At 46.0% G+C, this 143,312-nt stretch overlaps 2 protein-coding genes and 6 long non-coding RNA genes across 13 annotated transcripts; 6 read left to right on the plus strand and 2 right to left on the minus strand.

The window, feature by feature from the left end:
• Positions 1-28,848: 28,848 nt before the first annotated feature.
• Positions 28,849-61,470, minus strand: GLRX3 (glutaredoxin 3). 2 transcript variants are annotated; one of them, XM_070561746.1, is made up of 11 exons: positions 61,054-61,470; positions 54,831-54,939; positions 46,245-46,319; positions 45,317-45,518; positions 39,755-39,927; positions 39,457-39,518; positions 37,204-37,261; positions 35,302-35,354; positions 32,567-32,606; positions 32,390-32,482; positions 28,849-29,113 (listed from the first exon to the last, which is right to left on the minus strand). In XM_070561746.1, exons 1-11 carry the CDS (start codon positions 61,140-61,142, stop codon positions 29,063-29,065), a joined length of 1,005 nt encoding a protein of 334 aa, XP_070417847.1. In that variant the 5' UTR covers positions 61,143-61,470; the 3' UTR covers positions 28,849-29,062. The 2 variants fall into 2 exon arrangements, with proteins under 2 accessions (XP_070417847.1, XP_070417910.1); XM_070561809.1 differs by lacking the exons at positions 32,390-32,482; positions 32,567-32,606 and having other exon boundaries at positions 61,054-61,363.
• On the plus strand, positions 61,288-62,761 carry LOC139074035 (uncharacterized). 2 transcript variants are annotated; one of them, XR_011523351.1, is made up of 2 exons: positions 61,288-61,425; positions 62,636-62,761. It is a non-coding gene; the product is annotated as an uncharacterized lncRNA (long non-coding RNA). The 2 variants fall into 2 exon arrangements; XR_011523349.1 differs by lacking the exon at positions 61,288-61,425 and adding an exon at positions 61,753-61,873.
• Positions 62,762-67,081: 4,320 nt separating this feature from the next.
• LOC103548495 (uncharacterized) lies at positions 67,082-68,445 on the minus strand. The gene is made up of 3 exons (XR_544269.2): positions 68,265-68,445; positions 67,963-68,174; positions 67,082-67,377 (listed from the first exon to the last, which is right to left on the minus strand). It is a non-coding gene; the product is annotated as an uncharacterized lncRNA (long non-coding RNA).
• Positions 68,446-77,919: 9,474 nt separating this feature from the next.
• On the plus strand, positions 77,920-115,252 carry C1H10orf143 (chromosome 1 C10orf143 homolog). 4 transcript variants are annotated; one of them, XM_070562001.1, is made up of 5 exons: positions 78,167-78,328; positions 93,576-93,737; positions 100,701-100,865; positions 100,974-101,036; positions 102,299-102,508. In XM_070562001.1, exons 1-5 carry the CDS (start codon positions 78,260-78,262, stop codon positions 102,356-102,358), a joined length of 519 nt encoding a protein of 172 aa, XP_070418102.1. In that variant the 5' UTR covers positions 78,167-78,259; the 3' UTR covers positions 102,359-102,508. The 4 variants fall into 4 exon arrangements, with proteins under 4 accessions (XP_070418317.1, XP_070418102.1, XP_070418236.1 ...); XM_070562064.1 differs by lacking the exon at positions 102,299-102,508 and adding an exon at positions 114,681-115,252 and having other exon boundaries at positions 78,172-78,328; XM_070562216.1 differs by lacking the exons at positions 93,576-93,737; positions 102,299-102,508 and adding an exon at positions 114,681-115,252 and having other exon boundaries at positions 77,920-78,328.
• On the plus strand, positions 78,524-83,132 carry LOC139074072 (uncharacterized). The gene is made up of 3 exons (XR_011523432.1): positions 78,524-78,705; positions 79,073-79,259; positions 81,622-83,132. It is a non-coding gene; the product is annotated as an uncharacterized lncRNA (long non-coding RNA).
• LOC139074077 (uncharacterized) lies at positions 95,706-99,658 on the plus strand. Its single transcript, XR_011523452.1, has 3 exons — positions 95,706-95,833; positions 95,931-96,047; positions 99,519-99,658. It is a non-coding gene; the product is annotated as an uncharacterized lncRNA (long non-coding RNA).
• A 7,617-nt stretch (positions 115,253-122,869) lies between the features above and the next one.
• LOC139074085 (uncharacterized) lies at positions 122,870-124,678 on the plus strand. Its single transcript, XR_011523469.1, has 2 exons — positions 122,870-123,006; positions 124,348-124,678. It is a non-coding gene; the product is annotated as an uncharacterized lncRNA (long non-coding RNA).
• An 8,212-nt stretch (positions 124,679-132,890) lies between these two features.
• On the plus strand, positions 132,891-138,258 carry LOC139074090 (uncharacterized). The gene is made up of 3 exons (XR_011523477.1): positions 132,891-133,731; positions 134,167-134,273; positions 137,991-138,258. It is a non-coding gene; the product is annotated as an uncharacterized lncRNA (long non-coding RNA).
• Positions 138,259-143,312: the final 5,054 nt, after the last annotated feature.

The raw sequence follows: 143,312 nt of genomic DNA on the forward strand, positions 1-143,312 counted from the left end.
TGCCCCCCAGCTTTGGGGTAAATTTTCAGACAGAAAAGCTATGACTGTGCCAGACTCCCAGCAGGACTCTATCCTACTAATCCATCAGTGAATATTTACTATAAGTTCTTAAGTATGTGTCCTTAATTTTGCCAATTAAGTTCCCAACTGCTATGGCAACGGGCAACGTAAAACCCGAGAGTAATAAAAATCATCAGCTTTACGAGAGCTGTGAACACCGGACAGGGCGGCTGAACCGCTCGGGTCAGGGGTCACTCTGACGTCTGTCTATTCACCAGCGCACAGTGTTTTTGCTGTGTCCCACCCAGCCTGGGGGTATGGGGGGTGGGCCATAAATGTCAGCTCTGTCCTGTCCCTGAAGGAGATTATGTGAGGAAACCAGGGGTGCTGGAGCAGGGCCACAGGAGGGGTGAGCCCCTTGCAGAAGGGGAGGCGGCCCACCTATCCGCGGGGACAGCAGACACAGGGCCAGGGCCCACGAAGACATTTCATTTCTTGCCATGAGCGAGATTCTTAACTGCTGCATTCGGTTTGTCTTTACACCAACACAGTCACAAGATATAATTTTTAATATATTTTTATGAACAAAGGGCCCATGAAGGCCAAAGTGCCCTGGGCCCGGGAAGTCATAAGGCGGCTCTGGAGAAGGCAGAGAACTGGCGAGGGCAGGGGAGGGGCAACCAGTGCAGAGGGGGAGGGGAGACGAGGCCCCCACCAGATGCCTCCCTAGGGTGGCGGTGACCTCTGGCATGAGAGGCATAGGTGACAAGGATTGAGCCCCTCAGGGGCTGAAGAGCCACTGGGAAGAGAGAGAACAGTCAGAGCAGCCCTCAAAAGGAGCTCCCTGGGAGGGTTTGGGGTAGGGGGGAGCCCCACCCTCCTACCACCTCACCTTAGGGTCTCCAGGGACCCTCATGATGCAAGACACTCACCCACTGTCACCTCGCCTGCGAGACTGATGTACTTAGACGAAACAGTTAACTGCTCTGGGTTGCCACCAGGGCTGCGTGTGACTGTGTGTGGGGCCATCACCACCTGCAGCCCCCACCCTATCCCCGTCCCACCAGGCCCCCACGTTGGTTCAGCAGCCACCTTGGAGGAACAGCAGCCTCCCATGAACAACAGCTCCACAGCTCAGGCACTCGAGGCCAGAGGCTGGAACAAGGGGGAAGGGAATTGTCCACACTAACACCTTTGGGGGAAGCCCCTACCCTGTCACACCCAAAGTCAAGCCAACCCCATTAAGTGGGGGCAGGTTTAGATCCAGCCATGGCTGACATCGGAGGCCCTCACCTGGGATCAACCCTCTCTCTCTCAAACATCTGCACCGGCTTCCTCGACCCACACAATCAAGTCCTCTCATTGTCCTGGCGTTCTACACACTCAGCCCAAATGATCTCCCCAGGCTAGAAAAGGCCATCTTGTTTCCTCCTTCAACCATGAAACTACCTATGGCCTAAACTCTGGGGTTTACTTAGAGCCTACAATTTCATACGCATCTTGGGTGATGTAGTGGGTTGCATGGTGGCCTCAAAAAATGTGTCTGCATCCTAACCCCCAGAACCTGTGAATGTGAACTTATTTGGAGATAGGGTCTTTGCAGATGTGATTAAGTCAAGGATCTTGCCATGAGACCATCCTGGATTATCTGGGTGTGTCCTAAATCCAACAACAAGTGTCCTCTTAAGAGACAGAAGAGAAGACACAGGGGAGCAGGTCATGTGAAGACGGAGGCAGAGATGGACTGATGGGGCCTGGAGCCACCGGAAGCTGGAAGAGGCACTAAGGATCCCCCCTGGAGCCTCTGGAGGGAGCACGGCCCTGCCAGCACCTTGGTTTCAGACTTCTGGCCTCCAGAATGGTGAGAGGATAAATTCCCGTTGTTTTAGGCCACCCCGTTTGAGGTCGTTTGTTACAACAGCCCCAGGAAACTCAGTTGACAGACACGGTGTGCCCAATGGGAAAGGAAAAATATGTTCCTGCCCTGACAAGCACATCTGGGAAAAGAAATACACAGAAGAAGGAAGAGTATGAAAACTTGCTTCTACTGAGCCACGTATTACGGGAAATATGAGCGATTCCTGCAGCAACACTCGAGCAAGTCAGGGGAAGGAAGGAGTCCTGGAGAAGCAAAGGGATCAGAAAACCCAGACCCTGGTGGGGTGAATGCCAGCCGCCTTCGGAGACCCAAACATGAAGATCAGAATCGCACGTTCCAAGGGCAAGTTTTCACGTCACTGAGACAGGGACTTTACTGCAGCTGCCGCAGTGCAGACCAGCATTTGAAGACAACCTAGAACCACAAACTGTGCACGGGACCCCGTTTGTGGAATCCAGAACCGGCAAGGGGAGGAGGGGCCGGGGTCTGGCGGCACATCCACTCTGCTCCCTGGGGCTGCCTCCCATTGGCCAGAGACCACGGGGCCAGAGACCCAGCTCAACTCGTGCAACAAGGGGGCAGGTGCTCTGAACAGAACAATCCTCCCTGTGAAACATGGACTCTTCAGGAATCCCACTGGTTTCAGGCTGTTTGCTTTTAAGGTCTTTTCACAGCAACACATTTCTTTCTTTTTTTTAATGTGAATGATTTCAAACAAAAACAATGATGAAATATGCATGAAGACTACCGTGCATGGCTTTTTAGCTAGAAAAACTTCCTCATAGTTAGAATACTGCTTCAAAGAGTTGTCTAGCTGGGGGGCGTTTGATTAGGTTATAACACAAGAGAAACAACATTTGCAAAAAGCACAAATCCCATAACCACATCCAGGCCAGGAAAAGTATTGTATTAATCAACAAATGAGATGCCTGGGCCCTAGACACCTACCTGAAGGCACAGAAGTGTCCACAAAATGAGGAGGCAGTGTCAGTGCACCCAAATCACTGCCGGAACCAGCCCCAAGCCTGGCTGAACCCTGGCTGCCCAGCGGTACCTACGTCACCTGCCTCCCTGGGGATAATTCTGAGGGCCAACCAGAGCCCCAGAGCTCCCTGTGGGCTTGTCCGTGGCCTCTGTTGTGGTGGCATCAGTGTTCAACTCCTCCCTCTGCCCGTCCTGTCCTCGAACCCTTATAGGCATCATTAAGAGAGCCTCCTAGATGAGCCCTGCATGGAAGTCTTCATCCCAGAGTCTGCATCCCAGAAACCGGACTTGTCCAGGCTTAACACCCTCCTGCTCCCATTTCAAAGATCCCATTCCCTCCTCAGTCTCCTTGAGAATTCTGGACGCTCCCCTCTGACAGTTGTTTTCAGACGGTGTTACTATTTCTATTTCCTTGGGTGTGCATTCTCCCACGCATGCTGTCTCCTGATTGTTCCTCAGGGCTGTGAGATCTTTCCTGTGGTTTACAATTTTTGTCTGCAACTCCTCCTACGGACATGTCCCCTCTGCCCTGATTTTGCAAATGCCTCAGCCCGGTCCTACAGGCTGTGTGGGTAAAGCAGATCTTATGATTAGCATTTGGGGCTTGAAAAGCTTTGCTCCCACTGCTCCTTCTGGTCCCCACCTCCCTTGAACCTGCTGCTCTCTTCACTCCCCTGCTCCACCCTAGGCTTTCTCTCCAGTCCTGGGCCTGGGTGTTTTCCTCTTGCTTTTGAATGTGGCTTCTTTTATTTATTTTTTTTTTTTTTTAAGATTTTTTTTTTTCCTTTTTCTCCCCAAAGCCCCCCAGTACACAGTTGTACATTCTTCATTGTGGGTCCTTCTAGTTGTGGCATGTGGGACGCTGCCTCAGCGTGGTTTGACGAGCAGTGCCATGTCCGCGCCCAGGATTCGAACCAACGAAACACTGGGCCGCCTGCAGCGGAGCGTGTGGACTTAACCACTCGGCCACGGGGCCAGCCCCAGTATTTATTTATTTTTTTAACTCTCTTTTCATGCACTTGTGTCAGGAGCAGAGAAGAGAGGATTACGCCTGGATCCCCTCCCCCATCTCGACTTGAAAGTCCAGCTCAGTGCTTCAGTAAACAAACCTGCACATCAAAAGGTCCTTCTGCATTTTGAGTCTAAATCATTCTCCTCTAAGTTATATTCATTAGTCTTATCTCCGCCCTCTGAAGCCACCGAGAAAAAATTCCGTTCTTCTTCCATGTGATACCATTCCAATAGGTGGTCACTGATGGTGGTCCCTGAGCCTTTTCAGACTATACATCCCTGCTCTGCCTAAAACACAGCTTTTAAACCTTTCACCAGCCTGGAAATCCTTCCCTGGATGCAGTCCCATTTGTCAATTAATATTTAATTCTCTTAATATAATTTTCTTAATCTAATTCTCACCATTTCCTTTTGCCATTGACAAGTCTATTTAGACTCCTAATCTCACTGCCAGAATTCTTCCATGTGCACAGCCTTATGCACCCACGGCCCAGAAGTGCCCTCTAGGACGTCCCTAACAGATGGCCAGCCTGCCCTTATTGGACCGTCCCGGGGACGGAGAGCGCCGACTCACCAGCCAGTTCTCAGCCCACTGGGCAGACACTGAACGTGTTGGGTTTTCTTTCACCGAATCCAAATCTTCCTCCAAATGAAAGATGACTGTGCAGGGACACTTATTGTGACCCTCCTTCTAACTGAAAAACGGGGGGTAGTGGTGGGGGGTGGCGGTGTAGACCAGACACCTAAACATCCATCCAGCAAGTGAATGAATAAATAAATTAAGGCAAACCGTGCCAGGGAAAAGACAAAATTTGTAAATGCTGACATTACATCTCTAATGACACAAACGTGTCCAGGATGTGCTGCTGGGGGTAGGGGCTCAGTGTAAGGAGCGTTGGGTGATTTCAATGATGTAAAAAGAGAACTAAATAAAAGAAAGTATATGTATGTGTCCACATCTGTAAATACACGTGAAACAAAGATCTGGGAAGTTGGCTGCCAACAGCTGACAGTGGTGCCCCCGCCCCGCCCGGAGAAGATGAGAAGGTGAGGGGCAAAGCACGAAACAGGTCTCAGTTTGCTTTATGGCAAATACTTCGACATTGTTTGAACTTCTACACTGAGCATGTGTTACGTTTGCAATTTATCAAGAAAAAGGAAAACTATTCTCCAAGGCCACATACAGATCAATAATAGTTATAATAGCCCACGTGAGTATTTGCCCTCTGCAGGCCTGTGCTAAGACCACCATGTGCTCACACTGAGCCTCAGAGTAAGGCTCTGTCACCACCTCCTTCAACAGATGGGAAGGCAGAAGCACAGAAGGGTCTAGTAATTTGCCCAGGCCACACAGCAAGAACAGTGCTGGGCCAGGACCGGCATCCTGGGGTCCGGTGCACAGCCCACACGCCAAACCCCTGCCCTGCCAAGCACTTCCTCAGCCTGATTTCGTGCAGAAGACTTTTGAGTACAAGAGGCTGTCTGTGTCCACAGCACCCGCTCCCTCCCTCATGGGGTCGTCCCCTCCTTTATGGGGCCACTCCCATCGCCCCAGCTGGCACACATTCTCCCACGGGGCCCTCGAGGGCCAAGGTGACTGGATATCACTCGCCTGTGCTCATGGAACGGCATAGTGCCTGACGGTAGAAAACACTCAATAAACTCACATTCCAGAATGTTCTAAAATGCATCCCAGGTGCTGGCACTGAGGCCGAGTGGTTAAGTTTGCACACTCCACTTCGGTAGCCCAGGGTTTCGCTGGTTTGGATCCTGGGCACAGACATGACACTGTTCATCAGGCCACGTTGAGGCAGCGTCCCACATGCTACAACTAGAAGGACCCACAACTAGAATATACAACTACGTACTAGGGGGCCTTGGGGAGAAAAAGCAGAAAAAATAAAATAAAATAAAATGCATTCCATTTACACATTGGTATATACTATGTGTTAAGTCCAGTATTTGGAATTCCTGTTGATCCTGAGTGTGCGATGTATTAGTTACACGGCTTGGATCAAGATTCTTAAATTCTCTGTCAGTTTTCTCATCTTGCAAACAAGAATAACACCAGGGTTGTTTTTGAATGTGGATTAAATGAGAATTAAACGTATGAGAAGACTCGTTAGCACAGTGCTGGCCACACATAAGTATGTAAATGTTCCGCCCAGGTATCTATGCTCATGTTACACAGTTATACCTTCTTGTCCACTTGGGGTGGAAGAACCACCACCATTTAGTGACAAAGCAGAACTGGAAGCCCCGCTCCCCCAAGGCAGCCCCAGGCCGCAGGTGGGCAGGGCTGAGCAAGCCTCCCCACTGCACTGACGGTCACACCAGTGATGTTCCATCCAGAAGCTTCCTCTTACTGGTAACCATCAGCCGTATCTGCTGTGCCCACCGGATGCAAGACAAAGACCAGCCTCGGACAGGAGCCTCTGCGGGTGGATGGAAACCCTGGCCTCCGCCCGCCAGGCCAGGACCCACAGGGCGGGAAGAGCATGTGGGGCCAACACTGGCACTGGCTCGCTGCTGGCTCCTTATGAGCGCCTCTCAGCAAAAATTCCACACCGCCCAGCTCCTTGCAAGGCGCCTTCTCAGGTGTGGTTTCCGCACAGAATATTCCTGTTGCCTATTATAAATGCCGCATCTGGCTGGCTGAGTTAATTAACAGATGAAAATAATGGTAAAAATAAGATGAGCTAATGCTGTTCACCATGGCAGCAACAAGAGGACGACATAGCCTTCAAAATTCTAAGGCTTGAGCGGGCCTGTTTATCAGTGTCTGATTAGAAAATAAATTCCCACAATTCTCTCCTCAACTAGACCAATAAACTGTTACTTAAGTGTCTCTCGCTTCAAAGTTTTCCTATCTGCTCACTCTCCGCTCTGAAACCAAATGCCTACATTCAGCAGCTTGACCAGGCGGAGACGGAGGATTTTACCTCTCTCTGTCCTCCGTCCCCTCCCAGTCCCCATTCCCCTCTGTCGTGGCACTCGAGTGGACCTGATGGAAGAAGGCCTGGCGTGAGGCCTCTGCTGACCAGCTGGGTGACCAGAGGCAGCCATGCCTGTGAGTGAGTCCACTGGGAAAGTAGGACAAGCACATCTTAGAAAAACTCAAAGACACTTTGCCTGATTGTCCCTGGGGCACAGGTGTTGCCGGCCCTGCCTCACCCCACGCACCCCGGCCCCGGAGGCTCAGACCAACACCCTGGGCTCCAGCCCTGCACACACCCTGCACCTGCCTCACCCCTCCGAACCTGTTTCCCGTCTGCAACACCGAGGCTCAGTTACCACTGGGTTTCACTGTGAGGCTACAGTGCATGAAAAGAGCCTAGCTTAGCGCCCAGAACGCCCCAGACCTGAAAGGGTCCCGTTACCAAGTCTGCATGCCCCAAGAAGAGGACGCTTGTCGCGCCCGGGTGTGCAGAAGAGGCAGGGTCCATGTGCAGATGGAGCCCCACCCTGGCTGCATCCTTACCCTCGGCTGTGGACAGAGAAAAACATATGAACCCATACATGATGAAGACACCTTCTGAATTGCCAGCTTTGATGCATCTTTCCAATATACCAAGACCCCTAATGACAATGTGTACAAGATTAACAGATGCAATTAGAAAGAGAGCCCTTTTGTTTCATTCGATACAGAATCAGCTTTTATTGCACAATTTATAACACCTTCACATTTTCAAAGTCAAGGAACACAGAAAGGGGAACTCGGCAGCACGCCAGAGTGTATTATGTGCAATTATCTCTGGAGGAAAATGAGAACAGAGGTATGAGATAAATCTCAGTGCCATTGAATAGCGAAGACCCACAAGAAACAGAAAAATGTCCATAAGTTTGTGTTCCTAACATGCAGCCTTTCAAATTGGCTTCATAAACCCTTTGTGGCCTTCAAGAATGTGGTTAAGACCCCTGGCCGACATTTTCGACATGAAATAAGTGTATTTAAGGAATCTGTAACAACAGATTCTCAATGGGTTTTCACAGTGTCGGCCACCAAGGTCAAAAAGATGGGCCCCTGCATTTAGACAGAGATCCTTCACTGGCCACCATCTCTGGGGGCAGTAGATGGCTGGGCAAGCCCAGGAGTGCCAGCCAGGGCAGCTGAAAGCAGCTGCCCGAACACAGGTCACCCCTGGGCCTCGCAGTGGGCTCAAGGCTGAACACAAGCCAATGCATGGACCACAGTGGGCACTCAGTGACCCTCTGCAGCTCAGAGCACCAGGCGTGAGACAGAGGACCACACGTGGAAGAAACACCACGTTATTAGTCTGATCCTGCAAGCCCCCAGCCACCAGACAGGGAGGGAGGAGGGGAGGGAGGGTGAGATGCAGGGAGGGAGGGAGGATAGGAGGAGGGGAGGAGGGTGAGAGGCAGGGAGGGAGGGAGGATGGGAGGAGGGGAGGGAGGGTGAGAGGCAGGGAGGGAGGGAGGATGGGAGGAGGGGAGGGAGGGTGAGATGCAGGGAGGGAGGGAGGATGGAAGGAGGGGAGGGAGCGTGAGATGCAGGGAGGGAGGGAGGATGGGAGGAGGGGAGGGAGGGTGAGATGCAGGGAGGGAGGGAGGATGGGAGGAGGGGAGGGAGGGTGAGATGCAGGGAGGGGGAGGATGGGAGGAGGGGAGGGAGGGTGAGAGGCAGGGAGGGAGGGAGGATGGGAGGAGGGGAGGGAGGGTGAGAGGCAGGGAGGGAGCTGGCGAGGCTGGCAGGGCTGTCTGAGGCTGATACACGACCTCCGAGCTTAAAGGAGAAAAACTACACTCACCTGCTATTTCTTGTGCAATTCGTATAACAAGAGCATTAAAAATAACCAGTGGGAATTATTTTGACTTTCAAGAAGCCCTCCTAAAAGGCTGAGGCCTTCCTCCACAGTAAGATCCCTCAGGATACTAAAACCCAACTAAGCCTCAGGAATGAACGGTCATTCCCCATTCCCAAGGGAAAGCGCTCATCACCCGGAGACTTGGAGAAACCGGAAGAAGGGTGGCTGTCTTTCCTCTGTGACCAATAACGACCGGCCAAAGAAACCAGCAAGGTGCAATCGTTTGTTGCAGAAAAAGAGGTTTTGGGGGGCCCCTGAAGGATTTAGGAGCACGCAGCCGCACAACAATGTGAACACACTTAACCCTACTGAACGGTCCCCCAAAATGGTCACGACAGAAACTTTTACATTGTGTGTGTTATCGTAATTTAAATAAATAAGTGTTTGAAAGACTTAGGAGCAGGCAGTGGTCAGGCGGAACCTCCTCACTACCTCACCTTCCACCCTCACCTCCTCACACTTGCCCTCACCTCCTCAGCCTGCCCAAACCTCCTCAGACCCGCCCTCACCTCCTCAGCCACTCCCTCACCTTCTCAGACCCACCTTCACCTCCTCACGTTTGCCCTCACCTCCACAGATCCACCCTCTCCTCCTCACACTTGCCCTCACCTCCTCACCCCTGCTCTCACCTCCTCACATTTGCCATCACCTCCTCAGATCTGCCCTCATCTCCTCACACTTGCCCTTACCTCCTCAGCCCCACCCTCACCTCCTCACACTTGCCCTTAGCTCCTCAGCCCCGCCCTCCCTCCTCAGCCCCTCCCTCACCTCTTTGCCCCTCCCTTCCTTCCTTCCTGGGAGGTGATAACTCATCCTGGCTGACCCAGGACTCTCCTGGGCCCCTACCCAGGCTCCCCCAGGTTGGGCAGTGGTGCCTCCATCGTTTCCTGCCCCTGCAGTGGTGTCCCCATCTGAGAAGAGAGAAACTTGGTCCCGCTCCCAGACTCCGCGCCTTGGCTGGACAAGAGCCTCTGCTGACGTCCCCACTGTGGTCCCTGAGACGCTCCCACACAGCCGGGCCTCTCCAGGGCGGCCCGCGCCACGCAACCCTTTCCCAGGGACACATGCCCTTCTCCGGCCGGGCCGCCGTGCGCGGAGACTGCGTGGGGTTGCTCCCCGTGCCCCTCCCGGCCACCAGCCTCCCTCCTCGGGGGTCCGGTGGGAACCGACTCAGGCCCGGCAGCTTGGCCGCGGCTGTGCCATGTCCTGGGCTCCCGGCCTCCTCACCAACGTGTTGTGGACAGTGGGCAGTCCCTGCCGCCTGCCGGCCGGCTCTCCCCTAGGGCCACCCCGTCCCCTTGCTGGCATCTCCCAGCGCTCCCCGCGGCAGGCCGCCCACCGCGCGCGCGCGCGCCCCCAGAGCCGTCCCCGGCCCTACCACGTGGGGTCCCCTCCTGGCTGTGGGGAGGAGGCCACCATTGAGCTCCTCGGGGGTGCCAGAGCCCCCCAGCTCTGCCCTTGTCCCTCCAGGCTCCCCCACAGAATGCCCCCTCCTCTGAGCCTGTGGCGCCCCCTCCGCTGCCGGCCACCCCTCCGGCCTCTCTCTTCACTCCGCCTGGGTGGCAGCTCCCTCCAAGCTTCCAGGGGCCACAGCTCCGAGCTGTGGGCCCTGCCAGGGTGTCAACCCCTGTATCCTGAGGAAGTCCTCCCCTGTCAACAAATTCTCCCTTTTCCACCCTGATGTGCCACCACCAAGGGTCAGCCCCACACTCTCCCAGCCTCCACGGGACAGCTGGCCGAGCCCTGCAGCCTGGGGCAAGGGCCCCCTTGGGGGGGCCCTCTGCAGACCCAACGCGACCCGGGATGCAGCCACTTGTGGCCGGAGCTTGGCCGGACCCTACGCACACTGGCCTCCGAGGCAGGAGTCTGGATCATTTTTGAGCAAAGTGGAGCACCGGGGGAGAGCAGGGCCACTCCTGCCACCCCCATCAGAGGGTTCTAGATCTTCGAGTGGTCCCATCCTGTATCTCAGGGCCTCTTGCCTCCCCACCCGGGCTGAGACCTGAGCCCTGTCTGGAGGTCCCCTTGGGTGGATCCCCTTCTGCCCCTGCTGCAGGGTGGGGGCTCTAGATGCTGCTGAGGGTCCTCTGCTTTGTATGCAGCCCCATCATCCCACTCTAGAGCATCAACCGTCCCCGCTCTGTCATCCCCCTCCTCGTCATTACTATTCCCCGAATTCCTCCAATACCCGCAAGCGCATCTCCTCCACAGTCTACCCTCATAGCTCACCACCCCGGAAAGTTCCAAGAAGAGACTTTGGGTCAGGCCAGGCTGCCCTCTTACCACCAGGGGTGGGTCCTCCTTGTCAGCTCCCAAATCCCATCTTTGTGTCCACCTTCCAAGACCACCCCCGGGGAAGCCAACACTGAGATGGAGACTATTGTCCAGGAGGTTTATTAGGGACACTCAGCACCAGCGCCCATCGGGGAGGGGAGGAGCAGGAGCGGGGGAAGGGAGAGGTGGGCTGCCTTTGGTGGCCAGAAAGGCCTCAGCCCACCCCACGGGGAACTCTGACCTTGGGATGCCCTTCAGGGGGGCGGGCCAGGCTGATACCCTGGGAAGGCACCTGACCTCTGGCCGGCAGAATGGGCAGAGGGCCCCATTAACAACTGTGCAGGCATGACCTTGGATGAGCCAGCCAAGCTGGGACACGCGGTCCCCCTAGTTACAGTGACGTCATCCCGGTATCTGGGGACCTAGCATAAAAACCACACTCTGCTTAGAGCCATTCCTGTGTCTGTCTGCATCCTCCAGCTTCTGTATCTGGTAAGATGCTGATGGTGCCGGCCCCTTTCACGGAAGGAGGAACAGGGGCTAAGGGCCCAGTGCCCCCAAATTCACAGCGAGCCAGCGGACCCGGACCACGTTTGCAGTGTAAGCTCTCCACATCCCTGCACGTGCTGCAGCGTGACCTCATAGCCGATGCTGACTGTCTGGGTTCACCGGGGGCTCAAGGTCAACGTTGAAGCAAAGTGGACCAACACATAGGGACTTTTTCATTTTTAATTTTTTAAATTGTGGTAAAATAGACAAAACATAAAATTTACCATTTTAGCCATTTTGAAGTGCATGGTTCAGTGGCATTAAGTGCATTCACATTGCTGTGCAACCATCACCACCATGCATCTCCAGAACTTTTTCATCTTCCCAAACTGGAACTCTGTCCCCATTCAACACTCACTCCCCAGCCCCCTCCCTCAGGCCCCGGCACCCACCATCCTACTTTCTGTCTATTTGAATCTGACTAGTTTAGATACTCCGTATAAGTGTCATCATCCAGGACTTGGCCTCTCGTGACTGGCTTATTTCAGTCAATATAATGTCCTCAAGGTTCATCCATGTCGTAGCCTGTATTAGGATTTCCTTTTTTTTTTTTTTTTAAAGATTGGCTCCTGAGCTAACAACTGTTGTCAATCTTTTTTTTTCCCTTCTTCTTCTCCCCAAAGCCCCCCAGTACATAGTTGTATATTCTAGTTGTGAGTGCCTCTGGTTGTGCTGTGTGGGACACCGCCTCAGCGTCACCTGATGAGCGGTGCTAGATCCGCGCCCAGGATCCAAACCAGTGAACTCCAGGCCGCCAAAGCAGAGCACGCGAACTTAACCACTCGGCCACAGGGAGGCCCCAGGATTTCCTTCCTTTTAATCTAAATGATATTCCACTGCATGTAGGCATATGGATTTTTAAAAACAGAAAGCAGCACCAAGCCTTCGAGGCTGCCTCAAGGCCAGCGGCAGTGGCTGGGACAGGCGGATCTATGGGCAGAGCCACAGGTCCTGGCAGCTGTGACCTTTGGGGCAGATTCTCCTCCTCCTGTCTTGAGCCACTCATCCTCCGACCACTCCACACACACTCTGAGAGCAGCTTTCAAACTAATAAAAGCCAATGGAGTTTTAGATTGCTCCTAATGAAATTATGGGACTTCTGATGTTCGCTGGAAGGAGAAGTTAATTCTGAAAGATGACGCTAATCTCCAGTTATCCTTTCAAGGGGAACAGCGTCGCTCTGGGGACACAGCCAGCTGGCACCACCCATGCACCATGCTGACAGGAGTGGGGGGTGGGGAGCTGACACTGGGCTCTCACGGGCTGGCCTTTCTGCCCATTGCCAGGGCCTGGGACCTCCCCCAGAGAGTGAGCTACCCGGCTGCAAGACACCCGCTTAAGCAGAAGGGCATTTCACACCTGAGCCAACACAGGCAGCCCTGTGATGAGCAATGAAGGGAGCAGCCAGGAGGCAGCAATGTGGCGAGGGGCGTTTATTCCTGGAGCCTGTCATATTCAAGCAGCCCCATAAACCATAACCCCATTATCCTTGTAGAGCACCAATGGGAAAGCCGAATGTGAGCTCAGCACTCACGCTGCCCACCAGGCCACCAGGGAGTGACACAGCCTCTGTCCCACCCATACCCGCAAGCACGCACCCAGCCCCAGCCCCATTGCCCAACAGCCATGGCCCCCAGCTCCCTCGTAGGGCCCGGCCCGAGGTTTCCGCTTTCCCAGGGACCCTCAGTCCCCGCACCCCTCGCCAGCCTGGTCCCTCCTTTCTCACAGCACCTGCACAGGTGGCTGGGCCGCTAGCCCTCCTCCAGGTGGGGACCCCTCCCGGGGGTTCTCTCTCTGTGTGAATGACAGCTCTTACTCCCACCCAACAAAATATCTGGCAGCTGCTCTCAGAGACCTGGGTACTACACCCCTGCCCCCTCCACCCTCCACCCCAGAGTCCCCCTTATGTCTACACTGCTGTTTTCTCTGCCTGGGACACTCCCAACGAGCCCCAAGCCCCCTCCCTCGCTCCTCCTCGGCCCAGTGCCTCCTGCCCTCCAGCAGACACATCTCCTCCCACATCCCTGGCTGGCTGCCGCCCTGTGTGTGACCCCAGGGGACTGGCCCCTGTGAGGCCATCCCAGTACCCCAGCCCTCACACAGGGGCCTCCACCACACCCGTTCCTGCCAGCCCCATTCACAGATGAGCAAACCAAGGCAGAGCACCATCAGCGACCACCAGGGTGGCACAGGTAAGGACTTCCCTGTCAGAGAGCTCTGTGCATATCCACATTCATAGACGGGGGCGGGGGGGGGCTGTCTCCGTCACCCCAGGGTCTCCCTGTGGCATGATGCCCAGATGTCAGGAGGAAGGAGCCCCACAGCCCCACCAGGGGTATCTCTGCTCTGCCCCAGGTGAGCCTTATGTCAGGGGTCCAGCTGCTCCCGCCTGCCTTCTGGGTGGTGTCCCATCACCATCTGGGGAGACCCCTGAGTTCTGTCTGCTCCCCGAGCCAGGCAGGATCCCTTTTGTGGGGAAGTCTTTTCCTCTCCTCTCCCCTGTCCGCCTTCTCACTCCCAACCAGGCTCCCGCCTCTGCCAACCCCATCAGCCCTGCCCTCCCGAGGGCTAGAGCCCAGGAGGCGGGACTGGGCCTCCCACCACCTCCCTCCCTGGCACAGACGTCCCCACCCCAGGGGATTAAAGAGAGGCACCTGCAGCAATGGGGGCGAGGGACACTCAGGGAAGGAGTAAACCCGGAATTAACATCTCATCTGGAGTGGCGGGCCACATCGATATGCAAATACTTTGAAACCTGACCTCCTTCTAGGCACAAAGCAACTAAAACATGATTAGAACCAAGGATCTGATTTCCACCTTCCACTGACTCCCTGTAACTCCCTCTGAGGCAGGCGTGCGACACCACGATTACAGAGCTCTGAAGTCTCATTTCTAAGTCAAGTCCCCCTGAAAAGCAGTGCGTTTTAGGAAGCAAGCTTCAAGAATGGAGCCACGATCGCTCCAGGTGCACCTGCAGGAGGAGGGCCTGCCCTCGGTGGTCAGAGCTAGGAAGGGGCGGCCAGGGTCACCCACACCACAAGAGCCAGCACCCAACTTGGAACCTGGTCCCAGGGCTTCGTCACCTCATTGTCATGTGGGCTTCTGGAAATTACCGAGTAAAATTAAAGTGTTTCAGGAATAAGTAGATTTTTATGTTTTTGAAAAAAGCATTGTGGAGTGTGTCCCTTTTGAGAAAGGGCATTTCCATTCAGGCTCCCGAGGCGTCCCATTTCTACCGAAGTGTGCAACACACAATATACTTTAAGTAATGATACCAAAGTGCTTTCTCGATGTTCTGCAACTCAGGCCTCACCGAGAACCCTGAGATTTTTATCGAACTTGACCTTCCTGAGCACTGATTTAGGAGGGGTGTTGTTCCAATCTAGCTGTGCCGGGAAACCTGGAGATGGATTTCCTCTCCCCATCTCAGCTGGAGGATTATACAGAACACATTTTTTGGAGATGCGTGCGGTCTACTGGAAAACAACACACATACTTCCATTGGCCAAAAATTTGGTGTCTTTTTAACAATTTCTATCTTGAGCTATATTTGAAATCAATTATCCATGTTCTGCACAGGCCCCCAAACATGTCCCCAGCCCAGCTGTTAAGGAGCAGCTGGCCTTGGTCACTGTGTTGACGTCAAGGAGCAGGCTGCACCCGCGGGGGCTTAGAGGACGTCCCAGTACTGCCACCTCCGAGGCGACGCTCCGGGGCGTCTGCTCAGTGCGACCACACAACAGAAGATCCTCCCTATTCTCCATGTGTGCGGAGAAGCTGGCAGCACCATTATCCCGCTCCCAGCAGAATAACATTTTATGTCTAGGATCCCAGCCCTAACAAAACTAAACAAAAGAACTAAAAGAAATCCGCTCCCAGTCTTTATGTCCTAACAAAAGGGAGATTCTCTCGCTCACTACTACTCCCTGCCTGGAGAGGAGAGCTCCATGGAACCTGATTCCAGCCGACACAGAGAATTGGGGGCAGGCAGGGAAAGTGACGGGCCAGGACCTCCTCCTCCACTTCAGGGCCCACGAGATTCCTCCACCTGGGGAGGGGCGGCTGGTCAGCATCAGCCGGATCCCAGCCCACACAGGCCGCTGCTCCTAGGAAGGCAGGGCCCAGATGTCCCGCAGGCCTTCCTGAGCCCGGAGCCTCCAGTGGGGGGATGGAGCCAGCCGGACACCGACCTCAGCCAGTCAGACAAATCGGTTAGTGCCCCACTGTGGCCTGCTGAGTCCACGGGTCCTCACAGGATCCTCTCGTGGAGAACAGTCACTAATACATGTTCCCATTAACGTTCTGCAGCACAAGGTCATGTGCGAGCATCCTTGGGGTCTCTTCTGGGCAGCAGAGCTAGACCACACTCTGTCGGGCGCTGCGGACTCCAGGTTGGAGCCCCTGCCCTGGACCCCATCTGGACTCAGACGCTGGCTCTCCATAGGACGTCCGGCAATTGTCAGCAGGAACGCAAGCAACACACATCAGAGATGGGCTTGCATCTGCCCACACACATGCATGCTTACACATATGTGCATGCACACACAGGCCTCTCCTCCCAGCCAGTGACTGCGACACCAGCGCTGGGCATGGTCCCAAAGCCTAGCTGCCCCAGGTCGGGAGAGTGGACCCCACTCCGGCTCCCTCCCTCTGCCTGGCCCCTCTCAATCACCTCTGCAGCCCCCTCCCAGAGGCCGAGTCTCTCCACCCTGGAATCCAGAATCAGCCCGGCTTCACAGCTGCAGAGGACAGACAGGGCCCCAGCTCCAGCCTTGGCTCCTGCGGTGCTGCACACGTCTGCTCAACTGCTTGCTGTCTTGGACCCTCGGCCACCGTGAGGACAAGCACAGGCTGGCTGCAGGGCGGATGAGATGCCCTGTGGAGCCTGGCAGAGCTGTGAAGCCGGAGCCACACCAGACCAGCCAGCCTCCAGCCAACCCCACATATCCCACATCTGTGAGAGCCCCGAGCCCTCAGCTGGGGCAGACACACGAGGGCCCAGGCAAGACCAGAGCCCCTGCGCAGGGGGGTGAAGAAGGGGTGGACTGCTGTTACTGGGGCAACAGATAGGTGGTACAAGGGTGACAATAGCAACTGTCCTATTTACATGAAAGCAAAACTGACACCAGGTACTCCGAGAAAGAAGCAAATCTTATTAACTTGCCAGCTTGCACGGGTGGTGTCGGCCCAGCTCCCCTGTTCTGGAAACCAGAATCCTGCTGTGATAATCAGGGAAGTGCCACCAGTCCCCACGTAGCTCTGAGACAATGGGCCTAATGAAGACAAGAGACAGGCCTGCTGAGAAGGCCGGGCCCACACCGGGCAAGGAGACCTGGCTCGTGTCCCCTCTGATCGGTCCAGCTTCGTTACAAACAGCATGATGTCAGCCTGCAGGGACCCTGACACTGAGGCTCCGTGCCCTTGGCCAGGAGGGCTGTGAAGATCCAGCCTGGGACCTGGGTCAGACCAGAGCATGGCCATAGCCTCTTCTGTTGCCCCTGGCCACACCCATGTCCAGCGGGTCACCAGGGCTGCTGCCCTTGGACCCTCTCTCCCCAGGCCCACTGCCACCCCCCATCCCGCCGCCGCACTGCACCTCTGCTGCAGCCGCTCCACAGTTCCTCCTGCCGTCCCGGCCCAGCCTTCTCCAGCAGAGTCTTCATTCCCACGGCCCCTCGCCCAGTTGCTCTGCAGGTCAAGGTCCAGCCTACACTCATTATGGATGGGCCTTCACCCACTGCGGCCCCCCGGGGGCCAGCCACGGCACCGATTCCCCAAGTGGCCGAGTGACCTGGCGCGGATGCCTCAGTGCCTTGGTGGAGCAAGCACTCAGGAGAAAGGGAGGCACAGGGAGGGCAGAGGAAGGCAGCGTGGGGGTGGGCACCCCTTGAGCAAAGGCACACAGGTCGGGGTGCTGACTCGGGGACCCCAGTCTCATTCCTGCTCCTACCCACGTCTTACCCACAAGCGGTCTCCCTGGGCTGGAGGGCCTAACGTTCCCAGCCAATCACTTCCACATCCACACCACCCTCAGGCAGCCCTCCAGAGAGCCCTTCCATAAGGGCCAAGCTTGCCTACCCTCTAGGGATGCAGCTCACTGTGCACATTGTGCCAGCCCCCTACTGGCAGCAAGGATTCTGAGGCCGAGGGACCTCCTCCTCCTTGGGTCCCCCCACGCCGGCCTCTCCCTCTCTCTGCCTCCTTCACTCTGTCTCTCTCAGGCACAAACTCCTCAACTGTAAAATGACAATAACAGCAATGCCAGGCCCGTGGTGACAGTCCAATGAGGGGCCAAGGCTCCATGGAGACTAAATCACTAGGTAAACCAATGGTCACCTGCTGTTCTGTCCCTGCTGGTGGCCCAGGCCACAGGAGCCCCAAACATCACCTTGACTGACAACTCACAGCCTTGACCCCCTAACACACCCAGCTGCTTTCAGGAGGTACCCCCAGGAGCCCCAGGGGCTCCCACCTCATCCCAGGGCCCTGACCACTTCCCGGGGCCCAACTTGCAGAGGTACAAAGTGGAGGAGGAAGAAGCTCCAGGGGCTGGCAGGGCACAGGTACGGGCAGGGGGACAGGAGGTGAGAGGAAACACAAGTCCCCAAGTCCCTGTGTCTCGTGTCCTTTGTCCACATGTCCCACGTCCAGTGTCCCCATGCAGAGCCAGGCAGGCTCAGGAGAGGCAGAGGGAAGAGCAGGGAGCTGACTCACACCAGGCGTCCACTTTGTGCTGGGGATGCAGGAGTGAGGGGGAGAGAGAGATGCAGGGGTAGAGGGAGACAGAGACAGAGGGGGACAGAGAGAGACTCCTGGGAAACACATCCCATCCTGCGGGCTGCGTGCCCAGAGGTGACACAAGGTGGGTGCGGGAGCAGTAGTGGCTCCTTTGTCAGGGGATCAAGGCGTGAGGGGAGAACCAGAGAAAGGGGTGGTGGCCTGCAGCCATCCAGAGAGGGGTCCACAGGCCAGGAGGAGGGTCAAAGGAGGGCCAGAGAGAGCCGGAGCCAGTGGTCAGCAGTGACTCAGGAGTCACATCCGTCCCCGTCACCAAGAGCCTTCCGGCTGAGCCCAGGAGGGTGGGGAGCCACACTGGAGGATTGGGGAGGAGGCACAGTCTGGATCCCACTGGCCAGGTGGGTGGGGGGAGGGAGGGGGCTGTGGCCACGAGAGGGCAGCAGGAGGGAGCCACGTGGTGACCGGGCAGTTCCGTGTCTTGACGGCCAAGATGAGTACATGAGCTGACACATGTGATAAAGCTGCCTGGAACTAAATGCTCGCACACGCTTGTGTGCACACGCAAGGGCACACAGACCTGGTGAGACCACACTCCCTCCCAAGCTTTCAGTACAAAATAAGAACCCATGACACAAGTAAGTGATCGCATAAACAACTGGGGAGAAGAGACAAATCTCCCCAACCCTCCACGTGGAAGACTTCCAGGTAGTTTATTAGGACTCTCCCTGAAGAGGCCCCTTAAGTGTGGGCTGTGCACAGTGACTTCCTTCCACAAGGCACAGTGTGGACAGGGCGAGAACGCGGTACCTTGACAGTGGAGACGACACTTCTTCAGGCAGGCGACCAAGGTCAACTTCAGCAGGGATGGGTCCTGTTGGTGGCAGGGACCCTTGATACTCTGAGACGGGAATGGCACTTTATCTCTGCGGTCTTCTTCCCAAACCAGTGCCCCAGTCTAACCACGACAAAAACCTCAGACAAATCCAGAGAGAGAGACATCTTACAGAACAGCCGCCGGCACCTCTCCCAAGCGCCAAGGTCACAGAAACCAAGGACAGTCTGAGAGACTGTCACAGCCAAGCGGAGCCTCAGGAGACACGAGACTAGAGGTTATGTGGGATCCTGATGGCATCCTGGGACAGAAAAAGGACATTAGGTACAAACTAAGCAAACCTGAAAAAGCATGGACTTCAGCTAATAATGAGTATCAACATTGTTTCATGCTCATAACAAATGAACCATACTAACCTAAGATGCTCACAACAGCGGGAACCCTCTGGACCACCTGCTCAATTGTTCTGTAAATCTAAAACTAGTCTAAAAAACAAATACTAGTTAAAAAAAATTAACCTCAACTGTCCTCACTGTTGGCTCCCTTCTTTGAGGGGACACTGAGGGTTTACTCATGGGGGGAAAGAGGCCAGAGGCCGGTGAATGCTGAGGTGCCGCGGGCAGCCCTGTCCGTTGTGTCCGAGGCTCCAGGCACTGTCACCTACGCACACACTCCGTCCCTCGAGGCCGGAGCGCTCGGGGACGCTGAGAGAGGGGTTCGGGACTGTGCACGTGCTCGACCCCCCATGGCGGGGGCTGTGAGAGGTCCCGGGTGTGCCCAGGCCGGCAGCGGGGCCGGCGGTCCAGGTGTCTCCGCCGCAGAAGCGCACCCCAGGGTGGCGGGGCTGGGACCCCTCCAGAACGCGGAGCCCTCGGGTCCCGCCCGCTGGGGTCCCCTGCGCCACGCGACATGCTGCCCAGCGGCGGCCTCCCAGGGCCCCCGAGGGACCCGCCCGCGCGTGCCTCGCAGCCCCTGCCTGACGCCGGGTTCGGGGGGAGCGAAGGGAAGCCCTCCGGGCCAGGCCGGGCCCCGCTCCCGGAGCACCGCGGCCGCCGGGTCTCGGGCCGGGAAACGAGGCCGACGGTGAGGACGAGACATACACAGGTAACGCGCGGCCGGGCTACGCCAGCGACAGGTGACATCCGCACAGGCGCGCCGGGCACATCTCCCGGGCTCGGCACCTCAGCGGAAGCTTCCGCTTCTAGTTCTGCCCAGGAGATGCCGGGCTGTCCTCCCGCTCCCGGCACTGTGAGCACACGGCACCCAGCGCGCACACACGGCCGGCTCCTGCGCGCTCTTCGGTGCTCGCGCGACCCCTGGCGCCCGGCTGCCGCCCCTGCAGGCCCGGGCCGAGCGCGGTGCGCAGCGCCCTCGCGTGGACACGCGCCGTCTCCGCCCGCCCCAGGTCCGCGGCCGGCGTGGAGGCCCTTCGCCGGCCGGCCGCGCTGACTTCTAGGACCCAGCAGGGGCCTGCGAGGGAGAGCCCGGGCCTGGGCCGTTTTGCATTCCAGGGAACCGATGCTTGAGGGGTTCTGGAGGATTCCTCCCGTATATTGCAATCCGCGCCCCGGCCCGGTCCCTCCGCAGTCACCCCGGGCCTCTGCCCCCGGCCGCGAGTTGGAAAGTTCAGCATCGCGCGGGACCCTGGGCGTCGCACGCCGTCACCGGGCCCTGGGGCTGAAGACAGAGGGGCGCTCCTATAGACCCCCTCAGTCTCTCCTATAGACCCCCACCACCGCACCACGCAGGAGTCAGGGGCAGGGGCCCGACCCAGCCAGGCAGGGCTCGCGACGGCTTCAGAAAGCCGGACATCTGCTTCCAGGGCTGGTTTCTGCACGCGACCCCGAAGCAGCGTGGCCCTCGGGTCGGGGACGAGCAGCTGTGAGTGCCCCTGGGGCGAGGAGCCGAGCCCGCAGGCCCAGCGCAGACGCGCCAGGCTGACCCCTCGCGCACTAGGACTTATCCCTCCAGAACATGGGCGCACTGGGGCCCACCCCTCCAGAAAAGGGGCGCACCGGAACCGACCCTTCTGCAAGGGGGGTGCCCTAGGACTTACCTCACCAGAAGGGGGGCCCACTGGGGCCGGCCTCTCCAGAAGCAGGGCGCCTTGCGGCCAGTCCCTCCAGAACGTTGGAGCGCCTGGACCGAACCCTCCAGGAGGGGCGCGCCCGGAGTCTGCGCAGTTCTTCCCGACGCGTGCTCCGGTGCGGATCCCCGAGGGCGCACCTAGGAGAGCGGCGGCCCTGGCGGGACCTGCGCACAAAGCTCAGATGTACGCGCTGGGCGCTCCCCCTCGTGCACGTGGGCACTTGAGGACAGTAAGGCAAACTGAGGCTGCGAAGAGAGGGGGCGGGCCTGGGCAGGGCAATCTACTGTGACCCAGAATAGCACTCCAGTGACTGATCTTTCTAAATTCAATTGCAGTCCTCCAGATCATTAGCAGGGTGTATTTCTCAAGATAAGAGGACAGCACACAGTGTAACGTTTTGTTCGCTTGTTTTAGAACTTCAGTGTTTATACGTAGGCTTAGGGGCTTGCTCTGTGAGCGCCGACCTGCTCCCCAGGCCGCTCCAGGGCACGAGGTCGCCGCTCTGGGGCCCCGGGTAACGGAGCACCCACCCAGGACCCACGAGCTCCGCGCCCAAGGCAGAAGCGGGCTTCCCCTGAGCAGAGGGGCCTTGGACCGCACCCGCTTGCCGTACCGGGACGCACCCTCAGCGAGGCTAGAGTTTACCTACCCCAGCACTGAGCACAGCACGACGTGCTAAGGCGAATGACCACTCGCTGCATCCAGGAGGGGTACGGATCGAGCCTGGCTTGAACCCTGGCCGAACTACTCACTTGTTAGGTGAGTGACTGGCAAATTTCAAAACCTGTTTCCCCACTGGCAAAAACAGCACCTGTGACACTCATTGTGCCGGGTCCTTAGCAGTTGGAAATAATTGGCACTGTGCTTCCAGCAGCACCTGGCCTTCAATAGAGGGCATGGTGGTCGGTTTTCTTTCCTAATGGAAGCAGAGAAACCTGGTCCCTGCCCCCACCTCCTGCACCCATTTGGACCAGTTGGGGCTCATCTGCAGGCCGGCTCTCTTCCCTGCGCCCAGTGCCCTCTGGCCTCCCTCCCAACTCTCAAGGAAAGAAGTGCATTCAGTGACTCCACATAGGGGTAACCTGAATGAACTCTGAAGCCAGGTGACCCAAGGCCAAATGCAGCTCCAGCTGGTACTCTGTGACCTGGAGCGGTTTGCTTCACCTCTCAGTTTCCCCAACTGTACAATGGGGTTGATATTGCACACCTCATAGGGTTGTGGTGAGAATAACTAATTCACTGCCAGATATTTAGGACAGCGCCTGACATGTAATAAGCACCAAGTAAGGAAGTGTTCACTGTTCGCATCCTACATCATCAACACAGGAATGCACACAGAGCAAGGACTCAGAGGACATATGTCTGAATAGTTTTGATCGAGTCCAAAGAGAAGACTCATTAGCAGAACAGTGGTCACGCTCAGTGGTCCTTTAACAGAAACTCTAGGACAGAACACTGGGCTCAGGGCTTGATCCCTGCCCCCGACCATCACTCTCACACCACACCCTCTGAAGCAGAGCGGGCCTCATGGGCCTCTGTAGTCCCCCAGGGCCCTGCATTCAGCAGGGCCCCACGCTTAGTTTAATGCTGTCATCATCTTGAAATTCTTAGTAATGTTATCTTTGCACTTGTTTTGTAAGTGAAGCACAATGGGACAACAGAGCGTGGGTGTGAACAGAGGAGATACGTGCAATACATACATCCACTGGTGTTCCTTGCCACCTCAATCACACATAGCACTGGTGATGCCCCGCAAGCACAGAATTCCAGTGGCCCCCAATATGGGAGGTCAGTGAGACTCAAGCAAGGACAGGGGAGCATGTAACACCTATGACTGGGGAGCAGGGAGCCCACAACCCCGAGCAGCCACGCTTTCCATTCAAACCAGAATTCGCTCCATCCACAGAAAGAAGGCAGCACTGTTCCAAGAAACACAAATGACCATCTGTCCCTTCTGGCTTGTTACTTCCCCGTACTAGCTGACCACTGACACAAGGAAGGGGAAGGTGGGGCGCCCCACTGTCCCCCCTCCTCCCAGCCCTTCCTCACTCCTCATAAGCTGAAGGCAGAGTGTAGAGAGAATGTGAATTTATCAAGAAGTGAAATAAAAAGTTTAGTTTTGTGCAGCATTTCCAAAATACACACGCATGCAGAAGCCATGAAAAACTGTCATTTCAGGGATTCCACAGACAAGTTAACTATGCTCTTACATTTACAACTGTCATTGCATGATGTAAAGAAAAGCGGACTCATGCTAATAATTTAAGTTTTTAATTTGTCTTTACTTATAACATTAAATAGCAAATTTAAGAAACCATGACATGTAGAGAACGTGAAGCAAAAAGCTTTATATTTAGCACTTTTAAAGCACTTTTTCCCTGCTTTTTGAACAGGAGCCTGAGTTTTCATTTTGCACTGGGCCCTGCGCTCAGGAGCCACTCAAGTATGGCAGGACGCTCCTTCCGGGTGGGACAGCCCCTCAGTCTGCCACCCAGGTCTCGGCTGCAGGCACAGGGAGGGGCAGGCGTACCCCTGGGAGCGTTCTCTTCCTGAACGGGAATGTGCTTTCTTAGGTTTAAAAGTCTGCAACATCACAAAGCTCACCCAGTTAGGGGACAGAAGGTAGGGATGCTTGACACCAAGGCTGACCTGGAAAACCCAGTGCTGTACCCGAAAGGCCACCATCCCCCACACAGCCGTCCTGCTCTGCTGCTTCCCCTCAGCACAGCCTGACAGCCAGGAGGCGCAGTGCAGGAGAGGACACACCGCCTGTCCACCAGGAGCTGATGATTCTGGGGCCAGACCCTCAGGTGACAGGAAGGACAAGTGCCCTGGATTGCTCCAAACCCAGCGAGATCTCCACTGCTGGTCCAGACACAGCCTGGGCCTCGTCCCTACCTGCATCCACCGAGGCCAAATGCCCTGGAACCTTCCTCCAGACCTGAAGAAACAGGAGGGAGGGAGCAGCTCTCTGAGGGCATCCAACCTCCTTCCATTGTTCATTATATCATGGTCTTCTTTTAAAAACACAAAATACAGGGCAATAGCATAAAAAACTATTTCAATTCCTATAAACATACCAAGCCTCCCTTCTTCCTGAATAGACTTCCATATCCAGGCTCAGGGCCTGGGTTCAAAGGCCAGGCTCTACTTGAGGGGAGCTCTCACTCCTGGAGACAGAAACTCTAACCTGGGCCACGTGGCAGGCATCCACAGGGGACCCCAAAAAAGTTCAGGCTCTCCTTCCAGGGGTTCACATGGAAACTTGTAACTTCCTCAAATAAAATTTGATGCTCTTAGAAAAGATTAACTGAAAGCAACTATCTACAAATGTTAACTATTCAGATGAAGGTGGGGAACACAGGAGAGGCCTTTTACCATCATAATTTGCTGAGTCCTGGCACTTAATTTTTAAAAAGCCACAACACTCCTAACGCAGATGTAAAAATCCTATCATTTCATAAGTGAGACTTCTGCAAGGCAGCTCAATGACACGGCCTCCCAGGGCACGATGCTCAAAGCACAGTATCCGGAGCTGGAGGCAGGTGTCCTGGTCCAAAGCCCAGCTCCTGGCCCCGGACCCTCGCAAAGTGACTTACATCACCAAGCGGCCCTCCACAAAGGGGGCCCCCGCCTTAGATGAGCCAGCACATGGCGGGCCCTTGTCATCTTCCTCACTGGGTCCCTGACTGTCCCTGAGGTCAACTGAACTCATGTCTTCTGAATCTGAACATTTGTAGATATCAGATAAAACTACATGAAGAAAGCACCCAAGATTCTGAAGCCAGAGTGAGGATACCAATTATAAAAACTTGTCTTTGAAATTACCCGTTTCAGTGGATGAGGCAGCAGCAAGGTACTTGAACTTATAGCCATTCCTAGAACTCAAAATCTGAATGTGTATTAAAAAAATAAATTTACCTGCAAAGAACCAAATCACTTTTATTTAGAAAAAAAAGTTTGAATTTTAGTAACAAGTACTAATTGTCAAATTTAAGAAAACTGATTTTAGTTAAAAATTAAAACAGAAATCATGTTTCATATTTCAATCTTCAGCTTTTAACTTCTAATTTGACCATGGGGTAGGTCTTACTTGTGTAATTCTTTCCAATGAGGAAGGTAATGATACCTAAACAGTGCTTTCGAATGGGATCAATTAAACTTCTTTGCATGAATAGAATGTAGTTTTCTTTAAAAGTTATTAAAATTAGATTTTATTATAAAAACGTGCTTACTGTTTTAAAAGCTTAGTGTCAATTTCAAACTCCTCAGTAGGATTTCCGTAGAGATTGAAAGTTGAAAATCATTTTTACCTTCCTTCTTGAGCAAGTTAATGACCAGTCAAGATGGACAGGGCTCGGAGTTCCGGAGAGCCCAAGAACAGTGTAGCTCCGCGAGGCCCAGCTGTCCCATAAAACACCAAAAAAAGGTCAACCTGGCCCTGCAGGCAAGGCCAGCCCACCCATCCTGCCTTCTTCTCGGACCTCAGAAAGTACCACATCATGAAGAGCTACTCACCGGTGCAGTGGGCGGAGCACCCAGGAGAGGGACAAACCAGCCTGAGCGAGAGCAAGAATCCTGGCAAGTCGCCCTGCATTTCTCATCGCAGGTACGGAGGTGACTGAGTTCCACACACTTCTCATGAGGGGCCTCATGGAAGGGACAAGCCTCAGGTATGAGAAGTCGTGTAATCCTGGGTGGAAATCCCAGCTCCAACCCCACAGCTGTGCCCTTGAACAGATTCTTCTCTCCCCAAGCTCCTCACCTAACAGGAGAATTCCTAACTCCATTCATTCGTTTATTTACTGTTTCCAATTTTGGTTACAAAGCAAAATCAGAGGTAAAAAAAAAAAAAGTCCATTCCTGCAGGCTTATTTCCCCAAGGGGATACCAGTTCCCTAAGAACTCTTTCCTCAAAAGGAAGTTACCTCCGGGCTTTCTGGTTCCTTTTAACAGTCACTTCCTGGAAGGGCAATCCTGAGGATGGGAGGTTTGGTTCCCAAGGGCTAAGAGAAAAGTCATAATGGCAGCTGCCCCTCACGGAGAGGCTCCGACAGCGCCAGCTGTCCTGAGTACCTTGCTGGTTTACCTGCCCTCCACAGCCCTCAGGGCGCCACGATGCTCTCCTTTTCACAAGTAAACTCAAGCTCAGGGAGGTTGTGAAGGCGAGTCACTGGCAGAGCTGGGGCATACGGAGGGCCCCTGTTCCCCAAAAGCGTGTCAGTACTTCTGGCACCTGCAGTGTGGCTCAGCCCCTCTATCCACACAGGTGTCCCTACTCTTCCAAAACATGCCAACTTGCTAAAATCCTCGCAAAGCACCTGCCTGGAAGTTCCCTCCCATCACAAGCTCCCAAGAAAGCTCAGACTTGGGGCAACATCCAAATGACACACTGTCGCCTTTCCCTGCTGACAGTCTCTCAAGTGCTGGGAACAATTTTGTCTCTAGGATTTGTGGATCAGAGAGAGGATTTCAATTTTGACAAAACGTTACTACAAGGGCAGGCTCAATTTTGTTAGAAAATTTGATCAGGGATAGCCTATGGAATTAAGTTCAACTGGGCCCAAGAATCGCTTACCTTACTCCTAAAATACACCTAATAAAATCAGATTAGGAATGGCTATCAGTTTGCATTAACAAGATCTCTTGCCCTTCCCAATGTCTAACTAGAAACACCTGTAAGACAGAAATATGCTCCACTGTCACTCCATCATACTTGGAGTCAACAGAGCCAACAACTAACAGAATTTAAGAGAAAAAAGAATAAACTCAGGCTCACCACAGTGACAACTCCTGACAACTCTGAGCACTCATCCCAACTCAAACCATGATGTTCCACCAAGGATGCTACCATCGAAGCTCTGCGTCATGCAGGAGCCAACCAAAGGGAAGGGAGGGTCGTCCTAAAATGCGTGAAGCATCTTACACTATCAGAGCAACAGCCTTTGGCCCGAACAGCGGTTCCCAAATTGGAGGTGGTCATTTATGTTAAAAGTGATGCATTTTGTCTACTTGAATGTGTCTTAGGGAAAAAAAACAGCCTATCAAATCTGTGATAGCAAAGATATTCTTGCTTAGGACAAGGTGAAGTTAAAGGTTGACTCAGTAGAAAATGTAATAGGACAGGTGGCACTCATTCACAGAGCAAAAATCATGAAAGTGGTATGCAAATGATTTAAGGTTAGGATAGACAACATAATGATGGACTCCCCTTCCATGATTCACACACATCCTTTTTGTTTTTTGAGGAAGATTAGCCCTGACCTAACTGCTGTCAACTGCTGCCAACCCTCCTCTTTTTGCTGAGGAAGACTGGCCCTGAGCTAACATCCGTGCCCATCTTCCTCTACTTTATATGTGGGACACCTATCACAGCATGGCGTGCCAAGCGGTGCCATGTCTGCACCCAGGATCTGAACCCTGGGCCGCCAAAGCGTAATGTGTGAACTTTACCGCTGCGCCACCAGGCCGGCCTCTCACACACATCCTTGAAGCCAACAGCTTAATAAAATGTCAGTTAAAATTCCAGTCCCATTGGCATTTTAAAGGTTTTACTTATACAATGACATGTTTTAAATGGAAGAAAGAAGTTCACAGACCAATGCCCAAAAGAAGTCCATCTAATTACACAGAGTGGCAAGAAAATCTGCCATGATGGGTGTTCTCCTCTGGCAGGAAGGAAAACGGCTGTGTCCACCTTTATAATCTTGTGCAGACTGCCCTTTGTAACATACACCCAATAGAATCAGCTCTCTCTTCTTTACACAATCAGACAAGGCTGGGAAAGAGCCTGACGCTCAGGAGACAGGACTACCAGGCCATGGCAAAGGCCACCCTTCACCAGACCCATACCATCTCCTCCCGTCTCTCTTATCTAAATTGCCGACTTCACGCCCCTTTCCTTACTACCACCAGACACTTAAGCACACAGATCAACAGGCTGGGAAAATTTAATAAAGGTCACAGGTGCCATGGGTACCCAAAAAAACCATCTATGAACCACGGAGGTAAATCCAGCTATCCTGTTTAAGGTATGCGCAACAGAGGCCTAACAGAGCAACTATTTTTTTAATAAATTAGATTCAGGATCAAAAATACTGTTGAAATTTTCATGGACCTCAGCAAGATCTCAACCTATGTAAGGGCTACATCAATACTTTCAATACAATGATTAAAATAAGCCGTGGTGCTTAACACAAACTGATAACACTCTTCTGTTCTTTGTCACAGCCACTCATTCTTCTACCTGTTTTTAAAAAAGTGCTTGCTGTAACATACTCAAAGAGAAGCCCTCTTCCTCTTAATGTTTCTTGGTAACACACTACTGGTGCTTTCTGAAACGCATCTCTGAAGGTGCAGATGCCCTACGCTGCCTCTGCAATTTTACCAGTGCCAAGCTCAGTGATGGTATCAGAAAAGATTTTCAGTTGAATTTTTCCAAGCTGTAAAGAGATCTTTGGCCAGTGTGGGGAGCCATTGGTTTGTTCTATGAGTTGTTCTAAATACTATTGTGGGTTACAGACTCTGTCACAGTTCTCCATTTTCTGATAACTATCTATTTCTTAACTGCTACAAGATGCCCACATATTATGAAAAAGATTTAAAGTGGGTTAATTACAGTAATGGTATGTTTAACATCACTATAAAAACACTTTTTTTTACACAATTATTTTAATTGAATTTGAATATGTTTATTGCATTGTATTTTTGGTGGAAAAAATGTAACATACATTTATTTAGCACAACCTTGTGAAATACACAAAGTGTAACTGGGTAAGAAGCATTCTTCTACTCCTAGTCCATTTCTGAGGACTAAATCATGAACTGCTCCATGTAATTAAATATCTCTTGCAATAGTTGGGCACCAAGTTTAACATTTATTAATTTTCTCCTTTCAGTATAGGCATCAATTCACCATTTTCTTTCAGTTCCTAAAAATAAAAAAAAGAAAATAATATGTATATGTATATATAAAAAATGAAAACATTTAAATAATTACAGATTGCAACTATATCAGAGAACTAAAGAAATACCTTATTGGATTAAAACCAGTCTACCAACACACTCAAACTAAATATTATGCCATAAAAACTGAGCACACTATCAGATTACAAAATAAAGTTAAAATGTATCCTAAAACCAACAGATTATTTAGCATTAGCGAACATAGCAATTGGAGCAAAACGATGAAGGCTCATATTTAAACAACAGCAATAAGTAGGGGAAAAACTTTGAGTGATTGAAGCAACAATGTCATGTTAACATCCACTCACATACAATGCACGTGACACTGCTGCACCACAAATGGTAAACATGCTCCACTCTCTCAGCCCAACCTGGAAAAGCCACAGTACTAGCATGTACATGTAAACGTAAAGGCCAGAAACCATGAAAAAGACGTAATAATTCAGAAACTTCTTGTGCCCATCTTTCAGAATTAACATTTGGAATACAGCATCAAGTTTAAAATGTGACAATAAAGGATAAATAAGATATTCTAGTCTAAGATAAACATTTAATCTGATGTAACATTTCAGGTTATCAATCAATAAAGCCACAAAAACCCACTTGAGCTCCTCTCTGGATTAAACCCAAATAGGCGTGACTGTCATATGAACTCGACAACCCTCAGTGATGTCTTGGCATCTTCTACTCATTTAACAAGCAGAGATCCTGCGGCACCAAAGGACAAAGCAGGACTCTTCTGAGCACACGGCTCAGAAGGCAGTTCCATGCAGCACAGTGGAGAGGCCGGGCAGCCCTCAGGTAGAATCTGGACTCAACAGCTCACTGGCCCTGAGATGGCAGACAGCTCACTCAACTTCTCAGTCTGCGCTTCCTCATCTGCTGACCAAGAATGAGAACGCGCCTCTGTCAGGCTGCGGGGAGGATGACAGGAAGTAACCTAGGGGAAGCACTCCAGCAGTACGCCTGGCCCAGTGCAAGTCCTTCCACACAGCGATTCTCATCAACATCACTGCTGTGAATTCGAGCCAGCAGTTTAAACAGCAACCTGATCAAAATATTCTGACTCTCTCTAAACAAACTGTTTTCAGTCCAAACATTCTGCAGGAGTGAACTGTTCACTCTTTAGAGGTAAGATGAACTCACTGAGCACATATCAGTAGCTATTTTTCTCAGGACACTAGACTGAGTCATTGAGTTACTGAGTAATTCATTTATTCAATCACCCATTCAACAAAAAAAAGGACTCGACGCTCCTACAGAGGCCAGCCAGGATGAACCCGCCTGGAACATAACTGATGCTATAACCGACCTGAAGGCGAAGAACTGCACTCGGTAAGAAACCGACCAAGATGGCAACTAAAGAGCTGTTCCCAGTTATCTTCTCAAAGGAAAATGCTAACAATATCACAAATTTCCAAATGTGTATGTTCTTAGCAGGTGAACACAGAAAGTCATATAACACCCTGTTATAACCTAAAAAGAAGTGCCCACGCTGCTCAGCTTTAGAATTAAATGAGATTTATTGATTGTATCTTCCCAAGAGTTACCAATGGCTAAGGTACAGGCTATAAAACATTCAGACAAGAACAGGCTCAAGAGTATTTGGGGTTTGAAGACTGTGCTTACAAAAATAAAAAATATATATAAAATAACAAATGCAGATCTATTGTTGCTTCAGGGCTATCAAAAGCTACTATGTCAAACCTTTTTTTTTCTCTCCAGGAATGAGAGAGTTTAGTAGGAAAAATGCCTCAGTGACTTGCTTAAGAACTATGATGTCAAACGTGGAACTCGGCAAGAGATGAAACCCACGTGAACAAAATTGCAGGAGGAGCAGCCTCTGCGGTCAAAGGCGCTCACGCCTGTGTTTCTAAAACCTACCGGCTCACAGAGCTGACAGGGACGGGCTAGAGTTCTTCCATGTTAAGAAAGTACGAGTTAAAAACTTTCAGTTTACAACATACCTAGAAGCAGTACTGCTTACTACTTGCTTTCCACTTAAAACGTCAGAGATCTGACTCCAGAGAAAATCCTCTAACGGGTGAGGCAGGAGGAAGCGCTGAGCACCGGAGTAGCTCCACCAGCCCGACTTTATGGAAGTTCGTGCTGCTCAGGCCCTCTCCTGTACCCACCCACGGCCACCCTCCTCCAACACCCGCTATGCAGGGTGGGCCTGGGGTGCGGGTTTGAGGATTTAAAGCTGCAGCTTCCCTCTGTTGTTGTGGGCTAACCAGTAGAGCTGTGGAGCACACAGGTGCTGTTAGGTGGAGGCGCCCTAAGCTCCAGACTTCAAATTCTATAAGAAAAATCAGGCTCATTTAAAATTCTATGAGCGTTTACTTTAAGCAAACCAACGAAGGAAATTAATCATCAAAGACGTATAAGAAACAGCATCCTCCGAAAATATGCTTACAATCTGAGAGAGCTAACCAATTTTGTAGCATCTGAGACTCAAAGTGGGTCTTGGAGATGACCTAATGCAATCCTCGTTTTCCTTTAGGAAACTGAGGTCAGTGACCTCAGGCTTCTGTGGCATGGCCAGCAAGGCCAGGCCAGCAGTGGGACTCAGGCTCCCCGCCCACGGCCCGGTGCTCTTTCTTCACTCCATCACCCAAGTGCATGTGAGTAAGGCAGAAAGACATGAGAAAATAATATAATAATTATAATATATAAATATAAGAGGACAGGAGAACTTCAGGAGCAGGAGCAAAACAAACATTTCTGGCTGGAAGAATCTGTAAACAATTCACAGACAAGAGAGGCCTTTAAATATGGAAAACAGATTTAATTATGGAATACACAAGGGAATCTAAAGCCGAGGAGACAGGGTGAAAAAAATCTGAAAACAGGGAAGAAAGTTCTACTGGAATTAGTACGGTGTGAGTAAAATCAAATTTTGAGCTTGCCATATAACTTAAGTCACAGAGTTTGGACTTTAGCCAGGAATCCCCTGGGGGCCACGGAGGTTCTGCAGAGGACCCGGAGCAGCAGGAGAGGCCCACGATAACAGAGGATGCGACCAGCTCAGGTGAGAATAGTGCAATACAGCAGCGACAATGAAAATGACAAGATTTTATGGTCATACAAATGGTAATACTAATCTGGAAGTGACTGGATATGAGACCAGAAAAGAAAGGCGTCAAGGACAACCTCGAAGTTTCTGTTCAACATGAAATAATAATTATTAAACACGCCAAAATTTTCAGTTCTTTAGGACACCAGATGAATTCCAACCTTACCTTAACGATATCCAGACCTCCAACAAGCTCCCCTTTCACATACAGCTGAGGGTATGTTGGCCAGTTGGAGTAAGCTTTTAACCCCTGCCGAACCTACAGAAACAAGAGGAACCCTGAAACCTTCCTATCAGACCCTAATGATTAAAACTAAGACAAAGGACATAAAAGAAAACTTACTTCTTCATCCTCCAATATATCAAACGTCTCATATTCAACACTACAAAAAGGAGAAAACATTTTAACAGGAAATATAGTTTTAAACAAAAATTTTAAAACCTATTTTGTGTTTTAAAAACAGTCAAGAAAAGTACATAAACTATTTTGTTGCTAATAAAACTTACTGTGGAAAAACGGAAATGATTTTACTTTTTAATCTGGTAGATACAACACAGAGTAAATCACTCTAAGATAGAACTTTATCTGGATGTTTCTCTAAACAATATTGGGTTAGACAGGGGTCAGCAAACTCTCTTCAAGTGTGACACAGTAAACACTGAGGGTCTGCAGGCCATCCCGTCTCTGCTGCACAGCACAGAAGCAGCCCGGCAGGCAGTGAGGAATGGGTGTGGCTGAGTTCCAATAAAACTCTTCACAAAAGCAGTTTGCCAACCCCCAGGACAGATTCACGCTCATCCTTTACATGGGCCTGTCGTTAACACTCTCACTCCATTTCCAGCTCCGACCCCAGGCTGCTGCTTCTTCACCTACTGGAAGCTGTTGGAGCAGCAGGGAGCAGCTCTGCTTCCCATGGACACAGAGGGTGGTGAGCACTGGCTAGGCTGGGGGCTCACCAGCCAGGATAACCACACTGCCAATGAACACCGCCTTATGGAGGTCTGCTTTCCACACAGAAATAAACTTATTTCCGAACACACATGCTATTTTCAATATGCACAAAACCAGTGAAAGTGTTGTGGCTTTATACTGTATAATGAACATTACTCGTATAAATAAACGAAAAATCACTGCTTGAAACTCCAACCATATCTACTCAGAAGGATTTCATTCTAAGGTAGTAAGAATTAGTATGAACATATGACTGAATCCCTGCAGGGAGAAAACAGGGATATGTGCAGGTCCAAAAACTGGCCAAAGAAAATGTCACATAGGAAAAACAAATTTCAGTTTTCATAAAACCAAAATCACCTTCATATACGAAAAAATCTTATTTACTTAGTAAACAAGTTCCCAAGAAAACTGTCCATGGTGCAGGAAACAGTCAAACGAATAAGCCAACTAATCCACTTAATATTTAATCAGTACCAAGTACCAAAAACTGAATGTCTGAAAGAAGAGCAAAGATTTAAAAAAGACCTTCACAAGGTAAGTCTCTCTTCAAGCTGAACTAAAGAAGGCAGATCTCCTAATCTAAATAGTATGATAAAAATAAGGAGCTACAGAACTATCTATAGGGAACCGAAGCAGTACTGGACCCAGCGTAGGGACGCAGAATCATAAAAGCCAGGACATCTCCTACAAGTTCCTTATAAAGGGTACCTTTCCCACCTCAATATACACTTGGTACTCAGCCCCTCAAGGCATGTGTATTCTGCCTAGCGAAGGAAATGGTAAGTGCAAGGACAGAGGAAAAGGAATAAAAAGCAAAGAGCCTTCTCCACATACTTATGACTCCCAGCAAGATCGTGGTGGTCTGTTCAACCTAAAAGAATCTCAGAGGTCCCCATGGCCTCATTCATCACAGAGCCGATCCTGTTTACCAAGTCTAGAGCTGGGAGGGCATTCTCTCCCAAAGAAACCCCTCTGCTCTAGGATAACTGGCACCTCCAATCCAATCTGGATTAGACAGAAAGCAAAGTTATAAAGATTTTTCACCAAATACATGAGCTGAGACAGGCCCAATGTTGTCACGTCCTGCCTCATGACCCTGCAGAAGCATGCCCGGAGGGGACAGCTTGGGCTAGGGAGAGGTGGACTGAGTGTGTCTCACCGTGGAGCTGTGGCAGAAGGGAGATGGAAAGGGGACCGAAATAAATGATGACCGAAACCAAGCCAGCCTCCCCTAGGCCAACAGCAGGGTGAAGAAGGGGCAGGCTAGAGGCCACGGAACAACAGACCGACTACACTCTCCTCTGTAAGATGTCACAGTCATTTGAAGAAATCAACCATTCTTTTCACATCTCTAAAGATGTATGTAAACCTGTGCTTCTCAACTCCTTTCAACCCTGCCCAAAAATGTCTAAATACTTTGAAGATCACTTTCCCCGTAACTTCATAGGGTTGGCTAATACATTTAAAGCTATGATCAGAATACTTATAATATTAAAAAGAAGCAATTATGAAGTAAGAAATAAGGAAGAGAAATAAGCAAAACCATTTGACAAACCTTATAGATCATGTGCTAAATATCTCCACATAAGTGGGTTTTTTTAATCGAGGTATAACAGACATATTGGTTTTGTTTTTAATCACAAAAATCAATTGCAATTTTCTTACCTGGCAGCTTCATCACTGGGCAGATCAAAAGCATAGGCAGTGCAATTTAACTTAGCCCACCTCTCAGATCCAGAGAATGGACCTTAACATGTGCCCTATCAGTTTCATGAGCTGTTTAAAACTAGAACACTTTTTAAAGAAAATTAAAAATCTATAATACACTTTCCCTAAAATATCTTTATGCTTGTTAAGGACTTAGCTATTAACTTTCCTCTAAGAAAGCAGACAAACAGTTATTTCAGTGGTTCCCTGAGAACCTCCTTTATGTTACCAATAGGTTGACACTGGCCAGAAAATTCTACCGTGGTCTAAGTTAAAGCATTTTCAATAAATTATGGTAAAAACAAACTGACAGATAAAAATATATGAATATAGACATAACAACTGAATAGCATCAGTGGCATAACTGGAAAGCTGGATTTTCTTAAATATATCATTTGAAAACAAGACTGACTTACCCAGTACTATTTAGTATTTCCAGAATTTGTTTGCTGAATCCACATTTAGCTTCCTAAATTTAGGGGGAAAAAAAAAAAGTAAGATGCCTTACATTTTTGGTATGGCCCGCTGGCATGGCTGTATCTAATCCTTTGTCAACCAGGATGGCACTTAACGATGTGGCGCCACTATGACGAGCTTCCCAGTGCCTCTCCCGTCAAAGAGCAGTCAGAGAGGTGAGAACTCAGGAGGCCACCTCACACTCCCTGCACCTTCAAGAACTGACCCACTCACACAGCGTCCCGGATGCACAGCCCACACACTTATTTCGGTCTCTAACACTGGAGATGACGTGTTCTAGTCACTTACAATCTCTGAGGTCAAAAAGTTCCTCTAAGTCAAACCTCAACACTCTCCTGAGACTTCAGTTCCTTCTCTACTTCACTCATACAGGTGATCTCAACTCATTTAAGCTTTTTGCAATGATTATGATCATCGTTTTTCTGTTCCCAGCTGGACTTTTAGTCTCATTTTTAAAATTTATCTTTACATTATAGAGTATCAAACTTTCTTGAGGATATGGCAATCTTACACTTTTTTACATGTCACAGGATCCCAAATCCTCCTCTACTACAGGATCCTCTACTCCTGGAGAAAAGATTTGGCACCACATAAACATCTTGAGTGTTAATAATTCTATTCCTAAAATGTACAAACCTTCCAGAGCTTCCAGAAAAAAAATCTTTGAGAGTAAAAGTCTGCTTTAAACAATCACCAAGAAGAAAAAACAAAAAAGATGACTTTATCTACTACTGGAAATTATTAACGTCCTCTATTTTGTTTTAATAAACACAGTGAACCAGTCAAAGAATCTAGGTCCTAATCTAGTGATCACAACATGCTGAAATTTATGTTACCTCTTTCTTAGTTATTATTAGTTTCATTGTAACAGTTATATTAACTAATCAGTTATATAAACTAATCAGTCTCACTATATTAATTATATTAATTTTCACACTAGTTATCACAACCTCATTCTCAAAATCACCCTGTGAGGCACCATGCTGTCTGTTCACAAGAGGGGAAAGCGAAGCTCTCCAAAGTGAAGTGACTTGCCCAACACATCTTGGCTGATAAGTGAGGCAGACTGAACATAACTGCCTGTCTTTATTCCATCAGCCTTGCCTCTCGGTTTTAGCTCCTCATCTCTGAAGTGGGCCAACTCCCTCCAGCCATGCCACCTCAGCAGCTGACTGAGAATAAAGTCAGGGACAGAGGCAGTTTCTGGAGGCCACCACTCCAATCCAAATACCAATAATAATTAGTTCTGCTCAAACTCCCAGTGGGAGTGATCTATCAAACTTGATATTCAAAATAATGCACAATGAATATGTACTTTCATCAAAAAAGATCTAAGAACCATCCCACAACCAGTAAGAAGCGTCCAGCTGCTTCACCCATCCATATCAAACAAGTATTGAGCACACATCATACAGCTAGGGTTTATTGCTCCATCATCGACACTTCCGAAGGAGGATCTAGAGCTGCAAACCCAAGAACTAGAAGGGTCCCCACACTCAGGAAGTACAGTGACCAAACTGCATGCTACAAGAGTTGACAAACTCAAATGGTGAGGGCCAGCAACTAACAGAACCAGTAAAGTGTTAACAGTGTTGACCATGTTGGCTGACAAAGTTTGGCAGCAGAAAGAAATGCACCCCACTGAGATGTTGATGATAAAGTCAAGCAAAATGTAGATTACTTTGTTTGATCTCCATAAGCACCAATTAAGGCCTGGATAACTTCCTGATACCACTATAGCTTCATTAGCTAAAGCAAGGAAAAAAAGATTTAAGTGTCCCCTTGTCGCAGATGTTAACATCAAAAGAAATTACAAATAAAACCATTTTTGAGTTCTTTACCTGTTTGTTTCCTTTCATAAAGAGCATCACAGAAGCTTTATTTGTCAGTACTTTGAGCCTAAAGAGAGAAAATTGATATAAAATGGCTCAGCTCAATTATTAAACACCACTTTTGCTCCGCTTCATGAGTAACATGCATATTTGAGGGATAGCAGGATGATAGTTCACAGCTTTGAGTGGTATTAAACAAGCAAATGCATTGACATTTTCCTTTATTTCATTCTCTCCCTAAGCCACTGTAAAACACAATATGGCTTTTTAAGGCAACGAATGTTCCTTCAAGTTGCAATTTAAGCCCATCAACTCACAGTACTAAAAAAATAATAATAACCAATTCAATAAGGAATTGCTCAATAAGGGGCCTATATATTGAGCCCATCCAGAATTTTCAGAAGTAGATCTTGTGTTCCCTTTTCCATCATGAGGCCGTGCAAAGCTCTACACTATTAAGTGCTCACAAGGTCATACCTGCAGGGGGACATGCTAAATCTTGGAACACCAACTAACACCAGCTGCTAAATCAAATGCTCACATTAACCTTATGTTTGATATTATATACAATCTTTCAAACATCATGGTCTAACTTGCTGTCAGGAATTCTAACCATCTGTCTAGAGCTTAAAGTGTAGTCACAAATCTCAGAACTGTCCGTGTCAGAACAATGTACTGCTGAAGAACCTCCAAATCTCACAGTGGTCGCATCACCATGGCCTCCTCCTTCCATGGGTACCCTGGATCCATTCATGGCTCAAAATCTCATCACAGAATAAAGTTATCACAAATGAAACTCACAAATCATGCACAAAGCTATGTCACATACACTTTCAATATAGTACAATTAGCTAATTCTCAAAAAAACAGTCAGAAATAAAGAACACAATGCTGATCCTTATCACTCACGTAGTGACCCAACTACCTGGATCCAGGGAACCAACCCAAGTCCCCCTGTCTCACCCACAGAGATGTCGCCAAGCACCGGAACTCGGGCTCCTGCACATTGTTTACCAGGAGCCGTTTAAATTACTACTCAAAATATACTGAATTTTACTTTCTATACAATTCTAGCCAGTTATCTTTTGGTGTCTGAAACCACAGGCGATACAGACGCAGCACATTAAGAAAAGAGAGAGGTCTGATGGAGACAGGGACATAAACAGCAAGAGTGTACTCAACAGAGGGAAAAATAAGCTGAAAGCAAATGCAAGCAAATAAAAAGCATGGCAGTCTTCTGAGGCCGCACAGCCTTCATGAGCCACCCAGGCTATATAGCAAAGAACGCAACTGAGGACACTGGAGTCAACAAAGGGACTAGGAGCATTACCTTCTTATAAAAAAGGTATGAAAGAGTGTAAATTATTTGAGAAAATGTGACACTTAAAGGTCAGATTGACATATATGGAATACCATTAATGAGGATTACTTTATTAATCAAAGACAGATAAAGGAGGTGTTTATTATTAAACACTTTCAGAAATTCTCAAAATGTAAACGGCAAGAAAATTACAAAAGGAAGTTTTACCTTACAAACTCAAGCCTCGACTACGAAAGGCTGATATACTACTATATTTCAAAATAAATTCCTTTTTAAACTCCTACATTAATTCATATTTATTACAATAAAAATCCCTTTGTCTCCCTACAGGCCAAAGTCCAAAGCTTCTATAAGATAAAATCGCTAAAAGCTGATTGAGATCCTTCATAAAACAAAGAGAGACAGATTTTACAGCTCCAAAATCTCCTTGAATTTTAAGTTATCAAGGTTTAGACAGGACATGAGAAATCTCCAAGTGTTTGAGAAATCTCCACATGCACTACATACGCAGCATTTCCTTTTCAGTGTTCTAACAGGACAGTGACAGCAGCAGGCATCAGGACTCCATATAAGAAAACACAAGTAAGCCAGGATTAGGCCATGAGCAGGAGCTGTTACTAAAACCTGACCACCAAGACAATTGGATCCTGGCTCTGAAATGCAGAGAGAGAACTAAAACTTGGTCATTCCATTGTGACAATGATATTTTTATAAAAACAAAGAATATCCTCCACATAATCATTAAACTGGTGAAAAATATCTCCAGTCTAAATTAGACCTAGTTTGCATGACTAGTTTGACTGCAAACAACACAACTATGATATTGGCATAAAAAACAAATTCTGATTTCTACATAGAGAAGAGCAATGCAAAAACTGAGAATTAAAAAGTATTTTAAAAATAATAAATGGTAGACTATTTGCAACTTTTAAAACACTTACCTTTCCTCTAATTTGGGAGCTTTGGGGCAAATTGTATCTAGTTCTTCAGACGCTTCTAGCTCCTGAAATAAGCATACATGTAAGTTTAAGAAAACATCTATTATAACATAGCTCTCCTTGGTCGTATCATAATACAGAATATTACTCAAGCATCTCACCAGAAATACCCTGTATATATTCCAGATTCATATTAATAAATGTAGAGATTCTTAAGAAATGTATACTTTAGACTACAGCACTTATGAAGGTAAGCTCTAAGTGAAAACTCTTTATAAGGTACAGATTTCTCAATTCTAACCTTAATTATGTCAAGTCCTCCTACGAGCTCTCCAGAAACATACAGCTGGGGATAGGTGGGCCAGCTGGAATAGGTTTTGAGGCCCTGACGAACTTCTTCATCTGAGAAGATATCAAAACTGCTAAACTGAATATTATGTTTGTTAAGAATTTCCACCATCTGTTTGCTGAAACCTGCACACAGAAAAAGAAAATAAAGAACTTAGCTTCTCCCTCCCTCATTAACATACACACAATTTTAAATTAATTTAGAGTACATATTATCTACTAAATATAGATGTCTGCCTCTGTTTTAGCAGTGATTGAATCAGCATGGCTGAATAGTTTGTAAAGAGAAAGAAAATTCCAAGAACCCCTTATCTGACCATGAAGTACACCACATGTTCAGGTATGGCTTAACTTTTTAACAAACTTTTGAGTAAAAGAAAAAGAAAAAGAGTGTGTGTGTGTGTGTGTGTGTACTTATCAAAGTTCCTCTTCAGTATGAGGCACATTTTTTGCTATAAGAGAAACAGTCCTGGCTAAAAAGCAGAGACCTGGAGTCCTGGCACCTGCTCCACCCACCAAGCAGATGCAGAGTTAAGCCCTCGACAGCCACCTCCCTCCCTGCACTTCGCATCAAGCAGGGGACTGGCCTGGACACTTGGGACAGTCCCTCCCAGCTCTGCTTGTCTGTGAATCTATGAGAATCAACGCTGGGTGGAGGAAAAACCCTACAGTAGTAATTTTTAACTACTACTTAGCCATACTGGATACCCAATTCTGTTTGGTTTCTAGACCTTTTTTACTGCTTCCTGTGTATATATTTCAGTAGTCCTCAATCTTTACCATCTCTAAATAGAAATTAAAAATCAAGAAGGAATGTGTTCTCTTTTAGTCTAAAATGGATATAGCACATTAAATTTCAAAACTATCCTCTCTGTTGTTATATATGAACTGTCAATAGACTGACAGTATTCTTTCTCATCCAGTGTCATAACTTGACAGTTTCTTTTTTAAAACTATTTACATTCCCCAAAGTATGTAATGCGATTTTTTTTTACTGCACTTTAGTGCCAATCTTATGTTCCATGATTTTATTATACTTTTGTGACCCATTTTTGTTCCACACTCTTTTGACATCATTTTCCTATTATGACATTAGTACTGAAGAATAAGAGTGTGAATATCAGTCTTTTATAAATCTGCTAGTCTTGTCTGAAAAAAGGGTATTTTTCTTTCCATAAACTAATTCTTCCCAATTGTTTTTCAATACTTTTTACCACTCTACTCTTTCACATTCCATCATTCTTCTTTTCAAACACAGGCATAATTCACTGGAAAATAACCTATTTTTCAGATTCAAAATTCCTACAAGATTTAACAGCATCAGCAATTATTTTTAAATAAAATTGAATAAAAAAATTCAGTATAAGATTAACTGCAAGAATAGGCTTTACGGAACATCCTGCAAAAGCACTTTTACTATTAAAACATGGATTTATTAACTGAGCTCCAAACATTTTTCAGATCTGCAGTTTATTGAGATGAAGCTCTGGTATTTATTTATATAGCATATAAGTTGCTTTTCCTACAACTGAAGTGTTAAGTTCATGTACAGCCTGAAGTAAAACACTGATTCTGAAATTTTTTCATTCATCTGGGAGTTCATTAGTAAACAGCTAACGGCTGATTGCTGATAGTTATTCTGTTGCCAATATATTAACTCATTTCTACTGTAACTGGCTGAGAAAAAGCTTTATTTTAGCTTTAGGCAATTACATGCGGACTAGAAAGATTGATTGGTAGTGTTTCATTTTTAAGGGTTAAAGTGGCAGACTGAAAATGTTATGCTTAAGGATAAAATAGTGAGAAGGCTTTATTCTAACAAAATATTTACACACAGTTTTTTTTTTAAGAAAAATGCATGCATGCAATAAAAATATTTAAAAGTAGAAAAACCCTGTTTAACTGCCACAGAACCACCATTTCTATCTGTAGTCATTTCTACTCATGACAGAAGACATGAAAAAGAAGCCCAACTGACACATTTCATCACTACCTAACAACAAGAAAACCCTAAAGAATATTTCCAATCCTGCAATGTTTCTGTGTCTGATTGTTTAAAAAGTAAAACCCAGTTTGATGACTCTCCTTGCAGGAGAAATTTCTGTACTGTGGTTCGAATACCTTTTGCTTTGCCAAAAGCTTTGCTAACTGAAATAGAGGAATTCCCAAATAACTTAATTAACCAGCATGTTCAAGGATTTAACATCCTGTTTAAAAAGATGTACATCTCAGTGCTTCTCAAAAATCTCCCAAAACATGAGAGCCCTCTCTTTCTTGTCCTCCTGAGCACGGAATAAGGACAATCTAGTTCTTTGACGACTGAGAACATAGCAACCTGTCAGGCTCATAATACATACACTATACAATTCTGTAGGTAGAGCCCAAAAGTAAAGGTTAAGAAGACAGAGATGTGAGATGTGCAGGCGCTGGGCTGAGTCCAAGGAGACTCCAGGGCAGATCCAGAAATGATTTTCAAGGTTTCTTTGACACGAAATTTAAATGTTACTCATTCATGTTTTTTTGATTAACTAAAAGCGAGGTGGGGGACAGCTAATCAAAAATCAAGCATAGCTCTACTTCACAAAGGGAATCCAACGAGAGTAATGGGTGTTACTGACGGCAGTGCTCTCCAAGTGCATTCTGTGTAAAACACAGACATCAGCCGCTGGAGTTCATGAATGCTGATGGTCTCTGCTTTCACAAAGGAGGCTCTGCCTAACACTTTGTCTCTAACATGCCAACAGAAGAGCAGAAACAATTTTTCACTAAACAGGCCCACAAAGGAAGAGGGTGGAAGTTACATTCATTCTAAGAAAACAGTTTAAGGATGAAGACAGTTTGTATAGCAGTGCACAGAGAAAGGGCACAGAGAATCAGAGTAGAATCAACGAAGGAAGGACAAGGCACAGTCACAACAGAAGGATCTCTCAATTAATCCCTAAGTAGATATTTTATTAAAGAATACCATCACTCTAAAATGACCTACTCACTATATGTGATAGAAGGACATGCTGTAACAGAAACCAAAATACTGGGAAACAGAAAAGTCTACTAAAACATAGATATGAGCTAGCCCCATGGCCTAGTGGTTAAGTTCGGCATGCTCCATTTCAGTGGCCCAGGTTTGGATCCCAGGGCAGACCTACACCACTCATCAGCAGCCATGCTGTGGAGGCACGCCACATACAAAAATACAAAACAGAGGAAGACTGGCATGGATGTTAGCTCAGAGCAAATCTTCCTCAGCAAACAAAGAAAAAGGAAAAAAGCAGTTGTAATAATTATAAAGAATAAAATAAGTACTAGGATGGAATAAAACTCTGTTAAATCACATAAATCTAAAGATCTTTTTTTAATTCCCTAATTATGTCTTTTATTATCTAAAGGTCTTTAATAACATGTTCTTCAGATTGCTCTGTTTTTTTTTTTTTAGATTTTATTTTTTTTTCCTTTTTCTCCCCAAAGCCCCCCGGTACATAGTTGTACACTCTTCGTTGTGGGTCCTTCCAGTTGTGGCATGTGGGACGCCGCCCCAGCGTGGCCCGATGAGCAGCGCCATGTCCGCGCCCAGGATTCGAACCAACGAAGCACTGGGCCGCCTGCAGCGGAGTGCGCGAACCCAACCACTCGGCCACGGGGCCCGCCCCTGCTCTGATGTTTTAAAGCTTCTTTTTTATTCTAACTTGTTATTTGTACAGTCTTCTAAATGCCAATCAGATAGTTAATATAAAAATGGCTAGAAATACATCATAAATTCAGTCTAATGAAGTAAAAGGTAAGTAGAAAAATGATTATTTCTACATGTAATTCTAATTTATTTAAATAATCATATTTGGAGATCTTGAAAAGGATCTCCAAGATTGGCTCCAACCCGCACCACCACCAAGGAAGAACTAAAGGCACAAGGGGAATAACTGACTTATCCCTCACGTTATCAAGGCAGGCAGCATAGGGCAGTCAGGACTGCAGCTCACCTGTCGTGACACCTAGTCTGCAATGCTCTCTGATACACCACCTTCCCCTCTGGTGCCTAAATATACCTTCCCGGAGCTTCACTTTTATCACCTGTCAATTTTACTAGGTTATCATTCAGAAAAGATTAAGAGAATGCTACTGTTCAATACCAAAGAAGAGAATATTCTGTTGGTTTTACTATATGTTTACTCAGTATAACCTGTATGACGTGTCATACAGGTTTGTCCACATCCTACAGCTAGTCCTACAGCACTTCAGACTTGAATGAAAGTCCTGAATAAAACCCCCTGGGTCACCACAGAAAGTACCAGAAATTATTTTTATGCTTGACAGGAGAAAGTGAACCAGTTTCAACCTCTATTAAAAACAAACAACCACAAAACAGAGACTGTCTGTTGCTATCTTTAGTTAACTCTAGTATAGATTCAGTTAGCTTTTCAATACATAAATAAGAGGCATCTGATGTAAATATTGGAAAGGAAATTTTTCAAGTAGAACTGAGAGATAAAGGAACCATTTTTTCATCTTTTCAAGATAGAGTTCATCATGAAACTTTATATTTAAAACTAGACTTTTTCATAATTTTATACGTAATGTTAACCATATAGGGAAGAATTTATAATTAAACTTATATTGGAAGCTTGGCTATTTTTATAAAGTCACACTGGACATGCAGTAATTGTATCAACAGCACACTCAATTTTACTGCCACCTATCTTAATAAACTCCCTCCTGTGCAGTTGAAACAAATACTCTTAGATTCTCAACAGCATCATCAAAAAGCATTAATGCTCAATTATGTAGCATAATAATGTTGTACAAGGCACAGTAAAAAGAAAACAACATAAACCCAGAGGGTCAAATAACTCTAAAACTTACTTAAGGACAAAATTACAAGCGTATACATGATATAGAAAATAAGAGTGACTATAAGCCACAGAATTAGGAATCTTTAAATTACTAGCAGCTATACATTGGAAATGATGGCAGTGAGTGGAGTGAATAATACAGTTATTAGATGTTGAGAGATGACAGGGAAGGCAAAAGTGCACGGGGCAGACACAGGAACACTATCAAAATTCTGTACATCTATGAACTGTTAAATCTGGACCAGGCGAATAAAAGGAGGCTGCCAAGAAGGAGAGGATAACTGTTAATAGCAAAATTAACTAAACAGGCAAAGCCCATTAATGGAGACAGCAATATGACTGCTGGAACCTAAGCCCAACTTTGCTACCAGGTGACCTTGAGCAAGTCGCCTTCACATCTTTAGGTACTTATGTGTACAACAAAGATCATGAATTAGATGATTTCTAAGATGCCTTTTGGTTCCAACATTCTCTGAGACTATAGTGCAAACTAATTCATATCACCTAATCATACAATGCCTTTGGGAATTATAACGTTTCTGATGTTCAAGGTATCTGAACACAAGTGTAAGATGTATGGTATAGCTTGAAAAGAGCATGTATGCCTCAACTGTACCCTATCTTGATAAAGTACCCATTTTGTTGACATTGTCTTAAAAGCAGCTTCTTACCACAGCGGGGTTCCTGAGGAGTTCCTTTCATAAACAACATGCAGGGGGCAGCATGAGTTAATTTCTTCAGGCGAAGGTTGAGATCTTCTTTAGGATGCTCATTACCACTGGGTGGGAAGGACCCGCTAGATGCGTGGCGCTGAACTTTTTTGGTCAACTCTGGGGCATGTGCACCATCTAATCGGTCAACTTTCTGAGAATTCTAAAGTTTAAAAAGTCATTTAGAATACATGCAGCATTCCTTCATCATCTCCATATTTTAGGCTCCAAAATTACAACAAGCACAAATCCACAGTTCTGGGCAATTTTTAAAGGACTATTATTGGAGAAGTTTTTAAAAATCTGATTACCAACTGCCTACAATGCACCTCAATTTTAGAAATAAATAATTGTTTTCTTTTTTTTTCCTTTTTGGGAACATACAAAGAAAACATTGCTATATCTCAAACTCAAACCAGATCACAGTCTGACCTAAGATAGAAAGGATTTTCCCACCTCTCAGGAATGAATCTATTATTAAGTATAAATGAGGTATTTGGGGAACTATGGTAACACCCAGGGGTGCCCTGAAGCACAGATTTGCTTCCTAAAAGAGTCATTAATCAAACCAGACCCAGCCAGATGTTTCATTACATACGGGCACATGCCCTAAACATCCAACTTCTGACGCAACTCAGGGAACACTTTGGGTCTACAGCAATATATCTGGATTTTTCTCAAGAAGCTCCTGGTTCTGGATGTCCACAGTCCATGTCACTTTTCTAGGACCCCCAGACAAGCAAACAATGAAACTACAAGAAGAAAGGGCAAAGCTAGGAACAAGCAAATGCCTAATGTTCACGGATCAGGGGAGCGGGTAAAGAAGCGAGACAGATAGCCCCACGGCCCACTACAGAGGCGTGATCTCTTGTGCCATCTTTATCCTTACCTTGAAAAATAGAAAGGTGGGGACAGAACTAATTTCATATTTTTCAGATACCTCAGGAACAGCTTCAGCTTCCAACTTTAAAATAAAAGAATTTAAGCTTGATTATAAAAAGGTCCTTCTTTACTATTTCAACATGTAAATCAGTTTCACATGCATTATCCCTTCAAGTAGTTGACGTTTTCAAAGAGTACAAAAGTTTATGACACATTTACATTTAAATGAGACTCACTGGGCTGGCATGTCAGCCACCGAGTCTGAAGTGTCAAAACAGGTTCAGAGGTTTTTATTTTGTTGCACATTTCAAAAGATGCCTGGAGGCTGTGAATAAAATTTTTGGTGCACTAGTGATCTAGTAAATTTTCAATCATATGCAGCGACTACTATATTGAAATCCATAAATCACTGACCCCAGTTATGTCATGATTACAGTGCTTATTTTCTGCCCACAGCAATTCTTGCTGTTTGCTCTATTGACTAATTTCAAGAGGCAGTACATCATGACTGACAGTTGCAGCCTTCTGCAAATTATGAAGCAAAAAGGAGTATTTCTTCAATAAACTATTGATGTCTGATAAATTTTACTTTTAACTCCTGCAAGGCTGTAGGACACTAAGCAGATACCTTGCTAGGTTACTTGCTTCTGGGTCTATTCATACACTGAAATACATTTTAAGTAAGATGACTGCATTCTGTCTGATAACTTCCTTGAGGTCCCTCAACAAGAGATGATGTGATATCTGATACATGGATTTGAAACATATTTAATAACACACTTTCTAAATAATTAGAACACAATTACTGTGAGCTATTTATGTAGGATTATATGAACAGTATACTTTAAAAAAAAAAAAACCAAGATATATTGCATCTCTCCCTCACAGGACTGTCAATGTAATATAAACTTTTTAAAACCAATAAAAATCTGTATTCACATACCTGTAGGAAATAAAATTTATTCTTAAATTATATTGTTAAAACTTTTTAAAATATCTATACTGCATTTTTCCAAAAGTGAAAGATTTCCCGTGGGCTTGAAATACTATTTGCTCTAGAGCTTCAGCCAGTGTGGCAGATCCGCCCAGAGGACTCCTGACAGCACGCGGAGGCAATCATTTGTCTCGGGTTTGGATCTTCTAGTTAATATTCTTGGACGCTCTTTTACTACCTTAATTCTTTTTTCTTTAGAAGACCCTTTTGGAACACTATTTTTAATTATTTTCATTTTTTAATGTATTTATATATAAAGTTATATACATGTGAAATCAACATAAACTGTCCAATAAAACTGAAAAAAGAACAGAGAAGACAAAGCATTCAGAGACAGCTGTTTAGAAAAGACTCTTCCTGAAGTTTTAGAAACTTTTGTGCTGTTTTCTTTCAAACAATTCCACGCTCAGACCAAAGAGGAGCAGAAAAGGTGATGGATGACAAAGGCAGTTCATTATTTTCCTTCTTTCGGCTAACATCTATCAAGTGCCCACCATACACTGGGCACTGGGCTAGGCTCACTTAAGATCCCCATCTTTGGTACTACTGGATTCTTACAGAAAAGTAATACAAATTTTAAAAAAGGGGCAATATTAAGTCAAAACAAGATAATATGGTCTTAAACCAGAGCAAAACAGGTAACATCCTGACTCATAAAAAGAAATTCCTATATACTTTTTTCAAAGCTGTTCTCTTCTCATATTCCTGCTGATTTCCAATAGGGTCTCTTACTGAAAACTGTTCTGGGAAGCAAATAATCCTCTTGAAATTCCTGCTGAAGCTGAGAGGATCACTACACGTACCTCTCCTCAAATGAGCACCCAGAAGACGAGATCTTAATAAGACAAAGACAATGGTGACAGGGTGACAGGCAAATCCTCTTGAGCAAGGGCCAGAGGTACCATTAAAGACAAAGCCAGGGGCTGGCCTGGTGGCGCAGCGGTTAAGCGTGCACATTCAGCTTTGGCGGCGGCCGGGGTCCACTGGTTCAGATCCCGGGTGCAGACATGGCACCGCTTGGCACGCCATGGTGTGGTAGGCGTCCCACATAAAAAGTAGAGGAAGATGAGCACAGATGTTAGCTCAGGGCCAGGCTTTCTCAGCAAAAAGACGAGGATTGGCAGCAGTTAGCTCAGGGCTAATCTTCCTCAAAAAAAAAAAAGACAAAGCTATTCCCCAGAACATAGGGCAAGTGAAGTCCTAAAACCTCTGCAGCACTAAAACTCTTTGGAAATATTTTTGTTGGATATAAAACAACACAACAACTATAACAATGAAAACAGAAAATAAATATATAAATATTTAAAAATGATCTGCATTCAGAAGAGACCAAAGATGGTCAATAATAGCTATCTGCACCATAAACCATGACAGGTCCTTTAAATAAAAGTGCCTAGACTACTTACAACCTGGAACGGTGGGAGGCATATTATCATCTCAGCTTTATAGATGGCTAGGTAAAAAGGAAACCTATCCAAAGACACACAGTTAATAAGGAGCAGAGCTGAGAAACAAACCCAAGTTCGTTTGACTAAAACAAAGTCTACACTTTTTTCACTATACTATGGTTACCTTTTTCTACTACAACAATCAGAAAGAAAGACTAAACTTCAAAGATGGGATTTATACATGACTTCAGGACCAAATACGAACATTTCCAGAATGGAATCTCAGACAGAATGCCTTCGGTGGGAACGTCTTTTGCTTCCTGTACTGTGAATCTCAAACTTGGACACTTCCCCTGCAGTATGCTGTGTGCCTCTGGAGAAGAGGCGAGAGCAGAGGTGTTGCTACAGCAAGATAAATCCAGAGGTAGGGAATTCTCTCTCTAGCCTACTTCAGTTTACCAAAGGTCATTGAAAACTGCCAGGACAGTAACGGCTAATGCTATGATTTATTCTAGACCAGACACTTCTAAACGCATTTCGTCTACTGACTCATTTAATCCTCACAACAATAGGTGCTGTCACCACACCCACCCCACTAAAGAAAGTGGAACTGAAAGAAGTCAGGTAACTTGGTCAAGATTACAACACTGTTGAGTGGTGGAGCAAGGCAGTCTGGCTCCAAAGCCAAGCTCCTACACTGCCATGTTGCCATTTCACCAAATCCAATGCTTAGTCTTTTTTCCTCATTTTACTGACCTTTCAGCAGTCATTCAGTAAGCATGACAACATGCACCTTCTAGCAACACCCTTCCTTTGGCTTTCCATGTTTTGTTCTTCCCTTTCATACTCTTAGACTCAGTCTTTGGCTTCTTCCTTCACCTCTGGCCAACCTATACATGGCTGCATGTCCCAGGACTTGGTTCTGAGTCTGCTTCTCTTACCTACACTCATTCTCCTAGAGTGGTCTCATCCAACCTCACGGCTCTAACAATATGGCAACAACACCCAAGTTCTATGCAGGCCAGACCTTTCCCCTCACCTCCAAGCTATACATTCAACAACTGCACTGAGATCCCTACTAGATATCGCCCATTAAACCTGCTCCTCCCCAGGGCTTCTCTATCTCATTTAATCCATCCAGTTGCTCAAATCAAAAAGGAGACAACCTTGATTAATCTATTTCCCTCATCCTCAACATCCAACCCGTCAACAGGTCTTCTGGGTTCCCCACCAAAACATAAGCCGACTCAAACCATGACATTATTTCAACACTCTCTCTCCACTATTGTCCAAGGCATCTCTCTCACCTGGCCTAGTGAAATAGCCTCCTAACTGATGTACCTACTTCTAGTCTGCACTGTTACTCTCTTCGAACCATGCGGAGACACAGCAGCCAGAGTGATCAATTTAGGAATCAGACTGTGTCTCAGAATAAAATCCAAGCTCTACCATCACCCACAAGGCGACTTGGCCCTTGCCAACGCCTCCAACTTCATACCACAGCCTTTCCTCCTTCACTATCCGTCAGCCCCACTGGCCTTCTGCCTGCTCCTCTAAGTCTGCACTTGCTGATCCTCTGCCTAAAAGCTCTCTCTCAGCTTTTCCAATGACTGTCTCCTCTTCATTTTTTAGCTCTCGCTCCCCAGCCTCAACCTAAATAAAGCACCCCACCTCATCTTTCACAGCCTGCCTATTTATTTCTTTTGTAGAACTTATAACCATCTGAAATTACCTTGATAATATGTGTTACCCATTTACTGTCTATGCCCTTACTGTTCTGTATTCCCAGTAACTAGCATTATGCATGGCATATAATGACAAGTGTTCAATATATAAATTCTGACAGAATACTGAACAAATCGTAGTCACCACTCCTAAGCCAAGAACGGAATGCCCACTGGCCAGCGGTGGCACTGAGGCTCCAAGGTTGAAGAGAGAATGATTAAACTCAACATTCAGGGACATTTTGTTAAACCTCATACAGAAGCTTCTTTCTACTCTGTGACATGTGATACAAAAGGAAAAATTCTCAAAATCAAATTCTTTCTTTGTCAGTCAAATACAAATTTCAAAATAGATATTTAAAATAACATTTCTGAAAACTTTTTTAAAAAGACTTTTGCCAAACTTAGCCCAGTAACAGCTAATAAACTATGTTAATTGTGATTTTTTTTACCAAAACAACACAGATAAAAACTAGGATATTTTTAAGACTTAACAATTCTACTAGAATTATCTGAGAGGGATTTTCACAGTTCCTAAAAAATGGAATCCTACATATGCTCTCTAAGATGCCAAACAAACTACAGTCATGTGTTGCTTAACAATGGGGATACTTTCTGAAAAATGATCTTTAGGCTATTTCATCCTTGTTAAACTACAGTCATATGTTGCTTAACAACAGGGACACGTTCCGAAAAATGGATAATCAGGTGATTTCATCCTTGTGTAAACATCATAGAATGTACTTACACAAGCCTAGATGGTATAGCCTGCTATACACCTAGACTATATGGTACTACTCTTATGGGATCACCATCGTCTACGTGGCCTATCGTTGACCAAAACATTATTTTGTGATGCATAACCATAGGTAACATTCTGAGGCTGAAAAATAGGAATTCGGCTAGTTAGTTGGTACCTAGTTATTATACAGCTAGTTGGTACCTTCTGAAAATTGCCCTACAATGTCTGCTTGCACGTACTAATTGTACAGATATTTAGTAGTAAACAGTGTAAACTACAGAAATTATCTATACTGATTATATAGACCTTTAGAAATTAAACAGTGTGAACCTGTATTTTTAAGACGGTTGCACATTTAAGAATAAGTCAAACTATAACAATTCCTATTTCTTTAAGGAATCAAAAAATACAAATTTAAGTATATAACTCTTTCTGCACCCTTGACCTTATAGCTGAAGTTACAATGGATGTAAAATGCAAATACAGCAGCTACTATACAAACAAGATTAATACTAAATGAAATACAACTGTATAAAATCTCATCCACCAGGCAGCTGATAAGTCTGACTTTGAAAATTTTGCACTCAAGTGCATTATATGGTTAAATGAGTACCACAGCCTAGTAGGATCAGGGTACTATGCTGGAATTGGGGTGGGCAGCCTGGCATGAGAGATGGGAGCTAACTGCATGAAGGAAAGCAATAAAAAAAAAAAGAGAACATGGTAAGGTAAAGGTCCCTACCTCAAGTATCCCACCACCTAGTCAAGAAGCCAATCAAAACAGGAATTAAATGACAGAAGAGACAAAACTACAAGATATTCCCCTAATAGTCCAACCAATGGCACAGACTAAGTTCAGAGACCAAAAAAAAGCCACAGGGGTATATAGGAAAGACTTCATACAAAATGGATTTGTTGTGAATCACCATGTTATACACTTTAATATATAGTTTTTATTTAAAAAATAAAACAAAACTAAAAAATAGTCAATTGCCACCCTATAAAAAAATGGATTTGATTTGGACTTTGAACACGACTACTGGTACCCAACTTTTTCGTCACCCAAGAAGCCTTACGCTATTCCTCCTCTTTCCTGCCCCTCTACCAGACACTGTATCTTGAAAGATTCTATCTACCAATTGATTAAATCATAAACGTGTACTCCCATTTTAGTTAAAGTGCTACCAAACTGACTTTATACAATTTGAAAAGGAAAAGTACCTGACATTTTAATTAGCTATTTAATCTTATTCTGACTAAATGGAAGGTTTCTATGAGATTTCAGGAATAGAAATAAGTCATGTATCTCCTCTAAGCCCTTGGAGGTGTGAGAATATCAGAGCCTCAGGATCTGACTAGATATGGGAGACGATGCACATGAGCAGAACATCACATGTTACAAACGTGACATAGGAAAGAGCATGGGTGCACTTTCTCACTTCATCAGTGCAGGAAATGAGGGGATTCAGATGCAATAACTACGAAAGCCTTGCCTTTCAGCAATCTATTCCAATTAACACAAACTACTCAGACCAAAAATGTATGCTAACTTTTCTCAGTATATTTTGCCATCATCAACGAAATAAGAAACTGTTTATAGTCACAAGACTTTACAATCAAACTACTAAAACATCATGTTTAAGATCACCTACATAATGGTTCTATAAATCTAAGTCACAGAATGGACTAACCTCTATACTTCACAAGCTAAAAATGTCAAACTATTAACCACTTAAAAAAAGAGACTAAGAAAAAAAATTAAAAGACACAGAGGTAGTAGAACATCAGTTCTATACCCCAGAAGTTTCAAAAAGCTCTCTAAGAAAAGAAAGCTATTCTTAAATGAACCACACGCTTCTTGTACTGGGAAATGCCAATGCGTCTCTCAAGTATTTTACTTCTCATTTGCTCAGTATTGTTCAGCAATTGTGACCTTTTAAATTACCTACCTTACAAACTCCAGGCAAATTGTCTTTGCCCTTGATGATGTCTAATGAAAGAAAAACTACGCCACCAGAAAGTAACGAAGCCTGGATGAACTACCCATCTAGCATTGCTACCCGCCCCATGAATGGCAGGTGCAGTCGGGTTCAGGTATCCCCAAGAGATAAGTGCTTCTGATCCCTTGGCTTGACGAGACACTTAAGCACTTGAACAACTTAAAATCTCACTGCCAAGTTTGGTACCAATGTGAGAAGTAATTCTATAGTCACTTTAAATAAATCATTCAGATGGCAGCTAAGAACAATGTGTTACCTAAACCAGTAACATTATACACATAAAAGCAGACTTACAATTACCATCACCTTGATTAATCTTATGATTGAAATGTTTAATCATTTATTTCACTTGTAATCATTATCTTTTATCACTGACCAAACATGCAGTTTTAATGTCCCCTTCTATTATTTATAATGGACACTTTAGGGTTACGTTCTAAGGTTACATTACACATTTCATTGGAATTTTAAATAAGTTCTTAAATTTTAAAAAGCTATCTATTATATTCATACTGGTTCTATCTGCATAAAGAAACACTAGAAGGATTCATACAAAATTAATACAAGCAATTACTTATGGGGGGGACAATAGGGCTGACAGGGCAAGGAGTGGGGTGAGCCTTCTCAAGGTACATCTTTTTACACTGTTTTGATTTCTGAATCACCTAAGTGCAATACCTATTCAAAGTACACTTATCTAAATAGAAACCGTCTAAAATTATATCACCTACTATACAAATGAATTAGCCTGTCAGAATTCTGTGTTTTCAGTTTACATAAAAAGTGGCTTACAGACAAATACAGCTGATGTCATTTTTAACCACATATATGAGTACACTTGCCAATATGTCCTCTGAATTCACAAATTCTGGTTTTACAAAATAAAGCTTTGTTTTTTTGTTCATTTGGTTTTTTTTAAATCCAAAGGATTCAGGCTTCTGAATACTGAGTGTGACTTCCTTCCCAATAATTCATTCCTAAGATTCTCAACTCATATTTTGGCCTTGTTGCCTAAACCACTACCAAGTTCTGAATGATAACACTAAATATGCTAAAACAATTGAACTCATCCACAGTCACAATTATCACTTTCCTAGTACTTACCCACCCAAGAAAGATACTAGGAATGTAGAGCACACAAAACCAGAGTAAAAACAAAGAAGACAACATGCAAAATGGAGTGAAAACAAAGAAGACAAGAGAGAAACTGTCTAGCTTCCTTTTTCCTCTGCTTCCTGAACAGGTTAGAAAAACTTTCAGTTTTTCCTCCAGGTTTGCATTTATCCAACCCCAGAGAGCAACTTCTTCCCATTCCCCCGGGTTCTAGCAGCTTTTACATAGTCCTTCTTGAATCACTTTCCACATCACACCTAGCTTTTCAATGAAATAAGTCTTTTTAAAATTTTTACTATATTAAAACTACAATTACCCAGAGGGAATGATCTAGTCTGCTTTTGTTCACAAACATTCCCACATTGTCCATCCTGCTGTGGACTCATCCTGTCCTCCCACCCAAGCATGTGTTCGGGAAAGTGGGGTGATTTTTACACTACTCACTACTGGAGAAATGCAAAAGTATTTTAAGATTTTTAAGAATAATCTACTGCAAGAATAACAGATCCCAACACCAATTATACACATGTGGAATTCCACACCACTCCTCCCTTATGTTAGTTAATACAATGTACTCTAACCAATAAAGCAGAATCAAACTCATAAAAGACATGACAATGAAAATGTAATACCTTCACAAATGAAACTTGAGGGTGTTCTTTGGCTAACTCTGCCATCACGTCGTTCATCTGAGCACACTGTGGAGCCCATGGTGCCCAAAAATGGACCACCACAAGGGACCTGCAAATCAAAAAAACGCAGTTTTTAAAAATACAGTATCTTTAGAAAAAAGCAATACTGGTATAAACTCCATTACCAAAAAAATTAAAAACCCAACCTTAACAAGAACTGCCTGAATTGTTTTTGTACTGCTAGACTTTTGTCATATTAAACATAGTCTGAGCTATAAGGACTTGCAAGGCCTTGAGAATCTTTTGGATGAATTTTCAAGTTAATGACATTTCTCAAGTCAATAGTTCATATGAATAGTTCTGAGTATTCACCCATCTCAACAGTCATGTAAATCAACCATATTTTCAGACCCTTAGGAAAGGTGGAAACTAAATTCCTGTAGTCGAGGCACAATGTTTGTGAAAAATGACTGTAGCTGCATTATTACTATCAATGTTAGTACTTACTTTTTAAACATGGTTCTATGATGAAGAAGCATAATTGTGACCACAGGAACAGGAATAAAATGCTGAAAAGGAAGGCATGCAAGCAGAAAACAAAGGAAAAATAGATCTGCTTTTTACAAAGACATACTTTTTTATATCGTGCTACAAAAGATCTTCTAAAAATTGATAGTATAACTAGACAGAAGAGTGGGTTAACAAATTGTTGATGAAATTCTTAGGAATCTCAGTGTATATCTATCAACTACTTTCATATAAAATTATCTTGGCAAAGATATCTTTAACTCTATCCCCATATCCAATTGAAAAACCTCAGTTTTATAAAATTTTAAATTCAAATATAATCCTCCCAACCAAAAAACCTGAAAAATCTGGAAGAAAATACAGTTTAAAATGTTACACAGAGAAAGGAACCAAGGACAACTAACCTGTGGGCAAGGAAAGAAGTGACAAACTGTAAAACCAGTAAAATAACGCAGGTGAGAGAAGACGTCGACCACCAGGCATCGGGAGAGTGGAATTCAGGGTAGGAGGGGCAGGATATGGTGACATTGGAGGCACAGTCTAGAGCTGATACCAAGTTTCTGGCTTAATGACTGATGGCTGGTGGTGGCACAAGCCATGAATTGTAGTAAGAAGCTGCCAACCTGAGAGGAAAGGAAGGCTACTCGGCTGTTAGTGATGGCCTGGAGCTCAAGAAAGAAGTCGGAGCTTGATCTGCAGAATTGGGAATTAAGAAATAGTGCCAGCACCATGCTCACCCATACAGGAAGATAAAGAAGAGGCTGAGGTCAGAGCCTCTGGGCTCACCAGCAGTAAGTTAGGACAGATGAAAGAAAAGGAGCCCAAGTGGCAGACCAGAGAAGGGACTAAGAGGTACAGGAAGGTTAAAGGGTCTCACAGAAGTCAAGAAGGAAGGAGTAACAACCATCCAATGCAGCAGGAAAGGGCAACTAGCAATGGTGAGAGTAATTCCAGTGGATGGTAGAAGCACAAGTCAGACTTCAGCAAGTGGAGGACAGAACTGAAGATGAGCAAGTAGAGATGGCTAGAAATCTACTCTTTAAGAGATTCAGCTGTAAACAGTGTGCTCTGCTTCAGCAGCCTGGGTTCGGTTCGCAGGCACGGACCTACACGGCTCTGTTAGAGGCCATTCTGTGCTGGCAGAAAACATGCTAAAAAATAGAAGAACACTGGCACAGATGTTAGCTCAGGGCAAATCTTCCTCAGCAAAATAAAAACAGATTTGGCTATAAACAGAGAGAAAACTAGGCAGAGGCAAAGAGAGAATCAAGGGATGGGCTCTTTTTTTAATTCAAGAAAATCTTCAGTTTATTTTGTGAGAGAGCAGTGGAGAGGGAGAGGCTGAAGACAACAGGGAGAACTGAGGACGTAAGCTCTCAGAGGCAGCAGGAGAGGGGAAATCTGAAGCAGAGGAGAATTCACCTAGGGAAGAGGGACAGTGTCCTCTGGATTAGGAGTGAAGGAATCAAGAATGGGTAAGGCTAGAAATAAATGTGTAGGTGTTGGGGTAGGGGCAAGCAGAAGGAAAGCTGGGGGAGATGCTTCTGGAAGTCCTGTTTTCCCAGGTAGGCAGCAAGGTCATTTCTAAAACAAACGAAAATGGAGGAGAGGGGTCACAGATAGGAATGAAGAAGAAGGGAGAGCCGCCAAGGGGCACACAAGATGAAAGCAGGAGGCCCTAAGGAAGACTCATCTAAGGCAGGAAGGACACACTGTAGCACCCCCAATCAATGGGTTATAATTTGTATCCAGCAGAACTCAGAAGCTTCAACGTGTGAGAGGTCAGCCTCAAGGTCTATGGTAGAGAACGATCTGTTTAGGAGTGTTTCACCAAGCACTGTTTCCTTCTCCTCCTGAACATACAGCTAGACTACACTCCTCAGTCTTCCTCACAGCTGTCTAGGGCCCTGGAACTGAGTTCCAGCCGGTGGAATGCAGGCCAGAAGAGATCTATCTGCCCCTCAAAACTCTTGCATGTGAGCCTCTGCCTACTCCAGCCTCACCTCACAGAGCCTCTGCAGAGGATGCAGGGGAAGCTGCAAGGCCTAAGGGACGGTGAGAAGTGAAGAATGTGTGCAAGACTGTTGACAGCAGCCAGACCTGGAAATAACCAAAATGCCCACAAACTGGAGAAATTGTTGTATATTCATACAATGGAATAATACTCAGCAATAAAAAGGAACCAACTATAGACACATGGATGACCCTCAAAAACATACTGAGCAAAACAAGCCACACATAAAAGAACAGGAGCTGCGTGACTCCTCTTACATAATGTCCAAGAACAGGCAAAATGAACCTATAGTAACAAAAGCAGATCAGTGGGAGGGATTACTGGAAAGGGGTTAAGAATGTTCTGGGGTCTACGGTCTTCTTTTTAATGAAAGTTACTTGTGTATATACAACTGTCAAAATTCATCAAACCTAACAATTAAGAGCTGTGCATTTTATTACACTATGTAAGTTAATATATCAATTTCAATGTTTTTAAAAGTTGGGATTCTTGGGGCCGGCCCAGTGGCGCAGTGGTTACGTGGGCACGTTCCACTTCTCGGCGGCCCAGGGTTGCCAATTCGGATCCCAGGTGCGGACGTGGCACCGCTTGGCAAAAGCCATGCTGTGGTAGGTGTCCCACATATAAAGTAGAGAAAGATGGGCATGGATGTTAGCTCATGGCCAGTCTTCCTCAGCAAAAAGAGGAGGATTGGCAGTAGTTAGCTCAGGGCTAAACTTCCTCAAAAAAAAAAAAGAAAAAGTTGGGACACCACTTTTTACCAGATTGAAGAAACATTTTTTAAATATTCAATGATAAAAAGGATGGAGTTAGACAAGCACTTTCATATCCTGCTGGTTAAAATTAAATTGGAATCTTTCAGAAATTTCTTACACACTTTAAGTATCGATCCTCAGGAAGTAATTAAAGAGACAAAGATTTATGAATATGAATACTTTCCCATTATTTTACACAGAAAATAACTGCAAAAATCTATTGTACAACAATATAATTTTTTTTTAAAGATTGGCACCTGAACTAACAACTGTTGCCAATCTTCCTTTTTTTTTTGCTTTATCTCCCCAAATCCCCCAGTACATAGTTGTATATGTTAGTTGCAGGTCCTTCTAGTTGTTGCATGTGGGACGCCACCTCAACGTGGCCTGATGAGCAGTGCCATGTCCACGCCCAAGATCCGAAGCAGCGAAACCCTGGGCCCCCACAGCAGAGTGCGCGAACTTAACCACTCGACCACGGGGGCCAGCCCCAACAATATAGTTTTTTTAATGGTCATGTAATAAAATATTATAAAGCCATTAAAAATCATATTTCAAGTAATTTTTAATGACATGGGAAAATGCTCACAATATATATTTTTTTTAATTAAAATAGGTTACCAAACTTTTTAACAGTAAGAGCCAACGTACGTAAAAAGTTGAAAAGGACACCCACACAACTTAAATTCCATTCCTACTAAAGCGGCTTTGAAGAGTAATTTAATTTCACTTAAATTCCACATTTGTAAAATAACAATAAGTAACATCCTGGGATGTTAGGAAGATCAAACAAAAATATAAAAGCACTTTGAAAACATTAAAGAACAATATTAATGTTATTTTAAACTATCCACAATATTCTCATATTCATATGCTTAACTTCCACTTTCCAATTAAGTACAGGATACCTAACATCAAGACATAGGCCTGAAACAAATATAAATGTGGTCATCCCCTCCTGATTAGATGTAACAGTATTCTCTCCACCTTCATGGATGGCCCAATATGCAGGGTGCATTGTTTACAGAAAACCTTTAGAGAAAGACCAGGTTCAAATCCTGACTAATATGATTTTAAACAATGTAATGAACCTAAGTTCATCAGCAAAATACTCAGTGTTCAATAAATGGTTATTATTGAAGGTGTTCTGCTCCCACAGTTATTCATCTGCAGGTAACAGAAGCTACCATTTATTAAACACTATCATACACTAGACTGTGTTACAAATATTTTACAAATGGGCAAAACCTTAATTACTCTGCAAATGGGTATTAATATCCTCATTGTATAGACCAATTGAGGTTTCAATAACAAACCATCTGATTAGTTGACTGAAGCAAAAAAAAATTTCCATTCATATAAAATTTTTTAAGTGAGGAGAAGTGATGATTTGGAAAGTACACTTGAAATGATTACATTAACAAGTACGATTTAATATTCTTAAACTTTTCCATTTTCACAAAAATCAGCAGATTTATTCCTTCCCCAGATGCCACATATCATTTCCCAGGTGCCCATTTAAACTAATCATTATGGAAAGGGTATACTGTTTTCTGGGTCCTTTCAAGTACAGACCAGAGGCAAGAAAACATCCAAATGGTATTTACATTTAAACTTTTACCAATTGCATTACTTTCAGAACTTTTATGTTTACAAAATGAAACAGAAAAACAAAAAATGTGAAACACAAAAAAAAGCAAAATAGTCTTCCCGGTCATACTAAGTTCAAACATTTATTAAGGGCAGGTGCACACCAGCCCTGCTCATTTCAAGAGGCCGCCACTGGAGTACCCAGTGGACTGTTGATGAATCAGAACCCGCCTTTCATCAAAGAGTAAACGTCATTTCCAGGCCCCCCCCCCTTTTTTTTTTTAACAATTTTCCAGGCAAACCTGAAATGCCAAAAGCACTGTTTAGACTAACACTTTTAACCCGGTTCTCAACAAAAGCAACTCCCCCATCTCACCCGCCCTCTCCGTCTCATTCATTCTCCCAATCAGAATACGACCTGCCTCTAATCCACAATCCCACAGCATTCAGGTCAATAAGTATTTACTGCCTGTGAACTCCACGCCAGCCCTCTGCTCCACGCCGAAAATGCCGAAGGCTGACGCCCTCCGAGCGCTGTGAATGCAAGGGCAATGCAGCATCGGCCACGCGCATCCTCCCATCTAACCCGCCCAGCCCCGAGGCGGGCGCGAGTCTAACCCAGCTCCCACGGAGGACACTGAGGCCTGGCCATGAAACCTGCCCAAGGGTCCCGTGACTAGTAGGTGGCTGACTCCCAGGCTACCCGCCGCTGGCGCTCGCATCCTCCCCACCAGGAAGACCGCCGAGAACCGGACCCGGAGGGCGCTCCAAGGAGAGGTGGCCTTGCGACCAGGAAGGCCCCCGTGCGCTCCGACCTGCACGTGTCCATACGGCTCAGGATTTCTGTCGGTCCCCAAACACGGGCTCTGGGCACCGCGGGGGTCTCCTGAAGTCCTCCGCGGGCCAGAAGCCCGGGTGCCACGAGCGCAGCCCCGTAGACCGGCTCCTGGGACAGAAAATCCTCGTCCGCGGCCGCGCTTCAGGCCGCGAGCGCCGCCCGAGTCCCCTCGACAGGGGCCGAACCCGCCCCGCCGGGCCTCCTGACCGCCCGCTGCGCACCGGCGTCGGGGCCCGCGCCCTGGCCGGGCTGAGTCACCGCCAGGCCCCGGCCGCCAGGCGACAGGCAGGGTCGGGGCCCGGGTCTCCGAGTGCCTGGCCGGCGGCGCTCGGACCCCCTCCTCTTCCGGGCCGGGAGCCGGGGGTCCGGGCCGCGCCGGCCGCGGCGCCCAGGCCCAGCCGAGCCGGGCGCGAGGGAGCCGGGCCGCCCACCGCCGCCGCCTGCGAGGCCGCCGCCGCCGCCGCGTCCCCTCGCCCCGCCGCCCGCCGGCCCGCTTACTTGGCTCTGAGGCGCAGCAGCTCCTCAAACTGCCGGGCCGAGCCGACCTCCACCACAACCGCCGCCGCCTCAGCCGCCCCCGCCGCCATGCTGCCGCCGCCAGACAGGAGCAATCGAGCGCGGGCGGCGGCGGGGCGGTGCCTCAGGACGGCTGCGCGCGGAAGCCCCGCCCCGCCCCGCCCCGCCCCCTGCCTCAGCGAGCTAGACCAGAACTACCCGGACCCCGGGGGCGTCCGAACGCGCCAGGTGGGCTTCCAGGCTGCGGAAGCTTAGAGCTTCCGGCCTTCGGGGCTCCTCCTCTCGAGCCTCCGGACCTTCGTCGCGGCTGCTCCAGCAGCTGGGACAGGGGCGTGCGTGTGTGTGATGTTGAGGGTAAGTGAAGTCAGGTCTGCCCATTTAACAAGCGGAAATTTTAATCTGAAATGAAATTACGTAAAGCGGAGGATAGAAGGGGAGGTCAGGGAAAGGAAGGTTGCGCCGTCTGCGAATCTCAACACTGACAGGGCGCTTCAAACCCGGTCCTGACGGACCACGAACCCGCGCTACCGCCTGTCCGGCCACAGGCGCCCGCGGTGGTGCCACCCCCGGGCGCAGCCCATGCGCAGACCCATCACCCATTGTGACCTCAGAGAAGCAGAGCCTGGGCAGGTGTGCCGCACCCCGGGACCACAGGCCCAGCTCCAGGACCCCCCCCCACCCCGATGATCCTTTCCAGGATCCCGCTCCTGCTTCCAGGACCCCCACCCGTCTCACACGGGCCCCTCTAACCTCGGGGCCTTCCCTGGCTCCGCTTGGCATCCCCCTAATTTTTACTCTCCAGGTAGTGTCCTCTCCCCGCCTTTCTGCTCTGCCTTGTCATGCCTCCCTCACACGCTCCCGCCTGGGTAATTTTGTCCACGCCCTTAGTTTCTTCAACTGCCAGGGAACCCTCAAGTGCAAGCTGAGAGCCCTCCCTTGCCCCCAGAGCCCCGTGTACATCTTCTTTAGGGAGGGGCATCTCCTATTGGATGTCCCCAGTCCACGTTGGGCCTTCCCTCCAAAGCGCCCCTCCTCCTGTAGCTCCCATCTCGCTGAAGGCCGTCCTCCCACCCTGACACCTGGGGCTCCTCCTAGACAGCTCTCAGGCCCTGGACCGGCTTTGAGGGCAGGCCCCGGGGAGCCTTCTCTTGTGCTCAGGGCACCCTGTGCTACTGCTGTCATGTGCACATCCCTCCGCATTGGAACTGAGCTTGTCTCCTCCTCCAGCCCCAGTTCTCATCAAGGGCAGGAACTGAGCCTCTATCTCTGTGCCTGTATTAGAGCCTGGCACACAGTAGGTGCTCAGTACATGCTCACTAGTGCAGCTGATGGAGAGCGAGCTCATCGAGTTTCAAAGACTTGGTACAAAAAAATGAAATATATTTATTAATAATTTTCTATTGATTGCATGTTGAAATGGTAATATTTTGGATATATTGGGTTTTGTGAACTATGCTATTAAAATTAAAATTTCCACTTTTTACCTTTTTAATGTGGTTACTAGAAACTTTTAAATTACTTCGGTGACTTTCACCTGTGGCTCACCTGTGTCTTCTCTTGGCAGCACTGCTCTGCTGGTTGAAAGTGGCTTTGAGGAGCCCAATTACTTGTGTGTCTCCCCCTGAGAAGTAGATGTCACTGAAAATGGTAAATTACACTCTTTAAAATGCCATAGGAGAGCGATGAGGAACTGTTTTGTGTCCTGACTGTGGTGGTAGATACACAAACCCAGATATGTGATAAAATTACATAAAACAAAATACACACACGCAGAGGAGGCTAAGGAAAGATGGGAAATCTGAAAAAGATGGGTGGACTGTGTGACGATCAGCATCCTGGTTGTGATTCTAGTACAGTTTTGCAAGATGCTATCTTTGGGGGAAAGTGTACACAAGAGCTCTGTATTATTTCTTATAAATGCATGTGACTCAATAACTATTTTGAAATAAAGAGGTCAGTTTTGGGGGCCGGCCCAGTGGCCAAGTGGTTAAGTTCGCGTGCTCCACTTCGGCCGCCTGGGATTTCGCGGGTTCGGATCCTGGGTGTGGACCTGGCCCCACTTGTCAAGCCATGCTGAGGCAGCATCCCACATAACACAACCAGAAGAACCTACAACTAGCATGTACAACTATGTACTGGGGGGCTTCAGGGAGAAGAAAAAAAAATAGTTTAAAAAAAAAACGTAAATCAGGCCTAGAGATTACTATGAAAGAAAATGCGTTGTGGGGGAACAGCATGTTGCAAAACAGGACGTGTACTCTGATGACCATTGTTAAACAGAATTATATGGAAATAAAATGTACAACTATATGTAGCTGAATGTAGCTTAGAAAAAGATCTTCAGAAGGATGTCCCCCAAAGTGTTAGGAGAGCCAACCCCTAGAGAGTGAAAATAGGGGAGTTTTAATGGGAGGACCAGGGGCCGGCCCAGTGGCACAGTGGTTAAGTTCGCACGTTCCGCTTCAGTGGCCCGGGGTTCACTGGTTCGGATCCCGGGTGCCGACATGGCACTGCTTGGCAAGCTATGCTGTGGCAGGCGTCCCACATATAAAGCAAGGAAGATGGGCATGGATGTTAGCTCAGGGCCAGTCTTCCTCAGCAAAAAGAGGAGGATTGGCAGCAGATGTTAGCTCAGGGCTAATCTTCCTCAAAAAATAAAGGGAGGACCTTCACTTTTTACCTTATCTACTTAGTGTCATTTTGCATTTTTCCAAAGATCGTGGACTGGCTTTGTAATTTAAAAAATAATGAAATTGTGATGCACTAGGGAAATGTGCTATAGTGAATCTTTTCCCAAAAAAGCCGTAATCACTCCTCTAGTGGGGCAGTTTCAAAAATCTTACTTTTTCCTTTAAATGGAATTTGCTGAAAGTACCATATACCAGCTGCCAAGCATGTTCCCTACTTAAAAAAGAAAAAAATGTTACGGAAACTCCCAGATAACATTTTGCCTTCTGCCCTTTTGCCGTTGTCACTATTGGTATCAACAGGCCTAAGGGTCAGCAGGTGACCTCTGAGCTTTAAAATGTTCTGACTTGGGGCCAGCCCAGTGGCATAGGGGTTAAGTTCATGTGCTCCACTTCAGCAGCCCAGCATTCATGGGTTTCGATCCCAGCCATAGACGTACACACTGCTCATCAAGCCATGCTGTGGCAGCGTCCCACATACAAAATAGAGGAAGATTGGCATAGATGTTAGCTCAGTGACAGTCTTCCTCACCAAAAAAAAAAAAAGAAAAAAGCTCTGACTTGGAAAACAAAGACTACTCCACTCAGCCGTGAGCCAGAGCCACATGTCTGTATTTATCATTCAGTGCTCCTTGAGCTGGCAATGTAAAAACCATCACTGCCAACTGCCACTGTATAGCCACGGAAACTGCCCAGACCCACAGCAGGAAAGGGGCAGTGCTAGGACTCTCCCCAGGGCCTTCCCTTTCCTGCCTCAAGTTCTTCTCCTGCCCCACTACACACCCCATCTGGCATCGCATGCCGTTAACACTCTAGGGAGCCCAGGCCTCTCTAAGCATTTTCAGGCCCAGAGGGAAAACCTCGTCATTAGAAAATTAAACTGGTTTGGCTGTTACAGAATACTCTGCACTTGGCTTTCCCTGTTAGTGCTGGAAAGCTCAAAAACAGAAAAGCAAGATATTGGGGCTGATTTTGGCCTGTGTCCCCAATGTGGGTTCATCCCAGGCGCTGACCTTCTGTTGACTCCATATGGAAGCATCCTTTAGCCATGTCCTATTCTCTCTTGGGGGTGGGGTGATCCCCCTAGGGAACCTAGTGACACTTCATCTTAAGTGCCCTCTGAACAGGGGCCTCTCCTGGGCTCCCAGGCCTCACTTGGTCAGGAACCAGGAACAGCTCTCCCAGGACAGCAGGACAGCCCTGGTGGGACAATTAGGTTTCCCCGAGGGTGCTGTATGCACTTCACAGGCCAGGAGCATGGGGATCAGGAAGCTGGGGCTCCGGGGGCCTCAGGGTGAAGTCTTGGCCTGGGAGAACGGAAGCACCAGACAGGACTGCAGGGGGCCTTCCTGGCAGCGAAGGCGCTCCACCCTACATCTGTGAATTGACCCCATTTTAAAGACCCCATTTTAAAATGTGTCTGTGTGAGAGAGAGACACTGAGGGGTAATTATTTTCCCAGGTAGCGACAGCTAACATTTACTGCTCCTAAACCAGCAAAGGAATATTTTAGCCATGCACTTTTGATAATGCATCATTTATTCCTGTGGTCAATCCAGTGTTACTCCGCTGCAGGGCACAGGGCTGTGTACTAGTGTGCACAAATAACCCAGAGTGGAGAGAATACTTGGTGAGCATAAACGAGGACTTGGTAGTGAATTCCCGCCTGGCCAGGTCTCTGTAAACCCTAACAAGAGGAGCTGAGAGACACAAGGGGTACTGGAAGGGAAAGAATGAGAAGGCATTTTTAATGGGCAAAGTATGGCATTAAAAAGTGTTGTTATTCAAGTGAAATGGCCACTGTTTCCTTTCCTCTAAGAGAGACTGTTAAATTCCAATTACTCCACCCCCAAAGACCAGTTGAGAGTAACCCCAACTGGAGGGAATTAATTTCCTTAGGAATTTCACTGTTACAAGATTAATGGAGCCCCCTGCAGAGAAACAGTAAAACTGTAAGTACAGTAGATTTGCACCTGAAGGATACATATTTTAATTTCTGTTCTCAAGCTGCGATAACATCTTCTCTAGCTACTATAAAAAGCATAAATGAACACCCGCACGTCTGCTGGAACTTGCTAACATGGAGCTCCCTGGGAGGAGTCAGCACCCAACTAGGGAGGCCAGAGCCCCAGTGCTGCCGGCTCTGCCTACACAGGTGGCCATGGCCGTGGCCAGGGACGCAGTGACCACAGCTAAGCACAGGACTGGGGACACCCCAGAGCCCCCGCACTGCAGGCTCAGGCTCTGCCCATGCACTGATGGCCCCGGGTGGTGGTCAGGGGCTGCAGTGACCATGGCTGGGCACAGGGCTGGGAATGGCCCCAACAAGCGGGTCTCCCCAGGAGCCCCAACGGGTCAGGACCAGGTTGACCAAAGCCCAGAGCAGAATCCCTGGATCAGATCCTCCTGCGTGCACTCCCATCTCCACATGCCAGCCCTACCACCTACCCTGGCATGGCCCTCACCAAGGGATCACTGGCATGGACGGGGGATGGTGGAACCAAGAGGGAGACAGGCTGCATCCTGCCTCTCCAGAGCCCTCCAGGGAATTTCAGCCCATTGTCCATCAACTTCGGTGGCCCCAGGAATGGGCCTTGGGAAGGGTGTCTCCCAAATCACATTGAGATGAACTGGACACTGGGTCCTGCCAAGCGACCAGCCCTCTTCTTCTTAGCCCAAGGGTCACCCTGATAGCCAAGGACAAGTCCAGGTTAGGGGAGTGGGAACTGGCTGTGAGGTTCCCACTGTCAACCCTTAGGAGACTGGCACTTGATCTCGGCAGGAGTCAGTCAATGTTCTGTTCCCTTCCTTATCAGGAGCCGCTTTTATTGGAAGAACTCTATGTATATGCTGGCTATAAAGGTTGTTTATGCTGTCATAGCTAGATTTTTATTGGTTGTATTTTTGCTGCACTTGCTTGAAAAATAATTATTTTCAAAGAAAAGAAGAATTACATACCCAGTAAACTAAATAAGACTCATGTTTATTAGGGACCTCTGACAGCTCTTCAAATGTGAAAAAAGATTTCGAAGCAGCGAATGGACAATTTATGTGCAAGTTTATTTGTAAAACAGATTTCAAGACATACTTCATCTTGGCTCCACCAATAAAAATACATTCCATTTCTTTTCAGAATTGTGTGTTATCTGATGGTTTCACAGTAATCCGGTTTCCCCTAAGAAGATAAGACTATGTGGATAAGCATGTACCCACTAACCTAATCTGGATTTGGGTTGAATGTTTGAGGTTGCTACACACACACACACACACACACACACAAGATGTGACCATATCCTAGAAGGTGCTCACTAGAAAAAATATATTTATATAAGAAATGTAGTTCACAAATTTTAATCCAACTGCTACAATCTTCAAAAACTCATTAGTCAAAATAATTTTTAAACATGTTTTTAATGGTTTACAATTTATCAGGGAAAGTATTCACCTTGAGAGTTGACTGCCCGTTCTCCATGCCCCATATAAATTCTAATCTCTTCCCCCCAGCACCAGACTGGCTGGCAGGTGCTGGTTGCAGAGCCGGTCTCCAGGCTGTAGGTGGCGTCAGCGCCTCTTCAGGCTGGAGAAGGAGCGTCCTTTGTTGAGTGATTTCTTTATTCAACCTAGAGAGGCCACAATTAAGAATTAACACAAACAGATGCTGTATCTGAAAATGCTCTGCTGATCCACCAAAAACGTGCTTTTTCCCTGATCTGCCAACTTTTGACATCTTTCCCCACTTCTTAGTCCAACAGCTGTGGTTCTGAGATCCTATAAGATGTCCATATGAAAGCATGCTGGCAGGGGGTGGGACGGGGCGGAGAGTTCTGAACGGCACGTGTCACCTGCACACACACTTCCACGTGTCTCTTTGTTTACCTGAAGGTCCAGTTCCGGGTGCGATCACCCCAGATGCACATTCCAGGACACTTTGTTGATCACAAACATACATAACCACTGTGGATATTTACATGCAGCTGCATGTTTTTGTGAGCCAAACGTGTTACATATAAACAGCGTTGTATGTGTGCACATGTGTGTCTGTGTATCTATTCTCCAAGTCCATTTGGAGATAATTTTCTGCTCCTATTTGTAATTCTTGTTTCAAATCAGAGAAACTGAGAGCACAGATGAGCTTGCCTTGGTGTCACAAACAAGATTGCTTGTAAAGTCAGAAGTAATTCTTAAGAGAGCTAAGAAGTTCTCACCAGGCGAGCTCCTTCAGGCTGTGGCTCCAAGATTTCACATCTCAAGAAGGACCCTTTCAGACCCATGCTGCCTCGTTTGAGCTCACATGCTGGGGCCTCTGTCCCATGGCCTTGGCACTCTCTCATGGGCTACTTTCACACAGATATGTCACCTCATAGAGTGGACATCTGGAGTGTCCAGAGGTACCAGGAGCAGAGGTGTCCCTTCCTACCTGTGGAAGGAATTCAGAGTACAGAGGTCTGGAACACTTCTGAGAAACACACGGACACACACACACACACACACACACACACACACAGACCTTTAAAGACAGCTCGGCGATACACAGCTAATAGTTCTGGAGTCCAAGCTACGGCCAAAGGACAGAGTCAGTCGCTGGCTGTTTAACACTCGGCTGCCTCCATCCCAACCTCAAAAGCTAATTGGCATCGCTTTAGTCAAATCGATGAGCGCAATAGTCTTATGAGCGCAATAGTCTTACGCCTGTCAAAATGTTTCAAAAGTTTGCCACGCCTACCACGGCTTCCTTCCCATTCTCTCTGTCCTCTAATAGAAGACAGTGACATTTTCTCCCAGGTGCAAGACAAAGGAACATCGAGTATTTTTTGTTAAATCATTTGAACTCGGTATTCTTCCACCTCTCCCTGAGTTGTGCTGCCTGGGCAGTGTGAATGTCAGCCCGCCACCACGGCTCCGCAGGAGCCCAGTGGGCAGGACACGGCAGGAACCCGAGACGCTGCAGCACCCCTGCTCAACAATGGCGGGGGCCTCGTGCCCCAGGGTCAGCAGCTGCCCTGGGCGAACCTTAAGGGTAACTTCAGGGAGGGGTGAAATAAATAACACAGACCGACGATGTGAATGGATTTGGATTTGCTTCCAATTCTGAAAGGAAGCCTAGCTGGCTCGCCCACCTCGGATTTCCACCGCTGGGATGATTTTTCTGTAAAATGATTGCTGTCTTTAACTTCCTTCCTCTAGAACCGAAGAAACCAAAAAGAAAGGGAACAAACAAACCACTGATTTTTAAACAATGTGTAGGCTCTATTGCCCCATAGTATGTATATGAAATAAACGGGTCAGTATTTCATGATCTCATGATAAAGAAGCTAAAGTTTAAACCTCTGTGGTCGTGTCCTAGAGCTAGAGTAAAGCATAAACTTGGTGGTGACTCCATTATTAGCCTAAGTTTAAGTAAGTATCTATTATTCACTCATTCATATGAAATATACTTTATTTTAATCAGAAGAAATATCTCATTAAAAAATTTCGATGCCGGGCCACCCCAGTGGTGTAGTGGTTAAGTTCACACATTCCACTTTGGTGGCCCAGGGTTTGCAGGTTCAGATCCCGGGTGTGGACCTAGTGCTGCTCATCAAGCCATGCTGTGGCAGCATCCCACACAAAATACAGGAAGATTGGCATGGATGTTAGCTCAGGGCCAATCTTCCTCAAAAAAAACGAATTCAATGCCAATGTTACCTTTAGACTTTCCAACTATGACATACATTCTTTTTTTCACTTATATATGTTGAACTAAGAAATGAGTAATAGGAGATACAGGAACAAAAGTCTCCTTCCTATGATAAGTGACAGACATGTGGGACCCTAAAATGAGTAGCCCTTTATGCTACGGATCTGAGGGAGAGGCAGGCACTAAGCCACATCCAGCTGATTCTGCACAGAGGCGACACGACAGCTCTGCCAGCTCCCAGCCCCTCGCAAGTCAGGCCACAGCTGCCCTAAGGGCTGAGATGGAAGAGGCAACAAGCTCCCGGGCGTCGGGGAGGTTTCCAGTCTCAGGCTGCTGCCATCACATCCTCAGCCCCTCCAGGTGGGGTGGGGGAAGCCCCACCTGGCCCCATGTTCTAAACTGCCATGTTTATTCCTATTGTCCCAAACTCTTGGGCCTTCTGCCCAGACTAGTGAGGACCAGGAGGGCTGCTCCCACCCTTGTGGGGGAAGTCTTTATTTTCCAGTTCCCGCACATTCGATTTCACTGCATCACAGCCAGAAGTGACTGGACCCCTCTCCAGGATGCTCTTCACCGTGCATTCCTGGCCACCCAGTTTCTCTCCCCTTGAGTCAGTTATTATATCCTGCCTTACCCAGGACTGGCTTATTATTGGCCATAACTGCATTTACCTTACAGAAATATGTCCTTTTATGATGGGACATAAATATTAAATAGCAGTGCTCTGGAATATCTGGTCACTAACATGGCAGGATATAGCTGAATTCCAAACGAATCCCAGGGCCCACGCCTCCCCTTGAATGAAATGTTCTGTTTTAAGGGACGGCTATGAAAACCTTTAACACTATTTAGCAATCTCTTCAGTAGGGGTCTGTCTCTTATTTACTGGAAGATGTAGTATGTGAGTTTGAGTGCCTTTGCTTCTGTTTGATAATTTCAAATAGAAAATATTGCGTTCACTGGAAATCAATTTATTTTGATTGATAAAAAGGGGTTAATAAAAACCCCCTTAGAAATAAAGAGAAGTGAATAGCAATATATCTCTCATGGTACCTTCTTTCGGTGGTGCATAAAGAGAGCAAGCCGTTTTACGTCTCCCCAATAAGTCTTCTCCCCTTATTTTCTATACCCAGCGAGTCATTTATAATCCTTATTATTTCCAACCCACACACTAATGTGGCATCAGTCATATTTCCACATGCTGGGGGTTTCTCCTTACTGTGTCGTGAGAGCTGAGAGGCAAAAACATCCTATAATTTATATGAAAATACATGGCAAAAATGGATTATTGAACATAACCAAGGTGACTTCATACACTTGCAAATAAAAAAATTTTAGGATGAAATATAAAACGTCATGCTAAAATTTCAATCTATTGTTGAAACATAAGGTGGCATAGAAAGTACACTAGTGTCTGGCATTTAACAAACATTACCAAGTTACTAGAAGCAGGGACAGCTCACAATGAGATACAAATTAATACCTCCTGATCAAGCCTTAAGCTATTGATTTTTGAAGGCACATTTGTGATTTATTAATATTTTTATTTATCTACTGCACCAATGAAGAAAATGTGAAATGACAGACTCTGAAATCCTTGCCTCCTGTATGTAGCAAGTGTTTACAGTGACATTATTGGGTGGATTGGGGCACATATGTTATACAGTATCATATAAATCTCTAATTTGCATCAGTCATAAAGTCTTTCAATATTAAATAATTATCTACTTTTGGTCCACCGTGAAGAGCACATTTACAGCATCAGAAAACAATTCAGGGAATTGACTTAGATCACAAAAGTCTTCATGTAGAGACATTATTTTGAAAGTTGAAAAGCAGTGGATTATTATTTTATTTTTTTGCCTTAATGAAGTATGCCTGGATCATTACAAGGATTATATTTAAAGAAATCTTATACTGTCTTGCCATAAAAGAAAATACAACCTGAGCTAAAAAGACATTGGAACAAAACCATGACCCTCAGCAAAACAAATGTGTGCTGACCTTCTAGAGAGAGGGGCATCCTTCAGATTCTAGTCCTCTTGGGATAGAACCACCTGTCCACAGAGAGAGGGCCTGACAAGTTGCCTGTGCGCCGTAGAGCTGAAGACCCAGGCAAAAGATGAGGCCGAGACAGCAAAGCTTGTGTCCCACTTAACATCCGAGAGATGTCAGATGCTGTGACCCACAGCAGCCAGAGGAGGCAGGAGGGCAAGGGCACCTCGCTTGGAGGCCTCCCCAGGCCATGGCTGAAGCAGACGCCACCCAGCTAACTCTGCTGACCTCATTTATTAATGGTTCTTGTGCTGAGTATCCAGTCGGGCGCCGCCCCCCCCCCGCCGCCTGTGCTGGGCCCTGGGGCCACAGTGATGAACACAATCATGGGTCTTCCAGAGAACAGAGGGTCAGCCACTGAGTTCATGGATGACAGACCTCCACCGACTCAGGGAGTCTTCTGCCTCCCGGGCACACAGTGAAATGTTTGTTAACGAATGAATGAACGAGTGAGTGAGCTGAATTCAGTTCCCTTATCAGTGCATGAAGCTGTTGCCCTTCCGGTTCTGAGAATGGATGACTTAGCGATGCGTCAGAAGGGGTCTCATCTATAGGACAGCTTCTTGGCATGGACTCAAAGGAAAGCATAATACTAAGGCCTCCATATGTAGCAAATATTCTGCCTTAACCCACCAAGGAAGAACATTGTCATACGCCAGCTCTACCCAGAAAACATCTGACTCACAGTCCATTGTCACAGGTTCATGAGATCCCTCGGCAAGTCCTGATGGATGCAGATGAGGAAGTGTGGACAGCATGATAGAAGGGGATAGACTTTGGAGGGCCAAGTGCCAGCAGTGGTCAGAGGAGCAAACCTGAGCCATGAAGGGAAGGTCCCGCGGGAGAGATGGACTTTGGCTGGAACTCTAGCAATGAGGAGAAAGAGAAAGCAAGAAGAGCCAGGCCTGGCATGCACAGATCCTCTGGTCAGTGAAGGGACAGGCCAGACCCAGGCTGGTAGGTGATGAAGCAGATGGGGAGGCAGCGACCTGCCAGATTCTTAGGGAGAAGAAAGCTCTTGACCGCACACTCTCCTGCACAAGTCTCTTCAAATGCAGAGGTGGGTGTTCAGAATAAAGATGATTCGTGCTCCTGTACAAAGGAGGCTCACCTTGAGAAAGCCACTCCTGGGTGTGACCCTGCACTCTCCAGTGGGCATCCGAAACTTGCCCTGTGAAATTAAGGCCCTGGGGTGGAGCTAGAGCTGTTCCTGTTTGTTTGTTTGATGGAACTCACCTGGTTTTCAGGATGACCTGTGGCTTAATAAGGAGGCTTTCCCCAGGAACCAAAGGCTACAGGGCAGGGAGAGGGCGGCAAATCCAGACAGCACGCTGTGTGAATTCAGGTCTGCCACATCATCCTTCTGCAGCCCTGGGCACAAGAGGTGACATCTCTGAGCCGGCTTCTTTATCTGAACAAGAAGACAGCCCTGCAGCATTGCTGTGAGGATGAAATCAAGGAGGCAAATTGACTGCTAAAGTCTCTGATGCCCAACAGAGAGTTATTTCCTGAGAACCCGCTGCAGGCCTGGCTCTGTCCGGTGGAGGATGAGCACTCTGGAGGCAGATAGGGAAAATCCATCGGTGAAAAAGAGAGTTCCCAGCCAGTGCTGAGTGTCCTAGGACTGGAGTGGGGCTGGGGTGAGCATGCAGTGCTGCTTTTCATCAGGGGGTCGGCAGGACTGCTCTGAGGAAGGGACGGCTCCCTCAACTTCTGAAAAACAAGGAGGAGGGAGCCATGCAGTTTCTGGGCAAAGGTGATAGCTGTTATTGTTATAATACGCAAAGAAAGTGTAAATTTCAAAGAAAAAATAACCTGATCCCAGTGCCCAAGGAAGTGCTGGGAATTTTTTTTGAAGGAAAGGAAAGAGCATTTATTAGACATCTACCATGCGCCAGGCTCTGTGCTAGAGGCTTTATATATATTATCTCTTTGACATCCCAACAAGATAAGCAGAGGCAGCAATTGTTAAAGGAGGTCACTGGAGCTTGAGAGGGGGAAGGTTAAGCCAATGGAAAAATGGAAGTAATGGCTTTGTAACAGTTGAATCAAAACTGTTACTCAATCTCCTCCCCACCACACACACACACACAAACACACACACACACAGCTCTCCCTGGGCAGGGCTGAGCTGGGAGTGTTAATAAAGGCAACCTGCAGCTACTCCTTGAAGCTCTGACTTCCCTGGAAGGCAGGCAACAGGAGCAGGCTATTTTATTCCTATTTTACAGATGAGCAAACTGAGGCTCAGAAATGAACGCTCACCCCAGCATACATCTCTAGTTAGGTGCTGCAGCCATAAGCAAACCAAAGCTCCCCAGAAACTTCCTGAACGGTCCAGTGCTTAGTTGGGAAAAGGTTAGAGGCAGTCACACTAGCCATGATGAACTGTGAGCTTACTATGTCGCAGACATCACAGTCACTACTCTACAGACCGTATCTCACTGAAAACTCAGAGCACCCGTTGAGGTAGGCATCCCAATGTTATACACCAAAAAGGGGCGGGGACTGAGAGGGTACAGCAGCTTGCCCAGGTGCTAGCAATCGGCAGAGTGAAATTGGAACTCCAGTCACCTTCCTCCTGAGAGCTACTTCCCCTGGAGGTGTGAACGCTGACTGTAAGTGGTGCACAGAGAAACAAATTTTCTTTTAATATTTAATGTATTTCTTTTCTTTTTTTATTTTGGTAAAATATACATAACATAGAATTGACTATCTCAACCATTTTGAAGTGTACGGTTCAGTGGCATCATGCACGTTCACATTATCGTGCAACCATTACCATTATCCATCTCCAGAACTCTTTTTATCTTGCAAAACTGTGAGTCTGAACCCATTAAACACTAACTCCCCATTCCCCCACCCCCAGCCCTCGGCAACCATGCCTCTGCTTTCTGTCTCTGTGAATTTGACTGCTTTCTGGACCTCGTGTAAGTAGAATCATACAGTACTTCTCCTTTTGTATCTGGCTTATTTCACTGAGCATAATGTCTTCAAGGTTCCTCCATGTTGTAGCATGTGTCAGAATTTCCTTCCTTTTGAAGACTGAATCCCACCGTATGTATATTCCACGTTTTGTTTACCCATTCATACCTCTACAGAAACTTGATTTGCTTCTTCCTTTTGGCTATTGTGGATGATGCTGCCATGAACATGGGTGTACAAATATCTGTTTCAGTCCCTGCTTTCAATTCTTTTGTGTATGTATCCAGAAGTGGAATTGTGAAATCACATAATAATTTTAGTTTTTTGAGGAAACGCCATACTGTTTTTAATAACGTCTGCCCCATTGTACATTCTTACCAGCGATGCACGTGTTCCAATTTCTCCACATCCTTGCCAACGCTTGTTATTATTACTCTTTTTTTATAGTAATCCTCCTAATGGGTATGAAGTGGTATTTCATTGCAGTTTCGATTTGCATTTCTCTAACGATTAGTGATGTCGAGCATCTCTTCATGTGCTTTGGCCACTTGTATGTTCCTGTATCTTTGGAGAAACGTCTACTCAAGTCCTTTGTCCATTTTTTAATCGGGTTGTTTTTCTATTGTTAGTTGTAGAAGTCTTTATGTATTCTGGATCAGATCGTTACCAGATTGACTTGCAAATATTTACTCCATTTCATGGGTTGCCTCTTCACTGCATTAATAGTATCCTTTGTGACAAAAAGTTTTTAATTTTGATGTAGTCACATTCATCCTCTTTTTCTTTTGTTGATTGTGCATTTGGTGTCCTATACAAGAATCCAACGTCATGAAGATTTTTCCCCTATGTGGTTTTCTAATAGTTAACGTACTTGTTTTAATATATTAAAATAATGAGCACTTTTACTCATCATTTTATGGATATTTTAAAGTTTTTTAAAATTGGGGATGTTAAGAATTTAAATAACTATACCAGGTAGATAATAGGAGAGGTTTCGTATACTCCTGCAGTTGGTACTCAAATGACTGGTGTTCGGTAAATAGTGAGCATCCTAGTGAATGTAATATACCTCCTGCTGCATGCAGTCTTAAAGGAAGAAGCATCCACGGCACTTGTAAAGAACAGTACCGCAACTTTATTCAGGGGGACTATAGTGACAGGTATAGGGACCCCTGCAATGGGGTTTTGCAGTAGGGGAGAGAGATTAGGCTCAACTCCGAAAACAAGGTTAAGTGGGGATTTTTAGCCAAGGAGGGGGGTCAGGGTCAGTGGATGGGAAATTGTAAGAGGAAATATCAGAGGTGAGGGAGATTCTGGCTAAGTTGACTTGACAGGATTCTTGCTGAAGGAAGGCCAGGGTGCTCAGACATCACCTGGGGGTTGACAGAAGATGAGGAACCCCATCAGATATGGAGGGTGGGTGATTAGGGCTAAAGTGACTTAGCAGGATTCTGGATAAAATTGGCCACGAACACGAAAAGCCCAAAGTCAGGGCCTAGTTGGTAAGAGAGTCAGAGGAGCCAGAGAGGAGTCTGGCGGAGGGGACTGTCTTTGAGGGCAGGTCCTGGGCTGAGCTTTTCCCCATTACTCAACGTTTGTCTCCAGCATCTGAAAAAGCAGCCCTAAGGACAAAGACCAATGATTTTGAAACTGCATGGCAAAGCATGTCATTTAATCTAAACTTCAAGACAAAAAAAAAAGGTTTTTAAAGTATTTTAAAGTAGAGGTGGTATAGTACAGGTGCACACTAGTATCTGACTTCAATTCTGAAATACAAAGTTCTAAAAATTATAAGTTTTTTCCTAAGTTTGGAGCAAACTCATTTGAACTAATATCTGTATTTACAGCCTTCATATATCCCACTTAGGGTGAATATTTGTGGATATTCACACACTTTTGCTGCAGAAATACTGCGTTTGATTATAGGGTGTTGTCCCAGCCCCCGCTGGAGGTGTTTCATACAGTATCTATACTGTCATTTGAAAAAATCCTAAAAATTCTGAATTCCAAAAATACATCTGGCCCCAAAGTCCCCCCCACAACTTTATTCAGGTGTAACTGACAGATAACATTGTGCAAGTTTAAGGCGTATGATGTAATCATTTGATATATGTATATACTGCGAAATGATTACCACAGGAAGGTTAGTTCACACATCCACCACCTCACAGGGTTAACTTTTTTCTATGGTGACAACTTTTAAAACTCTCTCTTAGCAACTTTCAAATACATAACAGTATTGTCAACTATAGTCACCACGCCACACATCACTTCTCCAGGACTTACTCATCTTATAACTGGAAGACCTCAAGGGTTTTTGAAACAGGATTGTGAACTGGCAGTGGCAGTATTAGTCCTAAGAGCACTAGTAGGAGCCATACACCATTCATTGAGAACTTAGCTCCTGTCAGGCATTGTTCTAAGTACCTGATATGTAAATACCTGATTTAAACCTCAAAATGCCCTATGAGTCATCATTATCTTTTATAAATGAGAACACAGAAGTAGATTAGCTACTTAATGTGCTGAAGATCACCCAGCAAGTAGCCCAACTAAGTAGGGTGTCATGCATTTCACTATAATGCTTCAGGAGAGGGCCTTTTAACAAAGAATGCCTTCAACTGCAGCAGAACGGGAAACTCACAGTGACTCAAATAACAGAGACACGACAAGAAGTCTGGAGACCGGTGGGCAGTTAGCTGTAGGTGGGTTCAGAAGCTCACTTGTTCGGGCCTAGGTGCTACTTTCCACTAGGTTTCCCACCAGCTGCCCTCACGGTGACAAGGAGGCTGCAGCAGCTCCAGGAAGCTTACACTGGAAACAACAGTAGGGAAGAAGACAGTCGCCGCCCATCAATCCCCTTTTAACAGGAAAGAAAATCTTCCCCAGAGCCCTGTGCTCAAGAGACCTCCTTTACTTCTCACTGGCCAAGACCAGGTCACCCGCCCACCGCGAGCAATCACCGGCAAAGGGCGGGCTTGGATCGATTTTAATTAGTCAGAAAGGGTCCCGGGGCGGGCGCACCAGAGCAGGCAGGACGGGAGCTCCGCGTAGAGGGGGCGCGCGGTGCGGGGCGAGCAGAGCCCGAGCACGCTCCAGCCCAGACCGACTCCTGGTCCCCGGCTCAGCGCTGGGCTGGGGGCGACACCAGTTGTTTTGGGGGCGCCCAGCCAGAACCACCCCACCAACGGCGCGGGCGAGAGGCCTCTGTTTCCCCTTCCGCACAGCTGAGTGCTCCGGCAGCTCACCGCTCCAGCCTGCGGAGCAGTGGAGCGCCCTCGGGCGAGGAGTCACCATGCACCGGGGAAGAACCGGCTGGAGACCATGCCTCCCCGCAGATGTACCGGGCTCCCCTCCCGCCCGGAAGCGAGGCCAACTCCCCAAGACTACAACTCCCAGAGACCCCCCACAGGCTCGCCCATACTGATTGGCCCGCTGCGCCATCTATCAGCCAACCAGCCGCAGGAAGTCGGCTGCAGCCTGGGCTCAGGGACCAATGACGAGAGAGAGGAGGCGGGCGCTCCTGCAGCCGATCGGAGGTCTGTAGTTGAAGCGTGGCGGGACCCTAGAAGAGCAGGTTCTTCGAAGCCCCACGGCCGATTCGGTGATCAGAGAAGCAACACGCCAGCCCTCTTTGCAAAATAATGACCTGGCCAGACGTCCCCGAATGCCCAGAAGACTCTGGTCTCCGCTACTCCTGCCTGCGGCCGTATTGACGCCCCGCCCCCGTCTCTCATTGGCCCCCCAGGGACACGTGGGGGAAGAGGGCGTGGACGCGCGGCGTGGGCAGGGCGCCGGCCTCAGGCGGTGATGGGAGGCCGGCCGGACTCGGGTTTGGGGCCGCAATGGATACCCAGGCGCCGGGCCGGTGGCGACGGCGGAGGCCGGAGGAGCTGCAGGTTCCGGGGGACCCGGTGAGCCCCCGGGGCCTCGGCGTTGGGAACGGGAAGGCGGCACCGCTGGGGGGCCCCCAGTGGGCCGAGGCTCCAGGCGGCTCCAGGCGGCCTGGTCAGGGAGGAGGCCTGGCGGAAGCCGCCGGCATGCACTTGTCGGGGCGGGGCACGGGGTGGGCGGTGCCGTGACATCGCCCCTCCGGCGTTCCTGCGTTCGCGCCTGCGCAGAGATGGGGGACCCGGGCACTCCAGGGACTGCACAGCCAGGTCCCTCACCCGTGCGCGGGGCTCCGTGCCAAGCCTAGTGGATTCGGGGTCTACGTCGGGTGGTGTCCCGCGGCGTCCCTGGGTCACGCCTCCACGTGCAGACGCCGGGCTGGGTGTGGTAGGGGTGCCAGGTGAGCAGACACACCAGTCGGGTCTCGGTTGAGTGCTTTGACGGGAGAGAACAGGGTAAGGGGAGGTGGTTGGTGATGGGGGCCCTAATCAAGATCGGAGTGGGTGGGTGATCAGGTCTGTGTGAGACTAGAAGGGAAAACAGCTTGTATAGGAGGTAGGAAAGCGCTTAGCCTTTTAGCGAACTGGAAGAAGTCCTGTGAGATTGGAGCTGGAAGGCAGAGCCTCTGAGCAGCACTGTTATCGTCCACCTCTCCTTGCGAATTGCTGGTTTCGCTCGATCTCAGTTATTTCGTGGTTCCTTGCTAAGAGCAGCGATGAGCAGCCAACATATCCAGCATCTGAATTTTTTCTGTCTGCTTCTTCTAGACCTACAGGCTCGATAAGCGCAGGATCTGTCTTCCAAGTTAATGCAGGCATCGTCTTTCTCAAGTGTTTTGCACACCATAAGGAGTGACTAGCTTTCTTCCCTGCAACATCTGTTTCCTCACCACCCACTGCCTGACCACGGAGACAGTGTCACTTATGTTCTGTCACAGCAGCACCCCACTTCCAGGTACCATATTACTAGGGCATAGGTTAAACTTCTGTAACAGCGAAACTTCAAACCACATTGGCTCCAACGAGGTGAAAGTTTGATTCTCCCACACATAAACAGTGTGGAGGTGAGCAATCCAGAATGCAGGATCCTAAATGTAGGTATGGGGCTGGTGGTACCCAGATCAAGGACATTCCAGGAACCCGGATCCCTTCTGTCTTGTGGCTCTGGTACCTCCTGGGTGTTGTCCTCTTCTGCGAGGTAAATGCTGGTTCATTACTAGGGTGCACATTTTGGGGGAGGGGGAGTAAATAGTAAAGTGACATGATCCTACTGACATTCTAAGATCTTACTCTGGCAGCTCTTTGGAAAATGAAAGGGATAGTGATGTTGGAGGAGGTCATCAAGAGGATGTGACATCTTGTTGATCCTTGAGCTGGATCTAGGCGATCAGAGACTCCTCACCCCCTCCTCTGTCCTTGGAATGTATGTTCTGCCTGCTGTTCCCAAACTAGGAGCTGGTTTCAAGGACATAGGCTTGAAACAGTAAGGTGGCGTTCAGACCGTCTGGACTGAATATGTGACTGAAGCCAATTTAGGCCTCTATAAACAGATCTTCCTTGACTTACGATGGGGTTATGTCCCGATAACCCCATGGTAAGTTGAAAATATCATAAGTCGAAAATGCCTTTAATACACCTGACCTACCAAACATCACAGCTTAGCCTAGCCCTGCTCAGAACATGCTCAGAATTCTTACATTAGCCTACAGTTGGGAAAATCATCCAACACAAAGCCCATGTTATAATGGAGTGTTGAATATCTCATGTAATTTGTTGAATACTGTACTGAAAGTGAAAAGTAGCACGGTTGTGTGGGTGCAGAGTGGTTATAAGCACATTGGCTGTTTACCCTCCTGATCATGTGGCCAGTGGAGCCCTGGCTCTCTGCTGCTGCCCAGCTTCACGAGAGAGTGTCAGACCTCATATCACTAGCCCAGGAAAAGATCAGAATTCAAAATTAGAAGTACAGTTTCTACATGAGTGCCTATCTCTTTCACATCCTTGTAAAGTCAAAAAATGGTAAGTCGATTTGTAGCCACCCAAGACAAGCCTCAGATGTAAGTTCCCTTGCTTATTAAATGTGCCACCTACCCATCTGGGCTGAGTGGGCTGCCTCTTTCTTCAGTCTCTCCTTGCCCTCTGTCCGGGAGCCAGTTCGTGAACCAACAGGAGGTCAGAATGAAGGCAGGGAGGAGTGTATAGATGATGAGAGGCGACGGAGGGAATGGTGCAGCGGTGAAAGCAGACACTTGGCTATATGTTTTGGAAGAAGAACTGACAAGCTTATTGGTGGAGGGCATGTGGAAGGTAAGGTCAGGAGAGGGGTCCAGGATGCCTCCCAGAGTTGTGACAAGCACCTGGGCAGGTAGTGGTGCTGCTGTTGAGAGAAGATTGGCGTGAAACTGCAGGAGAAGACGAAGAGTTCCGATTAGGCCATACTAAGTTTTATGTCTTTGAGATATTTCACAGAGATGTGGCAGATACTGCTAGTCATTGAGTGGTTGCCATGTGGATTATCTGGATTTCATAACAAGCTGTTATACTCATGAGGAAACTGGGGTCAGAGAGGTTAGTCAACTGGCATAAGGATACACAGCTAGGAAGTGATGGAACTAAGTCTTAAGCCCCGCTCTCTGCCTCCAGAGCCTGGAGCTACACAGCTCCCCTGTGGGGCTTGTGGAACTGAAACACAAGGCTTCACAACGAAGTCCTAAATCGGCCATAAAATGAAGGGTGAGATGCCATGGGCTGTCAGGTGGGGAGCCAGAGGTCATTATTGATCAGAGAGAACCGGAGAGGCTTGATGAAGAAACTTTGAAGGATCTTTCAGATTGGAATTGCTGAAATTACGTGCCCAGCTTGAGGTTGCAACGCTTCCTGACTGTTAGCAGAGAAGGATGAGTTGGGTGTTATTGCCGTGGTGTGTATGGCCTCCTAACTTGATCAAATTCTTCTTTATGTTGTATCGTGTCCTAGTCTTTGATTTAATAATCCAGCTGGAGTTCAATAAAGCATCCAAGTTCTTGTCCCACGTTTTCTCTTCTCTTTCTCACACACACACACCTGCCGGAATTTGGCTGTTTCCTACCTCCGCTGACGGCCTAGCGGCTTACACCCTGTGAATTATACCCCGCAGTGGGGTTTTAGGAACTGCATCTCCCGGGACTCACCTCTGTAAGAGCTTTGCAAGTGATTCTCCCACGGAGCCCGAGGCCGTCTCCTCCCATGTAATCCTGTGAGCGTCTCATCTGTAGGGTTAGCTAACATGGTAACATGCGTAGCAGTTAAGTGTCAGTCTTGTTTCTCCTTTCCGTTAGGCAGACATTTTTTGAGCACCTGTTGTATACCAAGCACAGTTCCAGGCTCTGGAATAAGAAAAGTGAAGTGAAGTCTTCAGTTGGAGTGACCCTATGACTTGGGGGCCTCCAGTGCCCGGTTCTTTGCAGTCCCCCTGCCCACCACACACTCACCACACCAGATGTTTCAGAAGAAGAGTGCCCAGAACACTGAAGATTTGTGTCCACTCAGCCTTTCATCTCCACGAAGACTCTCCTTCCGGAAGAGCTCTGTAAAGGCAAGGTCTCTGGATGGAGCGACACCTGAGACACCTGGGCTCAAAACATCTGAGTTGGGCCAAGATCCATTTCTTCAGCTTTTGATTCCTAGGGATAAGCAGCCATTTCCTCTGTTGTAATTTCTTTCCATTCTTTGTCACTGTCCTTTAGAAATAAAATAGGAGGATGTATTAATTCATTGCCTGTTCCAGGCTTTTTTGCTTATCATTTTTTTTTTTTAATTTGGGTGAGGAAGATTGGCTCTGAGCTCACATCTGTTGCCAGTCTTTTTGCTTGAGGAAGACTGTTGCTGGACTAACATCTGTGCCAGTCTTCCTCTACTTTGTATGTGGGACACCGCCACAGCACGGCTTGGTGAGTGGTCTGTAGGTCCACACCTGAGATCTGAACCCGAAAACCCCAGTCCACTCAAGTGGAACACACAGAATTAACCGTTATGCCACCAGGCCGCCCCCAATTTTTGTTTTTTATACCATTATTGGGGTATAACAGACTGCACATATATAAAATGTATAGTTTGGCTTTTTGGCTGTTATGAATAATATGTTTATGAATACTCATATACAAGTTTTTGCATGGACATATGTCTTCATTTCTCTTGGGTATTTACGTAGTTGTGGAATTTCTGGGTCATGTAATAACTGTCTTTAGCCATTTGAAGAACTGGTAGATGATTTTCAAAGTGGCTGCACTATGCACATTCCCACCAGCAGTGTACAAGGGTTCCAGTTTCTCCATATCCTCACCGACACTTATATGTATTTTAATTATAGCTATCCTAAGTAGATGCGAAGTGTTATCTCTGGTTTTGCGTTTTCCTGATAACTAGTAATGTTGAATGTCTTTTCATGTGCTTCTTGGCCATTTGTATATCTTCTTTGGAGAAATGTCTGTTAGATCCTTTGCCCATTTTTTAATTGGGTTATTTGTCTTTCTTTTGTTGAGTTGTAATAGTTGTTTATATATTCTGAATACAAGTCTCTTATCAGATAGTTGATTTGCAGATTTTTTCTCCCACTCTGTACCCTTGTTTTCTTCTAAAAATCATGGTTTTAGCTCTCGCATTTATTTTTTTCCAGTTTGTTGAAAAATAATTGACATACATCACTGTATAATTTTAAGGTATAATGGTTTTAATGGTTTGATTTACATGAAATCTGTGAAATTACTGAGAAATGATTACCACAGTAGGTTCAGCTAATATTCATCTTCTTGTATAGATACAATAAAAAGAAAAGAAAAAAGGAAAAAAATTTTCTCCTTGTGATAAGAACTCTTAGGATTTACTCTCTTAACAACTTTCCTATATGTCATACAGCAGTGTTGGCTGTAGTCATCATGTGGCACATTGTGTCCCTAGTACTTATTTATCCTATAACTGTAGGTTTGTACCTTTTGACCGCTTTCCTCCCATCCCCCTCCCCCTCCGCCTCTGGTAACCACAAGTCTGATCTCTTTTTCTATGAGTTTGGTGTTTTGTTTTGTTTTTTAGATTCTACGTATGTGTGAGATTATACAGTATTAGTCTTTCTCTGTCTGACTTATTTCACTTAGCATAATGCCTTCAAGGTCCATCCATGTTGTTGCAAATGGTAGGATTTCCTCATTTTTTATGGCTAGATAATATTCCATTGTATATATATGCCACAACTTTTTTATTCATTCATGGATGGACGCTTAGGTCGTTTCCATATCTTGGCTGTTATAAATCATGCTGCTATGAACATAGGGTGCAGGTATCTTTTCCAGTTAGTGTTTTGGTTTCCTTTGAATATATTCCTGGAAGTGGAATTGCTGGATTATATGGTAGTTCTATTTTTAATCTTTTGAGGATCCTTCGTACTGTTTTCCATAGTGGCTGCACCAATTTACAAACTCATCAACAGTGCACAAGGATTCCCTTTTCTCCACATCCTTGCCAACACTTGTTTCTTTTTGATGATGGCCATTTTAACACGTGTGAGGTGATATCTCAGTGTGGTTTTAATTTGCATTTCCCTGGTGATGAGCGTCTTTTCATGTACCTGTTGGCCTTTCATAGCTCTCACATTTAGATCTATGTTCCATTTTGAGTTAGTTTTTGTGTATGATGCAGGGTAAGGTTCCACCTTCATTCTTTTGTGTGTAGATATTAAGTTGTCCAGACACCATTTGTTGAAAAGACTATGCTCTCCCCCCGTTTAATTGCCTTGGCATCTTTGTTGAAAATCACTCCTCTGTAAATGTGAGGATTTTTTCTGGATTCTCAGTCCTGTTCCATTGATCTGTGTGTCTGTCCTCAGTACCACGCTGTCTTGATTATTGTAGCTTTGTAGTAAGTTTTGAAACCTGAAAGTGTGAGTCCTCCAGCTTTGTTCTTTTTCCACATTGTTTCGGCCATTCCAGGTCTGTTGAATTTCCATATGAATTCTTGGATAAGCTCATCAATTTCATCAAAAAAGCAAAGAAGTCCACTGGAATTCTGATAAGGATTGGGTTGAGTCTATAGATTTGTTTGAGGAATACTACCATCTGCAATGTTAAGTCTCTGATCAGTGAACATGGGATATCTTTCTAAGTTTCATTGATTTTTCTCTATTGCTTTTCTATTTACTATGTCATTAATTTTCACTCATCTTTATTATTTCTTTCTACTTATGTTGAGTTCAGTTGTTCTTTTGTTTCTAGTTACTTAAGGTGGAAGCTAAAGTCATTGAGTGGAGACCTTTCGTTTCTGATGTAGGCATTTAGTGCTATACATTCCCCCTAAGTTCTTCTTCAGTGCAAATTTTGATTATGTTTTGTTTTCTTTCTTTCTTTCTTTTTTTCTTGAGGAAGATTATCCCTGAGCTAACATCCATGCCAGTCCTCCTCCACTTTATACATGGGTTGCTGCCACAGCATGGCTGATGAGTCGTGTCTGTCTGAACCTGGGCCACCGAAGCAGAGCACACCAGACTCAATCACTATGCCATGGGGCTGGCCCCTGTTTTCATTTTTTTTTGGTTCAGACTGCTTTGTAATTTTCCGTTTGATTTTTTCTTTGATGCATTTCTTATTTAGAAGTGTGTTATTTAGTTTCCAAATATTTGGGGGTCTTCTAGAGATATTTCTGTTATTGCTTTCAAATTAATTTAGTCCCACTGTGGTCAGAGAACGTATTTTATATGACTTGAGTTCTTTTCAGTTTACTTAACCTTCTTTTTTCTTTTTCTAAAAATTAATATTTTTATTTTATTATGGTAAGAACACATAATATGATATCTATCCTGTTAACTAATTTTAAGTATACAATAATATACTAATGTTGTCTATAGGTACAGTGTTGTACGGCAGATCTCTAGGGCTTATTCATCTTACTTAATTGAAATTTTGTGCCTGTTGATTAATAACTCTGCGTTTCCCCCCCACAGCCCCTGTTAACTAGCATTCCAGTCTCTGATCTTATGAGTTTGACTATTTTAGACACCTCGTGTAAGCAGAATCACATGGCACTTGTATTTCTGTGTCTGGCGTATTTCACTTAGCCTAACGTCCTCAGTATCTACCCATGTTGTCACATGTTGCAAAATTTCCTTCTTTTTTAAGGCTGAATGGTATTCCATTGTGTATGTATACCACATTTTCCTTATCCATCAATCTGTTGGTGGACATGTAGGTTGTTTCTACATCTTGGCTGTTGTGAATAGTGCTGCTCTGAACGTGGGAGTGTCAATATCTCTTTGGGATCCTCATTTCAGTTTTTTTGGATAAATATCCAGAAGTGGGATTGCTGGATTATGTGATAGTCCTATTTTTAATGGTTTGAACAACCTTGATACTGTTTTACATATGAGACTTCTTTTATGACCCAAAATATGGTCAGTCTTGGGAAATGTGTATTCTGCTGTTGTTGTGAAGTGTTCTCTAAATGTCATTTAAGCCAAGTTGGTTGATAGTTTGGTTTAAATCTTCTGTATCCTTGGCAGTTTTCTTCATGTTCTATCAATTTTTGTGAGAAGGTATTGAAACCTCTGTAATTCTATATTTGTCTTTTCTCCTTGCAGTTCTATTAGTTTTTGCTTCATGTATTTTGAAGCTCTTTTATTAGGTACAAATGTGTTTGTGAATTGTATGTCCTTTTGACGAATTGACTCCTTTATCATTATGAAGTCACCTTTTATATCCCTGGTATAATCTATTTTGTCTGATATTAATCTACTTTGATATTTAATAGAGCAACTCAAGCTTTCTTTTGATTAATGTTAGCATTGTATATCTTTTTGCATCCTTTCACTTTTAATCTATTTATATCTTTGTATTTAAAATGAGTTTCTTATAGGCAGCCTATAATTGAGTCTTGGGTTTTTCTTTTTTTATTTCAATCTGACAATCTCTGCCTTTTCATTGGAGTACTTAGTCTATTTACATTTAATGTAACTATTGACACAGATTAAAATCTATTTTCTTGCTATTTGTGTTCTATTTGTCTTATCTATTCTTTATTTACTTTTTCTGCTTTATCTCTTTTTTGGTTTATTGGGATCTTTTTTTATGATTTCATCTTGTTTCCTTTGTTGGCTTCATGAAGTTCCCATTTTGCTGGTAGGGTCAGGCAGTATTCCCAGCCCTGTCTGAGCACCAGGCACTGCTGTTTCTAGTTCTTTCAGGTGCTTCCTTCCCTGCCCGTGGGTAATTCCCTCACATTCATCTGCTGATCAGCACTCAGCTGAATAGTGCAGATCTTTGTGTTTCTCTCTCTGTGCTGCTGTCTTCTCGCTAGTGCTCTGTCCTCTGAGCCTCCCCACACTCAGCATTTTCTCTCAACTCAGGGAGTCCACCAGGCTCTGCCTCGGTTTCCCTTCCCTGTGCTGTAGCCTGGAAACTCTAGGCAGTGAGGTAAGGCAGATGTAGGGCTCACCTTCTTTGTCCCTTGTCTCAGGGGTCACTGTTCTTTGTTACTTGTTGGTCAGTGTCTTGGAATCCATTGTTTCATTTATTTTGTCCATTTTTGGTGGTTTCGTGCGGGAGGGTGAATCTGTTCCCTGTTGCTCCATCTTGGCCCAACAAGCTGGTTGGATTATTGATTCAAAGTTTAAACAGAAGTTGAAACACACACACACACACACACTCAATAAAGTTAAGTTTGAGGGACTCCTTGGCAAGTTCGAGAATGTTACTTGTAATTGTTTTCTACCCTGTTTCGATTTAGAGTATTTTTAAGTTCATGTGGCTTGTGCACTGCAGCAGCATCACTGCTGACAAAAACCTCTAACAGTGAATGTTTTCTGCGCGGAGTGTAGTTTGTCAGCCATTCGTGTGACTTGGTTTGGCCGGGCTGTGGGTTCTTTTGCCGGTCGGACAGCAGCCTGGTGCACATGCTGTAAACGGACATGTTTTCCCTTTCCTTTACACTCGCACACATGTCAGGCCTTCAGTCATGATGAGCAAGCTCGAGCTTTTCAAAAAGCCAGATAATTTTGAGTTGCCGTCTGGAATGATTTTCGTGCAACTGTGGAAACTTCGCTGTGAGTAAATTGTAAAGTTCCAGTCTGCCGTTTTCACCAGTTCTTGGTCTTATGAACAGCTGCCCCCATGTTAGAGAGCTGAGGATATTTTATATCCACTCTGCTCTGTGGATAACTTTCGGACCTACCTTTGCTAACACTTGGAAGATTATCCAGTAAAGCTAGTAGTCCTTGTCAGCAAAACCGCTTAAATGTATTGATGACTTTACTCCATTTAAGTAACCCTATGGGGTCTAACTCAGGAAGTGAGAAAATTCCGAGTTAAATTTGCTTGTTTCACCCCGTAGGGTGGAGATGTTACGGCTCGTCTGCTGAGTGAGATCCCCACTGTGAGAACCTAATGAATACTAGCTGATGGTGTGGACCCCTGACAAAACCCTTTTATTTTGCCTTTCTTTGGTCACTGTTCATTCTAAACAATTGTAGCCCACTCCTCAAGAAACTACTTATTTAATTCTTTCACTCATTTTTTTATTTTAGAAATAGTCTGTGGAGCTACTTTCATTGTCTGTTGTACTAAGTTTCACTATTCAGCCATCCTCCCATCTAGAGAAAGGAAATTTATCAATAATAATTCATTTTTGGTTATAGCTCTAATACAGGTGTTTCCTCTGCCAGATGCATGTAGCCTGAATCATTGCTAGTTTTTGGCAGACTTCTTTGTATATGACACAGAAAAGTCAAGATGAGGTTAGAGTAAGTTAGGAGGTAGTTTTCCATGGTTGGGGGCTCTTTCAGGTGTCTCTTGTGCTCAGCAGAGACACTGGAGGGACCATACCTTGGCATCTGCCTCTTTAATTATGAGGTGCTCAGACTGAATGAGGCACGGACCAGCAGGTACTTTTTGGTTGACTAACATGTGAGCTGTGTGTGTATTTAACTGAAAAGAAATGAAGGGAGGTTTACACTAAGACATAAAATTGTTGGTATTTTCAAAGTATCCTTTATTTAGAGGAAATTATAATTCAACTGGTAAAATCTGAGCAGTGTGCCCCATCATTACCCTTCATGGCCATGACTGTGGCTTCCGTCGTCTTAGATTTCTCTCTTGTGCTTATCATTAAGACCACGTTGTTTAGGCTTTTTTTCCCAAGTGTACAATGAAGTGATTTTTTTGTAAATTTAATGGTTGTGCAACCATCACCACCCAGTCTTAAAACATTTCCATCATCTCAGAAAGATCTCTTGTGTCCATTTATAGTCACTCCCATTCCTACCCTACCTCCAGGCAATTGCTAATCTACTTTCTATCTCTAGTTTTGCTTTTTCTGGACATTTCTTCTAGTGGAATCACACAATGTGTGGTTTTGCTGCTGGCTTCTTTCGCTTAGCATAATGTTTTTGAGATCATTCAAGATGAAGCATGTATCAGTAGCTTGTTCCTTTTTATTACTAAATAATATTCATTGTATGAATATACTACAATTGTTGGTCCATTCATCAGTTGATAGTCATTAGGGCTATTTTCTCTTTTGGCTGTTATGAATAGTGCTGAAAATTCACCTACAGATCATTGTGTGGACATATGTTTTAATTTCTCTTAGATAGACATCCAGGACTGGAATTCCGGGTTCCTCTGGTAAGTTTATGTTTAACTTTCTAAGAAACGGCCAAACTGTTCTCCAAAGTGGCAGCACCGTTTTGCATCCCCACCAGCAACCTGTAAGGGTTCCAGTTTGTCTACATCCTCATATTGTCTGTGTCTTTAATTATAGTCATTCTAGTAGATATGAAGTTAGGTATCTTACAGCAGTTTTAATTTGCACTTCCCTAGTGACTAATGATATTGAATGTCTTTTCATATGCTTATTGATCATTCATATCTTTTTTGGTGAACTGTCTGTTCAAATCTTTGGCCCATTTAAAAAAATGGCTTTATGTATAATTTACATGCCATAAACTTCACTCTTAAAATGCACAGATCAGTCGTTTTCAGAATACTTACAGAGTTGTGTGACTATCACCCTAATCTAATTCCAGAACATTTTCATCACCCCCAAAAAACCCTGGTACTCATCAGCAGGTACTCCCCATCCTCCTCCTCCAGCCCTAAGCCACCACCAATCTACTTTCTGTCTCTATCGGTTTGCTCATTCTGGACACTTCATATAAATGGAATCATACAATATGTGGTCTTTGTGACTGGCTTCTTTCACTTAGCATATTAATGTTTTTGAGGTCCATCCATATGGAAGCATGTATCAGTATTTTATTCTTTTTTGTTGCTACACTTAAATTGTATGGCTATACGACTCTTGTTTATCTCTGTATCAGTCGGTGCACATTTGGGTTGTTTGCGTTTTTAGAATTTTGTGGGTAATGCTGCTGTGGACATTCATGTACAAGTTTTTGCAGACATTTGTCTTGCTTTCTCTTGGGCAGATTCCTAGTTGTGGAATTGCTGGGTCACGTGGTACCTCTGTGCTTAACATTTTGAGGAATGACCAGCTGTTTCCAAAGCAGCCGCACCATTTAAATTCCCAGTAGCAATGAACAAGGGTTCCAGTTTCTCCGCGTTCTTGCTCATACTTGTTATGGTCTGCCTTTTTTGTTATACTCGTTCTAGTAGGTGAGAAGTGGTATCCAGTTGTGGTTTTGATTTGCATTTTTCTAATGACTAATGATGTTGAACATCTTTTCATGAACTTATTGGCCTTTTGTATCGTTAGTTGGAGAAATTACTATTCAAATCCTTTGCCCGTTTAAAAACTTATGTGTTTCCTTGTTGAGTTGAAAGCCTTGTTTCTGTATTCTAGGTACGAGTCCTCTATCATATATGATGTGTAAACATTTTCTCCAAGAACGTGGCTTGTCTTTTCACTTTCTTAATGGTATCTTTTGAAGGCCGAAAGTTTTGAATATTGATGAAATCTGATTTATCAATTTGTTTCTTTCATAGATCATGCTGCCAGTGTTGTATCTAAGAAGTCTTTGCCTAACTGTGAAGCACAGAGATTTTCTCCTATGTTCTCTAAAAATGTTTTGCATTTAGCTCTTATATTTAGGTCTCATTCATTCTGAGTTAATTTTTGTGTATGGTGTGTGGTAGGGCCTAAGTTCCTTCTTTGCTCGTGGTTATTGAATTGTGCCAGCACCATTTCCTGTAAAGACCATTCTTTCTCCATTGAATTATCTTGGCACCCTGTCAAAAGTGAATTGAACATAAATAGAAGGGTTTATTTCTGGATTCTCAGTTCTGTTCATTTACCTATATGTTATTTCCTATGTCAGTATCAAACTGTCTTGATTACTGTAGATTTATGTTAAGTTTATATTACATTATATTCTGAAATCTTTTTCATACATTGTTTAGTTTTTGGTGCTGCTTTAGCTGTGTTTTTCAGTCTCGTCTCCCCAGTTAGACTGAGAGTACATGAAGACCCAGCTCGGTCGTTTCAGATCACCGGACTTCATGCAAGTTTGTTAATAAGGTTCTTTCCTCAACTGCAAAAAGAAATAAATTTCCTGCCCTTCCTGTGTCACAGGATTATTGTGAGAATCAAATGAAATAAAGGTGGGAACACTCTAAACTGTCGTTTTTATAATTACAAGGGCCATTTATTACCTTTCACTTCTTGTAAGTAAATCTGCATGCCTGCCCTCCTTAAGGTCCTTGGTTTTCAGGGAGGATAATGTAGGTTTACAGTGCACTTGGTAAATCTCGAAGCCTAAAATTAATCCTCAGTATGTCTGCTGTGTGCCTTTGTGGTTTTTATTTTAACTAGAAGTAAGAGTGGTTTTCTTGGGTCTTCTCTGATGGCTTCCTCGAGGTAACTGGCTCTCATAGAAGTGGGTTGGCACTCTTCCTCTGAGCCCTGCCTGCCTTGCTTGTCTCTCAGAAACGGTGTTCTCTTTACCAAGCTGGACTTGGTCACAAGTGGACTGAATGCTCGTGCACAGTAAGTCAAGGAGTCTTCTAAGTGGCCAGCGCTGAATCAAGCACAGCATCGAGATGTTACGATCCGTTTGGTTAAAGTCCTCATGTGCCCTGAGAGCCTGGGGGGTGAGGACGCAAACCCTGACGTGTGGTCTGCTCTGTGGTTGACGCTGGGCCAGATTTCACTGGGCCGTGGAAAGCAGACCTCCAGGAGCGCAAGGTTGTTTTCCACATGCAAATGTCATCGAGGAGGAATCTTCACTTGATGGAAACCATGCTTTCTTTCTAAATGACAGTCTGTGGCGCCTTATTAATTTCGCTCCATCCAGCATTAATGGTTCTGTGTTCAGGGCTGATGGGTGTCCGTATCAGCTACTCCAGCAAGAGTAAATTTTCTCATCTATGGTAGAATTAAAACTAAACTAAATTAAAAACTCTCACTCAGCACACTGTTTCTGCTAACTAGGATTCAGTTAACCAGCGTTACACATTTATAATACAAATGATCTTTAGGATAAAGGCCATTACTCAATAAAAGTTCTCAAAATACCTTCAAAATGAGAGATTAGATTATTGTGTGTGCCCGTGTGGAGGGAGAGAGAGGTACCATTAATTGCATTCCTGAGTTCTAATGCTTTACACTGGTATTCTAATTTACAGTATATATACTTAACTCATATTAGCAAAGTATGTATGTGCTTAATTCAAGGTGTTTAATTTTTAAGAATGCGCTGTTTTCTTACACATGCTTTTCTTTCGAAGAGTTCAAAGAAGCTGGTGTCTTTTTCCTTTATTATCCACGTTCTTCTTGAGCACAGAGAGTGGAAAAATGGGTTTCGAGAGGTGGCTGCGTGCCCCAGTTCGGCCGACAGCAGAGCCGGCCCGGCCTGTGCTTCCTGTGCATGTACGTACTCCCTCTTCACTCGCTCGCTGCCGTGTTCCCAGGTGTGTCATGAAACTGGAGGGCTCACTCTCGTCAGCAAGGAAACCGAGGCTTTGAATTTCATTTCTGCCCAACTGTGAAGTCTTGAACACCCCCTCCCTCCCCTGCGCCTCACTCATCAAGCCCCCTGGAGCCCCATCACTTCCAATGAAGGAAGCAGTCCATGGCAGCAAAGGTGTCATCGCGCCTCCTCACTGGAGGGCGCTTGTCTTTCCAAGACCTGCGCCAACTCTGTTCCATTGTCAAGGCAACACATACATATTTTGCATTTTAATTTATGCATCTTATCAAATGCTCTTTCTTGCTCAACCACGTTCCTGTTTCAGCTGTTCTCTGGCGAGGTTGCTGTTCGATTGATGTTCAGTTATTGTTAAGTAGTGGGGTCTTTGCATATACTCAGGATTTTAATTTTGTTTATGTAGTGCAAGTGCCTTCTTATTTGGGCAGTAAATCTTCACCTGCCTTTATGAAGGCTGACAGAGCCTCTCTAGAAGGGAGTATGAGAGAGTGAATCATGTAACACAAGCATCTCAGAGTTAAAGGCCTCTGCAGCCCTCATTCTCCTTTGGTCCAGGCCAAGCCGTGATAACTGGACTATTTGCCAAGTAAGTTTACAAGTCAGTGTCAGATGCAGTTAGCTCTCCATAAGCCACAGTAAATAACAGAAAGTACAAATAATTTCATCCACTCAGCTGGGTGAGGTCCACCAGGCAGGTGATCCCCACATTCCCTGAGGAGCCCACCCCTCACCGACCACCAAGGTATCAGTATAGCTCCCCCTTTTGCCTGCTGCAGGTTGTGGGGACCCCACCACCTGAGCCCCTCGAAGAAAGTCAGCTCGTCACCATGGAAGACACAAGTCTGCCAACCGTAATGTGCCGAGTGTTACTTGCCCCACACAGAGATGGTTTAGAATGTAGTTCCAGAGTGTTTCAGATTCCACCCAGAAAGTATAGGTTCCAGTTCTTAGTTATCCATCCGTGTCCCTGTGCTTTCCTTTTTGGTAGGTCTGATGTCAAGGGAAATGATATTATTGCTGTTCACCAACTATGATGTTACTCGGGGCAGGGGGGAGAGTTGAAACAGTATAAAATGACATGGGGCATATTTAATATTTCCACTTTTTCCCTTTAGCCCGGAATATTGAAAGTTGTCATCAAACCAATTTTAACACACCACACCTCTTTTTACAGTACAGAGACTGAGCAGATCCTGAATAACCAGAGATCCAGGTCCTTGCCTTATCTTCTTCAATACTTTGATCTAAGTGAAGACATAGAAGGCTATTTGCAAAAGTCATGAAGGTGGCTAATGTGATTACTGCAACAGGCAGCAGAATAAGGATAGCATACTATTGATACTCTTTTGCACTTTGTTTTTTACTTAACAGTACATCCTGGAAGTCACAGCACGGCAGCCACAGAGCTCTTCTTCCTTCCCATCACAGCTGCATAGTGCTGCATTGCCTGGATGCTCCGTCTTTATCCAGCCACTGTCCTACAGATGGGCATTTGGGTTGTTTCCAATATTTTGCAGTTTAACCAATGCTGCAGTGAGTAACCTTGTGCATTTTTTTTTTCATGTTGTAGGTATACCTGTAGGGTGGATTCCTGGAGGTGTAATTTCTGGGCTGAAAAGTGTGTATGTAACTTTATTAGGTACCACCAAATTTCCCTGCAGAATTTGCATTTCCACCAGCAATGTAGGGGATGTCTGTTTCTCAGGCCTCACCAACAGAGGCGGCATCACACTTTAAAATTTTTGCTGGTCTGATAGATGACAAACGGTGTCCTGATATTACCTTAATTTGCACTTTAAATATGAGTGGGTTTGAACATTTTTTCATATGTTTGGGGCCATTTTTATAACTTTTTGTCATCAATTGTTCATGTCTTTTTTCCTATTTGTCTTTTGGGTTTCTGGTCATTTGTTCTTCAATTTGTATGAGAGTTTCATTTATTAAGGTTGTTAGCCCTTTTTCTGTGGGATATGTTGCAAATATTTTTCTCCAATTTGTTAGTTATCTTTTTTTTTTTCCTGAGGAAGATTGGCCATGAGCTAACTTCTGTTGCCAGTCTTCCTTTTTTTGTGCTTGAGGAAGATTAGCCCTGGGCTAACATCTGTGCCAGTCTTCCTCCACTTTGTATATGGGTCACCGACACAGCATGGCTGATGAGTGGTGTAGGTCCATGTCCAGGATCTGAACTTGCAAACCCGGGCTGAACTTAGCCAACTAGGCCGCTGGGGCTGGCCCTGTAAATTATCTTTTGACTTTGTGTAGGGTTTGTTTTGTTTTGCTATGCAGATATTCTTTATTTCTGTGTAGTTAAATTTTTCAGTTTTTGTTTTATTGCCTCTGGATTTGAGTCATAGTTAGAGGGTCTTTTTCTACACCAAGGTTCAGGAGCATTCACTCATGTTTTCTTCTAGGAAGGATATAGTTTCACTGTTTTACATTTAGATCACTAATTCATTTGAGGTTCATTTTTGTCTGTGGTGTGAGATACAGATCTAGTTTTACCGTTTTCCAAATGGCTTCCCACTTGTCCTAGCACCATATGTTGAAAAGTCCGTCTTTCTCCCAGTGGCTGGAGATGCCACATTTCCATATACATTCAGATTTATTCCTGGGCTTTTTATTCTATCCCACTGGCCTATTTGTCTGCTTATCACCAGGACCACTCAGTTTAGTTATAAAGTCTTTATGGTATGTTTTAATGTCCAGTAGTTGTGGTTTTCCTGGCTATTCTTGCGTATTTGTTTTTCCATGTAACCTTGAGAATCAACTTGTATAAGTCTATGCAATAGTTTATTGGTATTTTTACTGGGATTATGTTGAGTTTATAAATTAGAGAGAACCATCATCCTATAATGTTGAGTTATCCTATCCAAGATTAGAGAATGCCTTTTCATTTGTTCATATCTACTTTTATGTCTTTCAAGAATGTATTAAATTCTCCTTGTATAGGTTTTGTGCAATTCTTAATAAATTTATTCTAGAGGCTGGCCCCATGGCTGAGTGGTTGAGTTTGTGCGCTCTGTTTCAGCGGCGCAGGGTTTCGCTGGGTCAAATCCTCAACGCAGACATGATACTGCTCATCAGGCCATGCTAAGGTGGCATCCCACATAGCACAACCAGAAGGACTGACAACTAGAATACATAGCTATGTACTGGGGGACTTTGAGGAGAAGAAAAAGAAGGAGAAAAAAAAAAGATTGGCAACAGATGTTAGCTCAGGTGCCAATCTTAAAAAAAAAATTTATTCTAAAACATTTAATCTTTATTGTCATTATTTTAAATGGAGTTTCCTCTAACTACTTACTGTTTTATATTGGAAAGCTGTTGATTTTTCTATGTTAATTTTGTATCCTGCCATTCAACGGCTTCTTTTATTGAGTTTTATCATTGATTCTTTGGAGGTTTCCAGATATACTTTATGATGTCATCTGCAAATAGATAGTTTGACTTCTTCACCCATTCTTATGCCTCTCATTCCTTTCTCTTTTGTAATGATGTTAGGTAACATAAAACCTCTAGGACAGTGGGTGAACAGAAATGGACAGTGGGCATCTTTGCCTTGTTCCTGATCCTAGTGGAAATGCTACTAGTCCTTCCCCATTGAATAAGACACTGGCTTTAGGATTAAAGTATGTATATTTTATAATGTTAAGAGTATAACCCTCAATTCCTGTTTTCTTTAATTTTTATAAACGGGGTTTTAAATTTTGTGAAAATCTTTTTCAGTTTCTATGAAGATCCTGTTATCTTTTCCTTTGGTTTGTTAATATGGTAAATGACACTGGTGGATATCCTGATACTGAATCCATCTTTCATTTCTCGAAAACATCCTACTTGGTCATGGTATGTAGTTTTCTTAATGTGGTGTTGGATCCTGTTTAGTATTTAATTTAATATTTTTGCATTGATATTCATGAGTGGTACTGGTCTGTAGTTTTCTTTCTTTGTTGTCTTTATCTGGTTTATCAGTGTTATATTTTGCTCTGTAAAAGGAGTTGGGATATTTTCTGTAGTTCTCGGGGCTCTGGGATAATTTGTGTAGAGCATTGGAACTGTCTGGTAGGTTCAGTAGAATTCGCCTGTGAAGCCATCTGGTCCTGGTGCTTCTTGTGGGGTCCTTGTTTAAGAATCCTCTCTGGGTCTCCTATGGAATTCATCTGCCTAAGATTTGCAACTCTAATAGGGTCAGTTTTGGTCATCTGAATTTCCTTAGGAAGTTACCCATTTCATCTTCCTTTTCAAATTCATTTGCATAGAGGTCTGCAAAGTAGTCTCTTAGGATTTTTAAAATTTCTTCCATTTCATTGGTTATTTCCCCCGTGCCATTTCTTACTCTCTATGTTTGTGCTTTCTTGCTTTTGTCTTGATCAACTTAGCTGGTGGTTTGTCTATTTGGTTAATTTCCCCCTCAAAAGAACCCAGGATTTTGATTTATTAGTTAGATCTACTGGTTTTCAACAGAAAAACCTCTCCCTCATAAATCAGCTTTTCCATCCCTGTTTCCTTCCTCATGTTTTCTTTTGGATTACTGTTGTTCTTTTTCTTGTTTTCATGCACTGACATTTATTAATTTATTAATTTTATTCTTTCATTTTTATTTGTAAAAGTGTTAGTCTAATGAGTTGTTCTCTGATTACTGCTTTAAATGCATTCCATAGATTCTGATATGCAGTGTTTTTTTTGTAATTATTTTTTTAAAATTCTGTACTTTCAGATTGTATTTCCTCTTTCACCTGAGAGTCAATAGTAGAATTTTTAAACATCCAGGTGGGGATGCCTTTCTGTTTTTTGTTTTTATTAATAATGTATAGTTTTATTGCATTGTGATCGGAAAGTGGTGTTTTCAATATTTCTACCTTATGGAAATTATTGTGTTTTCTTTGTGACCTAATATATGATCAGTTGTTGTGAACGTGCTTTAGGTTCTTGAGAAGAATGTGTATTCCCTGTTATCAGGGTTTGGAGTTCAATATATATACACAGATCTACCTTGATTGATGACGTTGTTTAGATCTTCCATCTCCTTACTTATTTTTTGCACACGTGCTCTGCCTTGCACTGAGAGTGGTGTAGTAAATCTCCTATTGGTATTATGTTTCTAACTATCTCCTTGCATCTCCTGTAGTGTTTGATTCATAGAAGTAGTGGTTGTATTATTTGGTGCATAGAGGTTCACACACATCATGTCTTCATTGTGGTCTGTGGCTTTTAGCATTAAATATGTCCTCTGTTGTGTTTAATGCTTTGGGGCTTGAATTCAATTTGGTCTACTCCTGCCATCTTTTGTTTTCATTGGCCAGGTATAACTTTCTCCATCCTTTTAATTTTCAGCCTTTCAGAATTACTTTTTTAGGAGTGCCTCTTATATACAGCATATAGTTGGGTCTTGTTTTGTGAGTCAAATTAAAACCCTTTTTGTTTTAATAGATGAGTTAAACCCATTAATATTTATTCACAGGGCTGATCTGTTTGCTTGCAACTCTATCATAATTTGTAATTATGTGTATTTTGTTATATTTGTGGTTTCCTTCTCTGTGAGATCTGTATTCTTTGATCTTTTATTGAGATTTTTAAATTTGGGTGTAAAAGGACGTGTATTTTCTAGTGATTGCTTTTGTATTTAAACCTATTTTAATGTCCTTAGGAACCTGTTGTATTATTTAACTCTGTACTGTCTCATTTATCAGTTTTTTCTGGTACTGCTTAACACGCATCTGTTGCTTACACAGTATTGTCATATACATAATCAGAATTTTTCCTCTTTCCCTCCTTCATTTCCCATTTCTGCTTTGTTGCAGTACATAATATTTGCATATTAGTCTTTCAGCCTAATCCCACTTTTATTTTAGTCCTAGATGTATATCTAAATACTTTTAAATGCTTACCGTACATCCTTTTGCTGGAATTTTCCCAGTCATCACTTGGTTAGATAAAACTTACCCTCACACAGAGTCCTCCAGAAGGGCTGATGGATGTGGTGTTCTCTAAGCTTGTGTATTTTGGGAACTGTTTTTCTATAGCCTTGATGTTTGAAGGACAGCTTGTGGATTTAAAATTCTTGGTTCATACTTTCTTTCACTGAGTTTTAACAATGTTGGTCCGTTGTTGTCTTACTTACTGTTGGTTTTGAAAAGCCTGATGCCAGCCCAGTTCTTTGCACGTTCATTGATCTCTTTGCCCAGGGGCCTTGAGGATTTATCTGTGAAATCTGAGCATTTAATCAGGATGTGACTCAGAGTCTGTCACTCTGGGTTAATTTTCCCAGGCACGTGTGAGCCCTCTCATTTCCAGATTCAATTCTTTTCCTGTCTCTGGAAGTTTTCTTGGATGATAGTTCTAAGTATCAGCTTTGTTCTGTTGTTGTGTTTTCCCTTCCAGGAGCTCTGGTTTGTGAACACCATTCCTTCTTTGTCTCCCATTCCCGCTGCTTTCATTTTACCCTTTTACTTCTTTCTTTATGTCGTTTTCCTCCTGTTGGTCGTGTTCCTGTCTTTCCTCAGTGCCCTTTATTAATCTTCATTTGAACTTACTTTGCTCAGGCGCTTTGTAATGTACTCCTCATTTCTGCAATGATTTTGACTTTTCCTTCCATCACTTTCCGGAGCTCATTCAACTCTCTTCCTTTCTCCCTGTTTTCTCCCTTTCTGTCTTTAATTTTGCATTTCTAGTTCAAGGTGGTTTTTCGAATCCTCAGATGTTTGTTTGAATATGTTTACTTGTGTTGCTGGAGTGTTGGATTAGAATTTTCTTTGCTTCATGGTTGTTTTCCAGGAGGACATTTCTGTGGTGTGGGGGTGTTTCTACAAGGTTGCTAGCCCAGGCACCTCTGGCATCAGCTGGCCAAGTCCAGGCGCTGCACGCTTGTTTGTTTTGATGACTGACGGGGGAGGGGTGCATCTCCTGGTATTATGGTCCTCTTTTCTTGTAGTGCCCTAAACTTTCCCTTTTTCTTCTTTCTATCTTCACGACCCAATTGCCAAAGGGCACTTCTCCCTTCCTCTTTTGCTTTTTTTCTTTGCCAGAAGCTATGGGCTTTGAAGGATGCCTCTTTAAATGGCGTCTGTCTGTTTAAACTGTGTGGACTCTGGGATCCCTTCCCTGAGTCCAGGCTCTGTCCACCCAGGTGCTTTCAGAGCTTTTCTGGGGGCATGCAGGTCACGCTCACCCCGTGCTCGTCTCCCTCTTCTGCCCTCGCTCACCAGAGCCCACGTTGTGGGTGTGGGCCGGCAGCACGAGGGGACCCCACAGTGGGATCTGGTGGCTTTTCTCTTTTCACTAGTGTTGTTTTCAGATTTTGGCGTTTTCTCTCCTTAGGTTATGCCAAGGGTGTGGTCTGATGTGGAATTTACTCTCCCTTTTGTGTACTCATACCATTTGGGAAGAACTGCAGGGAAGTAACTGAGCTACACGGTTGCCCGCGTCTTCAGCCGCTTGGAGATCAAGCACTTCTCCCAGGAGACCGTTCTGCCTGGTTTAAGGGGCTCAGAGTTTGACATTTTTCATTTTAATCTTTAAGTATCTGTTTTAAGACATGTTAGAGAACAGTAAAACTAGCAGTCTAAACCCATGATACAAAGTGTCTGCATTGAATAAATCCATTACATTTTTAAAAAGTCAACTTAGAAAATATTAAATAAATAATAGTACAGATAATAAACAAGTTTGGCGCAAATATGATAGTTTGCAAGTGACTGAAGTTGTGGAGCCGCTGTTGTAACTGGAAGTGTTTCCCGCGTCGGGCGGGAGCTGTCCAGCTGCCGGGGCTGTGGGCTGACCAGGGAGCCAGAGGAGTGTGGCTGTGGGCAGAGGACGACTCCATGGCCATTTGCAAAGGTCCTCCCACCTCTCCAACCTCTGTGGCAGTGAAAACATTGTTATCCCGCAAAATACACAAAGCCTTAGGACTTGGAGAGTGAATAATTTTTCCTTTAGCGTTAGAAGATTGCTTTGGTGATTTATCTTCTTTAGTTCATGGAAAAGCAGAAACCAAATGCTAACTTTCCCAAAGGTTATCTGTTAGGGACGTTGTGTGCAACTTTTGAAATAAATAACCTGAATTTGCTCTTCAGTGTCACTAAGAGGAAGGATTATTCACATGTGAATTATTCATATTGTATTAAGAAAGTATGTAACGTAACACTGGGCAACATATGTTGAAGCATATAACTAGCTTCTTGAACAAAATTTATGGGGTTTGTACATTTTCAATATCAGTAAACCAGTCACAATAGTTTATTGCAGAAGTTTTGGCCAAAACTGTTAAAATGACTATTTATAAAGCTAAGTAAATATCAGACAATGCCAGAAATAATGAGGTTAAATGTAATTGATGGTTGTTATTCCTGAAAGATGAAGTTTACAGTCCTCTCCTCAAACACCCTATAAACTTTCCCAGCTCCACAGGGTCTGTATTGGCAGCTGAAGTTTTCAGAATTCAATTCAATTTGAGTGTTGTGTGCTTTATGAGGCCATCTCAGGGAAATTTTCTTGTTGCAGAAACGGGCATGCAGAAGACTAGATGCAGCTGTGCAGGAGTGGGGCTGCGCCCAGGTGAGGGCCAGCACCCTGGGCTCCTGGAGTGTCGAGGAGCTGGAGTTGAAGCACAGAGGCTGCCCCCTTGCGGCAAGGCCAGAGAGCGACCAGGCGCGGCCCGACGCGGGGGTAGGTTCCTGCTGCCACCAAACCCGCTGTGAACCCATTTAAATATTTTAATAGAAAGTATAAATAGTCGTTGTTCTGATACATCTGTGGCTGTGATTTGTTAAATAGATTCCTCAGAATGGTGGAGGGAGCTTGGCCCAGCCTTGCCCGAGATGTATTGCGGGAGAATCTGTAAGTGCCTTAACCTTCTTGCTGTGACATAAAAGATAGACTTGTTTTTAAATATTAGATCCATAAAACAAAGTTAATAAAAATGGCAGTTACTTTTCTAAGGAACGAGGGATGTAAATAACGAGGTGTGGATTGATTTAAGCTTTTCTTAGCATTCTCCTAGGGTGCCCACTAATTTGTTTCCAGCTTCACATTAGAAATAGAAATTGAAAATACATTTAGAGTTCTTTCTAAAAGCAGGATTCAGGGAAGGGAACAGGGCACTGGATATGGTTAAAATAGAGATCATTTGAAAACATCTTGGAGAAAAGACTTACCCTCATTTAATTATCCAAATGGGAATCAATTGTTGTTTTTTCTTTTCCCTGTTTAAGCTTTTCTTTTATGTTTCCATAAACTTCGCATAAACCACAGATTTCAGAAGGAGAAATGCAGTACTCACATCATTAATTCAAAGTAAAGGGAGGTCTAACCCTGCCAGAGTCAATTCTCAGTCTCAGACTGGGCGGAATATCATAAAGTATACATTAGCATAATAATACCTTTGTTATTAATTTTGAGCTTATTCTAAGGACAAGTTAATATGTCTTTGATAACCTCTGTAATTCCTGGGTTTTTTTTTTTAATTTTAAATTTGGAACCTTAATACTGCAATAAAATAGAATTGTGTTTAATTTCCACACAGAAACCAGGAATGTGTGTGTGTGTGTGTGCGTGTGTGCGTGTATGTCTGTGTATTTCTGCGATTGTCCCCTAAAGATTTTTAGAGAAACATACTGCTCTGTTTTTGATAAGCAAAGATTGAGTTAATAAATTACAGAGCTCTTCAATTGACACATTGCAGGCTACTGTGTTTTACAGTGATAGGCAATGATTTTGTGTTAAACCAAGACCTAACACTGTGTCAGCTATCACCCACGTGGACCTCTAATTGTCTAAAGTCATTAGACAAATCTGAAAGCAAAGCTTCTTGTCAAACTCGTGCTATGAAGGTGTGCTTTTCTATTTTTTGTGCTCTCTTTTTCGGGAAAATTTCCACAGGCCGTGTTGCATTCCATGGAGTAAGTCTGAACAATGGTGAAATCAAAGATCCACCAGTTTGAACTTACTGTATTTAGATTGATTTGTATAATTGCCAAACAGTCCCTGGAATGCAAATAAATGATATTTACCTTGAGAAATCTGACCTCATTCTGGGTAAATTGCGTGAATGCTCAGGACTAACTGGTAACCTCCCTCGTTCTCTTCCCGTTTCCGTGCAGTGTATCTTTCAAATCCCGCGTCCGTTGGGCAAACACTTGGGCTGTAATATGGCTTCTTAATGCTCCGAGCTGTGGTGTTCTGACATGAATGGCTTAAAGGGAAAAAACTTGGCTCAAGCAACTGATTGGATCATTTTGGCTAATATTCTGTTTGAACAACAGTACCTGTTTGATTAGGATTTTTCTTTCCTTTGTAATTCCCCAAGCTTGCCTCTGTTATGTTTCATAGGAAATGAATCTATGAGCAGAAAACCTATGTTGATATGTAAATATATCATTTTTTCGTTAATGCTCGATATTCTTTTCATCTAAATTTCAGAAACCGACTTTAAAAAATCAGTTTCCCTTTATTTGTAGTTATTCTCAATAAAATTTCACCCAGGCTTGGGTGATTTAATATTTACACCCACTATTTCTAAAAGTCTTATGTAAATAAAGATTGAAATGTGAATTTGAAAAGTCACACCTCTTGATATTTGAACAGACTATAGCTGCATATATCTTCTTTTTCTAATAATATGGCTAGTTTCCCTCCTAAGCTTTTAAAATAATAAGACACTATTTTTGTATTCTAGAACATCCAAAGGTTCAGTGTTAAATAAAAAGCAAATAGTATTTTTGGAAATGCAAGATCCCAGGGAGAAGTGCTTAACAGGAATTCACTGACGGGCAGCAATTCCAAATTTCAGAAGACTTCATTAAACAGCTCCATTCACAAACTCGTGCCCATTTCCACATGAGCACGCACCCCGTCCTGGCCCACAGCTCCCATAGCTGACCCAGGGTAGCGACCTGGGGTCAAAGAGCGAGCAGCAAAGGTTATGTGAGAGCAGTTTGTGTGGAATCCCTAACAGGGGAGCTCCGTGTGATTCTCAGCTTGTTTGGGGCTTTTCCCCAGTGACCTCCTTCGTATCCTAGTTCTCTGGTATATTCTGGCCTCAGTAGGGTGTCGGCTGCTCCCATCAGGTCTGCTCTGAATTCTCAGCGTGGCTGTCTCGGCTCGGCTGGGCTCGGTGCCTGAGTTCCTGTTGTCCTTCCGTTCCTAAGCTCTTCCTTATTTTTACCATGAGTCATTTCTCGCGTATGCAAGGACTTGACTTCCCACGTGTGCAAGGACTTTGTCCGTAGACCTTGTCAAGCTCATTTTGTGAGTTACAATGATTACTGTTTCAATAGTTGCTGGCATAGTTTCTTACAGTCGTCACTATTAAAGATTAGCTTCTGGTACAAGTTATTATTTAGGAGCATCTCCTCTTAGCCCTGAGTCACCCTGCTCATGTTACTGACAACCGGAATGAAACTGTCCTCTGTTGTTGTGGTGGGACATGACGCTATGTCGTTCGGGGTGTCCCCCCCGCTGGGCAGGCTGCCCTCTCTGCTCTGCCCCGTCCAGTGCAGCAAGTCTAGAAGGAGTGCCAGTGGCTGCCATAACTGGCAGACTTCCTTTTCTCCACGAGTGGTTCCAAGGCAGGACTGAGGCCCCAGAGCAGGCTCGCTTTCTCAAGTCAGCTCAGCTTGCTTGGCGCAGGGATCGGTGGTAGCCAAGTGTAACGTTGAAATCACATCATTCTTTGCAAATTCAAACCCATTAAATGAAACCTAACAGGGCTGCAAAGGTTTCCAAAATAATCATAAGAAGGTACTTGAAAAGTGGGAGCATTAGAATAGATGAGATGTAAAACCATAGGAAGAACAGATTGAGGATGCTCATTGAGGGGGAGGTGCCGTTTCCTCAGTACCACATTTTTCCAGTGGTCTCTGGTCTCCACCACTCTGCAGCTCCTCAGAGCTGGAGTCCTTCAGGGAAGGGGCTAGCCTCAGGTTCTCTTGGGTCGGTGTGATGGTCAGTTGCCTCTCAGCTGTGTCCCCACCTTCATGTCCCCTGCTCCCTGTTGTGGGGACTTTCTAGCTACTGGTGCATGGTGGGAAGGTGGAAAGGAAGCCAGGGCATTTCTCCATCCCCTCCCCGGGGCTATCTCTCAGCGCCTCCCTCCAGAGTCCCAGCTCCTGCAGAGATGTCCCCCTGTGGTCCAAACTCCTGCTGAGTGACGCCTGGCCTCTGTGGTCACGTTCCTCGCTGTCCTCCCAGCCTGAAGGTAGGGCTTCCTGCTGTGCCTCTCCCTCCCCCGTGGGGCTTCTCTTCTCTCCCGTCACTTGTGTAGTCAAATCCCGTGTTAAATTCCCGCTGTTTAAAACACCTAGATTGGTTTCTGTTTTCTGCCTGGACCCTACCTGGGCTAATCAGCTAATGAGTGGACAGATTCTCAGGAGAAAGAGAAAAGGCTTGCTGCTTTAGGCATAGGCCTCGGGGCTCTGAGTGTGGTACCCGCCCTCAGGGCTCAGCGTCTTAGTCCAGCCGCCTCAGTGCCTGGCGTGCTGGCGGAGCCAGTCCCAGCTGTGAGTCCCGCGGGTGATGTTGAGAGCCTGGGGTTAAATTCAAAAGCACAGGCAGGCCCTTGAATGTTGCCCATCACTGTTGTTCCTTTGCTTTCTTTTATCTGGTGTTATTGGGTTTTATTACCCAAACGGGTAGTGAATTGCCACCTAAAAGCCAACATGTAAAACATGAGTTTTTGGTGGTGTAGACTAGTCTCCCAACCCCACTGCACTGACTTTGGATATCAGCCTGTTCATTAGTGTTGAGGGCTAATACTAAGGGAGTAATCTTAATAAGCCTCTACATCATTGACTTTTTCACACTGAGATCTATTCCTCGACAGTAGGGGTGGTGTGGGTGGGGAAGAGAGGCCGCCATGCAGGAGTAGAATAGAGGGCAGGGGGTGTTGGGTCCAAGCCTGTTGTGTGGGTTCAGTTTCCCCTCTGGGGACAGCAGGAGGAGCCCAAGTATGATTCTCAATAGATAGATTCTTTTCTTTGTACTTCTTTTTATCTTCAAATGGGTGACCTTTAAAATATTTGTTTTATTTTACTTGCCCATCTCTATTATTGGTAATTGCATTCCACATCTGTAGCATCTATAACTGCCGCACGGAAGCAGGAGTGGACCCAGAATCCGGTGTAAATGAGATTGCTGCCCTCTCCTGTGCCTGCGGTGACAGCAGCACTGCTGCCTGTGCTTGACACTGTAGGCCCAGGTGTCAAGCCGGGGACAAAGGCCAGGGATGAAAATGTAGTGTTCTGACATAGATTAAGAAAGATCAGTGTGCAGTGCTCCACTCTTTGTGGCCTGTTTCAGCAACAGCTAGTTCTTGTCAGACCTTTATTCTTATGTCCTGAGAGAAGAAAACACAATCATGGAGGGATCAACGGGAGTTTCATTGATCATTCTGGAGGAATCAAATTGTGCTCTGCATTTTTCCCCTCAGTTTGAAAAGGATCCTAGAGTTCCTTGGTCTAAGCCTGTCAATTTACAGATAAGCAAAATGAGGTCCACAGGGGTGAAGTGATGGGTCTGCTGTGCACCGTGGGAGGTAGGGAGGCTGGGCTCCAGGTCTCACCGGCACCCTCTCCTCTTCTGCTCTTCTTGGCTGGTCTCTGAGTTTACAGCCAGTGTGCCAGCATCCCCACACTGGTGGTATAGTGACTTGCTCCAACGCCCTCTGAGAAGCATGGCGGTGAGATTGTGGGTCTTTGTGGTCGTCATTTCCAGGCACAATGAGAGCGTCTTGGCTAAGACACAGGGCTGAGTTATTCAAACTGTGGAATAACAAGCCAGCTGGGAGAAGAGTTTGGCTGTCAGTATAGCCAAATGTAAATCCCCAAATAGATGAGTTTGAATACACTCACTGACAAAATCTTCAGATTTAGCTTCTGACTGTAAATGTTTTCTCTGGAATATGGATACCGAAAAATAGTTTTATTTAAAAAATTTAGCGGTGTTATTTAGATCATTTCCAGCCTCTGAAGGAAGAAAGTCTTCAGATGATTAGAAGAACGAAACAAAAACTTCTTTCTCTAGGAATAAAATATGTTAAACTATGAGGAAATGGTGAAATGGATTAAAAGAAAAGTTGGCACTTTAAGAAAAATGCAATTTAGGCTTCCTCCATGCAGGTTGGACTAAGCTAATGCAAATGTGTCTCCCTCCTGCTATAGATAAAAATGTTAAATACATAGGTAATCATATGATAAGAGAAGAGAGAAAAGAAAAGCAGAGCAGAAGATACAAACACATCTCTTGTGGCTGTTCATGGGTCCTGCTGGCCTTTGTTGGGTTTGGTCCTGGATTGGGCCAGGGGCTGGGGGCTGGAATTCTAATGTCCAGTGATAGATGTGACTTTGGCCAGTGGAAGAGTGGGAGCTAGAATTTGGACCCTTGCATAAAGTTCTGAGCCTTGAAGATCTGCCTCTACCTTAAAGGACGATTAGAAATTAAAATACCAGGCCGTGCATGGGTGTGGGCTCCAAGTTTATTCTATCTCAGTGATACAAGAACCAAAAGCCCAGGCATTAACATAAAAATAGTTGCAGACTATTGAAATCCATAAGGTCTTGGGTAGTAGCAAATGCAGAGTCATCCTGTAGGCATGCTTCCATCCAGAATGCACAGGATTTAGAGATAAAGCAACCCACACTGAGGAAGAGATCACAATAGAACAATGTAAACTACATAAACAAATCTACTATGGCGGGGGCAGGGGGGGAGTCAGGAACTATAACATACAGAATATAGACCTCTAAGAATCTGAAATAATCAAACTGAAGTTCATTTTAAAGGTAAGTGTTTGGGGCTGGCCCTGTGGCCGAGTGGTTAAGTTTGCACGCTCTGCTGCAGGCGGCCCAGTGTTTCGTTGGTTCGAATCCTGGGCGCGGACATGGCACTGCTCATCGAGCCACGCTGAGGCAGCATCCCACGTGCCACAACTAGAAGGACCCACAATGAAGAATATACAACTATGTACTGGGGGACTCGAGGGAGAAAAAGGGGAAAAAATTAAAAAAAAAAAAAAAGTTTAAAAAATAAATAAATAAATAAGTTAAAAAAAATAAAGGTAAGTATTTTATTTTTTTTAAATGATTAAAGAAGAAATAGAGCCATAATGAAAGAAGAGGACAGAATGAAAAAAGAATGGGAAGGTTAAAAAAAAGCTTCTGAAGTGAATGATATGGTCATTGAAGTTAAAGAAAAAGATCATTAGGTTAGACACAGTTAAAGACAGAATTAGTGAGTTAGAAGATAGATCTGGGAAAATCATGCAAAACACAGAAATAGAGACAAAGAAATGGAAAGTATGATTCAGTGTCATAGAGGAAAGAATGGAAAGTCCAGTAGGAAATCCAGAAGGAAGGAATTTAGAATGGGAGAGGAAAAAATAATGAAAAGATAAGATTTGAAAATAATAATTGCTTGGATAATAGCTAAGATTTTCCCAGAATTGGAGAAAAGCATACATAGCCAAACAATTTTGAAGCAGAACAAGGTGAGGGAGATCACCTCTCAGATGTCAGGATATATTACAAAGCCGTAATAATTAAGACTATGTGTTGTTGACCCAGGGATGGACACATAAATCAATGACTAAAGTTGAGGACTTTAAACTTGCATATATAGCAGCTTGATATGTTACAGAGAAGGTCTTACGAGTCACTTGGGAACAGCAAGGTACTCTATAAATTGTGCTGGGACAACTGGCCATCCATATATGAGGAAAAATAAGATTGGGTCTCTACCTCACACAGAAATCAATCCTGGGAGTTAGGGGGAAGGTTGAAGAACCTAAATGTGCAAAAACAAAAACTTTAAAACTTTCAGTAGAAAATATAGGAGAATATATTTATGAAGTCAGGCATATAAAATGTAATCAACCCACAGGGAAATGGTTAGTCTGACTAGGTACATAAGACATGCTAAATATCAAAATTCCTGCATCATTGTTTAAGAAGACACTATAAAGCAGGGAAGACGTTTGCAACATACAAAATAGAAAGTAGCAGATAAATGGGCAAAGTATATGAATTGGCAATTCAGAGAAGAGGAAACCCAACTGGTCAATAAATCTAAGGGGATGTTCAACCTCACTAGTAATTAAGGGCATGCAAATTAAAGCATCAAGTTAGCAAAAAATAAAAATGCCTGATGATAGTGTGGGTGAGGATGTGGAGTTGAAGGATCTGTCCGTTTTATTGGAGGTAGTATAAATTGGCACAATGACTTGGAGAGCAAATATCTGATAATGGTGATGGTATTTCCAATGACCTAGAAGTTTCAGCCCTAGGTATGTACCCTAAAACAGGCCCCAGGAAATGTGTACAAAATAATTATTGTAGCATTGTTTGCTTAGCAAAAAGCCAGAAACAACCTATGCCTCCATTAATGGGAGGGTGGATGACTGAATTGGGGTATATTTATTCAATGAGATATACACAGCAGTGAAAATGGATGAACTAAAAAATAAGAAAATTACAGAAGGATATGTATAGAACAATACTATTTAGATCCAACTTTAGACTGTGAAACATTGATACATGTTAACTGAAAGAAGAAAAGGATTCCTGGAATGATAAACATCAAGTTCAGGATAATGAGATTATTTCTATTGAGGGAATGAGGGCTCAGGATACAGAGGGCATTTCACTTATATCTGTAATGTTTTATGTGTTAAGCTGTGTGATGGTTCATGAGTGTTTGGTATATTGTTGTCTGTACTTTTTGTATGCCTGAAGAATCGTGAGTCTTGGGCATGACGTATCTGCACATCCGTGGCGGTGAAACTGAAGAACATTAAAGACTAGGAGAAATATCTGTAGAGCTGCTAAAGAGATGGCTGATTAGCCATGAAGGAACAATAATTTGACTGACTACAGACCTCTCATTAGTAACAGTAGACACTAGAAGACCTTGGAATAACATCCTCAAAATACTAAGGGGTCTGTGTCTGTGTGGACGTGTGGCCTGGCTGTAGTAGGCATAGAGCTGGGATGGCCAATGCAATGGGAATTTCTTCCACCTCTCCCCACAGGAAGTTCAGTTACTAAATTTGACTTCAGAAGAGAGAACATAAACTAATGACAATGGAAGAAATAACAATGGGAAAGTTATCAGAAAGCTACCATCCCAGGAGGTTTTACAGGTTCAAAAAATCCTACGTGAAGGAATACATGGATGACTTAACATTAGAAAAACTACTCCATAGTCTGATCAACAGAGAAAAAACAGGGTAATCTTTTTTCTTTTAAAGATTGGCACCCAAGCTAACGACTGTTGCCAATCTTCTTTTTTTTTCCCCTGCTTTTTCTCCCCAAATCCCCCCAGTACATAGTTGTATATTCTTTTTTAGTTGTGGGTCCTTCTAGTTGTGGCATGTGGGACGCCACCTCAGTGTGGCGTGATGAGTGGTACCATGTACACGCCCAGGATCCGAACCAGCAAAACCCTGGGCCACCAAAGTGGAGCTCGAGAACTTAACCACTCGGCTGCGGGGCCGGCCCCAACAAAGGGTAATCTTAATAGATGCTGAAGCAGTGTGCACTTAGCTCCAAATCCCATTCATGAGGAGAACTCAGCAAACCAGAAAAGAAAGATTTATCCCGATAAGGGTCAAGGAGCATCATACTTAGTGGAAACATTTACACTGATAAGAAAAAAAGAAAAATTTGCTTGCTGTCACCATTTCTGCTTAGTGTACCATGATTCCTAGCTAACACAATAAAACAACTGAAAAGGAAACATGGGTATAAGTACTGGAAAGAAAAACTAGATTATTTCTAGATGATATAATTATCTACATAACAAATCCAAGAAATGTACAGATAAACAAATTATCAAGGTTGTTGAATATAACATGAACATGCAAAAACACACTTATTCACTGGTAATAACTAGAAAAAAACCCATTCACATTATTTCTTCATGTGGCTTGAGTTACTATCTGGTGTCCTTTAGATTCAACCTGAAGGACTCCCTTTAGTATTTCTTGTAGGGTAGGTCTACTAGCAATGGATTTTCTCTTTTTGTTTATCTGGGGATGTCTCAATTGCTCCCTGATTTTTGAAGGATAGTTTTGTTGAATATAGAATTCTTGATTGACAGTCTGTCTTTTTTTTTTTTTTTCAAGATTGGCACCTGAGCTAACAACTGTTGCCAATCTTCTTTTTTTTTGTTTTCTTCCCAAATCCCCCCAGTACACAGTTGTATATTTTAGTTGTGGGTCCTTCTAGTTGTATATGGGATGCTGCCTCAGTGTGGCCTGACAAGTGGTACCATGTCTGTGCCAGGATCCAAACCAGCAAAACCCTGGGCCGCCGCAGCAGAGTGCACGAACTTAAGCACTCAGCCACGGGGCCAGCCCCAGCAGTCTTTCTTTGAGCACTTTGGATGTGTTATCCCACTGCCTTCTGACTTCCGTGTTTCTGATGAGAAATCAGCTGTTAACCTCATTGAGGATCCCTTGTACGTGATATGTCGCTTTTCTCTGCTTTCAAGAATCTTTGGTTTTTGATACTTTTATTATGACGTGTCTAGGTGTGAATCTCTTTGGGTTTATCCTAGTTGTAGTTCATTGAGCTTCTTGGATGTGTAGATTTATATTTTTCATCAAATTTGGGAAATTTTTGACCATTGTTTCTTCAAATGTTCTTCCTACCCCTTTTTCTCTCTCCTCTCCCTCTGAGACTCCTATGATGTGTATGTTGGTACACTTAATAGTGTTCTGCAGGTCTCTGAGGCTCTGTTCATTTTTCTTCGTGTTTTTTTTCTTTCTGTTCCTCAAACTGGATAATCTCAATTGACTTCTAGTTCACTGGTTCTTTCTTCTGCCTGCTAAAATCTGCTGTTGAACCCTTAGGGTGAATTTTTCATTGCAGTTATTATACTTTTCAACTTTAGAATCTCTGTATAGTTCTTTGTTATAGGTTTTATCTCTTTGTTGACGTTCTGTTTGGTGGGAGTACTTTCCTTTGGTTCCTAATCATGGTTTCCTTTAGTTCCTTGGATAGCAAACAGATGAAGAAGTGTGGGCTTCCTCATCTATTTGCCCCTCCAGATCCACTTTCCACTCTTCTCTACATTCTGCCCCGGAGGTCGATCTGCATGGTCACACCTGGGCCCTCGGCTTCCCTCTGGGTTTGGATTCCAGGGCGGTTTGGGGAGGCAGCAGGAGACTTGGCTGTGTCCTGCAGTAAACATTGCTGTTCTCTCCAGGAGCCAGCAATACACAATGCACTCTCCCCCTAGGCTCTGGTAACTGCCTCCCCGCCTTGTCCCGCTCCTGCACTGTCCTTTGCAGCTCCCCTCTAAAGCTTTGTGACTTTCTCTTCATGAATTACCCTTTGTGAATTTTCCTGTTTGCTCATACCATCTGTTTCCTGTGGGGACTCTGATTGATGCGGAAGGATGCACACCTGCTGTAGAGTGTGGTCATCTCCAAGGAGGAGGGAAGATGAAGTAAGTGTGTCATTTTGTGAAATCTGCATGGGGTGTACATAGGTGTTTGTCATAAAGATATGTCATTATACAAAGACTCATGCCAGCTAAATAAGGATGATTGTTGTAGAAGTGTAGGCTTTTATTGTAGGCCTTTGAAGAATTCTGTTGAAAAGTGGCAGTAAAGACAAATATGCTGTTAAGGAGAGAAGGAAAATGACTCCTCAGGCAAGTGGTAGTGGGAGGAATTGTGGAAATTACTGAACCACAGAGAGTTGCTGTTATAAGTCACCCAGTGCTCAGGGGGAGAGAGCTGGCCACAAAGCCGAGGCTCTGCGCGTTAATAAAAAGTGGTTTTAGCACAAGGGAAATAGAAGGTGGCCACAGTGTGCACCCAGTGTGCATGGGTTGAAGTGTAACTAGGTTTATAGTAGACGGAGGTGTTGGTCTGCGTGTTAATGTGGTCCCCAGATGGAGTGATGTCACACACTCATAGAGTAAGAGGTGTCCCTGTTGGCCTTGTTGTACCTGCCAGCCCCCCACACAGGTGAGGGAGAGCCCAGGCAGGAAGATTTTAATAAAATGGGGAGTTTGGAAAGGGTTCATGAATTGTGGCAAGCATTCCGTGAGGGAATGATCACAGTGAGAGAGATGAGAGGAGCGTAAGGCTGTGCACACAGATGTGACCCAGGGGGACCGTGGAGGAAGGTGCTCAGCAGTGGAAGCAGCTGGAAGCAGTGGGACCTGAGTCCCTTTTGATCCCAACATTAGAAACAAATAAAAACGCTCCTCAGAAAACGTCTTCCTCTTGCTTGGTGGGAAAATACTGGAATTGTGTTTTATCGAAAGTAATGTATTATTTCCCACTGTTGCTTACCAGGTAACTTTTCAAGCCTAATTAGACAGCCAGCAAGGCGTTTTAATTGTCAGCAATAAGAGCTATATTCAGGGCACAACTAACCTTCCCCTCCTTCTTAACTTCATCAGATCAGAGACTCAGCGCCTGGACATCCCCTGTCGGGCATCTCATAGTGAGGTTTTGCGACCTCACTGTACCATTCCTTGTCTAGGTCAGGGATAGGCCACGCTCCTCTTTGGGTGTCACTGTGGCTCCCTGCTTTGAGAGGAACACTGACAAACTGGACAGTGTCGAGAAGAGTGAATAAGATGAAGGGTTTAAATGAGCAACTTCTCCAAGTTCTTTTGTGTTTAAGATTCTAGCTCTCAGTCCATGTTGACATGGCTCTGTCTGTCTAATTGTCCCCAAGTCTTACTTGTTCTGCCTCCAACATGTCTTCAGGTATATCCTGTCCAACAGGGAGGTGGGAATGGGGGTGGGAGTGAGACATCTCTGTGAACTGTTTTAAAAAAATCATTTTGTTTTTTGAGTTACATGGTGGTGCTGGTGTTGACAACGATGATGATGAAGAAGATGATGATGAAATTAATTAAAAAGCATTGCCTGTGCCCCCACCCCCCAGTCCCACTGTCTCCCCTGAGAGAGGCCCCGTCTTCTCTGGGGTTTTACCTCCTCACCCTGTCCACTCCACTCCCTCTCCCACAGCACCTGAGTCCATCTGACCTCATCTCTACAACTCCCCATGCCCAGAGCAACACTTCCTCACCTGGGGTCCTGCTGCTGAGGGTCTCAGGACAAGTTTCCTGGCCAAGGACGTCGGGGAAATGCTACGTCCTTTGCCGCGCTCTTTGGAGATTTGATGTGCATCATGCTCTTAAAGACCCTGAGACTCACAGTAAAGAAACTTGTTGAATTTGGCTCAGTCTAGTGTTTCTAAAATGTCCTGAAAAGGAATGCCTGTTACACGTGTACTTCCAAGACTATTTTGGGAAACAAATCACAGGCCCGTTGAATAAACTAAGCACCTATATTCATGGTATTCAGGGCCCTTCGCAGCCTGGGCATAGCCTGATCTTTCAGACAGATCTCCTGTCCCTGCCTGTGTGCACCATCATCACAGACAGTTCTCCAGTTCTGGAATGTTCTGAGCTCTGCCTGTTCTCACCATGTGGGATGCCGTCTCCCACCCTGTGAGACTGTGCTCCTGCTCCTGGTCCACTCAAGGTACCTCTCCTTGTGTGAAGCCTTCCTCTTCCTTCAGCAGCCACCATAGCCTCTCCTTATGATCACCTGGATCAACCATCCATGTGAAACAGGTGCTCATGAACTTGCTGCCACTTTCCCTGCTCTCTGTAAGGCCTGAGTCTCTCCTCTTGGTCCCGTGGCTCAGGGCAGCACCTGCATTCCAGGAAACAGGGACACCATCATGGACCTGACTGCTTTGCTCCTCCCACCACTTGGCCCACCCCACCTTTCCTAGCCTCAGCGGGCCCAGGGAGCCCCCTGCTTTCGCAGTGCAGTCTTGGAGAGCAGGGCTGCCCTACCAGCCACTGCTGGTGGGCCACAGAGTCACGCTGCTCTGCACCGGCGTAGTGGCCAAGACAGACACAGGTTTCTCTAGGTGCTGGACGACCCCTCGTTTCACGGTGGCAGAGCGTCTGGCCTCCTGTCCGCCCCCAGCCATCTGGTTCTCTGAGTTATCTCTGCTGGTGAAGTGAGGAGATGCAAGGCCTGTTCCAGTAGATGGCAAGGGTGGAGGCCCTGGTGGGGGTTGTATGACCCTGGGTTCCCTCCACACCCCGGCTCCCTGAGAGGAGCCCACTCTACTGCTTTTGTGTTGAATCCTGATTCAGTGTTTAAACAACATCATTTAAAAAAATTCTCTTTCATGAATATATAAATGATATTTTCATTCTTTTTTTCCTTCATAGGCGAGAAGAGAAATAAGATTTATTGAGAACATTCTATGTAACAGGCACTGTAGGAAGTGCTTTAAATACCACAATTTTAATATTTTACATATATTTATATCTCTATATATATTGTGTGAAAATGTATTTACTTCAGAAATAAGACATTATTTACAAGTGTTAGCCCAGTCATTTTAAATGCAGTGCTTTGTGCTAATGAATGTACAGCCAAGGCGTATGAATTTGGCTGAGGTAAGTTCATTCCCACAATGTGCTGTTTTGTCATTTTAGGGACATTTTAACCATACTGAGAATCGTTAGAAGATACGAGTTGGGAAAGGAAGATTCCGATTCTGGTTTTGAACCTGGCCTGTGACAGCGAATATCGGTCTCATGGATGGATGTGGGCACCACCTGTTCAAACAGCAGCCCGCCGTCCCCTCAGTCAGGTACCCGGCCATCCGCGCTGAGCCGGAGGGGCCCTCGCCGCGCGGGAGCCGGCACACCCTCAGTGCTCGCCGCTCCTGCCTTCAGACGGATCTCGCTCTAGAAGGAGATCAGCTGCATTATTTACAAGTTGAAAAGACTCAGTGTCGAGCTTCCTGTGAGGTTGAGGACCCCGTGGCCTCTGGAACCGTGTCCAGACACAGCCCTGCTTTTACACTGTTCAGTTGTTCCGTGGAGCATCCAGGGCTGCTTCTCTACTCTCTTTAATTAAAAGACTTATTTTTATATTTAAAATGCTTATAATCTTAAACTGAATTTTACTAAATGCTGGTATCCTATCTGTTCTGTGTAATTCTCCAGCTGAAGTTATCAGACATGGGACCCCTTTTATATTAAAATGGAGATTTCTCATTTTCTCTTGGGTTTCCAGTGTCTCGTCTGACTGGCGACTGGTGTCATTTCCCTTGGTCTCAAGGCTTCCTGAGATGTCCTGTGCACAGGATAGACAAGGTCCCAGTGAAGCCTCTGGGTTGCTCTCAGGCTCTTTACCCTTCAAACCAGAGGCAGGCCGAAGCGCCTGTGCTCTGTGTTCACTGTGTCGTCCACGTGGCCATGTTCTCTCCCTCAGCGTTGGCACTCTGCAGAGCCCAGGCCTTAAGCAATCACGGTATGTGGTTGTGGAGGGCATTTCATGTTGGAAAGGTGGAGGGACGGGACAGAACACAGGTGTGGCAAGGACACAAGTACAGTACCCTTAGTGCTCTGGGTTATCCCGAATCCAGGACACGCTGCCGTGTTGCGGGAAACACAGCTGAGTCCTGCCCCGGCGTCTTTGGGGGTCACTAAACACTTAACCCCGAGAAAGATCACAGAACTGGGACTAGAGGAGGAAACGCCAGTCCTGTGGGAACAGCCAAGGCTGACAGAGGGAGAGAAGCGATTGAGATTTGTGGCCTTAAAATGTATGCTTTTAAAGAGCTTTAGTTTACTCCTCTCTTTTCAAAATGAGATGCACGTCTTAAGTTTTATGGAAAAAATGAAAATTCTTAGATTGACAACATTTTCTTTTTGTGTGTCGGCTCTTCCTTCTCCCCCAGATTCATGGGGAGAGGAGATGTCCACACGTTTGCAGCTAGGTATTTGGTAATTGAAGCAGCATGCAAATCGCTGTAGCTATTTACGAGTCGAAAGCGGTTTTTTAGAGAATATGCACTAGGCATCCTGCCTGCTGGGAAACACCCCTGCCTTAGAGTCGGACAGACTTGGGTTCAGCTCCCATCTCCCCCACAGTGTCTAGCCGTGCGACCTTGACCAGTCCTTAGTGTCTGTGAGCCTCACTCTCCCCATCTGTGAGATGGGGTGATGACCACGGGGCTTATTGTTGGCATGAAACACAGGAGCAGACACAAAGGGCTTGGTGACTACACAGTGTGCCCTCCCTTGCCCTCATCGCACAGCCCCTCAAAAACCAAAGCAGGCATTCTTTTCTGGAAAAGCAAAAGGACACAAAAGTTTACAACTGTGAAAATGACAGAAGGAGAAGTGAAGTCAGCCAGAATTTGGGGAACCAGCAGTTTATCATGAATTCCTGCAACATGGACAGGCTTGTCGCAGGGCACCTGGGTGCTGTGGCCTCAGCATTGCCTCCACATTTTCAGTCAGTTTAGTGCAGCTCATAAAGTAGAATGCACTGAGGTTCTATGCTTCCGGAACCATCTTCGTGCACACTCAGAGCCCATCCTAGCCCATCTGCCTGCCCCAGCAGAGACCCTCGGTGCAGCACAAGCCTGGCAGCCCATCCTCCGGCCCACCCCACCCTTTGGCCTCCCCTGGCTCCAGAATCGTCCCTAGTCACTAGGATGGCCTCCACTCCCTGCCCAACCCTCCTCCTTTTGGGCCCTGCAGCCTGATACATGCGAGGGAAATGAACATTTTGGTTAAACTTTTTTGTTTTAATTGACTTTTTTATGATGATAAACATAATACCTGTTTATTGTAAAAAAGTGTGGAAAATAGAGAAAGGAAAATAAAAACCGCTACCCCAGATTGCCACCATCGACCTGCTGGTACACTGCTCTCCAGGGGTGGGCTTCTCTTTTATTTCTAACTAAATGTTATATGGTGAACATTCTCCCTAGGGAAACGTTGTTTTGAAAGGTGGCAGGATATTCCACGTTGGAACAGGGCATCGTTGTGACAACTCTGACACCAAGTGTGCCTGTTTTGTTTGAAAAGTCTGTTTTAAAGTCTGTGAGAAGTGTGGCGAGCCTCTGTCTGTGCACAGTGAAGCCCAGGCCCAGATGTTGGGGTGACCAGCAGGAGGTGCCACCGCTCATCCTGCTGGTGTTACCTGGAAGGGTGCGGCCGGGGTTTGGCCTCCTCACGTGAGAACATCTCTCCCTCCCTGCCAGATCAATTTGTCAGCACCACAGGTCCTGACGCAGATTAGCTAACAGGCAAATCCGCATACATTTCACCAAACGGTTTTGACACACCCATGACGAGCATGAAATGTGATTATCCCTTTAAAGAGCTTCATCTTTGTTTTCTTGTCAGAAGAGGAGAAAAAGACATTTTCTTACACCCTGAGGAAACAGATTAGGCATTTATATGTGTATATTTCCATTAGATAAATTTTCAATTTATTCTTTCATGATCTGTCATTGTTTTCTGTGTAGGGACTAAAATATCAACACATACCTTTTATCATTTCACAAAATAAGTTTATAGTGGTTTCTAAACCAACAAATTATAAAGGTCTCGTTTCAGAACATTCAGAAGCATGGTAAATGGTTAACAGAGATATTAACATCATTTGCAATGTTTTGCCTCCTTTTAAAATATAGTTTATTTCCAGATTTTTTTAACACATTTATAAGTTATACTTCAAATCCATACTTTGAAAGACAAATTTTAAAATCATAGATAAGTAAAAATGAAATGTAAATTTAAGTCATCCATAATCCCATTATTCAAAGGTAACTAATGTTAACATTTTGATGTGTATCCTTATAAAACATTTTCTCAGTGAATATATACACCCATAAACATATACTTTTATTTATTTATTTTTTTAAAGAAGATTGGCCCTGAGCTAACATCTGTGCCCATCTTCCTCTACTTTATATGTGGAATGCCTGCCACCACATGGCTCGGTCCATGCCTGGGATCTGAACTGCAAACGCTGGGCTGCTAAAGCAGAGTATGCGAACTTAACTGCTACTCCACCAGGCCAGACCCGAACGTATACTTTTAATGTTGACATCTTGTACATTTTTTCATGTCAGAAAATGTAAATTAGATTGTCGTTTTCAATGGCTGCATAGTATTCCACTGAATGGAAACGCTGCAGTGCATTTGTCCTGTCTCTTCATAATGTGCATTTGTTACTTTTATTCATTCTTTCATTTATCTACTTTCTATTCAAAAGTTGCTGGATAAACATTCTTACACATACATTTTTAGTAAGTTTTCCAATTACATTCATAAGAAAATGTCCTAGAAGTTGTATTGCTGGGTCAGAATTTTCTGCCCTTTGGGAAGAGCCAATGTCCCTTCCCTTTTCCCAACACCGGGTGGAGCCAGCGCTGGGTAGAGCCAATTCTTTTTTGTTTTTTTTTAACTTGGAGCATTTTGAACACACGCATAGTGGGCAGGACGAACAGCACAAGGAACGCTTTAATCCTCGTCCAGCTCCAGCAGCCGTCAGCCCGTGGCCAGTCCTGCCCACCCTCCCCACTCACTCCCCCTCCCTGTGCTCTGGAAACAGCCCAGATGTAATACTAGTTCATCGATAATTATTTCAGTGTGTCCCTCCCAAAGAGGCATTTAAAAAGCACAATCACATTACGGTTATCACTCCTCAAACCCAATTTACAATAATTCCTTATATTACGAAATCTCCAGTCTTTGACCAGACTTCTGCATGCTCCATCAATTTCATAAATGATTGTGTTTGCGTCGTTCTATTTTTTACCACTTGTTTGAGTTGGGAGCAGCTAAGGTCCACACAGACCTGCCTGCTTGACGTTCCTGCGTCTCTTTTGATCCAGGGCTTCCCTTCCTTCTCTTGTCCCCCTTGCAGTGGATTTTCAAGAAGCTGGTTTGCTCGTAGAGTTTGTGTTGAGATTTTGCAAATGCCGTCTCTCGTGTTACCTCCTCCTCTCACCTCTGCACTCCCTGTAAGTTGGTAATTGACCCAGACGCTTGATCAGCTTCGATTTTGATTGTTTGGCAAAAGTTCTTTTTTGATCCCTGCCAGTCAGATCTTTGCTACTGACTTGGTTGTTTTGATTTGCGTGTCCTGCGATTTGGATCACGTTTCCGACACATTTACTGTTTGTGTGCACATCTTTTGTGAACTTCCCATCTTTACCTATTTTTCTTTTGGGGCGTATGTGTCTTCATTATTTATTTTTAAGATTTGTTGTATATTAAGGCTATTAAGTCTGTTTTTCTCTCATACGTTATAAATATTTTTCCAGTTTATGATTTTTCACTTTCTTTTCAATGATGTTTATGATATCCTTCACTACACAGGAGTTTTTAACTGTCATGTCTGTTGGCCTCTTTTTTGCTGGTTTCTAGCCTTAGAATCATTCAAGAAAGACCTTCCTTCCCCAAGATTATGTACATTATATGAATTGATATGTAAATTGTGCATCTGCGTTTTTGCATGAGTCTGATTTCATTTTTAACATTTAAAACTTTGCTCTAGCTACAAAGTTTTGAGGCATAAAGGGCAATATATATAACTTTGTTTTCTCCCCAAATATTAACCAGTTATTCTCACCACATCTTTCTGCACAGATTGTAAATTCCAGCTCTACCATCTATGGGAGTGATTCGGTGCTTTCTTTTCTTTGATTTGTCTTTCTCATCTGTTGGCTAGAACACTGTGTGTATGTGGTGTCTGTATGTGTGTGGGTTGTTTATTAAAGTGCAATGTGCAGAAATGTGAAAAAAATGTGTCCAGGCCCAGTGCACCTGCCTGTGTGGAGGGCTGCTTCTCCGTTTCCCCCGTGTATCAGAACATTCCTGACTCTTCTCACTCCTTCCTCCAGACCAACTCTAGGATCATTTTGTCAAATTCCCCAAAAATAAAAACCACATAAAATATTGATTGGATTTGTGCTGAATTTACTGATTAATTGCAGGATAATTGACAGCTTTACAGTATTGAGACTTGTCACCCAGAGAAACAGTACATTTTATATGATAAACACTTTTTATGTGTGTATCTGAGGGTTTCCTTTTTTGTGTGTGTGAGGAAGATGGGTCCTGAGCTAACGTCTGTTCCAAATCTTCCTCTATTATATGTGAGATGCTGCCACAGCATGGCTTGATGAGCCATGCTAGGTCTGCGCCCAGGATCTGAACCTGTGAACCCTGGCTGCCAAAGCAGAGCACACAAACTTAACCACTATGCCACCTGGCTGACCGCAAGGGTTTTTTTTTCTTCTTTGTTTTTGCTTTGTTAGTGTAGGTCTTGCACTTTAAGCTCAATCCTAGGTAATCTTTTTTCTGTTACGTTTCTGATTATTAACTGTCATACCAGATCATTTCCTGAAAATTTGCTGTTTAAAACTCAATAGTGCATTTTTTCCCAAAATGCAAAGGAAAGGAAGCTGCTCTTTACTGAGCCACTCTGTATGTCAGACACTCTACTGAATTATCATATTAAACCCTCAGAAGCCTTTTGAGAGAAGAATTATCCTCACTGTACTAATAAGGATAGAGGCTCAGCAAGGTCCCTTGTCCACGGCCAGACCCTAGGGCCAAACCAGGCCTCCTGAACCCCAGCCTCTGCCCCTCCAGACCTGCACTCCTCAAACCACACATGGCTCACGGGCGAGGGTCTTGTTAAAATGCAGACTCTCTAGGTCTGGGGCAGGGCCCAGGATTCTGCACTTTGAATAAGATGCGGCCAACCACACTCTGAGAATCGGGGTGTGCCGAGTCATTTAGGATTTGCTAAAATGGGACCTTTGCAGAGGTGCAGGCAATTCCCTGATTCTAGTGTGGAAAGCATTTCCGGTTTTCTGGAATAATTTAAACAGTTTACTTTGCCAGCCTAGGAAGCCCCTAAACTTGGCATCCACCACCTGAAGTAGTGACGTGTGGTGGGTCACAGGGTCTGGGGTTGGCGCCTGCCTGGGACTCCCCTGCTGCTTGCTCACTCTGACCTGTGTCTCAGCTTCCTCATCTGTAAAATGTGAGTAATGACATTCACTCCTCCACCTCGTGACTCACCGTGAGCAGACAATGATGGAGCAATGCATTTGAGGTGCTGAGAATGGGGCCTGACAATAGTGATCATTACTGTTATTGCACATACGTGGGCAAGGCCTCAGAGCCCATCCAGCCCAATGTCCAGGGTCACAGGATGTCAGTGACAGAGGAGGTTAAAGGTGGGTACCCTGCCCCTGTCTTGAAGCCCCTCCTCCACGGTCACAGGCTGCACAGAGAGCACTATCCCAGGCCGCATCCCAAAGTGGGCAGCCCCTTAACTCATGCCTAGTATTCTTGGTTTTCATATGTATTTGGAAGCACCTTTAGAAACTTCTGGGCCATCAGTTACTTGCAAATATGTAGGCGTATTTGGTGAGGGTTTCTGGCCGTCATCTCACGTGGTCTCTGTTGTTCTCTGACACTCTGGCAGGAAGGCAGGGCTGGCTAGTGCCAACTTAGAAGGCCTCAGAGCGGGGAGTCGGGGGACGTTGTTTGTTGGGGACAGAGTTTCAGCTGGGGAGGATGGAAAAGTTCTGGAGATGGATGGTGGTGATGGTGGCGCAACAGTGTGAACATACTGAATGCCACTGAAAGGTACACTTAAAAATGGTTAAAGTGGTCAATTTATGTCATGTGTATTTACCACAATAAAAAAAATCAAATCAAGACTTACAGCAACTCAGTCCTTCTCTTTCTCTGTGAGAACCGGTGGCGTTTCTTGTCCTTGTTCCCTGTGACTCACCACCATGGACAGTCCCAATGCTAATCGCTCCTTTTCCACTTCTTCCAGCCACTGGAGACCCTGCGATAATTTGGGGACACAGACAAGCCCCTCCTGCCCTGGATTCTATGGGCAAATGGTCACAGAGGCTGGCGATGACCCTTTGACCCCCACGTTTGGAGGAACAGCGCCCTGACAAGCCTCTGGATGGCTCCATTCCTCCTGGCCATGCTGAGGCCTCCTGGGGGATTGGCGGTGCTCCCAGCCTCCTGCCGTAATTGCCAGAGGGCAGAGGCAGTGGACAGGGATGCACGGCGATGACCGTGTTAAGTTCATTTACTAGTCAGTGCTGCAGGGGAGGGTCTCGGCGGCAGCAGCCTGCATAGATTTTGTTGGCCTTTCCCTCCATCACATGCAGGGATGGCAAAGCTGATGGAGAAAATAAAGGAAGGTGAGAAGAAAGAAGCCCACTCTGCTTGAAGCTCTGAGCTCTACCGTAAACTTCTGCTCAGAGTCTTCCTCGGCCGGCCACCTGATGTCCTTTCATCTTGGACCCGCCTGGACCCTGCTGCAGCTTAGATCTAGTGTAAGTAAGCGTCTGTCTCAAGAACTCGGCAGTAGTGCCCTCCAGGTGACCATCGGGAAGGGGTTGGTCAGCATCAGTCACAAAATCAGTTCCTTAGTGTCTAGTCCCTCTGTGGACAAACAGCGAGGTGTGGATCCAGGATGGCAATTACTTTTGATCTCCCTTGCCAGCTCCCGAGCCATTGGAACACTGGGCCAGTTGGATAGAAAGGCCGTGCACATCCCATAACCGGGTGACAGGTACCTGGGTCCCACAGTCCCACAGTGACTGATGGGGACAGAATGCAGAGGCTGGGTTTGTGTCTCCTGGCTCTCCCAGACTCAGCCTGGGTTTCTGTCTGACCATCGGTTTCCTCTGCTGTATTTTGGGGCTAACATCTCCTTGTAGAGTCATTGTAACAATGATTAGCCACCTTAGAAGGCATGCCCGCTGTGCCAGGAGTCAAGGCTCGACATAAGGTAGCTGCTGCTTCTGAGCCTGTGCGTGCTTCTCCAGGCGCTCCCCTCATCCTGCTCGTGACAGCGCTCTTGCTTCTTATCTCATGGTAAAGATGAGAGCTGGAAGCTGTGGAGGCCAGGGGAGCAGCCCTTCCTTCTGGAACAAGAGCCCAAGCACCCGGATTTCCTGCTCAGGTCAGTCAGGGTTAATTGCGCTTTTGCTAAATACACACTGACTTTTTAGTCCAAATTCAGGACAGACGAGGTTTCTTTACTGACATCTAAATTTACTTATGTGAAGATAATTACACAAAACAAACTTAGCTCACAATTAGTTATGATCTTTATTAAAAAAGAATAAAATTACAAGAAAAGATGCAATCGTCAACCACAAATGTGTATCTCAATTAAAGTGATCTTTTTGGCCACTCTTCTGGAGAGGCCCGCTTACTCAGGTTTCAAGAAAGCCGGTTCAATGATCTAATCTTTTCAAACAGTCTTGATGAGCCTCTTAGTAATTAATTTGAATTAGCAGAAGAAATGTAATCTCAGGGGTCATAAATAAACGCCTTTTCCAATCCCTAAAAGTGTTGATCATCAAAAATGACCTGTGGCCATTTGTGTGTCTTAGGAGAAGTGTCAATTCAAGTCCTTAGCCACCCCCCCACCCTTTTTTTTAAAGACTGGCCCTGAGCTAACATCTGTTGTCAATCTTTTTTTTTCTTCTTCTTCTCCCCAAAGTCCCCCAGTACATAGTTGTATATTCTAGTTGTAGGTCCTTCTAGTTGTGCTGTGTGGGACGCCACCTCAGCATGGCCTGATGAGTGATGCTAGGTCCACGCCCAGGATCTGAACCAGCAAATCTCTGGGCCACCGAAGCAGAGTACACCAACTTAACCACTCAGCCACAGGGCTGGCCCCTTCAGCCCATTTTTAAGCAAGTTATTAGTTTTTTGCTCTTGAGTTATAGGAGTCCCTTATATATTTTGGAAACTAACCTCTTATCAGATATATGATTTGCAAATATTTTCGCCCATTCCATAGGTTGCCTTTTCACTCTCTTGATGGTTTCCTTTGCTGTGCAGAAACTTTGCAGTTTGATGTAGTCCCACCTGTTTGTTTTTGCTTTTGTCGCCTGTGCTTTTGGTGTCATATCCAGGCCATACTATATCATTGCTAAGACCAACGTCATGAAGGTTTTCTCCTGTGGTTTGTTGTAGGAGTTTTACAGTTTCAGGTCTTACATTTAAGTCTCTAATCCATTTTAAGTTGATTTTTGTGTGTGGTGTAAGATAAGGGTCTAGTTTCACTCTTTTGCATGTGAATATCCAGTTTTCTTAACACCGTTTGTTGAAGAGACTATCCTTTCCACAGTATGTATTCTTGGCACCCTTGTCATGTATGCATGAATTTATTTCTGGGCTCTCTACTCTGTTCCATTACTCTGTCTATCTGTCTTCATACCAGTGCATACTCTTTTAATTACTGTAGCTTTGTAATATATTTTGAAATCAAGAAGTATGATGCTTTCAACAGGTATATGAAAAGATGTTCAACATCACTAATCAAGAGGGATATGCAAATCAAAACCACGGTGAAGTATCACTTCACACCTGTTTTGATGGCTGTTACCAGAAAATCAGGATATGAGCACTCCTGTGTTCGTTGCAACACTATTCACAATAGCCAAGATACGGGAACAATCTAAATGTCCATTGACTGATAAACGGATAAAGAAAATGTGATATATACACACAATGGAATATTATTCAGCCTTAAAAAAGAAAGAAATCTGTATTATGCGACAACATGGATGAACCTGGAGGACATTAAGCTGTGTGAAATAAACCAGCCACAGAAGAACAAATGCTGCCTGATTCCATTCACATGAGGTCTCTAAAATAGTCAAACTCATAGGAGCAAAGAATGCAGTCGTGGTTGCCACTGGGGGCTGGGGGAGGGGACATGGGGAGATGCTGCTCAGTGGGTATAGTTTCTGTTGTGCAAGATGAGTAAGCTGGAGAGCTCTGCGTACAGCATAGTGCCCACGGTTAGCAGTACTGTGTTGGACACTTAAAAATCCAGGAGGCAAGAGCTCATGTTAAGTGCTTTTCCCACGATAAAATTTTTTTTTAAAAAGACCCATTGCCAGCAGTGGCACTTGGGCAGGAGGGTCACACTCGCTCTCGGCCTTTCCATTTGGTTCAGATACTGCCTCTGCCCCAGGAGAATCCTCCATCCCATGGTCACCGCTGAAGGACCTTTTCTCCCTCTCTGGGGCCAGCAGCTTCTCCTTGAACTCGAGGCTGGGGGCAGCATCCTGCCAACACAGCAGGAGGGGGCTTTTCACAAAGCCCCTTTGTCCCTCCAGATGGTTCCACTTAGACCGCGGTTTCACTGGCATCCGGGGTAATTGATAGATGCACTCGAGACCCGTGGTCCGAAAGTTCAGGCTCTGGAGAAGCCCACGTTGGCTGCTGTCCCTGTCCAGACGGCAGAGCTGCCCACAGCTTGCCATTTGTCCCCTCCATTCTCATGTTCAACAGCAAAATCCTGACACAAGTGGAAATACTCCTGAGGGGCCCTGTCGGGCTCTGGACCTTATTCTGGAAAACACCACCATGGAGGCAGAGGCCAGAACTGGAATATCTGACTGAGTGTCCATGGAAACCTCATGAACAACAGTTAGAATCTCAACAGCTTACAAAGGTCCCGCAGCCGCTGAGCATCATTTTCTTCTCTCATGCTCTGCATCATTCTTAGAAAGTTTGGGTCTTAACATAGCAAAAAAACCATATTAACACAATTTGTATAAATGTGTAAGAGTATACAATTTGTCCTCAGATGTGGTATTCAGATTCAATGGCAAATGTTTTCTGTACAAATTGTCCCCACCAATGTGCGACTGACATAGGCAGACATGTTTGGAAACATTCTTTTTTTTTTTTTCTTTTTCAAAGATTGGCACCTGGGCTAACAACTGTTGCCAATCTTTTTTTTTTTTCTGCTTTATCTCCCCAAATCCCCCCTGTACACAGTTGTATATCTTAGTTGCACATCCTTCTAATTGTGGGATGTGGGACGCCGCCTCAACGTGCCATGTCCGTGCCCAGGATCCGAACCCTGGGCCGCCACAGCGGAGCTTGTGAACTTAACCACTCGGCCACGGAGCCGGCCCCTTGGAAACATTCTTAGAACGTGTATTTTTCTCCTCAGAGTTAGTGCAAGAATTTTGAAATGCTCTACTAATAGTTTACTTATCCACGAGGCTATTGGGGCTCACAATAGAGCAATAAGGATGATTTGGCCACTGGTCTGATGCACAGGCATCCCCGTCTGAGCTCTTACTTTCATCCCATATTCTTATCAGAACACTCCCCATATTGGCCCAGGCAGTGGTGTCTGTGATGAGATGGACGTAGTGGACTGTGATAGCATGCCAGAGGGCCGGTCACTGTGGGGCTGGCGCCTGCCTGAACAACCTCTTGGCAGCCAGGCCAGGCCTGAGACTCGGGCTCCATCTTGCCTTGCCTGGCCACTCCCTTGGGGCCAGCTGTCTCCCTCCACTAGCTATCACAGGGAGCCCCTGAATATCAGGGGGATTATGTGGCTTCTGCTCCCACCACCCACTTGGCAGCCTTCTGCAGAGCATCACCTATGGTGGTCAGAATCAGTCCCCAGGACCAGACAGCCCAGGACTGACGACTGACTGGTGTGGGATCCACAGACCCCCAGTCCCTCGCCTCCAGGTGCTCAGCCTGCGGAGCAGCTCCTGCTCCAAGCTCCCTGTGGGGTCAGGCCAGACGTCTCCTGCAGCGCCTTGGGCCAGCTTCTTCCTGTCCTGCCCCCCAAACCCCCAGGTTTCTCCAGAGGGTCTCATTCACTCTCACTGGCACAGGAGCCCCCGCTGACCCAGGACAGAGCGCGTTCTGTAGGGACCGGAAGGATGCTGGTGGCAGGTGAGGAGGGGTGGGGAGAGGGGACGAGGCTCTGGTGATGAACTTGAGCTGAAACTGTCGTGATTTACTAGTTGGAAAATTGAAGGCAAATATGACCAAGTGTCACTGGTTAATTCTGGTGAGAACGTGGATGTTTGTTATATATTGTAATTTCTTTTTTTGTATTTAAAATGTTCTTTCGAAAATAAACTTTGAATAAAGGAGCAAATCGGCTGAGCAGTGCCTCTTAAGATCTGTAATCGCAGCCACCCCTGGCTCTGTCCATGCACTTCCTAAACGCTTCGCAGCTTAAGCAGCTCCGGGGAGCCCCCCACAGCTCCCGGGGCAGGGAGGGTCTTCTGCTTCAGAGACCAGGAAGTCAGGTGACCGGCCGAGGCCACACGGCTGGCCAGCCCGGGAGCAGGGCTTGGTTGCGGGCCGAGGGCTGCAGAGCTGGTGCCCTGTTTAGACACCGATTTGGGTGCCACATGGTCTCTCTGTTTGAAACAGTCTCTTAGAATAATTTTGTAAATGGACTCTGAGCGCTCACTCATGTTTCTGTGGTTGCGTATGTGAAATTAATTCATGTCCCGTGTCTTATTTGAAATGTCATGTGTAGATTTTCAAGTGTCTTTTAAAAACATTCTCTCTTAAAGCCTTACTATGGTTACACTTTATTTTCTTATCCATTTGCCTTTATTTGTGGCAGAAGTGATTTTTATATTTCAGTGATGATGACAAGGTCACTGTGCTGTTGCCCGCATCCAGTCACACTGGCTCTGCTGTCAGCCGGTCAGCCTAGGACCCCCGTCCCCATCCCTGTCCAACCAGGTGCCCGCCCCCCCCCCGCCCCCCCCCCTGCCCCGCAGACGCCCTGCGGGGGCAGGCCTTGGAGGCAGGGCTTCCTTTCATGCACTAGTAGCTCAGTTGACCCCCAGGTCCCGCCCGAGGCAGGCGCTGCTGTCCCTTTTGGAGAGGAGGAAGTGCGGGCTGTGACACTGAACAGCAACACTGAGCCAGGACTGCACCGGGCTTGGGTGGGAGGCGAGGCCGGCACTTGGCTCAGCGGTGCCCAGAGCTGGGCAGCATGCCCGGCACCCTGGCGGGTTCAGCGTGTCTCCGCAGAGTGGATTCAAACCGATTTTTCATGAGCTTCTGAACTCAAGTAGCCCAGCCACCATCAGGACCGCCAGGGACTGGGCCAGCTGGGCGCTATAAGGGCTGAGGCGGTCTGTGTCAGGGCTTGGATCTTGGCCGGCCCTCCCCTCTCCCAGGTCCTGTGCTCCAGCTTCCCTGGTCAACCCCTGGGGTAGAGTCCACTGCCGGCTTCCTGTTTCTGGACCTGCCCTCAGCCTCGGTGTCCCCGTGTCCTTGGTGATCTCTGCTGGTCATGAAAGCCGTGCATGTGCCTGGGGGAGGCCCGCCTGCGGACCCCAGAGGAGACAGTGACCCCCTTCCTTCTTCATCCAAGGATAGTCACTTTCTGAATGTCACTCTATTCCCCTCTTTCTCTGCTTCGGTTCCCAAACGATACACAACTGAATATCTTGAGTTTTTCATTTAACATTTTAAATATTTCCTGTGACTTTCAAACTCTGTAAGTTAGAAGTCCTGAAAGCCTAAGGACGCAGACTCCGCCGCCAGCCGAGGGATCTCGCTGCCAGGAGTGGAAGGGGCACTTATTCTCTGTTGCCAGAGAAAGAACTGTCACTTTGGCAGCAAAACAAACAAAATAACAGCAAAGAAACCACCTGAGTAGCCACAGCGTGAGCCCCAGCCCACCACTCAGGACTGAAGGGTGCCCGAGCATCTTCCAGGAGCTGGGTTTCGCCAAGGGTCCTCTCAGAGCCCAGGGCAGGGTCCCCGGCCCCCAAGGGAGACACAGCAAGCTTGGAGAGTTGCCGTCCTGCCCCAGAGGGCATGCTCCACACCTGGGAAAGCATCGTTTGGAGCTCTGATTCTAAATGAAGAAACAGCAGCAAAGACAGAACCGAAAGGGTGGAAAGGGAGCTCTCGTGTGCTGGGCCTCCCGTCCCACCCCCTGCACCGTGAGCCCGGATGCCTGTACAGCTTCCCTGCGCCAACCCGCTGGAGGTGGGCCCTGTCAGTGGGTAGAGCAGCCGCAGACTCAGGCTCCACCCTTGGCCTTGGTGGGTGAGGCCGGGGAGGGGACACAGCCAGACCAACCTTTACCTACTAGCCCCACTGTCCTACAGCTTCAAGAGGGAGCTGGACAGCCCACTGAGAAGCACATGAGTGATGAGCCGCAGAGATGAGGCAGGAAACAAGTTACATTGTACCACAGCTGAGGACAACTGGACAAAAACCTGGCCGCTGGACACGAGCACAAACTCTTTCTTTGGGCTTATAAGTTACAAACAGACGGTCTGATGTGTACCCCATGGCCCACAGAAAGGAAGCACACCTGTTCTTTAGGAGAAACCGCATTATTTCCCTGGAGCTAAATCAGGAAAAATCCTTCCAGTGGATCTTTATGTAAATGACTTTGATGGGAGGAGGGCCCATCCCTGACTTGGGGCACCAGAGGCCAAGACCACTGCATTACAATGTAAATATGTGAAAACAGGTCTCCAGGAGCCAGGCTGATGGGGCCAGGGTGTCGCTGATCTCGGCTGATGCAGGGACGGGAGTTAGAGAAGGTGGGTGGTCCTCTCCCTGCCCCTCTCCCAGCTTTGTGGGGACCTGATGGCTTTGTAGTGGGAGAACCTGGAAGCCTGGAGTGCAGGTATCTTGGGTCACTCATGGCAGGGAGACCCAGTACCTGAGAAAGACGCTGTAGGTGGCAGAGCTGTGGCACTGTGGGGCGTTAAGGCGGCCGCTGGGAAGGCCAGGGCTTCTGGAGGACCTGGGTCTCCCCCATTGTCCAGCTGTTTCCCCCACCAAGCACCCAGCCGCCTCACGCCTTGCACAGACACTCAGGCAGCCTGAGCCGACACCCAGGATGAGAGAGGGCAGGCTACCTTCACCACCCATGCCCTAAGGATGACATCAACAAGACAGCATTAGTGGGCACGTCTGATGGGCAGCCAGTACTTCTCCAGTATGTTTCTTGATGGACTCTTGATCCCCAGGGACACCATAGGCATGCACATCCCAGCCTTGTCCCCACTTTGCAGATGACAACATCAAGTGCAGAGAAGCTGCAGAACACACAGTGCGTCATCTGAGGTCACACAGTGTGTTGGGTGGCTACTCTCAGAGCCCGCTTGGATATCAGCCGGAGTCTAGGCCAACCTCAGAGCTGTGGTGTGACGGGCCAGGTGACCATCGTGGACAGAAGATGCACCTCTTCCATGCAAGCACCTGGACAAGGATGTGCGTGCTTTCCCTTGCAGTCGAGAGGCTGTATTGCCTATTGTTTAGAATGCAGAGCATTGAAAACAAGCGTACACAGGTGTACACACACGCAAGAGGTGATTCACACTGCCCACCGCCCCATCCTGGAAAGGTAGAGTGACTTCCCCAGGGAGACCTGGGGCCCCTCGGGTGCGGAGGCGCCTTGACTGAATGAACCCCTCCTGAAGCCCACGGCGGTTTGGAGCAGGTGTAGCTGCCAGCCGCCTTGCTCCTCCAGCGCGCTGGGGCGGCTGGCAGCGGGCGCCATCCGTGACTTATACGGAGATGGCAGCTTTACATATTTAAAAGGAGCGTGGCCGGCTTCCTATCTGAAGTATGTTTCCCGGGAGATACCACCACCATTTGATCTATTTTTGATTAAAATGTAAAAATTAAAAATTAAATCAAATGGTAGTGTAAGTCCTTGGGGAAAACACACTTGGGTTATGAAGTATTCCCTGCAGTAACCTTGAGACTCTTACGGCAGCATTGTCTCATCTGTAGGTGGTCTTTTTATGTCACACGTAATTAAAACAGATTGCGGTGAGAACCACCACATGCCTGCCTTCCCGTGTGTGGACTGCGCCTGGCGCTTCTGGTAGAGGTCCTGGCTGGGGAGGCGCCAGGTGGAGGGGACAGGTCGGGCTGCCTGGCCAGCACAGAACCCAAGGGTGCCCACTGGCCCCTCCCCTGCCCAGTCCTCCTGGTGCAGCCTCATCCCATGCCCTCGGGTGAAGGGCCTCGCCTCTTCTCCAGCTCAAGCAACCTAAGCACATTTCACGTAATATCACCAAATGACCGATACCACCCCAGAAACCAAGCAGGTGCAATTGGATTTTTTTAGGAAAATGTGCTTTGCAGAATCTAATCTACAACTTACTTGTATCAAACTACTTTATCGGTCGCCTCTGAAGATGGGAAAGTGCATTGGATAGGATTAGGGGACGGCTGTCTCATGAACGGGATGCCAGCATTTGCATCCAGGATCTGCACCAGGCCGGTGTGACAGGGTGTGACTTTCTGAGTCGTGATTTCATATCCCTGAGTTTAGGCTGTGACTGGACATGCCATGGCTGCCTAACAATGCTTTCTTGTCTGCATTCACTTTTGAAACCTCTGCTTCAAATGAAAATGCCACAGATAAAAATGTTTCTGGAATAAAGGTCTTAACGCAGCTACAAGCAGTGCTGTGCGATGGTTGCTAAACGAGCGAGTGTGTGTGAGGGGGCTGGGCCCAGAGGTGGCTGCAGAAGCAGTGAGTCTGGTATGGGAGCGCACGGGGCTGTTGCTGTTCCTGTCGTCCAGCGCACACAGGTGGGGCTCCTGCCGTTTTACAGGCCGACAGCGACAGCATCAGACACATGTAGATTTCCCTTTCTGTTCTCAAAGTTTCTGGCAGGGGGCCTGGCTCCTCGGAAGCCACTCACCATGGTGGTGGTCTGGGAAGGAAGTCATCTGATGAGCATGGGGAGAGCAGGCCTGGCAGAGCCTCGAGGGTGCGAAGGGGAAGCTATGAGTGTAGTTCGTAGCAGCATGCGCCCCCAGGGAGAGCTCCTCAGGGCCCCAGCGGCTGGGCCTGGGCGGGGGATGAAGCTGGTCCCTGCCCTCCGGGAAAACCAGGCCCCCTTGGTGGGGTCGAAAACTTCCTTCAGGATGGGTTTGTTCACCTCGACGGGCAGTGCTGGCACTCTGGTGTCCCCCGACAGGGCCTAGTGACCCCTGGAGCCCAGTGAGCAGAGAGACAAGAGAGACAAGGGCTGGGAGGGGAGACAGCAGGCCCAGCTAGCTCTCCGTGGGGCAGGCTCTGGGGACAATGTCAGAGGCGGGGGCAGAGCCAAGCTGGCCCCCACCTGTGGGCACAGCTGGATGTTTCTGTTGGTGGTAACACCTCTCTAGTTCCACCTCTTGTCCCACACACCATAGGAAGCCCTTCCTGGGGACAGAGCCCCTTTGAGGTGGCCGAGGGCACATGCCCAGAGGGAGTTCGTGACTTCCTGAGGCCACAGCTGTCAGTGTTGGAGCTGGACCCACCCCGGGTGTCGGGTTCACAATTTCCCACGGATCTTGCTCTTCCATCCGGAAGCCAGGGAGAGTTCTGGGATTCAAAGTCAGTTCTCCTGAATTTGCTCATCTGCAGCTGGGGGCAGTCTGAGGTCCCGAGGGAGGCCTTTCTGCGTCCTTGGCAGGAGCTGAGTGCCTGACAGCAACAAAGAAGCCCCCTTTCCCCAGAGGCCCGGCCCTGGCCGTCCAGGGGTCTACCTGGCAGGTAGAGGGGGAAGGCGGGGTGTAGATGAAGGAAAAGCAGGGGGCGAGGGAGTGCACAGCTCGAGCCGAGATGGAGGGGCCTCTTGTCCTGGGCTGTAACCTTCCTTGCAGCTCTGGAAGAGACCTCTCCACTCTCCTGCTCCAGCCACAGCCCCCACGCGGCTTTTCACATCACGGGAGGCTCACCGTCCACCTGCGGGAGCGACCCTGTCTGAGCCCAAGTCCCAGCTCTGCCACCCCACCCAGACCCAGCCTGTTCTCTGGGGTCCTCTTGGCCTCTTTTCCATGAAGCCCCTCCTGTTGCAGCAGCCCCTAGGCGGGTCCTCAGCATCCGGTCCTCAGACGGCATCCCACAGCCCCCATGGGCGCTCTCTGCCCAGGTGTGGCTAGCGGGTCAGCCTGGAGGGAAGCATCTGACGTGTGCTAAAGTTCTCTCTCTCTCTTTCTCCCTCTTGTCCTCTCCCTGCCTTCCCTCACCACCTATTTCTTCTCTTTCTCTCTGTCTCTCTCTCTCTCTAGCTCTGTCTCTGCATGTGAACGAGAAAGCGTATTATCCCCATTGCCACCAGCCGCCATCTTGAAATCACAAGGGGAACACATTTTGGGATGATTCTGACACTGAGAACCACAGAGCAGAGAAGCAACACCTATGGTGACATTTGGAACCATAGAATGAGCCAATCCTGCAGCCAGAGCCACCTCTGGCCTCCCTGTGAGATGAGAAATTACGTGGTCTCACACATTGCTTTTTGAGTTGGATGTCCGTGACTTGTCTGAAAAGCATCCTTACCAGTCCTGAATGTTCCAGAACCAGCTGGTTTCTGCTTCCGTGCTTTGGCACACATTGGTGGCTTGGTCTGGTACACCTTTTGGCACCAGCCGTTCCCAGTGCCCCAGACACTCTCTCTCAGGGCCCACAGCCCTTTGGTCGTGGCTCTGTGGAAGTCCCCACCACAGCAGGTGTGGCCATCTCCCACTGAGCTCGAGCTCCTGAGGCAGAGTCTCAGGTAAGAGTTGGGGGCCTGGCCCCACAGCAGGTGCCACTCTGGTGTCTGCAGGCTGAGAGGTGCCAGTCTCAGCAGCCTCAAGGGCTCTGCCCCGATATGGCTGATGTGCCCCTGTGTGCCACAGACTGTGAGGGTCTGCAAGGCACTGTCTAGGTGCCAGGCTGAATACCAACCCTCAGAGTTTCAAATCCATCGTGTACAGAGCTAGAACCTCACCATCATCTACGAGCTGCAAGCAGGTCCCAGCTGCAGGAGGCCAAGCTCTGCGCCCCTCTAGGGCGTCTGTTCCTTCACTTTGGTTTAACCGCTATGGATGGATAACCACCATGGACGGATGCCCTGGTAATGCAAAGGTAGGGCGCGAGCATCTCCTGGAGCAGGGGCATGGAGACACGGTGGCTTCGGGGGCATCAAGAAGCTGTGGGGAGAACGCTCGTGTCCAAGCTTCTTAGGGCCCCAGAGAGCAATGGGTGACACATGGGAGGAGGGTTTCCTCCCACCTGCACTCAAGACCCAGAACCCTCTTGGTAATGGGCACCTTGTACATGGCATCTTTTAAAAAATCTCTGTTCCAGTGGCTGGTATCTGGGAGAAGTTTTAGATTTTTATAGATGTGTTTTGTATCTGGCCAGCTGATAAACCTTCCAATTAGTTTTAATATTTTAACAAATTAATTCTCTTGGATTTTCTAAGAATACCAAAATCTCTGTAAATAATGATAATCGATTTTGTTTTGTTTTGAAGATATTGGCCCCTTAAACTTCCTTATTTTTTAACGTGTTTTTCAGTATTGGTAAGTGCTCTAAAAAACTTCATTGTTGTGGAAGAATCAGACCCACTCAAAGCAGAGAGGCTGGGAGAACGGGCTTCCGCGAAGGCCTCCCGGTCTCGTCAGGTATTTGCTCTTTGCTTGTCTCTTTCCCTCTCTCTCTTGGGATTTTTTTTCCTGGAGTGTATTAAGCAAATCCAAGGCATCATTTTATTTCATCCTGAAATACTCCAGTATGTATCTTCAACAGGGGAGGATATCTTGACATCACTTATACGTTATTACATCTAACAAAAGAAACAGGGATCCCCTAATATAATCTGACACCCAATTCAAGTTCACTTTCCCTCCAGGCAGTGAGGGCCGCCCACCTTCCTTCCCAGAGCTCCTTCCCCTTCTTTCGTTTCCACTTTCCTGCTTTCTCGCCTTGGCTATATGTAGGCTCCCTCAACTTAGGTTGGAATGATGAGAACAGCATGTAGCTTTGAGCTGTTACGGATCTGAGAACAGAGAGGTAGATACAAAACAAACAGCAAAGAATGAATTTCAAACATTCAGGGTGAGAGGCAGCCTGGGCCAAGGGAAGGGGGCAGAGGGGCCGCAGCTGAAGGAGGTCTCTGTGCAGAGGGGCTGATCCTGGTCACTCAGGCAGCTCCAGGGAGAAGCTGCAAGAAGCTCCAAGCCTTCAGCCTGAAACACACAGGGCAAAGACTGTGCCAGAAAACGGAGAGTGAAATTCATCACAATGTTGCTTCTGAAAAAGTGAGCTAAAGGAACGCACTTATACTTATCCATTTACAGAGTCTTCTAAGAACGTAAATTCAGTCCAGTTAGCAGAGTTTTCATTTTCTCATATATTTCCTTGGTCATGAACTTAGCTCCATCCAAACTGTCCTAAGTGGTTAGCATTTGCAGAATGACTGCCGGTCTACCCGGCAACTCCACACACACTCTCTGATTGAGACCTCAGACTAGCCCAGGCCTGAAATTCAGGAAGTGACAGCCACCCCCACACTGGGTGGGCTCCGTCTCATGTCTTCCAACTCGATGCCCACACACTCTGCCTGGGCGGGGGGCGGGGAGTGTCAGTGTGTATAAGCGTACATGTGAGTATACGTGTGCATATGTGCATGTACGTGTGCAGGGCCTGTTAAAATTATACACAAAAGTCCTGCAACTTTCATTTTCACTTAACAATGTGTCCTGGAGGTCTTTCCTGTAAACACAACTCATCAGCACAGATCCAGCTCATCATTTAAAGACCCACGCGTCATTGTGTTGACTAGACGCACAATCATCCACATCGCCGGCATCCTATTGATAGACACTTGGGTTGCTCCTGAATTTTTGCCACAGCAACAGGTGCTAAAACTCATAAGTTAAAAAATGCAAATCAAATCTGTTAGATATCATTTACTATCAAGTTGACAAGAATTTTTAAAAATTATAGTATTTAGGGCTGATGGAGATGTTGGAAAATAGGCACTCAATCACTGTTGGTAGCAATGCAAAGTCTTACAGTCATTTTGGAAAAAGATTTAGCAGAATCTGTTAGTACGTAAAATGCCCTGCTCTTTGGTCTATTCATTGCCCTCCTAAGAACGGATTCTGTGTCTAGGTTTATGTCCAAACCTGCCTTCTGGGCCTTGTCGCCCAGACATACTGAAGGGACCACTGTCTTCCTCCGCTTCTGAGTCAAATGCCATACGTGGGCACTGGTGAGAGCTGTCAGCGCCCTGAAAGATGTAAGTTTGTGGAGCTGTCTGCACTAAGAGCCGGAGCATCCACATGGAGGTGTTTGCCGCTCCGCATTCTCTCTCAAACACAGCTTCTCCCTGGCAGGACATGGGTCCAGGATCCTTGTTTCCTTCAAAGTGAAACAAATTTCACAGACTCTGCCCTTCGGTGGTGGGGAGGAGGTCATACCTTTTGGGACAGTGCAGCACCTCCCACCCATCTACGAGGGCCTCTCGGAGGTTGGGGCTGCGGTGGGATCCTCACGAAGGCCCAAGCATCTCTTTGTAGGTTGGCTTATGCCCAGGAATGGTCCCCTGATCAAGGAGGCCACACAGTTTCCCAAAGCCACACAGTTTCCCTGGTGCCCCTCTCACTGGGCCTTCGGCCCCACCGCTGCGATCTCTTCATTCTATTCTTTTGAAGAAGGTACTTTACCATCGGAGGTGTGCAGTGTGGGGTGAGGCAAGGGAGAATCACTGACGACTGTTATTGCTGTCCTATTTCCAATGGGAGAAAGAATTTGACGCCAGTACTCAGGGTCCGCGAACCAAAAGACCCACTTCTTGAGCTGCTTTGCAAAAAGAGCCTTGACATGGCCTTCACCTTGGAGAGACCCCGGTGCTCCCATGTGTCTTGCAGGGCAGGGACAAGCAGATGTTACAACACAGTCGTGGGAGCTCTTTGTGGACTTTAGCCCAGTGGGGACTGGGGGCTGGGGCCCAGGCTGGCAGCTGAGTGCCCAGCATTCCCTCAAAGAGGTGGTGGCCAGGCTCAGACTGCTCCAACACCAGCTCCTCGTGTCACCACTGATACGTCCTCTCACACTCATCCCATGAAAAGAGAGAGGCAGGGCACAGGGGTCCCTTCTTGGAGCACCCTCACAGTATAAGAAGCCAAGAGATGGGAGATTTCAGGCCTCCTGCTGCTAACTTTGGAGCCAGCTTCCCCAGGCAAGCCACTTTCTTATCCCAAACCCTGCCCATGGGTGCTGTGCAATTTGCCACATCCCCCAATGGGTCATGCCCATTGGATCTCCGGGACAGCAAATTTGTGGTCACCCACATGCCTTAAAGGCATCCAAAGTGTCTTGGAGAAGGCCATGGACCCAAATAAAAGAGTGTATGAGAAGACACGGGGTGTCCTAGAGGTAAAAGGCATCCTATTGTCCATAGTATGGTGAAGAAACAGGCCCGGGTTGTAAGCTACTTGTGGGGTCACCCAGATGGGACCGAGCAGCGCTGGACTGGGCTCAGAGCTCCATTCCTGGCCACTAGGGTGGCCAACTATCCCGGTTTATCTGCAACTGAGGGTTTCCTGGAACGTGTGGGACTTTCAGTGCTAACATCAGAACATTCCAGGCAAACCCGGATGAGGTACTCATGCTGCACAGCATCTCTCAAGCTCCTCGGGGGTCCTGCCTGCCAACTGGGACCCTGTCCCAGTGCCCCACTCCCCTGCTCTGAGCTCAGAGCCCTCCAGTTCATCACTTCCTTCAAGGTTGCCATCTCTACTTCCTCCCTTTGTCAAAGACTGGCATGAAGGAGCGAGCACAGTCGGTGCTCAGTAATTGTGATCTGAGCTGCACTGAACTGGCCATAGGCAGGGCCTGCAGATGATACTCAGGAGGGCAGCCCAGTCCCAAGTTCGGGACCTGGGCAGTCCAAGGCCAGGGCAGGTGCCTTGCATTGCTGTGCTGGGGAAGGGGGTGGGGAGGGGCTTGGGCAGCGACTGGGCGCCCTCCAGGCAGCCGGACGCTGCCCACACCTCCCAGTGTGCTCTGGCAGGCCTCTGCATCCCATCATTTAAATGGAGCAAACACTAATTAAGAAAAGAATCCCCCCAAAGCGTTTCCCTCCTGGGCTGCGAGCCTGCATCCAGAGGCCAAGGCTGGAGGGACAGTTAACTCAGGCTGACAAAGACCTTAGCGGATCACTGTGAGGACGGCCCTGATCCAGGTGACACCTGGGCAGGAGCCAGTAGCCAGGAGGCAGATGCTCCTGGACGACCTACGTCAGAAGCGAGGGGCTGCGGCAAGCATCGCAGGGGCAGGCAGGGTCCTTCCCAGACCCGTGGTTCTCTGACGAGCATATTTCTCTTCTGGTGAAGGACATGCGACTGAAGATTTATTCCTCACAAACAAACGAGAAGTTCCGAACTGGAAACTTCAGCGGCTGGAGCCCTCTCTGGGGCCCTCCTGTCACCCGCTGGCCTGGACACCGTGGGCCGCACACACTCCCTCCACGCCTGGACCTGCGGGAAGCCGCTGCCGCGTGTTCCTCCCTGTCATGAAAGAATTAAAGACAACATCTTGGGTAGAAAGCAATTGTGAAGGGTGGAAGTTTCTGGCCAGGCAAATAAATTGGATTTAAGTATATTACAGTCATAATCTTTTTCTGCCTCTCTCCAGACGGTCTCTGTACATGGAAAAATGAGAATGTATTCGCAGACAAAGCGTGGCCTGAGGGAGAAGCCTGCCGGAATCTGGATTTTCAATAACATAAGACAATAAAGCTTAGACTTCTAACCTGCTGCAATATGGTCAAAGTATAAAGAGCTTAGCTACTAATAAAAGGGAAGGGGCTTCCCCTCATATCCGAGGATCCAGACCCCCTGGAAGGGCACTTCATAAAGATCATAATGGGTTAGCTGGGATCACACAGGCATGAGGCCCCTTGTTGACCGATTGTCTGACAGTTGTCACCTATGGGTCTGATATTAATAAGTCCCGTGTTGATTTCCCTGGGGTATTTTTGTCCCTGTAATTGCACATCTTCACGTTGCGACCCTACGCTGGGTGACATGCGGGCTACCGTTACCTGATGACAGGATGCACACGCATCGCTCTTTTCTTCCCGGGGCATTCCTACTATGCAGCGGCATATTCCGTATTGGGGGCATAAATTGGTGGCGGGCGGGCAGGCTTTTAGGACACAGGACAGACCCAGCTGCCCCTCCCTGGAAGGCAGGCACCCCAAATTCATTTGTGACAGGGGGAGCTGGTGCAATTCAGGATCGTGATCAATCCTTCTCTGAATTTGCTCACTTATCGAATACTTTCCTAGGGGATTACTCTCCCAGGGCTCCTTAGACAGTGTGGTCGAGGCAAATTGCATGAATATGATTGTAGGAATGAAGCTGCAGGAGAGTAGCAGTGCTTGGTTAAACATGTTCTGTAAGGTGTAAATTGCCACTGAACCAGAACATAGCTGTGGAGAATTGTAACGCCAAGCAGCCTTCCGCCTGTCCATCCGCTCCCATGGTGCAGAGGGAATTACCCTGTCCCTCCACACACACCGTCTCCATTTAGACTTTCTGGTGGCTCCAGGGCTGGTCCATGCCTCAGTTACCATATACCATGCTTTTCAATATCATCTGCATTTTAAAATGACATGGAAGCAAAGTTTTCCAAAACATTCCAATTCTGCTCATTCCAGGTGCTGCATCATCCCTCTAGCTGCACCTTGGAGAGCCAGCCGCCTTCCATACAGGACACGTCTCTGTAGAGCTTTCCATTTCTGGGGTGGTGCCTAGTGGAGAGAAACGAGTATGCGATGCCAGATGCTCCAGGACAGGCCCTCCCTGTAAACTCAGCCAGAGACCACCGTTCTCTGGGAACCTGCACTGCAGGCCACTCGGAGAGGGAGCAACACAGGGCAGCAGACACTTAGGTGGATTGCATGGGCTGTCTTGAGGCCGTGTCATACTCTGGGGACTCAGAACACTTTCTCCAGTGATTCACAACACTTCCGCAGCCATGTGGGCTTCTCCCTTTGGGGGTCAGATACAGACCATTGAAACGTGGGTTGCTCACAGGAACCACATAGCCCTGAGGCAGCTGACAAGGAGAACGGGGCTTCTTTTCTCAGGTGGAGGCACAAGGCAGGGTTTTTAGAAATGTCTGGGAGCTGGTGTCGGGGGACCTGGAGAGGGAGCTGCCTGCCTCTGAGTCAGGCTACTGGGGCTCCCAGGAGCTGATGCTGAGTCACAGAACCATCTGGACCCCTCTGGCCAACATGAGAACTTCCCCAACTGGTGCTTGTGGTCCTATGAGAGGAGGCCTGAGGTCTGTGGGTGGTGCTCATGATCTGTTGGGCTTGGAAGAGCAGAGCCCAAGACCCAAGATGTGCTCCTGGTCAGACAGGCCTGGGGTGGGGCGTGTGTACCACCCTCCAGCTCCATGACTGCCTCTTATCAGAATAAGGGGACAACATAGGTGCCATTGGGCAGATCAACTGAATTGATCACAGCCTTTTAAGAGAGGGCAGTCCTCAGCCTTTGAAGAGCAGTGTTATGAGATGAATTGTTTCCCTCCAAATTCATATGTGGAAATCCTAACCTCTAGTACCTCAGAATGTGACTATATTTGGAGATAGAGTCTTTTAAAGTAATTAAGGATAAATGAGGTCATCGGGGTGGGCCCTGATCCAATATGCCTGGGGTCCTTATGAAAAGAGGAGATTAGGACACAAACACATACAGAGGAAAGACTATGTGAGGACACAGGGAGAAGAAGATGGCCGTCCACAAGCCAAGGAGAGAGGCCTCAGCAGACACCAAACCTACTAACACCTTGATCTCAGACTTCCAGTCTCCAGAACTGTGAGAAAATAAATTTCTGTTGTTTAAGCTGCATAATCTGTGGTATTTCATTATGGCAGCCTGAGCAGACTCACACAGGCAGATTTGCCCACAGCTGCCTCTGCCCCAGCCTACAGAGTAGGTCTTTTATTCTTCAGTCTTTTCTGAAGGTTTCTGTCTGTCACTAAGTCATCTGCTCAGACAATTTAGCTTTTGTGACAGGTGACAGGTGAACAAAACACTTGTGTGTTAGAAACAAGCATAATAGCACAAGTATAAGCCAAGTAAACTCCTACTGGACCTAACCCTCTTGCAAACAAAAACTACAATGCTGCACAAAAAGAAAAAGAAAACTCTACCCAAGTCTCTGGCTGGCTCCTAAACCACACATATGTTTAGGCAGACTCAAAGCAGTTTGGCTAAAATAGAAAATCTGAACTGTGGTTTGAGGTGATACTAAAGAGACAGAATTTCCAGTTTAAGTCTAATCATGTTAGTTGCCTAATAAAACAAAAAAGTCAACATTCTCTGGAGGATTAGAACAGAATCCAGAATCTCCAAAACATAACATTCCCAAAACATGACATTCCAGGGAACAATGTAAAATTGCTTGACATAGGAAGAAGCAGGAAACTGTGGCTCTGTCTCAAGAGAAAAGTCAATCGACTGAGAACAATCCTGAGATGACCCCAAGATGTTGGCATTAGAAGACAGAGACTTTAAAGAAGATATTATAACTATACTCAATGAAGTAAAGGAAAATATGTTGGCAGTCAAAGAAGGGCTAAGAAATCTCAGCTAAGAAACAGAAATTATAAAAATAAGAACCAAATGGAAATTATAGAACAGAAAATATACAATATTTGAAATAAAAAATTCCATGGACTGGCTTACTACCAAAATAGAGATAATAGATGAAAGAGTCAGTGAACTTGAGTATAGATGACTATCAATGATCCAAGCTGAAGAAGAGAGAGAAAACAGGTTGAAAATAATGAACAGAGCCTTGGGAACCTTGGCCTAACATATATGAAATCTAAGTCTCAAGAGGAGAAGAAACAGAGAATGTAGCAGAAAAAGTATTGAAAGATGTGGTGGCCAAGAAATTTCCTAAATTTGGTGAAACACATAAATTTGAGTTTCAGAAAGCTCAGTGAACCCCATACAGGATAAATATAAATAAAACCATGTCTAAGCATCATACTCAAACTACTGAAAATCAAAAGGAAAAGGAAATCTTTAAAGCAGCCAGAAAAAAACTACATACACATTGTACATGGAAGAATAGGATTTGATTGACTGCAGACTTCTCATCAGAAACTATGGAGGCTAGAAGGCAGTGGAACACCGTCTTTAACGTGTGAGAGAATTGTCGACATGGGGGTCTGTAATCAGGGACATCATGCTTCAAAAATGAAAATATTTTCAGAATAAAGAACACTTAGAGAATTTGTTTCTGTTTATGAGAAATTCTAAAAGAAGTTCTTTGAAGGGAAATGATACCAGTTGGAAATTCAGATTTTAGGGAGGAAATAAAGAGTATCAAAACTGGGAAATCTGTGGGTAAATATAAAAGAATTTTAAAATATTAATTTCTTTAAAATTCATAAGACTGTTTAAAGTAAAAAATTTTACAACACTGTCTTCTGGAGTTTATTAGGTATTTTGGATATAATACCCATGACAGCAACAGCAATAAAGGACTAGGGGGCATATGGAACTATATGGTTATAAGGTTTCTACATTTTACATATGATGGGACAGTATTAACTCTAAGCAGACTGAAAAGTTAAGGATATATATATTATATATATTTTAATCCCTAAGCAACCACTAATAGTGTAATGTGAAGAGGTATAGCTAAAACACAATAGATTAATTAAAATGAAATTTTTTAAATATTCAAATAATTCAGAAAGCAGAAAATGAGAAACAGAGGAACACAAAACAGAGGGAACAAACAGAAAACAGGTAATAAATTAATATACCTAAACCCAACCATATCAAAAATTATATTAAATGTTACTGAAGTGAGCACACATGCCAATTAAAAGGCAGAGATTGTCAGAATGGATTTTAAAAAGCAAAACTCACACTGCATACTCATTAGGATTGTACAATTTAAAAAACAAGAAATAACAAACGTTGTCAAGGATGTGGAGAAACCGGAACACTTGTGCACTGTTGGGAATGTAAAATGACGCGCTCCTATGTAAATCAGCATGGCAATTCCTCAAACACTAAAAACAGAATTACCATATGATCCAGAAATTCCACTTCTGAGTATACACCCAAAAGAATGGACAGCAAGGACATGAACAGATATTTGTACACCCAAGTTCATAGCAGTACTATTCACAATAGCCAAGAGGTGGAAGTAACTCAAGGCTCCATCAGTGGATGAATGGATGAACAAAATATGGTAAATACAGAAAACGGGATTTATTCAGCCTTAAAAAGGAATGAAATTCTGACACAGGTTACAATTTGCATGAACTTTGAAGACATTATGCTAAGTGAAGTAAGCCAGTCACAAAAGGACAAAAACTAGAAGATTTCAATTATATGAGGTACCTAAAGTAGTCAAATTCACAGAGCTCAAAGTAGAATGGTGATTTTGAGGGGCTGAATGGGGAGGGAGACACAGGGAGCTGCTGCAGAGTGGGCATCAAGTTTCAGTTTTGCAAGATGGGAAAGTTCTGGAGGTTGGTTGCACAACAAGGTGAATATACTTGGCACTACTGAACTGTGCACTTAAAAGTGGTAAATTACCATTAGGATGGTAACAGTACACTCAGGATCGTAAATTTTATGTTATGTGTATTTTACTACAATTAAAAATAAAAATTA

This window comes from Equus przewalskii, chromosome 1 (assembly GCF_037783145.1).
Source record: "Equus przewalskii isolate Varuska chromosome 1, EquPr2, whole genome shotgun sequence".
NCBI lineage: Eukaryota > Metazoa > Chordata > Mammalia > Perissodactyla > Equidae > Equus > Equus przewalskii.

Bases quoted from the DNA above. Each gene is read 5' to 3' on its own strand.
- GLRX3 (XM_070561746.1), bottom strand. From the start codon at position 61,142: ATGGCGGCGGGGGCGGCTGAGGCGGCGGCGGTTGTGGTGGAGGTCGGC. The intron at 46,320-54,830 runs GTATTACATTTT...TTTATTTTAAAG, and splicing joins CTCAAGTTTCATTTGTGAAG to TTGGAAGCTGAAGCTGTTCC. The intron at 29,114-32,389 runs GTAAGGTTGGAA...TTTTATTTTTAG, and splicing joins GAGGTCTGGATATCGTTAAG to GAACTGAAAGAAAATGGTGA.
- C1H10orf143 (XM_070562001.1), top strand. From the start codon at position 78,260: ATGGATACCCAGGCGCCGGGCCGGTGGCGACGGCGGAGGCCGGAGGAG. The intron at 78,329-93,575 runs GTGAGCCCCCGG...TTTACTTAACAG, and splicing joins TGCAGGTTCCGGGGGACCCG to TACATCCTGGAAGTCACAGC. The intron at 100,866-100,973 runs GTAGGTTCCTGC...TTTGTTAAATAG, and splicing joins AGGCGCGGCCCGACGCGGGG to ATTCCTCAGAATGGTGGAGG.